The sequence below is a fragment of the Gorilla gorilla genome, chromosome 11 (assembly GCF_029281585.2).
Source record: "Gorilla gorilla gorilla isolate KB3781 chromosome 11, NHGRI_mGorGor1-v2.1_pri, whole genome shotgun sequence".
NCBI classification, from domain to species: domain Eukaryota; kingdom Metazoa; phylum Chordata; class Mammalia; order Primates; family Hominidae; genus Gorilla; species Gorilla gorilla.
This window is the reverse complement of record NC_073235.2, coordinates 137,505,945-137,643,832: the sequence shown is the minus strand read 5'-3', so window position 1 is coordinate 137,643,832 and position 137,888 is coordinate 137,505,945. Positions and strand designations below refer to the sequence as shown.

The following is a 137,888-nucleotide window of genomic DNA, read 5'->3' as shown; positions in this document are numbered from 1 at the left end:
AGTCCACATCCTAGAGAGGAATTAACAGAGGTCGGAATGTTTAAACAAAGTGGTTAAAAAAAAAAAGAAAAAAAAAAAAACAAGAACACATTACCTTATATTCTTACTACAGTAACTGGAATTCTTCTTCAGCTCCTATGAGCCAGGGAGACAACATTACTGGTTTAGATGTAAGTTGTTTATGAACTGTTTTCTTTTTGTGTCCTGGAAGGCAGAAAGGTCTCTAGATGTTGCTTCCTGTTGAATGTGTGCTTTTTTTCCACCAGTTTTTGTTACTTGCTCTTCTAAAGGCCTCTGGATCAAAAGAAAAAAAAATGAGCTATTCATTCATAACATTCAATTATTCAATAAGCCTTTCCAGTGGGAACACATACAGCAAAATCAATAACTTGGGTTTTTATTTTTTTTTAGTACAGAGATAACACATTTGTTTCAAAGGATTAAAATGATTAGAGAAATGTGTAGAGTAAAAAGTAAACATCGATCCTAAGTTCCTACCCTTTCCCAGATTCCATAGTTAACAGTGAATTACACTCTACCAGAGGTTTTCCTCAGGCGTTTGCACGCGTTGAGTGTGTGCATGTATAGATGATACATATGTGCGTGATGTGTGTGGGTATATATACATGGACATGCATCTATGTATAAAGACAGTGTGGTAGGTTCTAAAATCAGGCTGCCCAGCTTTGAATGCCAGACCCACCACTCACCTGCTGAGTGACATAAAGCAGGGCAACTCAGTACCAGTGTTCTCACCTTGAAGTGGGTACAGTGCTCCCCAGGATTAATGGAGGTGCTGCATGGAGACTGCTTAATGTAGTGCTGGGCGCACGGCACATTGTTTACAAATATAAACTGTTACTATTCATATTTACACACACATACACGTTATTCTTTGTTTCACATTAATAAGTTGAAGACAGTGAAATTTGGACGTCTCAAAAGGACTCCACTTGGCAAATCTCTCGGTGAGCGCGGGCTCCTCTGTGTTGGGGTGTACTCAGTGTCTCTGTTGTCTAGGAAAGTAAGATGCACACAGATGAGCAGGGAAAGATTGGGGTAGGTTTGACAGTCAATGTGCTGCGTCTGTTACTAACACCAGCAACAGTTCAGTCACACCAAGCACCACCAATTCATTCCAGGGACTTCTCAGAATAGATACAACACTCCCAGAAAAAGCAGCCCGGGCAAGAATAACTCCCAAGTAATATACACTATCCCGAACTCTACATAAGCTATCTAATATGTTATAACATTCTGACCACCTATAAAATACACTTCATATTAGGAAATAACTACTCAGAAATTGCATGTGGCCCATAATGAAAATATCTCTCTATGGACAAAAACATTCTCAGCAATGAAATAAAAAGAATAATGTTCTTCTGGTGAAGTGAAATCATTAATGACCAAAATGCTCATGTCACAGGGAAAATAGAATACAAATGTACAAAACACAGCTAAAGGGCAAAGAAGAACACAAGGCATAGGATATTTTTCAAATGGAATCTGTGAGAGTAGAAATTTAATCGTCAGTGTGGGTGAATGGATTTTTAAATTAGTTGCCTCTGACTCAGAATGCAGAGAGAGGACCTGTTATCAAAATGCAAGCCTAGATACATACCCTCTGTTGGTGATAAAATTTGGATATTTGTTCCTTCAAAATCTCATGTTGAAATATGACTCCCAATGTTGGAGGTGGGACCTGGTGGGAGGTGTTTGGGTCATGGTGACAGACCCCTCATGGCTTGGTGCTGTCCTCCCAATAGTGACTGAGTACTGGGGAGATCTGGCCTTTGAAAGTATGTGGCACCTCCCCCTCTCTCTCTTGCTCCCACTTCGCTTTCCACCATAAGTAAAAGCTCCCTGAGGCCTCATCAGAAACTGAGCAGATGCCAGAGCCATGCTTGTACAGCCCACAGAACTGCGAGCCAAATATATCTCTTTTCTGTATAAATTACCCAGTCTCAGGTATTCCTTTATAGCAACACAAGAACAGCCTAATACAGTGGATTTAAGTTGAGGGAGAAAATGCTGCTTACATGATTCACGAGCCTACAGAATGACATTCATTTGTTCAAGAAATACTTATTGGACATCTGCTGCATGCCAGCCCTAGAGCGTGGCCCCAGGGAGTGAGAGCCCTGGTGAGACAGAGGCAGCTGAGATTCCAGAGTGGAGCCAGGCAGAAGGGGAACCACAAAGCCTACAGGTGGTGATAAGCGTCCTAAAAGAAAGCACATTGGGCTGTGAACTAGGATGAGGTGAGACCTGCTTTATGTGGGAGGGCTGGGGAAGGCCCTAGGGGAGGTGACATTGGACCTGAAGGGAAAGGAGTGGAGAGGGGCATGCTGGGCAGAGGGAACAGCATGTGCAAAGACCCTGAGGCTTGAAAGCACTTCACACCCTCAGGGAACTGAAATGACACCAGTGAGGCTGGAGAGAAAAGAATGAAGTGAATGGAAAGAGGGAAAGAGAGAGATTCCAAGGGGACCGTGTTGGGAAATGGGGGCTCATGGGGCATCTAGATGCTGCCCATCCTCTGTAACTTCCCCAGCAGCTTGGAGAACGTTACTTTGCCAAGAATTCAGTGAGACACTAGCTATAAGAGAGAGCAAGACTTCGGTTTTGCCAGAAAATGTTGGGTGATCTGTTTGCCATTCTGAGAAGCCTCTATCCTTCCAGTTCTAAAAAGCTGTGACAGGGAGCCCCGCCACATAGCTGACTGTCCTTAATAAATTTATGTGCACTGGGCCTAGGCACTGCGGCTCACGCCTGTAATCCCAGCACTTTGGGAGGCCAATGTGGGTGGATCATCTGAGGTCAGGAGTTTGAGACCAGTCTGGCCAACATAGTGAAACCTCATCGCTACTAAAAAAAAAAAATTAGCAGGTGTGGTATCACATGCCTGTAGTTATAGCTACTCAGGAGGCTGAGGCAGGAGAATCGCTTGAACCTAGGAGGCGGAGGTTGCAGTGACCCGAGATCGAACCACTGCACTCCAGCCTGGGCGACAGAGCAAGAATCTGTCTCAAGAAAAAAAAAAAATTCATATGCACTGGGACATAACCCAGGCATCCCAGGAACATACAGAATCCAGAAGGGATGCAGAGACAAAATGATCTGCTGAAAAGAGTTCTGTGGCTTTAAGGAAACTTCCAGAAATACTTCTAAACAAATATTCATTACCTTGTTCGTTTACTCACTTATCCATTCAACAAATATGTGTGGAATGCTTACTGTGTGTCAGGCAGTGTGCTAGGAGCTGAGGATAGGAAGATAGGTATGTTCTAGATTCTTCTACTTAAGGAGTACACAGTTGCTATCATTCTATATAGTCTATAGAACGATAGTTGGAAAAGTGTCAGGGTACACAGAGGAAGGCCACCTGGACCCATCCTGGATGTAGGTGGGCATGGGTATCCTCAGGGATGGATGATGAAGGGTGAATATGATTTGTTAGTAGGCTTAGAAACAGAGCTGGGGGGCCGGGCGCCGTGGCTCATGCCTGTAATCCCAGCACTTTGGGAGGCCGAGCGGGCAGATCACTTGAGGTCAGGAGTTTGGGACCAGCCTGGCCAACATGGTGAAGCCCTGTCTCTACTAAAAATACAAAAATTAGCTGGCTGTGGTGGCGTGTGCCTGTAATCCCAGCTACTTGGGAGGCTGAGGCAGGAGAATTGCTTGAACTGGGGAGGCAGAGGTTGCAGTGAACCAAGATCGCACCACTGTACTCCAGCCTGGGCGACAGAGCGAGACTCCATCTCAAAAAAAAAAAGAGAAACAGAACTAGGGGACAGACATCCCAGGCAGAATCTGCAAGTGCAAAGTTTGGAGGTTTGAGGAAGTTCCAGGGAAGGAGCAAAGGGCTTTCTGTGTCTGGCAAGGAGAGTGGGATATTTCTGCGAGGCCAAGGAACACCAGGCCAGACATGCAGGCTACCTCAAATCCCAGAAAGTCCTGCAAAGCATAGAATCAAAACTGTACAAGGCCAGTTGTCTGCACAGTTAATATTTCAATGTCAAACTATGAAAATTTAACAAAGGCATTTTGGTGAGTTTGGGAATGTAAAAAAGAGGTGACGGGTTTGCAACCCACAGCCAGTCTTGTGATTAGGAAATAGCACGAACAGCAGAACATTCTGCCCAGAGGGCTGAGATTTACCCACACTTGTTCCTCTGGTTCACACATGGCTTTTCCACATGGCCTGGGAGAAGTTGCTTTATTTCTTAAAAAAAAAAAAAAAAAATCGGGGATGGCGGTGACTCACGCCTGTAATCCCAGCATTCTGGGAGGCCGAGGCGGGCGGATCACCTGAGGTCAGGAGCTTGAGACAGACCTAGCCAACATGGCGAAACCCTGTCTCTACTAAAAAATGCAAAAAGTAGATGGGTGTGGTGGCGAGCGCCTGTAATCCCAGCTACTCGGGAGACTGAGGCGGGAGAATTGCTTGAATCCTGGAGGCGGAAGTTGCAGTGAGCCGAGATGGCACCACTGCACTCCAGGCTGGGCAACAGAGCAAGACTCTGTCAAAAATAAATAAATAAATAAATAAAAAATCAGTAACTACTAGTCATGTCAACACGGATATCAATCGGATTTAAATAGGGATTTAAATTGGTGTTTTCCATTTACATCAAAAAAGGGGAAAGATCTCAAACAACTTAACATCATGCCTCAAGGAAATATAGAAAGAAGAATAAACTAAGCCCAATGTTAGTAGAAGGAAAAAAATAATAAAGATCAGAGGAGAAATAAATGAAAGAGACTAAAAAAAAAATACAAAAGATTAACAAAACCAAGAGTTGGTTTTTTGAAAAGATAAATGGCCAGGTACGGTGGCTTATGCCTATAATCTTAGCACTTAAGGAGGCCAAGGGGGGGTGAATCACTTGAGGCCAGGAGTTTGAGACCAGCCTGGCCAACATAGTAAAACCCTGTCTCTACTAAAAATACAAAAATTAGCCAGGTGTGGTGGCGTGTACCTGTAGTCCCAGATACTTGGGAGGCTGAGGCATGAGAATTGCTTGAACCTAGGAAGTGGAGGTTGCAGTGAGCCAAGATCTCATCACTGCTCTCCAGCTTGGGTGACAGAGCACGACTCTATCTCAAAAATAAAAAAAATAATAAAAGAAAGAAAGAAAAAGAAAAGATAAACAAAATTGACAAAACTTTAGCTAAGCTAAGAAAAAACGAGAGGACAAATAAATAAGGTCAGAAATAAAAGAGGAAATATTACAACTGATACTACAGAAATATAAAGGACCCTAAGAAACCTCATGGTTTCACTGCTGAATTTTACCAAACATTTAAAGAATAACTAATATCAATCTTTCACAAACTCTTCCAAAAAATTAAAGAGGAGGAAATACTTCAAACCCTTTCTATGAGGCCAGCATTACTCTGATACCAAAACCCGAAAAAGACACTACAAAAAATAAATAAATACATAAATAAGTAAGTAAAACTACAGGCCAGGATCCCTGTTGAACATAGATACAAAAATCCTCAACAAAATACTAGCAAGCTGAATTCAACAACTCATTAAAAGGATCATTCACCGTGATTAAGTGGGATTTATCATAGGATAGGAGGATGGTTCAACAAATGTAAATCTACAAATGCAATACACCACATTAACAGAATGAGGGACAAAAACCATGTGATCATCTCATCAGACACAGAAAAAGCATTTGCCAAACTTGACATCCTTTCATGATAAAAACTCTCAACAAATTAGGTATAGAAGGAATGTACCTCAACACAATAAAGAACATATGTATATGGTAAGCACACAGTTAATCTTATACTCAATGGTGGAAAATTGAAACCCTTTCCTCTAAAATTCAGAACAAGACAAGGAAACCTACTCTCACCACTTCTATTTAACATCATGTTGGAAGTCCTTGCAATTAGGCAAGAGAAAGAAATAAAAAGCATCCAAATGGGAAAGGAAGAAGTGAAATTGTTGCTGTCTGTTGTCCCATACAGAGGAAACCTTAAAGATTTCACCAAAAAACTGTTAGGACTTAGAAATTAATACAGTAAAGTTGAGGATTACAAGAGCAACACACAAAAATCAGTAGTTTCCATTGATTTGTTGACACTACAAACTTTCCAAAAAACAAATTAAAAGAGCAATCTCATTTACAATGGCTTCAAAAACAAAAACAACTTAAGAATAAATGTAGCCAAGTAGGTGAAAACCTGTATACTGAAAACCATAAAATGTTGATGAAGGAAATTGAAGAAAACACACATAAACAGAAAGATATCCTATGTTCACAGATTGGAAGAAGTAATATTGTTAAAGTATCTGTGCTACCCAAAACAATCTACAGAATTAATGAAATCTCTATAAAATCTCCAATGTAATTTTACATAAAATAGAAACAATGATCCTAAAATTCATACAAAACCACAAAAGAAATCCAAATAGCCAAGGCAATCACACACAAAAAGAGCAAAGCTAGAGGCATGACACTACTTGAATTCAAACTATACTACAAAGTGATAGTAATTAAAACAGCATGACACAGACATAAAAATAGACACATTAACCAATGGAACAGAATAGAAAGCCCAAAAATGAATGCGCATCTGTACAGTCAATAGGTTTTTGACAAAGGTGCTAAGAATACACAATGGGAAAAGGACAGTCTGTTCACTAAATGGTACTGGGAAAATTGGACATTCATATGCAGAAGAATAAAATTGGATCCTTATCTCACCCCATATACAAAAATCAACTCAAAATGGATTAAATATTTAAACATAAAATATTTAAAAAATAGCCATGTCTCAAGACTTGAGACTTGAGACTATAAAACTACTGAAGGAGAATATAGGGGAAAAATTACATTAGTTTACATAATGATGTTTTTAGATTTGATTCCAAAAGTACAGGTAAGAAAAGCACAAATAAACGAAGGGGATTACATCAAACTAAAAAAGCTTCTGTACGATAAAGGAAACAATTAACAATGAAAAGACATCCCACAGATTGGGAGGAAATATTTGCAAGCCATATATCTAATAAGGGGTTAATATCCAAAATATATAAGGAACTCAAACAACTCTATTAGGAGAAAAAAAAAATCTGATTTTAAAATAGCAAGAGACCTGAATAGATATTTCCCAAAAGAAGACATATAAATGGCCCACAGATATATGAAAAAATGTTCAACATCATTAATCATTAGGAAAGTGCAAATTAAAACCACAATGAGACATCAACTCACACCTGTCAGAATGGCTATTATCAAAATGACAAAATGTAGCAAGTGTTGGTGAGGGTGTGGAGAAAGGGGAACCCTTGTAGGCTGTTGGTGGGAATGTCAATTAGTCCAGCCATTATGGAAGAGAGTATGGAAGTTCCTCTAAAAACTAAAAGTAGAATTACCATATGATCCAGCAATCCCACTTCTGGGTATTTACCCAAAAGATTTGAAATAAGTATGTTGAAGAGAAATTTGCACTTCCATGTTCATTGCAGCACTATCCACAATAGCCAAAATATGAAATCAACCTAAGTGTCCATCAACAGATGAATGGAGAAAGAAAATGTTGTATATATACACGGTAGAATACTATTCAGCCTTTAAAAAGAAAGAAATTTTGTAATTTTCAGTAACGTAGATGGAAGAGAAAAACATTATGCCCAGGCACAGAAAGACAAATACCACATGTTGTTACTTATATGGGAAATCTAAAACAGTCAAACTCATTGAAACGAAGAGTAGAATGGCGGTAACAGAGGCTGGGGGTTGGGAGCATGAGGAGATGACAGTCAAAGGGTACAAAGCCTCAGTTAGACAGGAGGAGTAGTAGTTTTTTTCTTTGAAATCTGTTGCATAGCATGGTAAATATAGTAAATAATAGTGTATTCTATGTTTCAAAATTGCTAATACAGTAAATTTTAAGTGCTCTCACCCTAAAAACTGATGAATATTTGAGGTGATGGATGTATTTGTTGGCTTGATCTAATGACTTCACATTGTATTCATGAATCAAAGTATCACTTTGTATCCCATAAGTATATACAACTATAGCTTGTTAATTTCTAATAAAAATGATAATTTGATATAATCAGAAAAAAAAATTGCTGTTTTCAAGAAAGTGAGGGGGATGTGGACACAGATTCCATAGCAAAACCTGCAAATTTTTCTTCTCTTTTGCTGTTGTGTCTACTGGTGGGTGGACTTTTCTCTCTGTGTGTAAGATGTTAGAGAAGGCATTCTCTCTTCTTCCCTCCGTCTTCCTCCCTGTCTCCCACTCTCCCTATTCTTTTTTCTTTCTCTCCTCCACCCTCCTCTCCTCTCCCTCCCTCTCCTCTCCCTCCCTCTCTTCTTTCCTTCCCCTTTTTCTCCTGCATTATAAGGAGCTTTACCGCTTAGCTACCTTAGCCACATTTCTGTTCTTGTTGACCTTTTGAGGGCCAGAGAGAAGCACAGATTTGAGATTGCTGTTTAGATAGCACGTTTCTCACTGGGGAGAGGTAAAGGTCTGGTCAACATGTGATTCTTAACATCTGGAAAGTCAATAGCAAACCTTTGTATTCCTGGCCTCTGGTGCATTTTGGGTTGCCTGCCTGCCACTCTACCACCTCGTTCATGAACTGTACCCCCATCTTCCTTTAGGGAGTCACACTCAGATGTGTGCTTCTGGTGGCGCCCACAGCTCCTGACTCCAGGACCAGCCAATCGGAACCTCCAAACCTCAGGGGCAGACACCTGAGCCAGGTCAGGCCAAGGGGACAGAAACCCGGGGCTTTTGCTGGAAGCATGCGGGAGAGAAGCCGCAAAGAAGCCATGTCCATTTCTTATTTCCATTTTGTTTTGGTTATAAAGGGCAGAGGAGGGAAATGATTTGCTTCTTTATGCTTGCTTGTGCATCAGGTGCTTTTGAGAGATAGTTTGAAAAAGAAAAAAAGAAAACAGGAAGTGCCCTGGTGGGGTGCTTGTTTTGTGTGGGGCCCCATTTCTGCAGCCCAGTAGGTGATGAAGAGAGCTCACGCTTGCTGGGACTCTAAGACAGTCTGAGCCTGGACCTCACAGTTCATTCTTCCCCAGCTGCATGCTGGCCTGAAAGCAGGTACTGGCCCTGGAGAGGAATTTGGAGGCTGCCAGGTGCCCCGCGCCTCTGGGCAGTGCAGAGCAGGGCAGCACTTGGAGCTGTCACTGAAGAGAGGCTGTGTAGGGAGAGGGCCCGCTGCGGGCTCAGCTTTGGGGTGATCTCTCCCTAAGGACCTCCCCTTGAGCTGGTAGTTTTGTGTATCAGCCTCTCTCCCTAGGGGTTCTGGGAGGGCAGAGAGTGGAAGGCAGGTGGCCCTGCTCCCTCCCCAGGTAACGGGCATGGTCAGAGAGGGCCACTATGGGGGCAGTAATCTCACAGGCTCACTGTCTACACACACTTGGAAAGAACAGGGAGGGGGCTTCCTGATTTTCTCCTCTGAGCGTCCGAATCTAAATTATCATAGGTGAGGGCAGGAAGGAGGTCGTCTATTTCTGGAGTCTAATATGTGAGAAGTTCTTTTAGACAGCAACTAAAGGACTGGGTCTCAAAAACTGTCACATATTAAAAATGTATAATTATATGCTGCAGGCTAAAAGCACCACTGCCCTCCCACCAGCCCTCCTACCTCTGTTTCTGATGTCAATTTCTAGTTCCTTCTCCTCATAGAGGCAGGGTATGGAATCTAGGCAATGGGACACTGATTTCTGGGCTGCTTCTTAGTCCTGTATAAACCTGATCTATTTCATCTTCACAAGAACCGGCCACCCGTATCTCTCAGGGGAGGACTCCCAGGCCTGGCAATTGTCTCTGTTTATGCACTTGTTCCAAATGCCACCTCTGGATTCCGATTCTTTATCATTTGTTTACATGGGAAGTTCTTCCTGACATTTATTCTGCTCCGCACCTTGCAGGTGGACCACCCCGCCTGGGCTGGGGTACTCTCTGATGCCCTGGCCTTTGGGACTAGCGTCTCAGGCAGCTGTGGAAAGAGTCAGGCAAAGGCATAGATTGTCATCTTCAGATCTCTCTGCATACTTTCCAGGTTAGCAAGTTCCCCAATAAGCACCGAGTCTGTGGAAAGAGTCAGGCAAAGGCATAGATTGTCATCTTCAGATCTCTGCATACTTTCCAGGTTAGCAAATTCCCCAATAAGCACTGAGTCAAATTGAACTAATAGCTCTTGAGTGCTTCTTCTGAGCCAGATACTATGCTGCACACATTGCCTCCTATTATTTTCATTTTTACAAACTCATTCTCAGTGATTAAATACTTTGCCCAAGATCACAGATAGATAGCTGGGAAGTGGCACATGACAGGCTCGAACCCAGGTCTCCCTAACAGCATATGTTTTTCACCTGCAACTCTTGTGCCTACTGATGCTTCCCCACAGGTGAGGGCCGTACAGTCCTAGGTGTGCCCATTGCTGCCTGTGTGACCTTGAATAGGTCACTTTTCTTCTCTACAGTTGGATCAAATAAGCAGATGAACTAGATCATCTCTGAAGTCCCCTCAACCCTTGACAGGCCAGGTTCATGTGTTCATTTGATAAATGTGTAAGAGCCTCCTGTGGGCCAGGCATTGTTGGAGCCACAGGGAATATTGCAATGCACATGCTGTCACAGAATTAAAATCAGGTAGGGGTAACAGGCAATAAATGACAACATACAAAAGTCTAGGGGATGCGTTTTCCTTTCTCCTTTCCCTAGACTTGAGAATCACTGCCAAGGAAGATCATCAAGAACTCCAAGGGAAAAAAGGGCCGTTCAGAAAGAGAGGGGGCTATTCTCACACACAGAGGCTCCCAGGGTTGCAGTGTGCCCCGAGCACAGGCTAGAGTCTGACATCTCTGGGGTGGAATGGGATAAAGGCAGACTGTTTCTTCAGGCTTATTTTTCATGCTCCTGTGTGCTCCAAGGGGATTTAGACATTTCGTGATAAATAATACAAAGTCCATAAAGCCATTAAAAAGAAAGGAAATGTTTAGGAGCCTTGTAATATGGACTAAAGATGGAAGGAGTTGTGTTTTTTTTTTTTCATCCCAGCAAAACTTGGCTGAGGTGTATGCCTTCAACAGAGCATAAGATTTAACACCGAGCTCCCAGGTAACCAAAGAAAACAGAACACACAGGAAGTTATGAATACACTAATTATCCACTAACAATAATTTTATCACTTATTCAGAGAGACCAGAGTTTTTCACCTCTAATGTGCACAGCACACCTGATGGATATGTATTTCTTCCCTCGGTGTTCTTACAAATTTCTCTCTGTTCCCAGGGTTGTGAAATTTCTTGAGATGTCACTTTGTGTTCTATTTTCATCTATTGTGATTTGTGATGAACAATTTAACAGCCTTTCAATCTGGAAAGGCTTCTTGTGTTTAAATTGTGGGAGATTTTCCTGAATATTTTTTCTTTAATAATTTGAACCCGGCCTGGCATGGTGACTCATGCCTATAATCCCAGCACTTTGGGAGGCTGAGCCGGGATGGATCACTTGAGGTCAGGAGTTCGAGACCAGCTTGGCCAACATGGTGAAACCCTGTCCTACTAAAAATACAAAAATCAGCCAGGCGTGGTGGTGCATGCCTGTAATCTCAGCTACTTGGGAGGCTAAGGCTGAAGAATCGCTTGAACCCAGGAGGCAGAGGTTGCAGTGAGCCGAGATTGCACCACTGTACTCCAGCCTAGGTGACACAGTGAGAATCTGTCTCAAAAAAAAAAAAAAAAAAATGAGCCCCTCCATTTTCTGTCTCTGGAACTCTGATTTGTTTTCTCTCTCTGGGACTCTGATTTTTTTGGATGTTTGACCCTGTGTTCTTTATTTTTTTCCTCATGTAATCCCTATCTCTGTGTCCATTTGCTCAGCTCTTTTTAGATACTGCCTTCATTTTATTTTCCAAATTTTCTACTGAATTCTAAAATCTTTGCCATTATACTTCTAGTAGTCTATTTTTTTTAAACACAGATACTAGCCTCCCACCAACACTATTCTGCACCTTACCTTCTGCCCAAACAGAATATCCTGGAAATGGTGTCAAAGCAGAGGACAGAGTGTTGCCTCCTTCTCTTTAATGGACATAACAGCGTTTCATTGCATGGCTGTGCCAGACTTTATTCACCATGTTGGGGTGGTTCTGAAGGATGACAGGCATCCACTAACTGAGAGGGGGCTCTGGGCATCACAGGTAGAGGAGCAAGTTGGTGGGAAGATGTGGGATGTGAGACAGCCTGAGACATTGCAAGAGCTGGGCATGGGTGGCCAGGATGAGATTGTAGCACATGTGTCTGTGCGTGTGTGTTGGAGAGAATGTGACTTGAGAGTCAGATGAAGGACAGGTCGCTTTTCCAAGTGATGTTAACAGAATACTCTAGACCGAAAGCAGAGGAGGGCCATGAGGACATCTGTTCCTCAGAAGTTCCTCCTATCTGCAGTGTGGAAGGTGGACCAGAAGGGGATGAGACTTGGGTCATGAAGGACCCAAGTTGAGTACAGTTAAATGGTTGTTATAGAAACTGGGGCAAGAAGTGATGAGGGTTAGAACTGGGGCAGTGGCAGTGTGGTAAGCAGAGATGCTCGATGTGAGGACGGCAGGCACTGTCTGGTTTGTGGCTGTGTGGAGGGAACAAAGGAGAAGACTAGCACGATGCCTCCGTTCGGCCAGTTGACTTAGCAGACAATGTCTCCCTTCACAGGATGGGGAATCCCAGATAGGAAGCAGTTCTGAGGGGAATTAAGAACTTAGGTTTGGACATGTTGAGTCTGAGATATTTCTGGGACATCCAAATAGAGATGTCCTAACGATGGGGGTCTGATTCTTAACCAAGAGTTGTGGGCTGACGTTGTAGATTCATCGGGACAATGATGGAAACTGTCATTCACTCCTGGACACCTTGGCGCATGCTCTCCTTCCACTCCTTCCTCTCTCACCGTATCTCCCCTGATGCTCCTCGAGCACATGCAGCAGGGACCTGCCTGAGGGTCTCTGGACTTGCTGTTCTGTTTGCAAGTGCACGCTCCCCAGGACTTCACGTTGGCCACCTTCCTGTGTCATTCCATCTCTGATCAGCAGCCTCCCTCTCTGATCACCCTAATCCAGGTAGAGCCCTCTCCTAACTGTTACTCTCCATCAGCTTCGCCTCCTTTTCTTTCGCTGCCCAGTGTTTATCATCACCTGTCCTTGTGGTACATACTTAAGCATTCATTTATTTGTCACTCGTTCCTTGCTCTCCGCCCTCGCTCTGCATTGAAATGTAAGTTCTTCCAGAGGAGAGGTGATTGCCATATCCACTGGGCCTAAACACTCCCTGGGAACAAGTTGGTGCCCCAGAAATATTTGTGGAGGGAATGAGTGAGTGTCCAGAGGGAGTCAAGGGAAGACTCAGAAGGCACACTTGGGGAAACAGAAGGGAAGTCAAGGTAGCCCAGCCTCCAAAGGCCAGGAGAGAACAGATTTCAAGTAGGAGAGACGGGTCAGCCATGTCAGATGTGAGTGCGATGGCAAAAAAGAGAAAAGCAGAGGACCCCTGTTGGTTTGGCAACAGGAAGAGCATGGGCTGCTTTAGCCATGACAGAGGGGCAGAGGGCGGAGGGCAGACTGGGAGGTGAGAGTGGGTGACTAGGGGTCAGGATGTTTTTAAGAAATTTGTTATGCATAAAGACATACAGAGTGATTTAATGGACTTTATGGACTCCGGGGCAGGTGGGAGGCAGGTGAGGGATAAAAGAGTACACATCGGGTACAGTGTACACCGCTCAAGTGGTGGCTGTTCTCAATCCCAGACTTCACCACTACAGAATTCATCCATGTAACCAGAAACAACTCGTACTCTCAAAGCTATTAAGATTTTTAAAAAAGAGAAGAAACTGGCTATGAGTGGATCAAGATAAGGGAGGAGCTAGAAGGAGACCAAGATATTTTCCTTTTTTTCCCCTCCAAATCATTGTTTATTGGTTTTGGGGTGCAACAGCCAGATAAATGACAGGGAACAGTCTGAATGGGCACCTGGAGGTGCCTTTTCAGAGGCAGAAGCATCTGAGATGGTCACCAGAGTCTAGAGGTGGCAGTGGGGGCAGGTAGCAGGCAGGGCCTGTGCCCTCTCTGTGGAGGCAGCGGTGCACCACCGGGTCAGTCTCTCTCTGCCTCAGCCCCTCTACTGCTCCCCTCTCCCCATAAGTAGGCTCTGATAAAGCTGGCCTCCATAAGTATGGATTTTCACACATTGTATATTGCACTTGCTAGTGTGACTGAGGCTGGTGAGAGTGAGGGGTGCCTCTTATCACAATGTTGTGCTGTCTGAAGTCCCTGCCTTGGCCTGTGGACCTGGGCTTCCCCTTTCCCTCGGCTGCATCTGCTCTCCACTTGTCAGGCTGTCAGCACAGAGGCAGCCCTTCCTGTTCCCCACCAGGAAACATGCTCTCCAGGCAAACCCGGCCACTAGAGGTAAAGAGTCAGTTTGGGGCCAGGCACAGTGGCTCATGCCTGTAATCCCAGCACTCTGGGAGGCTGAGGTGGGTGGATCACAAGGTCAAGAGATTGAGGCCATCCTGGCCAACGTGGTGAAACCTCGTCTCTACTAAAAATACAAAAAAATTAGCCGGGCATGGTGGTGCACGCCTGTAGTCAGTCACAGCTCCTTGGGAGGCTGAGGCAGGAGAATCGCTTGAACTCAAGAGGCGGAGGTTGCAGTGAGCCGAGATCAGGCCACTGCACTCCAGCCTGGCAACAGAGTGAGATTCCGTGTCCAAAAAAAAAAGAATTAGTTTGGAAGGAAGAAGACCAGGATATCCAACCCCTTCCCATTTGTGAAGGAGACTTCCAGACAAGGCAGTGGTGGAGCCTTGGAGGAGGTTCCCATGCTCCCGAGTTTTCTCAGCATCTCTGCAGAACACAGAAATGGGAAGTTGATGTGTGCCCAGGAAGTGAAGTGGGAATGCAATCCTCAGGCTGGAAAACTGAGGTTTGGGAGCAGATGGAAGGGCCACAGATGGTTGTGTTATAAAGGGACAATAAGACGTAGATGGTCAGAGAGACAACACTATCGCCAGGACAGCTCTGAAAAATACGATGATAACATTTCAGAGAGTCCAGAATGGAGATGGGGCAAAACCAATAATCAAAAGATTTGTAGAATGAGCCGGGCACGGTGGCTCACGCCTGTAATCCCAGCACTTTGGGAGGCTGAGGCGGGCAGATCACTTCAGGTCAGGAGTTCGAGACCAGCCTGGCCAACATCACGAAACCCTAATTCTACTAAAAATACAAAAATTAGCCAGGCATGGTGGCGGGTGCCTGTAATCCCAGCTCCTTGGGAGGCTGAGGCAGGAGAACTGCTTGAACCTGGGAGGCAGAGGCTGCAGTGAACCCAGATCATGCCATTGCACTCCAGCCTGTGCGACACAGCAAGAGTCCATCTCAAAAAAAAAAAAAAAAAAAAAAAAAGATTTGTAGAATGAAATACAAATCAGCCCGAAAATAGAATTCCAACATGAGGAAATCATGGCTGGAGAGGGCAGGCAGTGACCCAAGTTAAACACATGGAGATAAAGCCATGCAACTTTTAAGACACAATTTTTAAAAGTACTTTGTTGTCGTTGTTGAAAGAAATGATTTGCAGAGAAATATGAAAATGATGATGTTTACAGATCCAGATTAATTTGGGTAGGGGTGGGGAGGTAAGGAAGAAAACTTCGAAATCTACTGTTTTCCTTATAAGGTTGTTACAAGGCTCCTTTCCTTATTGACTTTGACAGTTAGTTTCCATTAAGTTTAAGAATACATTTTTAGGCCGGGTGCGGTGGCTCACGCCTGTAATCTCAACACTTAGGGAGGCCGAGGCGGGCGGATCACGAGATCAGGAGATCGAGACCATCCTGGCTGACACGGTGAAACCCCGTCTCTACTAAAAATACAAAAAATTAGCCAGGCATGGTGGCACGTGCCTGTAGTCCCAGATACTCGGGAGGCTGAGGCAGGAGAATTGCTTGAATCTGGGAGGCAGAGGCTGCAGTGAGCCGAGATCACGCCACTGCACTCCAGCCTGGGTGACAGAGTGAGACTCTTCCTCAAAAAAAAAAAAAAAAAAAAAAAGTACGTCTTAAAATATTTTCATGTAGGCCAAGCACAGTGGCTCATGCCTGTAATCCCAGCACACTTTGGGTGGCCGTGGCAAGAGGATCACTCGAGCTCAGGAGTTTGAGACCAGTTTGAGCAACGTAGCAAAACCCTGTCTCTCTAAAAAATACAAAAATTAGGTGGGCATGGCGATGTGTGCCTGCAGTCCCAGCTACTCAGAAGGCTGAGGTGGGAGGATCGCCTGAGCCTGGGAGGCAAGTCTGCAGTGAGCTGAGATCATGCCACCGCACTCCAGCCCGGGCAATAGAATGAGACCCTGTTTCAAAACAATTTTTTTCGTGTAATAATTGTTAGATTAAAAGAATATTTACCTCACAAATCAGTACTAAAGTCTATACAGGAAAATAAAAGGGGGGAAAAAAAGACCTCACTCAAACAAAACCAAACACAGCAGAGAGGAAACAATTACAGAAGCAAAACTGAAGAGAAACAATGTTGATGGGTATAAATGGGTTAATTCAATAAGTAAAAGGAAGCAAATTGAATTTAAAAACAAAAATCCAATAATAGGCTGCTTACAAGTCAGACCCATGACATGATGACAGAGGGAAAGAATTAAAGGCAAACACATAGTACCAGGTACATGAGAACCAGAAAGGAAGTGAGGGGGGATATGTTAGCATCAGCCGGGGTTCAAAGCGAAAATCCTCCCTGGGAAAGGGGAGTTCTGCTTGCTCTGCATGATAAGGGAGGAAATCAACACTGTCTCCCTAGGGGACCTCATCCTCACGCCCACAGTTAATGATCATCTATGTGCTAATGATCCTTGATTCACATCTCAGGCCCAGATCCAATATGTCACCCACCTCCATACCCCACTTCCATTTGTCTGTTTACCAACCTTACCTGACTCAAGTTTCTGCAAGAGTGACCAAGGTTCCCATCTGCCCAGGCCTGCGGGGTTTTCATGGGCATGAGATTTTCAGTGCTGAGCTGGGACAGTCCCAGGGAAGCCAAGATGGTTGGTCAGCCCAAGTCCCTCTGTCACTGAGAAGGTCCTGTTTGCTCCATGCTGCTCAGCGCAGACTGTGATCCCGGGCTCATTTCTGCTTCCTTTGTCTCAAAGTACAAGGAGGGCAAAGCCTGTGTTTGGGATTGTTTGCCTTTGTGTCTGCGCCGTCTCCCACATGCCCGACACGGAATCAATGTTGGCAGAATGAAAGAGGAAATGAATGATGGCCTAATGTCAAGACTCTTAATGTGCTACAAAGCCACATCAGAATGCACAAGGCAACTTCCAAATAATTTGCTTATTTAAACATTTAAACACATTTTTTAAAAGTATAAAACGAAACATGGGCATCGGGCACGGTGGCTCATGCCTGTAATCCCAGCACTTTGGGAGGCCGAGGCAGGTGGATCACTTGAGGTCAGGAGCTCGAGACCAGCCTGGCCAACATGGCAAAAACCCTGTCTCTCCAAAACAAACAAACAAACAAAAAAGCAACGATTAGTAGCCAGTAGCCAGGTGTGATGGCGCATGCCTATAATCCCAGCTACTCGGGAGGCTGAGGCAGCAGAATCCCTTGAATCTGGGAGGCGGAGGTTGCGGTGAGCTGAGATTGAGCCACTGCACTCCAGCCTGGGTGACAGAGCGAGACCCCGTCTTAACAAACAAACAAACAAACATAACCACATTTGTATGTGTGTGTGTGTGCGCGTGTGTGATGTTTCCTTTGGCCACCTTCTCTACAGAGATCATTCAGAAATACCTCCATCTTCTTGAACTCTCCTCGGTCTTTCAGTTGTCCACATCCATTTGTTTTGCTTCACAAAAGTTCAACTTTTGCAAGATATTTTAGTTTCCTAAGATTTTGGAATTTCTTCAACTTTGCTGAGTAAGTTTGGATTTCAAAAAAAAAAAAGAAAACAAAGCAAAACAAAAAAAAAAAACAGAATTAAAATAGAGTGGCCATTTATTACTAACTAAAAATGTTTTTCCCCTTGATGTAGAAATTGCTCATCTTGGTATCATTTACAGAAACACTTTCTATTCCCCAAATATTTATTAATGAAATATTTTTATCTCCAAACATGCCTTCCAAATATTTACTTCTTAGCAATGCTTTTGCAAAGTTCTGTTTATAAATTGCTAGGAGAAAGTGGTGAGAGTCCCCCTTACTTCGCAGGACTAGGGTAACTTGGGTGAAAGGTTGTTTGGTTGTTGGCTTTGCTACAGAATAATAGGTTCGGTTCTATTGTGTTTCGTGTGGTTCCAATGTTTAAAACAAGTATCCAAGAATAGATGCGTATGAATTTTCTGCAAGAGAGGATCTAGCTATAATAGACCCAAATAGATGAGTGAAACCTGAGAATGAGGAGAGGGATGCCTGTTGTTAGTTCATAGCAAGTGAAGGCTGATGGATGCATCCAATGGCTGACTCACGAGGCACCAAGACGCATACGAACACACATATAGGACGACCCCTTGAGTTCCTCTTCCCCTTTCCAGAACTTTTCCCTTTCCTAATTGTCCACTTTGGCCCCGCCTTCAGCTGCGCAGCATGGCCTCTGTGCTACAGTACAGCCACAAAGCTCCTGAAATTTACAGAACCATCTTGAATTTAAATATTTAGTCAGTTTTTGACTGCATGTAGCAAATTAATCCCAGTTTTTGGCTAGGAAAACGTGATCCAACACAACTGAGTGCTTTTCAGCACTTTACTTGGTAAGAAATAATGAGTTTTCTCAACAAATCTCCTAGGAGAGGGGGACTTAAGTTTTGGGTATGTCGTCGGCGTGCAAAATAAATGCCAACATCTTTTTTGGGGGTGGGTGGAGTTGTGTTACTTAAAACGATGGGGTTATTTTATTGTACAGTTTGTGCCAGCTCTGCTCAGTTGAGTGTTGCTATGCATGGTGTTTTCTACATGGTTGGTGTAGTACTCCAAGTAATTTGTTATTGGCAAAACGTGAAGCACCAAAGTTGGTGAATAATTTACCTTAAAACGATTCGAGCTGCTATGTCCTCGATGGAATCCTTGCTCACTTGCATTCGTTTGACATTATTGGATGGGGGAGAAGGGTTAGAGCAACAGCCAGCAGCCAGGGGCTTTTTTCTCCTGTGCCCAGGCAACCCCCTTGGGTCTGTGTCACACCTGTGTGCATCATCTGGTCACGTGTGACTCAGGGGAGCTCCTGCATGATGTCACTTGTTTTCTAAAAACACTTCTAGCTCTTTCCTTTCTCTATAAAGTGAAAGAGGCAGTTCTGGGAAAGGCACTTGAGGTCTGATTGGAAATGGAAACCTTTAAGCAGAGATAAAGGAAGTAGCTTATGACAAGATTTATATTTGTATAATAGTTTCAATGTACTTTATAAAACTAAATTATTTAGTGCTGATAGAGAAAGTAATGAGAAGATAATGCGAAATGAGCTCACAACCTAATGGTCTTTATTTTTAGACTTGTGTCTCTGTGTGTTCCCAACAAATCGTGCTGCCCAGTTCTATTTTCTTAGGTCAATATTACCCTGTGCATGCATGCTCATCTGTGGTGAGTAGTACCAGCTAAGCACAGGAAATGTCTCCTAAGAAGCTAAAAAGAAAACCTAGAATTTAGTTTTTATTGTTGCAATACACAAATTGGATAATCTATATGCCCTTTGTGCAGTGTAGGTTAAAAATAAACAAAAAGGGCAGGTGCAGTGAATCACACCTGTAATCACAGCACTTTGGTAGGCCGAGGTGGACGGATCACGAGGTCAAGAGATCAAGACCATCCTGGCCAACATGGTGAAACCCCATCTCTACCAAAAATACAAAAAAATTAGCTGGGCATGGTGGTGCACACCTGTAGTCCTAGCTACTTGGGAGGCTGAGGCAGGAGAATCGCTTAAGCCCAGGAGGCAGAGGTTGCAGTGAACTGAGATGGTGCCACCGCACTCCAGCCTGGGGACAGAGCGAGCCTCTGTCTTAAAAAAAATAAATAAACAAACAAACCCAACACTGGGTCCAAGTAAACATAAATGTAATAATTTATTAAGGTATTAATAACAAGTGATGTCACCAAGATTTAGCAAAACTCACCACCTTACAAATTGGTCCTAATTACTCATATGCTGGAAAATATGTTTTCAAGATGTCTGTGGGAGTTTGTCTACAATTCAGTATCATTTAAATAGCAATTTTGTCTTTAAGACTTACCTAGCAACTATTCCTGAGCTGCTCTGTGGCAGGCACCCAGTTATTACCTGTAACTGTTCCTGAGAATTTTAATTATTCAACTTTTGGTATGTGTGTTTGTCATCTTTTCAATTATAGGGACTATGCCTTTTACTATCTGGAACCCTTTATTTTGCCCAAAACGGTGTCTACACAGAGTAGGGTTCCAGCACATTGTAATTCAGTTTCCTGCTCTTCTCTCAGAAAGAAAGGATAGCTTTTAAGATCACATGTTCGTAGAATTCTTGGAGGTCCCCTGTGGCCAACGCCATCTGATGTTGATTCCCTTTTCCCACCTTCCTGACCAGCCTCTGCGTTCAGCCCTGCAGAAGCAAGAGGTCTCGCGATCGCTTTCGGCCTGGGCACGTAAGAGGCAGCGGTCGCCATGTGTGACTGGAATCTGCCTTCCTGAGACTTCCGGCATCAGGGCTGTCTGGCTCCTGGGAATACACAACCATGACCTTCTTCTTCTGAGAGCCCATTTCAGGATGGAAGGGAGCCCTCATAGCCTCCCCATTTCCCTTCTGTCCTGGGCTCACCAAAGACTAAGTTTCCTTGCCCGTCCTGATTGAAATCGTTCCGAATCAGCTTGCTCTATGGCTGCAGCATGCAGAAGGTATCCAAGGCTGGTTTCCTTTGACTCTCCAGCATTGGAGTCTCCACCCTATATTTGCAGAATATCCCATCTTATGAGTATTTTTGGGAGAACAAACCCACCTCCCACTAGAGAAGCTGAACCCCCGCAAATGGGGTGGCTTTCAACCACCCGAACCCCTGCCTGCTTTCTCTTCCCCTTGGAGCCAGTACTTGGGGTTGTGATGAAGGCTCCTCCAACCAGAAGGACCAGGCTGGGCTTTGAGTTGAGATGCAGAAGGACCATCTGGATGCTCTTCCCAGGCAGTGAGGGTGGCGCTCTTGAGGATGTTCAGGGTCCTAGGCTCCGTGGCGGTGGCAGGCCCATCCTATCAGGAAGATTCTGGCTGTCGGTTGCAGGTCTGCCCACCAGCTGCTCCTCTCCAGCTCTCCCAGCACTTCCCAGTGCTCTTCTGTAAATGGCTTTTCTGCTTAAATCAGCCAGTGTCCATGTCTATTTCGGGCAGCCAAAAACCTTGTCTGATTGTACACGGTATGGCATGGTAGTTAAGAGTTCTGGTGTGGAGGCTGATTTTGGGGTTCCCCATCACCTGATTCCCCACCTCTGTGGCCACGGGTATTAACATCCTCTTTGGGAAAATGGGATAATAATAATAATCCTACCTTCATAGGATTTCCCATCCAATAATTAAATACATTCATTAAATAATTAAACATTGTATTAGTTTGTTAGGGCTGCCGTAACAAAGTACTACAGACTAGGTGGCCTAAACAACAGAAATTTATTTTATAACAAAATCTAGTTCATAACTAGGAGTCTGAGATCAAGGTGCTGGCAGGCTGCTTTCTTCTAAGGCTTCACTCCTTGGCTTATACTATAGATGGCCTTCATTTTTTTTAGCGGGGGACAGGATCTCACTCTGTCACCCCAGGCTGGAGTGCAGTAATGTGATCTCGGCTCATGACAGCCTCCACCTTGCGGGCTCAATTGATCCTCCTGCCTCAGCCTCCCAAGTAGCTGGAACTACAGAGGTGCCATCATGCCCAACTAATTTTTGTATTTTTTTATAGAGACAGCATTTTACTATGTTGCCCAGGCTGGTCTCGAGCTCCTGGGCGCAAGTGACCCACCTGCCTCAGCCTCCAAAAGTGCTGGAATTACAGGAATGAGCCACTGCCCCCTACCTAGATAGCCATCTTGTTCCAATGTCTTCACACAACCCCCACTGTGTCTTCATCCTAAGCTTCTCTTTTTATAAGTACGCCAGTCATATTGGACTAGGGCCCACCCCTATGACCTCATTTTAACTTAGTTACCTCTTTAAAGGACCTGTCTCCAAATACAGCTGCATTCTGAGGTCCTGGGGATTAGGAATTTTGAGGGGACACCATTCTGCCCATGGCAAAGGTCATAATACATGTGAGGAGCATGGCATGGAGCCTGACATGCCAGAAGCAGCATTGCCCTTTATATAGGCAGGACTCACCCCTCAGAACTAGGTTTTTGAAAGCTGCCTCTCACCTGCGGGATGGGACAGTCATGGAGGACTGTGCCTGGTTGAAGGAAGTATGTTGCTGCTGCTGTTATTATTATTGTTTTTAGCTTTGGCCACGTTGAGGGTATTGCAAAAGAACCAGGTGCATTGATGGTTCGAGTCTCACAAACAAATGGGAGATTGAACACCATCACGATGCCCTCCTTGACATGGTTCTAGAGCTTGGTTCCTTGTCGGCTCCATCCTTAAGGATGAGACAGAGCAGCTCCGTTCGTTCTCTTTGTTGGTGTCTCTGAACAACGGGAAGCCCCAGAGGTCCATTGTAAAATGCATTGTTGAAACGACGGGCATTCACTCTGCTGTGTATCCAGCTGGGTTCCCACGTGGACAGGACAAACCACTGCAACAGCTTTCAGCCGTGTGTGCTGATGGCAAAACTGATTTCTCCTGAATTGGTCCTTATGGGGCTTCACCCTTCCCTGAGCTTTAGAGAAAGGTCTGTAGGGAATGGCAGATTAACACCAGGAAGGTCTTTTGTGCCAGAATGACTCCTGAAATCGGGCATGGAGCTCCTGAGCACATTCCTCAACAGGTCCAGCACAGCCTTGGGAGGCCTTGCAGATGCCTACTGCAGATGCCTCAGACCTGAGCTGTGTGCTTTCTCTTATCTTTGTTTTAATCCCCCAATGACAAAGTCATACAGATGAACACATTTTCTACAGAAATGGAAGGCACATCAGTAGACCCGGTGCTCATGATTCCTCATACTTTGCTTCCTAAAATAGGCTAAATATAAAACTAAGTATATTGGAGTCTCGCTGTTTCAGTAACAGGCTTTATGATGTGGAATTATGTTCAGAAGCAAGTTTTAAACCTGGACCCTTCTGGGATTTCCAGGCATCTGCCCTCTAAATGGACTCAGATGAATGCTGCTGATGCCGGCACCCACCCTGAGTGAGCTCTGAAGCAGGCTAAGTTGCACTCCCATTTTCTAAATATTTAACATCCCTTGAATGTGTTTGATATGCAATCCGAATGCATAGCCCTTTGAGTTTCCTCATAAAATGCATTGTCAAAATGATGGGCTATTCACTTGGCTGTGTATGGGGGATTTGAAATCAAATGTCGTAGTCCAATTATAAGGGATCTCAGAACAAGTCAGGTATGGCTGAAGGTTGTACATCCCCATAGAAACTGGAAGCTTCTGGCTCACAGAAAGTAAAATGATTAGGATCCTATTATTTTGAAATCCTGAACATGCAATGTGCTTAAGGAATGTATCTCTCTATCATCTATCTATCTATCTATCTATCTATCTATCTATCTATCTATCTATCTATCTATTGTCCTCTGTGTATGTAAGGAGGTGTAAATTTTATTAGCTTATGACTAGTACCAAAATTATTCTTAGGAAGGGATCTGTCTTTGTTTAAGAAAATACTGTGGCTGGGCACAGTGGCTCACGCCTGTAATCTCAGCACTTTGGGAGGCAGAGGCGGGCAGATCACCTGAGGTCAGGAGTTCAAGACCAGCCTGACCGACATGGAGAAACCCTGTCTCTACCAAAAAATACAAAATTAGCCAGGCATGTTGCCACTACATGCCTGTAGTCCCAGTTACTCGGGAGCCTGAGGCAGGAGAATCACTTGAACCCTGGAGGTAGAGGTTGCGGTGAGCTGAGATCATGCCATTGCACTCCAGCCTGGGCAACAAGAGCGAAACTCCGTCCTGGAAAAAATAAAAGAAAAAGAAAAAGAAAAAATACTGTGATAAACTCTTTGATGAAAATCTAAAACCCTAAGGGTGTTGGATAGTAAGACACAAAAAGAGCTAATCCGCCATATTGTAAAGAAATCTACAGGATGGGCCCAAAAGCTCCTTCAGCTGTTAAACAACTTCAGCACAGTTTGAGGATACAAATCAATGTACAAAAGTCACTAGCATTTCTATACATCAACAACAGCCAAGCTGAGACCCAAATCAGGAAGGCAGTCCCATTCACAATTGCCACAAAAAGAAGAAAATACCTAGGAATACAGTTAACCAGGGAGGAGAAGGATCTCTACAATGAAAATTACAAAACACTGCTCAAAGAAATCAGAGAAGACACAAATGGAAAAGCATCCCATGCTCATGGATAGAAAGAATCAATATCATTAAAATGGCCATATTGCCCCAAACAATTTACAGATTCAATGCTATTCCTATCAAACTATAATTCTTCACAGAACTAGAAAAAACTATTTTAAAATTCATATGAAACCAAAATAAAGAGCCTGAATAGCCAAGGCAATCCTAAGGAGAAACAACAAAGCTAGAGGCATCACATTACCTGACTTCAAAGTATACTACAAGGCTACAGTAACCAAAGCAGCATGGTATTGGTACAAAAACAAACACATAGACCAATACAGCAGAATAGAGAGCCCAGAAATAAGGCTGCACACCTATGACCATCTGATTTTTGGCAAAGCTGACAAAAACAAGCAATGGGGAAAGACTCCCTATTCACTAAATAGTGCTGGGATAACCGGCTAGCAATGTGCAGAAGATTGAAGCTGGACCTTTGTCTTACATTATATACAACAATTAACTCGAGATAGATTAAAGACTTAAATGTAAAACCTAAAACTATAAAAACCCTGGAAGACAACCTAGGCAATACCATCCTAGACATAGAAATGGGCAAAGGTCCCATGATGAAGACAGCAAAAGCAATCATGACAAACGCAAAAACGGACAAATAGGATCTAATTAAGAGCTTCTAGACAGCAAAAGACACCATCAATAGAGTAAACAGACAAGCTATATAACAGGAGAAAATATTTGCAAACTGCATCTGACACAAAGGTCTAATATCCAGCATCTATAAAGGAACTTAAATTTACAAGAGAAAAACAAACAACCCCATTAAAAAGTGGGCAAAGGACATGAACAAACACTTTTCCTAAGAAGACATACATGCGGCCAACAAGCATATGAAAAAAAGCTCAATAGCACTGATCTTTGGAGAAATGCAAATCAAAACCACAATGAGATATCATCTCACACCAGTCAGAATGGCTAGTACTAAAAAGTCAAATACCAGGTGCTGGTGAGGTTGCAGAGAAAAGGAAACACTTATACACTGTTGGTGGGAGTGTAAATTAATTCAACCATTGTGGAAAGCAGTATGGTGATTCCTCAAAGAGCTAAAACTACTATTCAACCCAGTGATCTCATTACTGGGTATACACCCAGAGGAATATAAACATTCTGCCATTACGACACATGCACACGAATGTTCGTTGCAGCAGTATTCACAATAGCAAAGACATAGAATCAACCTAAATGCGCATCAATAACAGATTGGATAAAGAAAATGTAGTACATATACACCATGGAATACTATGCAACCATAAAAAACGAATGAGGTTATGCTTTTTGTGGGAACAAGGATGGAGCTTGGAGGCCATTATCTTTAGCAAACTAATGCAGGAACAGAAAACCAAATACTGCATGTTCTCACTTATAAGTGAGAACTAAATGATGAAAACTAATGAACACAAAGAAGGGAACAACAGACACCAAGTTCTACTTGAGGGTAGAGGGTGGGAGGAGGGTGAGGAGCAAAAAAGGTAACTATTGGGTATTGGAGTTAATACCTGGGTGATGAAACAATCTGTACAAAAAACCCCAGTGACATTTATTTGCCTATGTAACAAACCTTCATGTGTACACCTGAACCTAAAGTAAAAGTTAAAAATAAAAAAAGGGAAATGTATAGGAGGATGGATGAAAGGAATAAGGAAAGATGAAGGATGTAGAGCAATCTAGCTACAGTCTGAGTTGTTGGGATAGAAAGAAAACTTCTAAGAACCAGAATCTTGCTGTTATATTTTTAAAATTATTTTAAAATTGTGAAATATAACACACATACAGAAAACAGCATAAAGCATGAATACATGTTTTAACTAATAATTATGAAACCAACAATCCTGTCCAAGATTGAGAATGAGAATGGTCTGGGACTCCAGCTGTGTCCTTTCTGGATCACAGCTCCAACCACCTTTCCAGCACACCCACTGCCCTCATTTTGTGATGAATTCTTTTCCTCATTTTGACTTTTACATCCTCCAAAATATAGCTTAGTATCTTCTGGAAAAATTTACATGTAACTTAATGCTCAGATCCTATGTGTTCGGTTTGATGAGTTTGGACAAATGTAAAACCAATACCCAAATCAAGATGTAAAATATTTTAGTCACCCCAGAAGTTCTCCTGTTCCCTCCTGGTCAATCCTCCACCAGTTTGAGGTCACTACGGCTCCGATTTCTGTAACTGGATTCGATGTCCGTTCTCCAACTGCATGTAAATGAATCATACCATATGTACCTTTTGTGTCTGGGTTCTACACGTTTCTCAGATTTATTCATGTTGTTGTATGAATCGGTAGTTTGTCTTTCTTTATTGCTATGTAGCGTTCATCATATGAATGCATTACAGCTCTTTTTTTCCCCCAGTTCTCTTGGTAATGGATATTTGGATTGTTTTCTGTTTTTCTGTTTTGGCTATTATGAATAAAAGTACTATAAACAGGCCAAGTTTGGGTGCCTCATGCCTCTAATCCTAGCACTTTGGGAAGCCAAGGAGGGCAGATTGCCTGAGCTTAGGAGTTCAAGACCAGCCTGGGCAACATGGTGAAACCCCATCTCTATTAAAATTACAAAAAATTAGCCAGGCATGGTGGTGTGTGCCTGTAATCCCAGCTACTCAAGAGGCTGAGGCACGAGAATAGCTTGAACTTGGGAGGCGGAGGTTTCAGTGAGCTGAGATTGCACCACTGCACTCCAGCCTGGGCAACAGAACTAGACTCTGTCTCAAAACAAACAAACAAACAAACAAACAAACAAACAAACAAACAAACAAAAAGTACTCTAAACAGTCTTGTATATGTCTTTTTGGGAATATATGCTTTCATTTATCTTGGTTAAATATCTAGGAGTATAATTGTGGGGGCATAAGGTAGATATATGTTTGACTTCGTAAGAAATTGCTGAACAGTTTTCCAAAGAGATTAGTCATTTTACAACCCTACCCGCGCTCTACTTCCTCTCCAAGATTTCGTATTACCAGTCTTTTGAATTTTTAGGTATTTCAGCGGATGTGGAGTGGTATTTTATGGTGGTTTTAATTCACATTTTCCTGGTGAATAATGATAATAAGCAACTTCATAAATTTTGAATCCATTCATATATTTTCTTTCTGAGGTCCCAGTCTATTCAGATATTTTTCCCATTAAAAATAGGTGTCTTATTTTATTACTGATTTGTAAGACTTTATCTTTCAATACAAATCTCTAGTCAGAAATGTTTAGTAATTATTTTCTTTTACTCTGCAGTTTCCCTTTCAATTTTCTTAAAAGCATCTTTTTCTCAGAGCGGAAAATTTTAATGTTGATGGAGGCTAGTTTATTAACATTTTCTTTTATGGTTTGTATGTTTTGTGGTCCAGTGTTCGTGTGGCCTGAGTTGAGGTCCACTTTCCTCCCCCCAAATCAATACACAGTTGTTCAAGTACCATATGTTGAAAAGACTATCTTTCCCCCCATTGGGTTATCCCAGCACCTTTGTTGAAAACCAATTCACCACATATGTATTGGTCTATATCTGGGCGCTCTATTCCATTCTGTTTATCCATATGTCTAACCTTATGCCAATGCCACACCGTTGATGAGTACACCTGTTGAAATCAGTCAGTGTTTTCCTGCACCGTGTTCCTCTCTTTCAGTATCATTCTACGCCCTTTGCACTTTCAAATACATTGTAGAATCAGCTTGTACATTTCTATAAAAATGGCGGTTAGAATTTTGACTGGAATTGCACTGAGTCTATAGATTAATTTGGGAAAAATTGACATTTTACCCATATCAAATTACCTAACACATTAACTTTACATATCTATTTATATGTCTTCTTTAATTACTCCCATTTTGTCATTTTACAAATTTTAAATTTTGTAATTTTCAACAAAGAACATTAGAAAAATCTTACAGTTTGTTAAATTTATCTCACATATTTCGTGTTTTTTTTTTTTTTTGGTGCTGTAATGGTGTTGTTTTTGTTTAAAACCTTATTTTTCATAGCTAGGCGTGGTGATGCGTGCCTGTAGTCCCAGCTACTCAGAAGCCTGAGGTAGGAGAGTAGCTTGAGCCTGGAAGGTGGAGGTTGCAGTGAGCCAAGATCAAGCCACCACGCTCTAGGCTGGGTGACACAGTGAGACCCTGTCTTTAAAAAAAAGAGAAAAAAATTTTTTTAAATTTATTTTCCAGTTATTTACTGGCATATAGAAATATAATTTATTTTCATATAGCGGTCTTTTATCCAATGATCTTCCTAAATTCACTTAGTCATTCTAGTACCTTTGTTATTTGATTCTTTGGAATTTCTCCATGCATGATCTGCAAACAAAAGTTTAACTTCTTCCTTTCCAAGCCATATACTTTTATTTCCGTTTTTAAATTATTGCATTGGTTAGAAATTCTAGTACCATGTTCAACAGAAGTGACAGAAGGGAAAGTTCTTGCCTCAATCCCACTGTGTAAGGGGAAAAGATCCAGTCTTTCACAGGAATTATAACACTAGCTGTATTTTTTTCATAGATGCCCTTTTTCAGCTTGGAGAGGGACTCTTCCATTCCTAATTTGTAAAGAGGGTTTTAACAAATTATGAATTTTATTAAGTGCTTTTTGCATCTATTCAAATTGTCATATGGTTGTGCTCCTTTATTTTGTTAATGGTACATTATATTGATTGATTGTAAAATGTTAACCCAACTTTGCATTTTTGGGATAAGCCCAATCATTGGGTTTTCTTATGTAGTTTTCTGGTTATTTATCCCTTGATATGATTTGCTTAAAAAAATTATGCCTATGTTCATGAAGGATATATGTCTATAGTTTCCATTTCTCATAATATATTTGTCTGGTTTTGGTAATACAGGCCTCATAAAATGAGTTGGAGAATGTTTCCTTTTTTTCTATTTTCCAAAAGAGTGTGTAGAATTGATATTATTTCTTAAAGCTGCGCTAGCAGTCACCAGTTAATATGATTTGTCTGTGTCCCCACCCAAATCTCATCTTGAATTGTAGCTCTCATAATTCCCACATGTTGTGGGAGGGACTCAGTGGGAGATAACGGAATCACGGGGTCAGTTTCCTCCATACTGTTCTTGAGGTAGTGAATAAGTCTCACGAGATCTGATTGTTTTATGAGGGGAAACCCCTTTCACTTGATTCTCATTCTTTCTTGTCTGCTCCCATGTAAGACATGTCTTTTGCCTTCCGCCATAATTGTGAGGCCTTCCCAGCCACGTGGAACTGTGAGTTCATTAAACCTCTTTTAATGTATAAATCACCCAGTCTTGGGTATGTCTTTATCAACAGCATGAAAATGAACTAATACTCCAATGAAGCCATCTATATCTGAGTTGGTCACTCCAGGTGCAGACAAAGGCTGGGGGCTGAACCTCCTGGTTCTCCCAAGACTCAGTCCTCTCCCAGGGAGCCTCAGACCTGTTGACCACAACAGTGTGACTCAGGCCACTCCAAGCATGAGTCCCTTTCCAATAGGGTGGAGCTGAGCTCTGTGACAAGGAGCCTACCTTCTGTTTGGACTGTGGCCTATGCAAGGGGACTCCCCAGCTGCTGGGATGTCTCAAAGGAATCACAACCCACCCAGACCTTGGTCAAGAGTCAGCAAGCCTAGCAGCCAATGCCGGGAGAGCCGCTGAGAATCCATTGTAAAGATGTCCATTTCCCACCCCTTCATGCAAAAAAGGATCTTAGGGCAAGGAAAGAAAAATGTGCAAAGACTGTAGTTTTACTTGGGGATGGAAACATGGAGCTTCAGCTTGAATCTAGGCATCATTTGCCCAATGCACACTTAGTTGCAAATCACCATGGGAAACTAGAATCTGAGCATGGTCTCCAGGAGGCTTCCCTGGGGAACCCCAGCAATGACTGGGAATGAAGTGTGTGGGAGGAAGCCTTGGCAGCTGATGTAGTGAATGGTGGTCAAAACAAAATGAAAAATTCTGTAAAAGATCATTACTGTGCTCATAATTTTGCTTCCAGGGTGGTGTTACCTTAGACCATTTACCTTGTATAGCTCTTTAATAGTTCAAGATCAACCTGGGCAACATAGCAAGACCACATCTCTGCAAAAAAAAAAACACTAGTCGGGCATTGTGGCATGTGCTGGTAGTCCTAGCTACTCAGGAGGCTGAGGTGGGAGGATCACGTGAGCTTAGGAGTTTGAGGCTGCAGTGAGCTATGATGGTGCCACTGCACTCCAGCCTGGGTGACAGAGAGAGACGCTGTCTGAAAAAAAATGAACAAAGTACTTTAAAAATGTTCATTTTTGTTGTGTGTGTGTATATATATATGTGTGTGTGTGTTGGAGGGGAGAGTGTACAACAAGATTTTTGATATACATAGTGAAATAATTACTGTAGTCAAGAAAATTAACGTATCTATCATCCCTCCTAGTTACCCATTTTTTTGTATGTGTGGGTGATAAGAGCACCTCAAGTAAACATCCAGTATACAATACAATATTGTAACTATAGTGTTTATGTTATACCTTAGCTTTCTCGACTAATTGATTCTACCTATCTGTACCTTCAAAATCTTTGACCTGCATCTCCTCATTTCCTTTTCTCTTCCTCCTACCTGATTTATTCTCTATGTATTCTACTTTTAAAAAGTTTACGTATAAGTGAGATCGTGTAGTATTTTTCTTTCTCTGATTTATTCCACTTAGCATAATGTCTGCCAGGTTCATCCATATTGCCAAAAATAGAAGGATCTTCTTTTTAAGGGCTGAGTAATACTCTATTGCACACTCATCCATCACTTAACAAATGGGATATGTTCTAAGAAATGCATCCTTAGGCAATTTTGTTGTGGGAGCATCATAGGGTGCCCTTACGCAAACCTAGATGGCATACCCTGGTATACACCTGTGCAGTGTGTGACTGTACTCAATACTGTAGGCAATTGTGACACAATCGTATGTATTTATGCAACTAAACATAGAAAAGGTACAATAAAAATACCGTATTATAATCTTAAGGGACCTCCATTGGATATGTAGTTTGTTGTTGACCCAAACACCGTTATGCAGTGCAACACTGGATAACAATTTCATGGCCGGGCATGGTGGCTCATGCCTGTAATCCCAGCACTTTAGGAGACTGAGGCAGACTGATCACGAGTTCAGGAGTTCAAGACCAGCAAAACCCCGACTCTATTAAAAAAACAAAAAAATTAGCCAGGTGTGGTGGCGTATGCCTGTAATCCCAGCTACTTGGGAGGCTGAGGCAGAAGAATCAGTTGAATCTGGGAAGCAGAGGTTGCAGTGAGCAGAGATAGTGCCACTGCACTCCAGCCTGGGCGACAGAGCGAGACTCCATCTCAAAAAAAAAAAAAAAAACCCACAACAAAAAAACAATTTCTTTATTCTTTATCCGTTTGTCTGTTGATGACACTTACATGGTTTCCATGTCTTGGCTATTGTGAATAATGCTGCAATGCACATGGGGGTGCAGACATCTTTACACATACTGATTTCATTTCCTTTGGGTAATTATCAAACAGAGCACTGCTGGGTACAAAGCACTTTTTGTTTGTCATGGGAATAATAATGAACATGTGCCAGAAACCTAACGTTTGCCCTTCAACATATTTTGGAGTCAACGAAGAGAATTTTAAGTATGACGCCTGCCATAAAGGACCAAAACAGCATCAAAAGAAGTGGGAAAATGTTGCTAAAGGGGACTGTCTTCAAAGTCAAGGCCAGGCTTCCCCTGGCTACAGCTGTAGATTCATGTCAAAAATAACTTGGAAAGAGAACTCCGGATCTTACAGCCATTGAAATGGAAATATGCGCTCCCCCAGACACTAAAATGAGCCTTATCTGCTGGTTAGCATTCCTTTAGTTACAGACTTCTTCTTTATGGAAGCCTTAGCACCCATTAACAGGAAGCAGGCCATAAAATACACAGGTTCTAGGACCAGGATTTTAATGGCCTTAGGGGCAATTGAAACTTATGACAGTGAACTTTCCAAGATAAAGTGATTTTTCCTAACTTAGTTAATCTCCTGCAAGTGTGACTTTCCTTAAAGAGCTGTTTCAAAATGTATTTCATGTTGATTCATGAAGCCAAGTGAGAGGAATAAAAAAATCTAATCATCTTATTTGAACCATAAATATGCAAATGATTGGACATTTTTCTCTTGGAGAAAAAAGGAAGCTAGCAAATGATGACGCCAAGATAGAATTATATGTAAAGGTTACAGGCACTTTACTGTGTGTTTGGGACTGGTTTATGCACCTCCCACAGCTGAGCGCTTGCCTGGCTTTCTGAGCACTGTGGCCCTGGCAATGAGGAGACCAAGTGGCTGCTGTGCCCCTTGCTATCAGGGACCCACTGTGGTGACTGCTTAGTCCTTCGTGTGGCTCCAGGACAGGACCTGGCAGTGTCCTGCCTCACATGCCCTCCCCATCTCACACTCATGCCTCATATTTCTTATCTCTTGCCTCTGGGCCTCCCTGTTGTCACCTAGTGGTGACACCCCACCGGTGCCGTGCATCCCCAGTCCCAAAATTCTGGGGCATCAAGGCTCTGGTGAGTGAGTTTTGACCAACAGAGGAGGGAAGCTGGAACATCCGTTCTTCTCCATTCCACTCTCGGGGAGGGTGGTTGGACTTGCAGATACTTCTTTAAGTCTCTCTAAACCTGTCTGAGAGACAGCAGTCAACTTGTTCTGAAGCTGTGGGCCGCCGATGATGGCTCTTTCACCCACTCTCCTCCTTGCCCAGTTAAATCTAGGCCTATAAATACTCAATAAAGATTTGCACATGAATAACTTTTTTTTAAAGGATATTTATTTATTTATTTTTTTCTTCAATTTTTATTTTAAGTTCAGGGTACATGTACAGGATGTGAATGTTTCTTACATAGGAAAACGTGTGCCATGGTGGTTTGCTGCACAGGTCAACCCAACACCCAGGTATTAAGCCAGCATCCATTGGCTATTCTTCCTGATGCTCTCTCTTCCCTGAAACTGCTCCACCTCTGACAGGCCCCAGAGTGTGTTGTTCCCCACATGTGTCCATGTTCTCGTCGTTCAGCACCCACTTATAAGTAAGAACATGTGGTGTTTGGTTTTCTGTCCCTGTGTTAGTTTGCTGAGGATAACAGCTTCTAGCTCCATTCATGTTCCTGCAAAGGACACGATCTCGTTCTTTTTTATGGCTGCATAGTATTCCATGGTGCATATGTACCACATTTTCTTTATGCAGTCTATCACTGATGGGCATTTAGGTTGATTCCATGTCTTTGGTATTGTGAATAGTGCTGCAACGAATATATGTGTGCATATATCTTTATAATAGAATGATTTATATTCCTTTGAGTATGTACCTGGTAATGGGATTGCTGGGTCAAATTATATTTCTGATTCCTTGAGGAATCACCACACTGTCTTCCACGATGGTTGAACTAATTTACTCTCCCACCAACAGTGTAAAAGCGTTCATTTTTTCCCCATTATATAACCTCACCGGCATCTGTTGTTTTTTGACTTTTTAGTAACAGTCATTCTGACTGGTGTGAGGTGGTATCTCACTGTGGTTTTGTTTGCATTTCTCTAAAGATCAGTGATGTTGAGCTTTTCTTCATATGTTTGTTGGCCACATGGTATGTCTTCTTTTGAGAAGTGTCTGTTCATGTCCTTTGCTTTTTCACCCACTCCCCTCCTTGCTCAGTTAAATCTAGGCCTATAAATACTCAACAAAGATTTGCAAATGAATAACTTTTTAAAATTTCATAGACATTTAGAACATCTCACTGCAGTACAGAAATATATATATATCTGAATATATGTTTATATACTCATATATACATATGCATAAATTCAAAACTGATGGACTTTAGCTTGTCAATTTAGTGATCTCTCCTTTTTTTTTCAAATTAAAATTTGCAAGAACTGCCACATTTGTTGATTGTTTGATTGACTAATGATAATTCTGGGGTAGGGATGGTTGTTCTTTCTACTGTAGGATAATTTCATTAAAATCTCCTTGGGTTTGGGAGGCTGAGATGGGCAGATCACGAGGTCAGGAGATCAAGACCATCCTGGCCAACATGGTGAAATCCCACCTCTACTAAAAATACAAATTAGCTGGGCATGGAGCCGCATGCCAGTAATCCCAGCTACTTGGGAGGCTGAGGCAGGAGAATCGCTTAAACCTGGGAGGCGGAGGTTGCAGTGAGCCAAGATCGCACTCCAGCCTGGCGACAGAGCTAGACTCCGTCTCAAAAATAAAAAATAAAAATAAAAAAATAAAAATAAAAGTAAAAATCTCTCTGGGGTACATTGTACCTGACTTCAGTTGCAGCCAGGCTCTGCCTGTGCAGTCCTGCAGCCATGCCTCTCCTCCTTACATTCCCTTCATAAGTGATCAAAGTCCCACTAAAGTTCCTGGCAGTCCTCAGCTGCTGGAGTAGCTGTCCCTCAAAGAGGGACAAGACCGGAATCTGGCTGTTGGGGAGTGCCCTGCACTCATGTTTAGTCATGGGTAAACAGACATTTTTGCTCTTTATTTAGGAAACTGTATTTTAACTCAATTTTGATGTTTTGGATTCATCCTTTAGGATAAGACAGGATGTTACATTTGTATTAGATTGTAAGCCACACATTCAAAGATAAATATAGTTGGATTTGATAGTGTGGAACCACAGGAGTCAGGGCTATGATAATTCACCTTCATTCCCCCAGAGGGGTAACAGAGTCAGAGAGGGGCGCAGACTTGCCCACGGCTGCCTGCACGGCCACTGCCAGCCCCGGGACGGGAGCCCAGTCTTCAATCAACAGTTCAGTTCTTCTGTCACAAAGGCTGCCTCTTTTGACTTTGTTTATGTTCTAGGACACATACACAGTGCCTTGCATCTTTTCAATGGATTGAATGCTCTGTTGTGCTAAAAGAGAATATTTAAAAGAGAGTTTAATCATAATTCTCACGCTAATATAAAATAAACACATGTCAAGGATTTTCTTTAACCCATTAACGAATAAGAGAACCAGTAAGATGTCACAACTTGCTCCAAGGAGAATTCAAAGTACCACAGGCATAAAGGCAGAAAAGAGATGCAGAAATGATTCTCCAGCTGGGTGCCGTGGCTCACGCCTGTAATCTCAGCACTTTGGGAGGCTGAGGTGGGAGGATCACTTGAGGCCAGGAGTTTGAGACCAGCCTGGCCAATACGGTGAAACCCCGTCTCTTCTAAAAATACAAAAATTAGCCAAGCCTGGTAGCACACGCCTGGAGTCCCAGCTACTTGAAAGGCTAAGGCAGGAGAATCGCTTGATTAGAGAGTCAAAGGTTGCAGTGAGCCAAGATCATGCCACTGCACTCCAGCCTGGGTGACAGAGCGAGACTTTGTCTCAAAAAAAGAAAAAAAAAAAAGCGATGATTCTCCAGATACAGTTGACCCTTGAACAACATGCGTTTAAACTGCACAGGTCCACTTACACATAATTTTTTTCCGGTAAACATGTTGGAAACATTTTTTGGAGATTTTTGATAATTTGAAAAACTTGCAGATGAATGGCATAGCCTACAAATATAGAAAAAATTAAGAAAAAGTTAGGTATGTCATGAATACATAAAGCATATGTAGATACTAGTCTATTATACCATTTACTACCATAAAGTATACACAAATCCTTTACAGAAAGTTAAAATTTATCAAAACATACACACACAAGCACAGATTGTATATGGCACCATTCACAGTTGAGAAAAAGGTGAACAAATGTAATGATGCAGCATGAAGTCATAACTGCATGAAATTAACTGCAACCCTTGCTGTAGCACCGTGATAGGCTTGTAGCCACCTCCTGTTGCTATTGAGGTGAGCTCAAGTGTTGCCAGTATCTGCTTAAAATGCCATATGACACTTATCTCCCTGTGAGCAGTTCGTCTCCGCAGTAAATTGCACATCACAGTAAAAAGCGATCTCTTGTGGTGCTCGTGGAGTTTACACTGTGGTTAGTGCAATACCATAAACCTTGAATAACACCATGGGACCCATATGAAGGGCCACTAGGAATGCTGGAAGTGCTCCCAAGAAGCAGAGATCAGTCATGACTTTACAAGAAGAAGTTGAATTGCTCGGTATGTACCATAGACTGAGGTCTGCAGCTGCAGCTGCCTGCTGTTTCAGACAGCTGATTTACCTTGTAAACAGACAAAGTAAGCTTATGGTATCAATATACACAGTACGGCACTGTAAATGTATTTTCTCTTCCATACAATTTTCTTAATAATGACTTTTCTTTTCTCCAGCTTACCTTATTGGAAGAATCCAGTACATAATACATGTAAAATACAAAATATGTGTTAATCAACTGTTCATGCTCTTGGTAAGGCTTCCAGTCAACAGTAGACTATTAGTAGTTAAGCTTTGTGGGAGTCAAAAGTTATACGTGGATTTTTCAACTGGGGAGAGGGTCAGTGTCCCTAACCCCAGGTTGTTCAGTAGTGAACTGTAGATGCAAAATGGGTCGCTAATAATTGCATTCCACCAGATACAACAAATTTGCATCTATCTGGGCAAAACTAATTTGTATCCGTTTTCTAATTAAAGAGTTGTAAAATAGCTCAGAGATTGTTAATGAACATCCCCAGAAAGAACACACAGTAATCCTTTGTTTTCTATTTTGACGAATTTCAAAGGCTTACAGCTTTTTCTAACAGTAGTAGGAACTGTTAGCCATGATTTAAGAAGTGAGAATCTGAAGTAAGAGTTTTTTAAACAAAAGTCTCCTTGTGGTTATATTCTCTTGCTGTATGTACTTATTCACATGTCTACTAGAAATCTGATTTCAAAAGCCATCCAGTTTGGAGAGAAATCCAGTGTTTAATGTTACATCTTTACCCCAGTTTTTACAATAGTGGTTTTTACAATCGCGTTGGTTCAAATTAAATGATTTTATAGCCTGGGTGGAATGCCTTTATATTAATTGTAATTTTCTTTTTCTTTTTCTTTTTTTTTTGAGGTGGAGTATCTCTCTGTCACCCAGCCTGGAGTGCAGTGGTGTGATCTCGGCTCACTGCAACCTCTGCCTCTTTGGTTCATGCAATTCTCCTGCCTTAGCCTCCTGAGTAGCTGGGATTACAGGCGTGCACCACCATGTCTGGCTAATTTTTGTATTTTTAGTAGAGACAGTGTTTCACCATGTTAGTCAGGCTGGTCTCGAACTCCTGACCTCGTGATCTGCCCACCTCGGCCTCCCAGAGTGCTAGGATTACAGGGGTAAGTCACTGCACCTGGTCTTAATCGTAATTCTCTATGTCAGTTCTCACCTCAAATGTAGCCCAGCCTTAAAGGCCCTCTTCTTCATTTAGGTGGGGCCACAAGGACATTTATTTCTCCCTTTCTTTCTTGGACGAATGCTTAAACCAGCCCAACCCCGAGAGGCTTGGCAAGGTTTCCCCTCTGCAACCAGCCCAACTCTGACTAGGTGGTTCATTAGAAATAAATCTCCTCTTGTTTCTGAGCCTTTGAGCAGGTACAGGTAATTCTGCCTAGACCTTGGCCTTTGTCCTTGTTTCCATCCCTGCAATGGGTCCAGTGGCCCTGTCTCACTGGGGCTTGGTGTCTCCATCCCAGGGACCCAAGTCTAACAAATCTCTGTGCTGTCCTCCCTCCACCCAGACCAGTGTTAACTTCCTGCCTGATGTCTGACCATTTCCGTCCCACATCCGTGCCCCCTGCCCCATCTGGCCTTGGAATTCCTGAGCCGTGTCTGGGTGTTTTTGTGCATCCCTTGAACATGGTGGCTCCCACTGGACTCAGCATCTCTGTAAGTTCCCCCAGCATCTGCCTTGCCCCACTGCAGAGTCTAGTGCCAAAGCCAAGTCCTCTCTCCAGCCAAACCGGCCCTTCCTGCCAGAAGCCTGAGGCTGGGAGTGAGTCATGGGATAATGTGGAAGATCAGTTAGCATTTTAAGAGCTCACAAATGTATTCTGCTTCAGACAGCGTCATAAAAACCAAGTGGTTGGCTAGGCACAGTGGCTCACGCCTGTAATCCCAGCACTTAGGGAGGCCGAGGCAGGTGGATCACTTGTCAGGAGTTCAAGACCAGCCTGGCCAATATGATGAAACCCCATCTCTACTAAAAATACACAAATTAGCTGGGGGGTGGTGGCATGTACCTGTAATCCCAGCTACTAGGGAGGCCGACATCGTGCCACTGCACTCCAGCCTGGGCGACAGAGCGAGACTTGGTAAAAACAAACAAACAAACAAACGAAAACCCCCAAATAGTCTAGGTGAACACAATAATTAACACTAAACAGACACTTGGCAAGCACCGACTATGTCCCAGCACGCTTAGGCTTATTATCTTTAACCCTTAGAACATGGAAGTGTTAGGTGTGGTGTGAATTCAGACTAACTGTTCAAGTACAGCCACGCATGAGCACCAGCAGGGTGACCCAAGGTGAAGCAGCATCTCCTGGTTGTTTTCAAATAAAATTTTAATAAAATTTATAAATTTAAAGTTATTGATTTATCCAGGTGTATTAGTGGTCTGGCTATGTATACTGTGTCAACTTTTTCATGAAAATGCTTTGTTCATTCTAGTTCAGTGGCAGAAAGCACAATGCAAAATGGCAACAATGATATTAGCGACAAAACCTTGGGATGGGTCGTTAGAGAAGATCAAGAAAGAGATGAAAGTTGGCTTTCCTAAGGCCTTGGTGTCTGCATGTCTTAGAACGGCCAAAGGACCCTGACACTCTTATCTGTGAAGCTCACAGGAGGCAGAGGACAATGACCTTGGCAGGAGTTAGGTGTCCCCTGAGGCATTTTAGAATCAAGTCTCTCCAGGGGCTGCTATTCCAGACTCAAGAAGGGTACAAATTTGCACTCTTCCTGGTGCTTTTAGATAGTGCTCATTTTGCAAAATCAGATACATTTTCAGATGCAGAAATTATGCTGTGGAGAAACTCTTCAAGGCAGCTGGTGGTTAACACCTTGGGTGAGCTCATCCAGGAAGTAGATGGTTATTCATGGGTGGGAGACCCAGGAGAGTAGCAGAGTGCAAGAATCCACTGGATTGATGGAGAATAGTCTCTTTATTGAAAAAAAAAAATGGAGCATTGCAATTATTTCAGATTAGTTAAATCTGGAATAAAATTAGTGCCACTTACTTTAGCATAGTATTCTAATGAGAATGTGGCTATGGAAAGGATGGATTAGAGAAGTGTTATAACTTGTATCTGGGCTTCTATCATTTAATACATAAACCTACAATATGGTGGCAAGCCTACCGCAGCCTTGGTTGGCTTCCAAGGCTTGGCTCTTGTCATATTTACTCCCAATAATGACTTATGAAGTCTATTGTTAAATAGAAAGATGTTTCGCACAGTTAATGGCAAATAAAAACAAGTTAATTTTAGCCTCACTGGCCATTGGTCCTGAACTTCTAGTTAAATGCTTACTGCTAGTTTGTTAATCATGGTAACAGAAAATTTTTAGCTGTGTATTTTATGAAAGAAGAAATGATGTTTTAGACATCCAGTTTAATAACCTAAGCAAAAGCTGGTGATTTTAATTTTTGTGCTAGTAGAAGAAATGGTTACTTAAAACAGCTTCAAATCCCTGATTATTGAATGATCATGGAATCTGCATTTGGCAAAGCCATCATTTTACAGAGTCAGCTCTTTCAGAGGTCACTGGCAAATGAGAAAAAAGACTGTCGGGTTTCAGACAGGTGCCCCTGAAGGTGCCCTGCACAGAGGTTGGCACAAAATGGGCCCACAGAGCAACAGGGGTAATAGTTATCCTCTGTCCTCCTCTCACATAACAAAATGCCCTCGTCCAAAGCAAAGCACAGCCTCTCTTTTCCTGCATCTCCTGACTCCCAAGGTGAATCTGCAGGTCCATCACCTCCTGGATCTCTCTGTGACAGCGATGGTGATGACCCCACATGGCTTCCTGAAAGTGGATCTTCGGGGCCTTGGCTCTCCTCCCAATCCCCCTCCCTCATGGACTCCCATTCCTGTTTCTCCTAAACTTGCAAACACTAGGCCTGCCACCTGCCAGGAAATCCATCCAGGCCCTTTCCCTGGAAGCCAAGTGCTACTAATAAGTTTGAATGACTTTTTTGGGGCCATCTATAGTTTTTCTTTTGTCAGTTGCTTGGTGTAATTATCTTTCAATTTTCCTTTAGGGATAATTCTGAAAACCTTGTGTTTTTTTTTTTTTTTTCCACACACTAGTGGCACTATGATTTGAATCTTTGGTTTGTCGTGTCTGTTGCAGATGTATTTTTGCTTTTAAATTTTATTCATGGAATTTTTGTTTTGTTTTGTTTGCTTTATAAATAAGTGATTTTTGAATGTTGTCAAAGCCGATGCTCACTTGGGGATTGGGTGTGCCTGGCCCTGGTACAGTGGGATCTGTATCCTAAACAACAACTGTTGTGACTGAAACTATTTGGCTTCCTGGAAAAAAAATCCTCACCTCTTACTCGACATCCTCAAAACAAAAGGTGATCATGTCCCAACACTAGGGCAGTGTGTATGCTGTGCTGTGGCCGAGGCTAAAGGGGTATGTGGCTCTGGGGTGGAGAACCGGGAGACAGAGGTGCTTCGATGAGAAGAAAGACATTGATTACCTGGTCAAACCCTGTCTCATGGCGGGTATGCGTTCAATCAGTTCTTGCACGCTCAAGCACAATCTCTTGGTTGGGTTGCATGTCTGTTTTCTTGCTTCTTTGCCTGGATTCAAATTCTTGAATCTGGAGATCTTTTTAGATAGGAATATTTATAAGGATTAAAATAATTTCTGTACAAACAATATTTTATATATACACACATACATTATTCTCTCTATAAGATTTATACCATGGCCAGGTGCGGTGTCAAGCCTGTAATCCCAGAACTTTGGGAGGCCAAGGCTGGTGGATCACCTGAGGTCAGGAGTTTGAGACCAGCCTGGCAAACATGGCGAAACCCCTTCTCCACTAAAAATACAAAAATTAGCCGGGCATGGTGGCACACGCTTGTAATCCCAGCTACTGGGCAGGCCAAGGTGGAAGAACTGCTTGAACCTGGTAGGTGGAGGTTGCAGTGAGCCAAGGTCACACAACTGCACTGCAGCCTGGGTGACAAGAGCTAAATTACATCTAAAAAAAAAAAAAAGGATTAATACCATTTCTATATATATAGTATTTTGTACACATATATATCTAAACACAACAGGTGTGAAGCATGAGATTCCCTTTCTTCATATTGGCAACAAGGACTGTGATTGCTAGGATTGCAAATAGTATCATTTTTATTATTTAGTAAGATTTAATTAACAAAAACAAATTTAAAATTTTATCTTTGCACAAATAATTTTCATTGAAAATTCTGATAGCCACTAATTAAAACTTTGCCTTTTAATTGTAATAAGTTATCACAGATATTTTAGAAGAAAAATATTTTTCAAAAACTAATTAAAATAATTTTAGATTTTTTTTTTTTTTTGATGGAGTCTTGCTCTGTTGCCCAGGCTGGAGTGCAGTGCCATGATCTTGGCTCACTGCAAGCTCTGCCTCCCGGGTTCACGCCATTCTCCTACAATAATTTTAGATTTTAATCTTCATTCAATGTATATTTTTGAAGAAGAAAATTCAAATTTTGTACACTTAAAATGCCATTAAGTTTTGCTTTATAATCCTTTGGATTGTTAGAGTCAATGGAATATATAAATTATGTAAAAAATTTTAAAATAATGTAGTGATTTTTACTGAAGTGAAGGCAAGAAAATAATTTTTTTTTTTTTTTTTTGAAACAGAGTCTTGCTCTGTCATCCAGGCTGGAGTGCAATGTCGCCATCTCAGCTCACTGCAACCTCCACCTCCCAGGTTCAAACGATTCTCCTGCCTCAGCCTCCCGAGTAGCAGGGACTACAGGTGAGCGCCACCACACCCAGCTAATTTTTTGTATTTTTAGTAGAGGCGGGATTTCACCATGTTAGCCAGGATGGTCTCCATCTCCTGACCTCGTGATCCATCCACCTCAGCCTCCCAAAGTGCTGGGATTACAGGCATGAGCCACCGCACCCAGCCAGAAAGTAATTTTTATGAATGAAATAAAACATTTTATTCGTTATTTATACTTGTTTTACGACTTGCCCACATATTGATGGCTCAGCAACAGAATACCCAAACACAACACAATCATTATGACATGCAGTCTTTGATATTTTGCTAACTTCCAATCTTAAAAAGCATAGCTTTCTATGAATTTCATGTTTTTGTTTTATGACAGTATAGAGAAGGATAAAACGTCTTTAATTTAACAATCTGTTAGCTTGATTTATAATTTCAGATCCTTACACAAGTGTTATATGAGCTACCATTTCCACCCTACGTTGCTGGCCTTGTCCATGTCTGGCTGCCCTGGTCGAAACCATCTTGTTGACACGCGTGTCTTTTGTGTTGTACTTAGAAGTCCCTATTTGGCCTTGATTTAATACAAATCTTTCCATTGTTTTTTTTTCCTATTATTTTTATAACTTTGTTTTATATATTAAAATCATTAATCCATCTGGAACCCATTTTCATTCAAGATTAAAAAAAAAACTCTGTGTCTGAAACTCAGCCAATTATGCAAACATGATTTGCTGGAAAATCTCTCATTTTCTAACTAGTTTGTAATTTTGCCTTTATAACATGTTACATTTATTTATCACATTGTGTGTGTCTGTGTGGTTTTAATTTTGTTTGTTTCAGGGCCAATTGTACTGTTTTTATTGCTGTTGTTTTTTCAGTCGTTGTTTTGTTTTGCTTTATAATAACCCTTAGGGTATGTCTCACCTCATTATCTTTATTTTTAAAAAACTGATTAGCTATTCTTGAGAATATACTGCCCAGATATACTTTAGAATGTTTGGCAAGGTAAATAAAATTTTCTTCCTTGTTAAACGAGCAGAAAATGTTTACGAAACTTCGGAGAAAAAAGAGAATGCCATGCAACAACTCACCTGCCTAGTGTACCATCATTTTCAAAAAATATCTTCTTTTGGGCTTTGGAGATTATGAAAATACTTTTTTTGCATATTCATGAGTTCTGTTCGGCTTTGCTTTCTAAGGAGAACCTGCTCAGGCATGCTGGGAATCTATGTCCAGGATCTGGCCCTGCCCACGAGGCTGAGGGACTCTAATCAGGCAGTGAGGCTGGCCTTAGCAATGCGGCTGGGCTTCGAAGGCCCGAGGTTCAGTGGGGAGAAATCCAGGCAAGAAGGGTGCTGGGAAGTGTGCCAGGCCCAGCTGAGCAAGGAGAGATTCTTTGAGGAAACCACTAATGGGAATGCGATGATGCCGTGTTTCCGAGGATGGCTGCTGCTAGGGAGGGAAGCAGGCTTGTATCTGGAGGGTCAAGGTGGGCCTCAGTCCTGGGAGGGAGATCGGGTGGGAAGGAAGCCAGAGTGAACTGTAGACTGGTGATTGAGGCCAAGATGGGGTCTATGGATGGAGCTGGGGGGAAAACACTGCAGAAGTGGGGTACACAGGGAGCTCGGGGCTGCTGCAGGTGCTGGGATCCCAAGTTTGGGGCTTACCAAGGCCTGTAGACCTTTCTTTCTTCTTCCTTTCCCTTCCTTCCTTTGTTTATTTTTCTTTCTTTCTCTCTCGCTCCCTCCCTCCATTCCTCCCTTCTTCCTTTCTCTTTTCCCTTTCCCTCCCTCCCTCCCTTCCTTCCTTGCCTTTCCCTTTTCCTTCCTTCCTTCCTCCTCCCTCCTTCTCTCCCTTCTTTCTCTTCTTTTCTGTCTCTCCCTCCCTCCCTCCCTTCCTTCCTTCCCTCCCTCCCTCCCTTCCTTCCTTCCCCCCTTCCTTTCTCTCTCTCTTCCTCTTCCTTCCTTTCTTCCTTTCTTTTTTCTTTTGAGAGGGTCTCACTCTGTCACCCAGGCTGGAGTGCAATGGTGTAATCATAGCCCACTGTAGCCTCAACCTCCTGGTCTCAGGTGATCCTCCCACTTCAGCCTCCCTGGTAGCTAGTACAACAGGCATGCTCTGCCATACCTGGCTAATTTTTGATTTTTTGTAGAGATGGGGTCTCACTATGTCGCCCAGCTGGCCTTGAACTCCTGACCTCAAGTGATTCTCCTGCCTCAGCCTCCCAAAGTGCTGAGATTACAGGTGGGAGCCACTATGTCCAGCCCCTATTGGATCTCTCTGAGTCCCCAGTGAGAGCTGAAATGTCATCCAACAACCATCAACCTATCACAGAATTATTTTCTTTTTCCAACCTTCTCTTTTAGGTATTGGAGATTATAAAAGTACATTTTTGCAAATTGATGCATTCCAGCCCTACTGGAAACATACTACTTTTGAGGTAGGCTGGCTAGAAAGGCTTTCAAGAGCCTGGCTGCAGAGCCTCTCCTCAGCTTCTGTCCATGGAGACCGGCGGGAGTTCAGGAACATCCTGCCTGAGCCTTGCACAATGGTCCTTTCTTGGTGGACCTGCTCATGTACAGCGCAAAGTTTGTGCAACTTCTCAGCGTCTGGTGGTTAAAGACATGAGAGGAGGGATTTTTCAAAATGCTGAACAGAAGCAGTTACCTAATTTGCAGGGCCTAGTGCAGAAGCTGTTAAGGAGTTTGAGACGGTGAGAGCAGAACATTAAACCTGACCCAAGCTGTCTGAGCCCATGCTCATGGGGTAGCTCAGTGACCCAATGGTGTATGATGTACAAAATAGATGTTCCAATAGTCAAACGTTTAACCCATACCTGAGGAATCATAATGGTCTTCGGAGAAACTGTTTGGATTGGGAGTCTCAAGATAAACACGTGGAGAATTTTTAGAGATCAGCATTGAGGGAGACACGAGATTCACTGCAGGAAATTGGAGGTGGAGAGAAAGGAAAAAGAGACCGAATACTCTGGGTGCTTGTGGGGTGCACACTGCGAGGGCCTCATTTATTTTTATTTTTATTTTTTGAGACAGAGTCTTGCTTTGTCGCCCACGCTGGAGTGCAGTGGCACGATCTCGGCTCACTGCAACCTTTGCCTCCCGGGTTCAAGCAATTCTCCTGCCTCCGCCTCCTGAGTAGCTGGGATTACAGACATGCACCACCACGCCCAGCTAATTTTTGTATTTTTAGTAGAGACGGGGTTTCACCATGTTGGCCAGGCTGGTCTTGAACTCCTGACCTCATGATCCGCCCGCCTCAGCTTCCCAAAGTGCTGGGATTACAGGGATGAGCCACGGTGCCCGGCCCACTTCTTCCCTGTAACCCAAGCCCCAGCAAGAGGAGAGGCGATGATATTGACAAACACTAGTAGCACCAACCTGGTAAACTATTGAGAGGACCAGAGGCAAAATATGCTACATGGTACAAAGAATAAAATAAAATCAAGGGAGCAAGAGAAATAAAGTTTGAAAATAATGAAAGAAAAGATTCAAATATTCACAGAGATAAAAGCAGACTTTAAAAAACAGAAATGAAGTAGGAATGACAAGACTGAAATATAAGGAGAAAAAGAAAGTAAAAAGTGAAAGAACAACATAAATGATTTTTAAATGATTGTGTCAGTTTTCCAGGGCACCCTTGATAAAGTACCACAAGCTGGGGGCTTCAACACAGAAACTTATTCTCTAACAGTTCTGGAAGCTGGAAGTCCGAGATCAATGTGTCAGGGGGCTCGTTTGTTCCCAGGGTTCTGAGGGCTCCCTCCCAGCTTCTGGTGGATTGCCTGCAATGTTCAGGGTTCTCTGACTTGTAGAAGCATCACCCCAACCTCAGCCTTCATGTTCACATGGCATTCTACCTGTGTGTCTCTGCGTCAGAATGTTCCCTTTTACAAGGACACCAGTCATATTGAATCAGGTGCCCACCCTACTCCAGGAGGACTTCATGTTAACGAATTGTGTTGGCAACGACCCTGTTTTCAAACCAGGCCACATTCTGAGATATTGAGGGTAAGGACTTTAATAGATAAATTTGGCTGGGAGGGCACAATTCAATCTATAGCAATGATAAACAAGAGAAAGGTGAAACCAGGACAGTAAAGAGATAATTTAAAAGAAAACATTGAGAGCTGTATTCCATAAATATCACTACGCCATAACAGGCAATTATGAAATTTTAAAAATTAGGTACTCGGGAGGCTGAGGCAGGAAAATGGCGTGAGCCTGGGAGGCGGAGCTTGCAGTGAGCCGAGATTGCGCCACTGCACTCCTGCCTGGGCGACAGAGTGAGACTCCCTTTCAAAAAAAAAAAAAAATTAGGATATTAAACAGAAATCTTTTACGTGAACAAAATAACAAGAACAAAAACCTTATGGAAAATATAACCAGAGCAATACAAACAAATGATTAAGACAGTGAGTGTCTTTGACACGGTGTGGCAGCTTCTTTGGGCTGAGACCCCAGGGAGTTTCATCCTCAGGGCAGAAAATCAAGAGGGGGTGGGTCAACCTAGACACCTGGGGCCTCCTCCCTCCTCCCTCTCCAGGTCAGAGGCTGACTTCTCAAGACTGACTGGCACACACCTGACAGTCCACCATCACCTGCCAGGCATGGGGCCCTCTCCTTGTTTCTTTTTAGATTGTGTGCCAGGGACAAAATAATATAATCAAGCCCCGTGATGGCATACCGTCCACAATCTGTCCTCCATCATTCTGCCTGGGAAATTCTTGCCAACTCTGCTGGTTCTCTCCTTCCAACTTGGCTAGTGTGTGTGTGTGTGTGTGTGTGTGTGTGTATGTGTGTGTGTGTGTGTGTGTTCCTGTGTGCATGCGTGCCTGGTGCATATGTGTGTTTTCACAAACTGGCACATATACAAAGTAGTCAAGATGTACCCTGAAAGAGAATGCCTGCTTGGCTCTGCAGGAGAGGATTTACGAGTTCTGCTAGACTTGCAGGAAGGAGAAGAGAAGGCCAGGAGTTCTTCTGGGGAATTTCTTTCCTTCCTTCTTTCCTTCCTTCCTTCCTTCCTTCCTTCCTTCCTTCCTTCCTTCCTTCCTTCCTTCCTTCCTTCCTTCTTTCTTTCTTTCTCTCTCTCTCTCTTTCTTTCTTTTGCTTTCCTTATTTCTTTCTTTTTTTTTTGGAGATGTAGTCTTCCTCTGTCACCCAGGCTAGAGTGCAATGGCGCCATCTTGGCTCACTGCAACCTCTGCCTCCCGGGTTCAAGTGATTCTCCTGCCTCAGCCTCCCGAGTAGCTGGGACTACAGGCGCCCACCACCATGCCTGGTTAATTTTTGTAGTTTTAGTTGAGACAGGGTTTCACCATGTTGGCCAGGCTGGTCTCAAACTCCTGAGCTCAGGTGATCCGCCCAGCTCAGCCTCCCTAAAAGCTGGGATTACAGGTGTGAGTCACTGCCCCTGGCCTGATGAGGTTTCTTTTTAAGGGGCTTATATGGTGGGGGGAGAATGGTGTTGTGAGAAGCAGTGGTTGGTTTTAGGGAGATACTAAGAAAGAGAAGGGGAAAAAGGTTATTAAAGCTTGCTTCTCTGTGCTTGTCTATTTTCTCTGTGGCATTTTTTGAGACACTGAAGAAAAGATCTGAATTCCTTTCACCTTTTAGTTTCCTCGGGAGTGACTCAAGCACTTGGACCAAGTGAGGTGCTTAAAAAAAAATACCGATTGCAATTTTCTCAGTATTATTGATTAATGTAAGTAGTGAACACCCACCAGCCGCAGGGGCTGGGTGAGGCAGTGAATGTGCGGGGAGAGGCTGAGTCCACATTCCAGCTGCTGCTCTTCCGGCCTCTGAACCATTTCCTACAACACTTTTGACACCAAATGTTGAGGGGCGTTTTCCCACACCAACCACTTCTCCAACACCGGCCGGTGCCCTTCAATTCAGTTCAATTCGCTTCAATTCTAACATGCTGCTTGCACAAGCTAACAGACCGTCTTCACCTCAGACGCCAATCAGTCGCAAATCTCAGCCTCTTGCACTTCTGACCCGTCAGCTCTAAATCAGGGATTCCCAAGACCCCCTCCTTAGTTTGATAATTTGTTAGAAGGGCTTATAGAACTCTGGAAAGTGCTTTCCTTACCATTACTGGTTCATTATAAAGGATACAGCTCATAAATGGTCAATGGAAGAGCTGCCCAGGGCGAGGATGGGGAGGGGCGTGGAGCTTCTTTGTCCCAGCCCTGAAGCAATTCGACAACCCAGAAGCTCTCAGAACCCCAGGGTGTAGGGTTTCTATGGAGGTTCCATGATTTAATCATGACTGATTAAATCATTGGCCACTGGCGATTAGCTCAATCCCCAGCCTCTCTTCCCTCCCTGGAGGGTGGGGAGTGGGACCCCAGGTTCCTACCTTCTCATTGCATGGGTGGTTCCTCCGGTCTTGAAGCTATCTAGGGGGCATCAGTGTCATTTCATTAGCATAAACCCAGGTAAGGTTGAAAGAGCTGATTTTTTTTTTTTTCCTTTGAGATGGGGTCTTGCTCTGTCACCCAGGCTGAAGTGCAATGGCGCGATCCCGGCTCACTGAAACCTCTGCGTCCTGGGTTCAAGCGATCTTCTTGTCTCAGCCTCCTTAGTAGCTGGGATTACAGGCTGGCTCCCACCACAATGCCTGGCTAATTTTTGTATTTTTAGTAGAGATGGAATTTCGCCATGCTGGCCAGGCTGGTCTCGAATTCCTGACCTCAAGTGATCCGCCTGCCTTGGCCTCCCAAAGTGCTGGGATTACAGGCATGAGCCACCGCACCCGGCGGGAAGGGCTGATTCTGATAGCAAAAGATACTCCTCTAACCCCCATCACTTAGGAAATTCCCGACGGTTTTAGGAGCTCCATACCAGAAACTGGGGACAAAGACCAAATATATGTTTCTTAGTATATCACAATATCACATACCTAAGTGACTTCTTTCCAGAAAGTTCCAAACCTTCTCACTTCTTTTTCTCATTTGTGCTATGGGGACAATTAATAATAATATAATGTTATTAATATAATATTATTATAATTATATTATTATTTTAATAATATTCCTTATTAAAAATCATCTCTTTTTTTTTTGAGACAGAGTCTTGCTCTGTCACCAGTCTGGAGTGCAGTGGTGAGATCTCGGCTGACTGCAACTTCCACCTCCTAGGTTCAAGCAGTTCTCCTGCCTCAGCCTCCCGAGTAGCTGAGACTACAGGTGCCCGCCACCACACCCAGCTCATTTTTGTATTTTTAGTAGACAGTGGGTTTCACCATGTTGGCCAGGATGGTCTCCATCTCTTGACCTTGTGATCCACCCGCCCCGGCCTCCAAAGTGTTGGGATTACAGGTGTAAGCCACTGCGCCTGGCCAATAATTACTTTCTAATGGACTTCTCACCAACACATCACAGGTTCTCAACTGAAACATCGGTCGTTCCTACCTGGAGCAGTTAAAATGATGTCAAACACACCGATTATTTATAGCAGCCCCAGTCTATTCCTGACCTCACCTGGTGTGAATGACAGCTCTTCCCTGCACAGTGGGGACCGTCTCCTTGTGACCACTGTGATACGTTCCACCTGAGTGGCTTCAACTAGCGAAACTCTAAACATTTAGTCTTGGTTAATTATTCTTCATCTCACCATCTCAAACTTTCAAATATTAGAGATGCTGTACCAAAGGTGGCTCAAGGACAAGTGTGGTGCAGGACAGAGGGTGGGACCTCATGTTACAAAGGCCCTGTGGGTGGCTGGAGACCCATTGTACTGGTGCAACAGTGCTTGCAGAGAAGTACATTGGCTTGTGGTTGAGACTGAAGGAACTCTTGTTAATGGCAGAGAAGACATTGGCTTGTGGTTGAGACTGAAGGAACTCTTGTTAATGGCAGACATGGGAAGGCAATTAGAGGGAGCTGTGGTTTTGAGAGAAGGGAGAGGGAGGACAGAGTGGGAACAGGGTGAGAAATGATGAATTTCTGACATTTCTGGGCCGTGGAACCTGGTGAATCCATAGCCCTTCTAGACCTCTTTGATCTCTCTGGTCCCTTCTCCTCCACACCGTCTCCAATTTCAGGCTCTCACTGGGTCCTTTCAGAAGGAGAAGTAAGGAACACTCCAGGAGCAGAGGGAGCCAGCACAGAAGGAGTAAGAAATTCATTATCAAACAAAAGGACTAGAATACATTTGAATGAATAAAGAGGAAAGCTATCCCTTTTTGTCCTGCTAGAATATTTGAAATGCAAAATAACTGGTGTTTATACAAATTTACAGCATCTATTGTACGTCTTAGTCACCTATACCATTTGGAAAGCTGTGTGTTCTCTAACTAGAGGCAGGTCCAGAAGTAATTTATGATGAATCTGGTGTGCACTTCTCCCTCCATTCCCACACCCCCTGCTCAAATTAGGGAGAGAGTGACTACACCTGCTTTTGAATCCTTCTCTCACCCGGCCCATCTGCCCACTGGAAACCGCTCTTGGGCTTGATCACACTTTTACAGGGTGGCCAGGGAAAGTCCTCGGGGATAACAGGCCACAAAGACCCCTAGATGATCTCAGTTGGGGGTGGGCTGGGTGTGGATCTGTGAAAGTTGTCAGAATCAATATAGAGTCACTTATGGCAAATCCTAATAAAATGAAGTCAGGAGGCCGTGAAGGGAAAGCCCTCATGTATATTTGCCTTATAAGAAGAACTACCACAAGAGACTCTCCCAAGCCACAACCCTGAAGTTAACCCCACTTCTATGAGGACAGCTTTCCAATAACAGCCAGTCCTAACTGCAACCTTGCAAGTAGCCTTACGAAACCGCAAGCTTGCAGTCAGTGCCGCTCCTGTGAAGACCCTCTCCTAGTACTGGCCAGTGCACACTTTGCCACCTGTGATAAGCCCTGTAACCAATACACTTTTGTTTCAAAACCTGCACATACTTCTCCTTTTTGCCTTTAAAGGTTTCCCTTTGCCTCAGCCTCCCCAGATATGCCTATGAGTAGTCATAGCATGCACATCTGGATTATAACCCTTCTGTCTGATCCTGAACAAACTCATTTCTTTGGAGGGCCACTCTGTGTTATTTTAGATTGACATATCTGTTAAGCAATCAGGATTTTCCTTCTAACTCATATTTTTTATCCTTAAAAGTAAATTTATTTCTGTTATGATGGTGCCAACATTTTTTATGGCTTCTTGTGGCAGCCACTGAAAGAAAATTTATTTTGAGTGTACTCGTCCTCATTGGGAAATATATAAAAGTAAGATAATATTCCCCCCGGTGAATTTATCTAATTTTCTCCAATACCGAAATGTTTCCAACTCATAGATGATTTCCAAAGATACCTGGTGATGTCCATCTTATTGCACACTGGAGACAGGAAGAAGATATTCAGAAAATAATTATATTTGAAATAACGTTTCCTCAGTCAATAACTGTCTAGTCATTGTCATCTCTTTTCCATATCACCTCTGGCCCCTTCGGCTCCCCTCTCCTTCTCTATCTCATTGCTGGGGCTGGCTGCAGAGCCTGTCAATGCCCATGCTGTGTGGATGCCCAAAGAATGCCCACATGGGGCTGCCCCCAAGAGTCAAGTCCACAAATGGCGTTTGGAGTCACAGGGATAAGAAATGGTTTGAAAACTTTGGCCTAAGAATGGTAAAGTGATATGGCATTTCCCTAAGAACGCTTTTAGTTATAAAAGAATTAGAAATGTTTCTAGGTAAACGATTAGTTGAAATCACCTTGAAAAGAAGCAATCAGGTGTGAAAGTCAAAGTCACGGGCTCTGGAGATAGACAGGACTTGGTCAAAGCCTGGCATTCCCATTGCTCAGCTGAGTGACCCTTAGCAGGTCACACTCCTGCACCAAACCTGTTTTTCATCTTCAGAAACAAAGGTAACGACTATCAACCTATTGCATATTGGCTGATGTGAGGATGAAATGAGAATACATCGGGCTTCTGTGCCTGATACACAGGAAGCACTCCACAGAAGTGAGGTGCAATTGCTGTTTCTTGGCTTTAAGGAAATACAAGCATGTTCTTTATTCCCCTGGTGAGACACGTGTCACTGAGATTCTCCTCCCATCCATTCGTGGTCTGGTGGAGGTGGACAACAGAAAGGCCAATATCATACACACACCCTGCAAGAGCCTCCCCAGCCACCACCTCCTGATCAGATGGAACCTGTGGGCAATTGATTCCTCAGCCCCTCATAGGCCAGGCCTGGATGTCCAAGGCTGAGCAAGCAAAGCTGTCTTCAGGCTAATGTGTCTACCACCATAAAGATGCTCTCACGGGTTAAAGTGTTGTGAACCCCCCATCCAGGTGATCTTGGCCTGGACAGGGGATAGGCAATTCCTGGCTCTCTTCAGGTTGCCGTTATGCATACAAATATATGCATATTTAGTTCAAAATTAAATGCATTCTTAGCTAATATACATATGTTATCTTAGTTCAGGCTATTACAACAATTAGGCTGGGCAATTTATAAATAATAGAAATTAATTTCTCACAGTTCTGGAGGCTGGGAAGTCCAAAGATCAAGGCACTGGCAGATTCCACCCTTCCAGGTGGCAGGCTGGGCATCTCACCTGGACTTTCAGGCCCACTCCTTTGGCTTCCAGATGCATCTTCTTGTCTCTGGTGACCATGTCTCCAAGAGGTCCCATGGAGAGGTCCTTCTAGCACCCACCTAGTCATGTCCCCCAGCCATCCCACTTTCTACAACCTTGCTGGCTCCCCATTAAGCTTAGGGTGAGACATACCTGACATTCATGACTCAACTCTGCCATTTCTTTCCACCTTCACTGCTGGCCTTTCCCACCATGGGCCACCTTGTGCTGCCACAGAATGCCGTGACCACATGTTAACCCTGGGGAGCCTCAGGCCTCTCTGCCTCTCTCCCAGGGCTGCTCTGCCTGGGTTGTACTGTCCTTCCCTTGCTGAGGCAGCTGGAGTCAGATGTCTTTCTCTGTGAAACCTTCCTCGGCCTGCCTCACTCACCTTCTTGTATCTATACGACTCTGTTCAAGTTGCCATTATGCATACAAATACATGCATATTTAGTTCAAAACTAAATGCCTTCCTCGCTAAAATACCCATGTTGACTCAGGTCAGGCTGTTACAACAATTAGGTTGGGCAACTTATAAGTAATAGAAATTTATTTCTCACAGTTCTGGAATCTGGGAAATCCAAGATCAGGGCACTGGCAGGTTCCATGTGTGGTGAGGGCTGCTCTCTACTTCAAAGATGGCGCCTCATTGCTGCATCCTCACATGGTGGAAAGTGGAAAGGCAAAAAGGATGAAGAGATGAACTCACTCCTTGAGCCCTTTTAGAAGGCCCTAATCTCATCCATGAAGGCAGTGCCTAATTGGTATGGTTTGGCTGTGTCCCCACCCAAATCTCATCTTGAATTGTAGCTCCCATAATCCTCATGTGTTGTGGGAGAAACCCAGTATGAGGTCATTGAATCATGGGGACAGGTGTTTCCAGTGCTGTTCTCGTGATAGTGAATAAGTCTCGTGAGATTTGATGGTTTTATAAAGGGCAGTTCCCTGCACCAGCTCTCTTGCCTGCTGCCACATAAGATGTGCCTTTGCTCCTCCTTCACCTTCTGCCATGATTGCAAGGCCTCCCCAGCCATGTGGAACTGTGAGTCCATTAAATCTCTTTCCTTTATAAATTACCTAGTCTCAGGTATGTCTTTATAGCAGCATGAGAATGGACTAATATGCTAATCATCTTCCAATGGTCCCACTTCTTAATACCATCATCCTGGGCTTTAAGATCCAACATACGAATTTTGGAGGGACACATACATCTGAATCATGGCACACATCCATACAAAATGTGTATTTACGTACATATGTAAGCAAATATATACACATATGCATGCATGTATATATGTCTACATTTATATATATGTACTGTGAGCTCCAGGCAGGTGAAAATGTTGTTTTGTTCACCTTATTTAGTCTGGTAGGATTTCTCTATATGGAATATATAAACAAATATTAATTACATATTTTTCAAATAAAAATGTATGAAAATATAAGCATATTAAGATAAACATATAATTTTGCCTAATGATATAAACATGGAAGTAGGATTTACAAACATAGATATATTGCTAAATAAGTGTATTGACACAAAAATACATATATGTAAGTATATTTTTTCCACATAGAAAACTGAACTTGTCCCAAATCAGAAAGGGAAAGGTTTGAAATGCTAGCTCTCTCTATATAGTATATATAATCCAGATTTTCATATATACATCTATCTACCTCTGAAATCTCTATTTAGTTCTATTAATACATGTCCTTTCTTGTTCCAATTTTACAGTATTTTAATTATTACTTTATACTGTGTTTTGATACTTGATAAGGTAATTTCCTTCTCATTATTTTTGTTTTTAAAATTTTATTGCTATTTTTGCATATTTTCTTTTCTGTATGAACTTGAGAATCAACTAATCAGTTACAATAAATTATTTTTCACTTATTTTTATTATTTTAAATTATTTTTATAAATAAATAAAATTTAAAAATAATTAAATTTTTATTTATGTATTTATTTACTTTTTCATAGAAACACCAAGTCCAATACAATACATTTTGGCAGGAGTTTTCACTGAGATTACATTGAATTTATAGATTAAGGTAAAATCAATATTTTTCTGGTTAAAAAAACTCCTATCCCGAAATCCCCTGTTTTTCTCTTTAGGTTTTTAGCTTTTGGTTAGGCGTTACAGAAGATTTCTTTATATATGCATAGCGTATTACTTGGTAGATATAATTTAGTGTGTTTTACAATTCTTGTTATTGTGAATGGGATAGTTTTTTGAAAATAAAACTTCTTATAGTGGAAAGTTTCAAAAGCAAAGGCAACTTGTGGGAGGGGAATGAGGAATCCTTGTGTTCCCCAAACCAAGCTGAGTCATGCCCACTCTTCCTTTCTCCCTATGCCACATACTCCTTTCTACCTCCCCAGTTATTTTGAAGCAAATCCTGGATTTAACATTATTTCCACCATTGGCTCTTTCATGTTAATTTTGGGCCTGAAAAGTTACTTAGCTTTCTTATTCGTTTTAATAACATATTGTTAATTTACTTTGCTTTTTCAGGTAGAGACACTTTTGACTTGATCTCTGCAGTCCTCAGCATGGTATGTAACACAAGATAGGTCCTTAATACTTGCATTTGGTTGGTTCGAAACTAAATGCGTGACCGTCACGATGACATCTCTCAGCTTGCTGTCATGTGGCACCACTGGGTCATCCTTCCCATCCCATGACAGTTCTTAGACTCAAGTTCAGGTTTAGTTAGTCTATCCTAGCCCCCTGTGTTGTTTACCATTCCACAGACAATGCATTTCTTGGCTACTGGGAAAAAACATCCTGCAGTGTGAACCAATCTCCCCCTCTCCCTGCCTAGCCCTGGGTCTCAGTTTGCAGAGGCTCTGCCTTGGGTTCATTCTCACAGAGCAGCAGCAGCCGCAGATAAAAGTGGGGCAAGGTTCACCTGAGCACAAAGCAGAGCCCGGACTGGCTAATAAATTATGTAGAGATTCTATTGCTCAGAACCTGAATCCATTATTCAGCTTTAAAACAGGAATAAAATATGCAAATGCAGCAGGCAGAAGTGCACACACAGCACACACCATGCTTCAGCCTTGGCAATGGCTGGGCCCACTGGAGTTTCAGAGACAGACACTTCATTTCCTCTGCCTACGAGTGTGTAGAAAGAGACAGAAATCTCAGCCATGGCAAAAAAGCACCGGGCCACTGTTTATCTTCAGATCTGGCCTTGGGAGACATCTTTAGTGGCCCCCAGCAGCAGAGAAGTCAAGACCAGCCTCTGGGGAGAGGCTTGGGTCAACCTGTCCTTGTCTTTCCCCTGAAAGAGGGAAACTCTTTGATGGCAGTTTCAATGCAAAGTTGTGCCCTTCCCGATCCCATTCTCCTATAAAATAACCTATTATTGGTGGCATCCATATATGAACATAAATCCCCTTTGACAATTTTTGTTTGATATTTTGGGTTAGCACATTCTGCTACTTATTGGGTAAGGTAGTCATGTTTTCTTTACTCTGATGTTGACCTCTTTCTATCGAGTAAGTTGCTGAGACGAGGCTGGGCGCGGTGGGTCACACCTGTAATCCCAGCACTTTTGGAGGCCAAAGTGGGCCGATCACTTGAGGTCAGGAGTTCGAGACCAGCCTGGCCAACATGGTGAAACTCCGTCTCTACTAAAAATACAAAAATTAGCCAGGTGTGGTGGCGGGTGCCTACACTTCCAACTACTCGGGAGGCTGAGGCAGGAGAATCGCTTGAATCTGGTAGGCAGAGGTTGCAATGAGCCAAGATCTCACCACTGCACTCCAGCCTGGGCAAACGAGTGAGACACCATCTAAAAAAAAAAAAACAAAAAGAGGTCTACATTCAGCTTGTCTACTCCTCAGTCACGATTTTAAGGTTCTCATCCATAAGAGAGGCTTGAGGCTTCTCAGTTTTAAAAACATGTCCTCATGGCAACTCCCACACCATCCTTGACTCTGATCCCCCCTGCTTCTTCTCTGGCTTTGGTATGGCTTTCTTTGGTTCTGCCACCCCAAGTGAAACTGGCTTGGTTGTATGCCTAGGCTGGGAAGATTTAATCTCATTTAAAAAGTAGCTGCTATTTAATGAAAAGAGGGCTGGATTTGAAATCTGAAAATATGGGCTCAAGGCCTGCAAGTACAACTCACTGCTGGGGCCACCCTGGTGGAGTAGTTTCGCATCCTGGAGCCGTCAGTGTCATGGATAACACTGAACTCAGTGAACTCAGACCTTTGGTACAAGAGTCAGACAGGATGATGGGTGTAAAAGTATTGGGTAGGATGTGTTGTTTATCCTCATATCACTAGAACTGTATCCGGCTGACATGCACCAGAACACATTACTGGTTGTTAAAATGCTGAAGTATTTCTGTGCCAGGTCAGAAATAGCTGTCTTTCCAAGAAGCCCCACACCCCCAATGTCCCAGGGTTCCTCAGTGCTCTTACCACCTCGACCTCTCGTTTACTGCCCCTGTATTCCCACTGTCCTGCAACGAAAGAGTTAATGGCTGGTACGATTCCCGAGACTCACAATTTTCTGCCTTTGGCTCCAGGCAACACACATTTATTTTCAGCATTAACTGGAGCTTAACCCCAATGTTAAAAATTAGAATCTGCAGAAGTTAAAATTGGCCACTTAAGGCAAATTCTCTCTCCCTCTCTCTGAAAGTATGAATTACTGCTTCTACTGTCTGGGTAAGATGAACTTGATATAATAGCCCCAATCTTGTTTGTTCCAATAGAATATTTCATACGGTCGAAGAAGGCTAAATTATGTGTTTTGAAATTCCCTGAAGCTGCAATTCAAGAAGTGTATAATTAAGCCCTGGCATTATTAAGGAGTAGAAAATATTTTTCTTCCAACTTTCCTATGGTTTAAAAACTATTCAGGCTTTGGATTTTTGTGATAGCAGACTAGGTGACACATTCTAAGAACTACTGTTAAATGGTGAACGAAAGTCAATGAATGTGGCCCTCCTGCTGGGAGTAAAAAGACTTTCTCACAGCTTCGCATTGGCAGCAGGCGTAGGTATTCCCTTCTTGGAGGCGGCCCTGAGAATCTGTGACAGGTGCGACACTTTTCAGCTACAGTGTCTGGAAAAGATATGGTTCAGCCTTCAGATCCCTTCCTGGCAGGGGTGACGAGAGCGGGCCGTGGCAGTCATTAAGTTCATTGTTTCAGTGAGATCCATACCTCCTTGAGAACTGCCTATGTTTCTCTAAAGAGATAACTTCACTAAAAGGTGAAGGCTTTTAAGGATAAAATCACATAAAAAAGAATATATTCTTGCATTGCTTAGATGTTGTTTTCCGTCCCTGGGGCTGTTATAACAAATTGCCAAAAACATGATGGCTTAAAGACAACAGAGTTTTATTCTTTCACAATTCTGTAGGTCGAAGTCTGAAATCAAGTGTGAGCAGGGCCACATGGGCCCAGTCTGAAGACCCGAAGGAGAGTCCCCCTTTCCCTATTCCAGCGTCTGGCAGTCCTAGGCCTTCTTTGGTTGACGGCAGCCTCACTTCCATCTGTGCCTGTGACTCACATAGCCCTCTTCTCTGTGTCTCTGACTTTCTCTTCTCTTAAAAGAACACCTCGGCTGGGTGTGGTGGCACATGCCTGTAATCCCAGCACTTTGGGAGCCCCAGGCAGGTGGATCACCTGAGGTCAGGAGTTCGAGACCAGCCTGACTAACATGGTGAAACCTCATTTCTACTAAATACAAAAAAATTAGCTGGGCATGGTGGCACATGCCTGTAATCCAAGCTACCTGGGAGGCTAAGACCGGAGAATTGCTTGTGCCTGGGAAGGCAGAGCAAGCTACCTGGGAGGCTAAGACCGGAGAATTGCTTGTGCCTGGGAAGGCAGAGGTTGCAGTGAGCCAAGACTGTGCCATTGCACTCCAGCCTGGGCAACAAGAGTGAAACTCCATCTCGAAAAAAAAAAAAAAAAGAATCCCCCAAAAAACCCCACACCTGCTGTTGGGTTTAGGGCCTCTCCTCAGTGCAGAGTGCTCTCATCTTGAGATAACTTAATGATATCTGCTGATAAAGATCCTTTTTCCCATAAGGTCACATTCACCCATACTGAAGATTAGGACACGAATGTATATTTTGGAGTCACAATTTAACAGACTTTAGATGTATATTTAAAAAATTCGGAAGATAACTAAGGGATTGATTACAATAGTTATCTATCTGGGGGGAGGGCGGAAAGAGAGGATAAGGCAGCAGAGGAGGAAGGGAGAATTTTGCTTCTATTTCATTCTTAAACAATTTAAAGTTTTGAGTCTGGTAAATCTGTCACTTAGTAAATAATTAAACAAGTAAGTCTAATTTAAAATGATACATTTTTGTTTTTATACATTTTTGTTTTTTTTTTTTTTGGGACAGAGTCTTGCTCTGTTGCCCAGGCTGGGGTGCAGTGGTGCAATCTCGGTTCACTGCAAACTCAGCCTTCCCAGTTCAAGCGATTCTCCTGCCTCAGCCTCCCAAGTAGCTGGGATTACAGGCGTGCACCACCACGCCCGGCTAATTTCTGTATTTTTAGTAGAGATGGGGTTTCACTATGTTAGCCAGGCTGGTCTCGAACTCCTGACCTCAGGTGATCCACCTGCCTTGGTCTCCCAAAGTGCTGGGATTACAGGGGTGAGCCACCATGCCTGGCAGTCAGTTTCAATCTTTTTCAATCTTTTTTTTTTTTTTTTTTGAGATGAAATTTTGCTCTCATTGTCCAGGCTGGAATGCAATGGGGTGATATCGGCTCACTGCAACCTCTACCTCCTGGGTTCAAGCAATTCTTCTGCCTCAGCCTCCTGAGTAGCTGGGATTACAGGCGCCCACCACCAGGCCCGGCTAATTTTTTTGGATTTTTAGTAGAGACGGGGTTTCACCATGTTGGCCAGGCTGGTCTTGAACTCCTGACCTCAGGTGATCTGCCTGCCTCGGCCTCCCAAAGTGCTAGGATTATAGGCATGAGCCACAGCATGGGGCCCAGTTTCAATCTTTAACCAATGAAAACCTGAACACAAAACAATAATTCTTAACCAATCATGATGAAACGCAGTAACTTTTTTTTTTAATAAAAGGAAGGAGAAAGTGTTGAAAATTGACATCTATGTTTACATATCACAGCAACACAAAGTGCCAGCAAAAAAAAAAAAAAAAAAAAGTGGAAAAATGAAAGTATCTTGGCCCCATGAGTTTTGCTCTGCTTCCCACTGTCATTTATTCAGTACATGTGTCACTAGATCCAGGACTTGCTCTAGAAGTTGGAGGAAGTCAATGGCACTGTGAGAAACGTGAATTACCAAGGGACTCTGTCATGTCCTTTGTTACTCATGTGACTTCCTTACATGAAAGGAAAATAAATCCTGGGGCCTCCAAATCACTCAGCTAAAGGGAAAAGTCAAGCTGGATCTGCTTAGGGCAAACCTGCCTCCCATTGTATTCAAAGTCATCCCACTCTTCACTGAGATAAATGCATATCTGATGGCCTCCTTTGGAAAGGCTCATCAGAAACTCAAAAGAATGCAACCATTTGTCTCTTATCTACCTATGACCTGGAATTTCAGTATCAAACCAATGTTTATCTTGCATATATTGATTGATGTCTCATGTCTCTGTAGAGACTACATGAAAATTTTGTTGTTGAAATAATTCGTTGTACTGAGCTTCACTTGAAATGTTTAAATACCTTGAAAACATTTCCATTTTTGCCTTTACTCAAATCAGGTGGTGGTTACTTTCTAATGAATGCAAATCCCAGTATGTGAAAAGTGTGGGTTAGGACAATAAAAGGGGAGGTGACACCATTTTAATGGTTTCTCAGAAGCTGTGCTCCGATGACCTTGGGCACATGTCATCAGTACCTCCTGAGGTTATGTCACAGGTGCATGTCCTTAACTTTGGCAAAATAAACTTCCCAAATTAACTGAGATCTGTCTCAGATATTCAGGCTCCACAGCTATGCCAGCTAACCCCTTATGCTGAAAATGAGGACTTAAAAGGAAAGGGCAAGAGAGCCAGACTTGCTTTTTTCCTTTTTTTTTTTTTTTAAAAGTCTTTCCTTATTCATCAATAAGCCAAAAGTAGAGGTTGTTAGTAGAAAATGTGTGCACCAAGAAGCGAAATAAAAACAGTTGAGTTCATGTGTTGTAGTGTTTCCAATGTTCTGCTAAGAATGAAATATATATGCATGTACAAGCCACAAAATACAAATTGTGTAATTTTGGTGATGCTGCATATGAGTTAAATGTACTTATGTTTGTATTTAAACGTGAAATTGCACAATATGAAGAGTAATGGTAAAATTCATGCTAATGATTTAAAATTGTATTCTTTCTTTACTCAAAACGACCTCAAGTAGCAAAGTAAAAACACCATAACAAATTGAGATACTGTAGAAAAAGGGAAAAGCCTTATCTTTTACTACATTCCATGGCACGTTTCTCCTGCTTTTTGAATGAGAGCACTTACAGTTTCATTTTGCATTTGGCTGCAAAAACAGCGCAGCGCCCCCTGCAGGGAGCTGTATCACGGTGTTCTGATCAGCCTCTGGGGAAGTGGCCTCCTCTGGTCCAATCAGCTTGTGGGCTGAGGATCACGTGATACAAAATATGGCCACCCCTGCATGAACCTGGGGCAACTGCCCTGGGTAGGTACCCGTACAAGGAAAGGCAATCCTTCAAGCAATAATCTTTTGGCAGTCTCCCTCACCTCTGTTCACCCCTGGGTATTTTTGGCATTGCTGAGTTTTAAATGATGGGGTGTGATGTTTCCTTAGCCTATTAAACTTCATTGTGTCATTTTTTAACTGCTTCTGAGAAACTACTAAAATGCTGTTACCTCCCTTTTTATTGGCCTAAGCCACACTTTTCACATACTGGGCTTTTCATTCATTAGAAAGTAACCACTTATTTTGAGTAAAGGCAAAAATGGAAATGGTTTCAAGGTATTTAAGCATTTCAAGTGAAGCTCAGCACAGTGAATTATTTCAACAACAAAATTTCCATGCAGTCTCTTAGAAGAAAAATATATCTTAACTAAATTTTAGGACTTCACATTTTGTTTTGTTTTGTCTTGGCTTATTTGTTATTTAAATGTGCGGATCTGTGAAATAACATCATTTCTTTTTAAAAGACAGCAGGTTCTAACTTTAGTACTTCCTGAGCAAAAAGAACTAAGGTTGCAGAAAGCTTCTCTTTCTGGCTGTCTTTCTGGCATTGCTGCAGGCAGTGCTGCCCTTGCTGGGAGGTCTCCACCATCCACATTAGCCTGCATGTCTCTGTCCCTTTGCTTCGTTTCCCACCTCTACCCACCTGCCCACCACACTCTCACACTTCCCCTGCCCAACCAGAATTGCCATCAGGGGCTATTGGTCCAATCCCAAATGCTAGTAACAGAACTGAAAAGCCCAAGTTTGAAGGGAATTTCTCCTTCCGTGAAGCCCCCTGGGAGAAAATTTTCTGGAAGACTCACCGTCCCAGAGGCTACACAGCTCAGGACAACCCCTGTTCTTTTAAGGGAAAAATGAAAGCCTGGACTTGTAGGTTTTCCCCACCAGTTTTCACATGGAGCTGATATCGGCATCTCTGCAAGGCCAGGAGGAGATTGAGTGACCTCTCTGGAACTCCGAAGTTTACTTTCCCCGCGTTTTCATAACTTGTTCTCAGCTCTTTGAACTGCATCCAAGTGCCTAGTTCATGATGCCATAATTGCTCACCGGGGTCAAGGGCAGAGCTCTGGTTTCATATTGTAAAATTCAGTGCACCTGGGTACCACATAATAGCTCTACTAAGACATGTGTGCATTACATCAGCTATGATTCATTCCTGTGATCTAGTTTAGACCACAATCTGATAACACAAAGCAATTACTTCAACTGTTAGAAGATGCTTAACTGGAAAAAACATATCTTTAGTTTTCCTTCCAACTTTAGTCTAAACCATATATATATGTGTATATATATATATGTTTATATATATATGGTCTATATATATATGTTTTTATATATATGGTTTATATATATATGTATATACATATATGTTCATATTCCATATATATGTATTCCAAATACTCTACATGACTTTTAAACAACAACAAAACTCGGGGGAATAGGATCTAAAATGTATTTCCCAGGTCTAGCTTGGATGGACTTCAGGGTCATTAACAAGCTGTGCCAAGCAGCATATGAAATCGGTGAGATAAGCTTTGATGCACATTAGCTGTGGGACCTTAAGCAAATGACTCATGCTCTCTGAGCTGCAGTTTTCTTATCTGTGAAATAAGGATAGCAAGCCCTCCCCCTAAGGACTGTTGGGGTTAAATTAAATGGTAAAAGCTCCTTAGTCAGTACTCAATATAGGTTCAGTACATATTGGTCTTTTTTCCTTTCCAATCATGGATACGTACCTGTTGGGCAAAGTAGGTTTCTCCTGGCCATGCCAGGGGGCTTCTCACTGTGCTGCAGCCAAGGCTTGATTGAGATTGGCTCCTCTGGGTCTTTAGGGACATATCTTGATTGATATCAACCAATCACAGTTATCCTGTGTTAGGGCAACAAACTGCTACCCAAATCTGCAGCCTGGTGGCAGGGATTGAGTGAGGGGTGACCCAGGCAGTGCAAAGCTCAGCCATTTTTTTTTCTCCATTTGGACGTGAGCAAAGAAGCTGTGGCTCTGGTTACTGCGGAGGCCTGCTGGAGGACAGAGCCAGGGACAGAAAAGGGTGAAACAAAGAATCTCCGACAGGCGGGGGCTCTGTTTGAGCAAAGTCTCAACGGGACTCTTCTTTCATAGCACTATCTGCCATCCTCAAATACACCAGCTACCACTCTGGGCACCCATAAGAACAGAATGTCACTCATCTCTGGGTTTTTGATCCAGAGCTGCAAGCGGACAAGAATGGAGCTGAATCACATAGGACCCATTCGAGCACTTCTACCAGTTGAGCCTCTTCGAATGGATTTTAAGATCACCTCCTTCACACTAGCTGCATAAGTGGAGCTTCCACTGTTAGACACAACACAATGGAATATGGCTGATATGGTTTAGCTCCGTGTCCCCACTGAAATCTCACCTCGAATTGTAACCCTCGAGTACTGAGGGAGGGACCTGTAATCCCCACGAGTGGAGAGAGGGAAGTGATTGGATTATAGGGATGGTTCCCCCATGCTGTTCTCCTGATAGTGAGTGAATTCTCATGAGATCTGATGTTTTTATAAATGACAGTTTTTCCTGCTCTCTTTCCCTGTCTCTCTCTCTCCACCCTTCTCCTGTCTCCTCTCTCCTCTGCCCTCCTCTCGCTCTCTCTCTCACCTCCTGCCGTGTAAGATGTGCCTGCTTCCCCTTCTGCCACGATTGTAAGTTTCCTGAGGCCTCTTCAGTGGAACTGGCTGAAGAGGCTGAGGCAATTAAACCTCTTTTCTTTATAAGTTACCCAGTCTTTGCAGTTTGTTTTGTTTTGTTTTGTTTTGTTTTTTGAGACAGAGTCTCGCCTTGTCGCCCAGGCTGGAGTGCAATGCCGCAATCTCGGCTCACCGCAACCTCCGCCTCCTGGGTTCAAACGATTCTCCTGCCTCAGCTTCCTGAGTAGCTGAGATTACAGGTGCCCGCCACCATGCCCAGCTAATTTTTGTATTTTTAGTAAAGGCGGGGTTTCACCATGTTGGCCAGGCTGGTCTCTAACTCCTGATCTCATGATCCGCCCTGGCAGTTCTTTATAGCAGTGTGATAACAGACTAATGCAATGGCTATCTCTATTTTTACCTGCTGGTAGGAACCACAGGCAGAATGTTAAACCTCTGAGATCTCTCCAGACCATAAGAGTGGGTATAACACTTTCAGGATTGTGCCGTTTAACCCAGTAATCTAACTTTTAGACACATCTCCTGAGATACAGGCCTGAGAAAGAAAAAGGCCGTCTTTGTGAAAATGTTATTATAGCATTACCTATGTATATATTTTGATTAAAATTAGAAAAGCATTACACTTCGTTGTAAAAACTGACAGTAGCAAAGGATTGAAAGTGAAATATATTAGCTCATTCCTTCCACATGACCCCTCCATGGCCTCACATCCCAGAGGTAGTATTATTCTAAAAAAATTTATTTACATAAATGAATATATTGGAGACATTTGTGTAAAAGCCTTAATTTGTGTTTAAAAACATTTAAGGGAGGCCGGGTACAATGGCTCATGCCTGTAATCACAGCACTTTGGGAGGCCAAGGTGGGCAAATTGTTTGAGGTCAGGAGTTTGAGACAGCCTTGCCAACATGGTGAAATCCCGTCTCTACTAAAAATATGAAAATTAGTTAGGTGTGGTGGCAAGTGCCTGTAATCTCAGCTACTTGGGAGGCTGAGGCACGAGAATCACTTGAACCCAAGAGACGGAGGTTGCAGTGAGCCGAGATTGCGCCACTGCCCTCAAAACTGGGCGGCAGAGTGAGGCTCCACCTCAGAAAAAAAAAAAATTATAAGGGAATATCGAAATAATGAGGGATCCACTAAATTATACTGCAAGCAAAACAAAATAAAACCAACAAACCAACTAGCCCTAAAGCAACCTAAGTGCCATCAGTCTGGAACCGGTTGATGAATTTGGTATCATCTAATGGAATGCTATACATCCATGACAAAGAATGAAGAAGACCTACATGTATTTTAACAGAAATGTGTCTAAGATACACCCTATATGCCAGTAAGTGAAAAAGACAAGTTACAAAATAATATGTACAGTACCATTCCTTTGCAGTATAATGGTATGGTTTGTACTATTCTATAGTTATCATAAATCAAGACATTTTTTGATAAATGGAGATATCTTGGATATTATATACTAGTATTAATTGCTGATGTCAGAAGAAGCATGGAAAAAGGTTCTCTGGACTAAGCAATGTTCTGTGTTGCCACAGCTGCTGGCTCAGTGATATGGCTGGGCTCTGTGTCCCCACCCAAATCTCCTCTTGAATTGTAATCCCCATGTGTTGGAGGAGGGGCTTGGTGGGAGGTAACTGAATTATGGAAGTGGATCTCCCCCTTGCTGTTCTTGTGATAGTGAGTGAGTTCTCACGAGATCTGATGGTTTAAAACTGTTTGGCACTTCCCCTGCATGTTGTCTCTCTCCTGCCACCATGTAAGACAGCGCTTGCTTCGTCTTTGCCTTCTGCCATGATCGTAAGTTTCCTCCCTCGCAGCCATATGGAACTGTGAGTCAACTAATCCTCTTTTCTTTATAAATTATCCAGTCTCAGGTAGTTCTTTATAGCAGTGTGAGAATGAACTCATACAATCAGTTTCCCTCCTTAGTCTCAGCAGCATGCTGCATACCTGATCTGGCTATCGAAATCTCTATAAATGTCTTTAAATTTTATTGAGTCTAAAAGATGCTGGAAGGGATCCAGATAATATGTGTCAGAATCCATCTTGATTCCTGATAATAAACAATCAGTGACTACTGTTTACAAGAAGTAATAAAGAGAGAGCTAATTAATAGCTTGGCAAAGCAATATTATAGAGAAAATCACTAGTCAATTTTATTAGTCCGTTTTCGTGCTGCTGATAAAGACATACCTGAGACTGGGTAATTTATAAAGAAAAAGAAGTTTAGTGGACTCGCTGTTCCACATGGCTGGGAGGCCTCACAATCATGGCGGAAGGTGAAGGAGGAGCAAAGACATGTCTTACGTGGCAGCAGGCAAGAGAGAGAATGAGAACCAAGTGAAAGGGGAAACCCTTTAAAAAACCATCACATCTTGTGGAACTTATTCACTAACATGAGAACAGTATGGGGGAAACCGCCCCCATGATTCAAGTATCTCCCACCAGGTCCCTTCCACAACATGTGGGAATTATGAGAGCTACAATTCAAGATGAGATTTGGGTGGGGACACAGACAAACCATGTCATTAATGAAATAAGGGACTTCAAAAGAAACCAGAGCAAATGTCTTCCGATGTAGTACAGTTATGTAAGAAAAAGGAGATGTTACAAATTTTCTATCATGCGTTCCTTAAAACATGCAGAAAGATATTGCACCTGTGAAAGGCAGATGGGCAGAGAAAGAACAGCGAGATCAGGCAATAATGTGAGAAGATGAAAAAAACACAATAGTGGAATTTAAAATCCCAGATGGAAGCAGCAACAACAGATTTGAGGCTGCAGAAAACCTGATCAGTGAAGTAGATGACACATGTGACAAATTCTTGTGCCTAAAAATAAAAGTCAAGGGTATGAAAAAGATGAGGAAGTGAAAATGATGGGAGGAGAAAAGACCCATAGTTTAAGGACGTGGCATGTACATGCAAGAAAGTACAGAACACATGGAAAAGAAACACTGAACAAATAGAAATGCTCTTGAGCTAAAGAAAGAGTTGGCCTTCAGGTTGAAAAGGTTCATTAAAACAAAGTCCAATTACTTAGAAGAGCGGGACACCAAGACTTAGCTTTGTGACACTTGGATGTTTCAGGCACAAAGAAGGGACCCAGAGTAAATAGGAGCAGTAAGTAAATAAGAGCAACAACCGCAATAAAAACAAAAAGTCAGGTAACCCCAAACAACCAGTCAGGCCTGGCTTCAGACTTCCACAGAATAAAAATCCAGCAGGCAGTAGAGTCGTGTCCTCAGAATTCCGAGAGGAGAGATTTTTTGAAAATGCTGAACAGAACTGACTACATAATTCGCAGAGCCTAGGCAGGCAGAGGCTTGGTGGACAAATCACCTGAGGTCAGGAGTTAAAGACCAGCCTGGCCAACATGGTGAAACCCCGTCTCTACTAAAAATACAAAAATTAGGCAAGGCGCATGGCTCACGCCTATAATCCCAGCACTTTGGGAGGCCTAGGCAGGTGGATCACGAGGTCAGGAGATCGAGACCATCCTGGCTAACGTGGTGAAACCCTGCTTCAACTAAAAATACAAAAAAATTAGCCAGGCGCGGTGGCAGGCACCTGTAGTCCCAGCTACTCGGGAGGCTGAGGCAGGAGAATGGGCGTGAACCCAGGAGGCAGAGCTTGCAGTGAGCCGAGATTGTACCACTGCACTCCAGCCTGGGCGACAGAGCGAGACTCCATCTCAAAAAAAAAAAAACAAAAACAAAAAAAAATACAAAAATTAGCCAGGTGGTGTGGTGGCACACTCCTGTAGTCCCAGCTACTCGAGAGGCTGAGGCAGGAGAATCACTTGAACCCAGGAGATGGAGGTTGCAGTGAGCTGAGATCACACTACTGCACTTCAGCCTGGGCAAAAGAGTGAGACTTGGTCAAGAAAGAAAGAAAGAGAGAAGGAAGGAAAGAAAGAAAGAAAGAGAGAGAGGGAAAGAAAGGAAAGAAAGAAAAGAAAGAAGAAAGAAAGAGTAAGAAAGAAAGAAAAGAAAGAAAGGAAGAAAGAAAGAAAGAGAAAGAGAAAGAGAAAGAGAAAGAGAAACCATCTAGAGAATTTAAAAGTCAAAATACCTGGACAAGAAAGGTAAGAGAGCAGCTGAATATTAGAAATGTAGAGGAAAAAAGCTCTTTATTTCTTCATGTGTGCAAATTCCAAAGCACCTCTTACCAATACAAATATTAGTCAAAAAAAAAGATAAACATCAGAAGAGAGGACTATGTAGCAAAGTGGAGAAAACAGTGTTTCAGTGCCAGACAGCAGAGAAAGGGAGGGCAATAATTTTCCTTTAAAGCAATTCAGAGAAGTTCTCTTATTTTCTCAACATCCCGGAAGCATGCTTGTCTGTATGTTGTAAGCAATGACAGATATTGACGAGCCGAATTTTCTCATCCTGTCCAGAAATTGTCTGAGGAAGCGCTCCAAGGCATCTCCCCCGTCAAACGTTCTGGGACACACAGGTATTGCAGGGGTAGCATCTGCACTTTTGCTTGGAGGGACGCTCAGACCTCATGATTCAGCAGATGCAGTGCTTAATTGGGAAGCCACCGTCTTCTTGTCGGAGAGCAGTGAAAGAAGCCCATTTGCCCCACCTAGCTAGCAACTTTGTTCCATCATGGGGCAAGCTCAACAGTCATGCCCAGCCTGCAGCGAGTATGTGATGGCTGAGAAGGGTGTTTTCAGAACCCACCCCAGCACTGCTCACAAGCCCTCTTTGTGCATCTCCTTCCCCAATTCCAGAGGTGCAGCCTGCACCCGAAAAGCTGTTTTGCTCAATGTTATCTGTGCATTCATTGTGTTTTCCAACCTCTCACCTCCGTACTTTTATTTCCACATCTGTAATCCACTTCATCCTCTCAATTTAATGCACCAATTTTTTTTCATTTTTTTTGTTAATTTTTAGGGATGGGGTCTCACTCTGTCACCCAGGCTGGAGTGCAGTGGTGTGATCATAGCTTGCTGCAGCCTCAAACTTTTGGGCTCAAGTGATCTTTCTACCTTGTAGCTGGAACAAGAGGTGCACATCAATACATCCAGCTAATTTTTAAATTTTATGTAGAGACGAGATCTGGCTATGTTGCTCTGGCTGGTCTTGAATTCCTGACTTGAAGCTGTCCTCCCACTTTGGCCTCCCAAAGTGCTGGGATTACAGGCATGAGTCACTGCATTAGGCCGGATGCACCAAAATTCTCCCCAAGCTTGAAACGGCGGCTGTGCTTTGTCACTACGCTGGGTGGGGCCAGCCCTGGAAACATCCCCTTCCCCGCCAGCCTGCCTCTTTAATGGCCAGTCATGGAAAAAAGTCAGTGCTGGGACATCTTTTCCAAAGGAAAAAGCCTCAACTTTCAGTTTCAGGCTCTTATTTGTTTTTGGTTACAGGAAATTTCTACTTCTTTTCTAATTTCCCATCTGTTTGTCAACTGGTGCATTTTTTTCTAGCTCAGTGCCTTCCCACACGGGTCCTGAGGACTCTGGTCAGGCCCTACCTTCTTAGAGCCACACAGCACAGCAGGCCAGGCACAGCACTGGAGGGCTTGGTCCTGCTCAGGTTCCGAGATAATACTGACCATGCTGGGGGACAGGGCTGGGAAAAGAAAATCCCAGCCCTGACCCCTCGCCCACCCTTCCTTCTTAGCCCAGCAGCTGGGTACCTGCTTGATATGGTTTAGCTGTGTCCCCACCCAAACGTCATCTTGAATTCCTGCATGTTATGGGAGGGACCCAGTGGGAGGTAATTGAATCATGGGGGCGGGTCTTTCCCATGCTGTTCTTGTGATAGTGAATAAGTCTCATGAGATCTCACAGTTTTAAAAATGGGAGTTTCCCTGCACGAGTTCTCTCTTCGCCTGCTGCCATCCATGTAAGATGTGACCGACTCCTCCTTGCCTTCCAACATGATTGTGAGGCCTCCTCAGCAATGTGGAACTGTAAGTCCATTAAACATCATTGTTTTGTAAACTGCCCGGTCTCAGGTATGTCTTTATCAGCAGCCTGAAAACAGACTAATACACTGCTATTACCACAGGGCTCGTCCAGGCCACCTCTCCCCTGAGCTTGTACTCTGACTTTCTGAACACCATTGTTTTGCCCCTGAATCTTGACCTCTGCTCTGACCCCAAACCCTCTTCTTTGGACTCCCCCAGAAAGACCTTCCACTATCTTCTGTCCATGGATCCACTGTGACCTTAACACACCCTAGGACACCACTCAAGCCAGCTTCCGAGGGTTCAAGTCCCTTACTCCAGTTTGGACTGGACATGGCTCTGTTTATTTTCCTGCCTTGCTGTATTCTGAAGTCCCAGTGCCTTCTGGCCACACCTCCTCAGGTGTTCGCTGTGTCCTACCAGTGACACTGAGGCACAACCAGATGCCCTTTGAGAACCAAGGTTGGGTCATTCTGAAGACAGTCCATTGCCAGTTCTTTCATGGATGTTTCTCTTTCTCTCTGACTTGCTTAGTTCTCCAATTTCTAGGCCACCTGCTAGAATTTTCAGCAGGAAGTTAGGCTACTGCTCAAGGTGACAGGTCCTGAGGGACTTTTCTTTATCTCTCACATGGGACACCCCTTGCAGGGAGCCAAAAGTGGGTTCAAACCTTGCCTCTGCTAGCAGGAATGACCTTGGGCAAGGTACAGAACCTCTTTGAGCCTCAGTTACCTCCTCTGTAATAGGAAAATTATAACTTCCGGGTTATTGTGAGAATTAAATGGGGTTAAACATGTAAGAACACATGAGAGACTCAGTAAATGTTGCTTCTCTTTCCTTCCCTGCCGTGCCCCAGGAGACTGCATCTGGCTATTCAGATAGGGACCCAGAGATATCAGCCTCAATTTTTTAAACACAGTGTGAGTGACTTTGATGTGAAGGTGTTTTATATTTGTCAAGTATTGTTATTTATAAGGCAGGAATAATTACCTTAGTGAGTTTGGGAAATATTATTATTTTTGCCTTTTCTGAGACATACCATTCATGCTGCTCTGGGTAGTTTAAAGCAAAAAGTTACACAGTTGATAATTTTTTGTAATCAGATTCAAGAAGCAAGCAAGCTTCTCTCTCGCCTTTTATGCCATTTTAAATGAGATGTAAGTTTAGACAATTGATTGTGAAATATTTTGAAGTTCAAAAAGATACAGAAATTGGTTACATTTAATGGAGGACACATGGATGGTCATGACGGGGTAGGGACCACAGGGAAAACAGTGTTTTTAAAATATCTTGGAGATGAAATCTGTGGCCATCTAAACGCGAAACAAGGAGGGCAAGTGAAGATGAATTTGTGTCTCTGGGCTCTCATCAGAATCAATCTAGACTCTAGCCGACAGTTCTTCACATCCTACAATTAGAAAACAACTTGCAAACTGCACAAATCATATTCTTGGAGTGAAATCAGGCCCTTGGATACTGACAACATTTATGGAGGTGCTACTGCCCTTGGACTAAAAGCTTCAAAGTGGTTTAAACACCAATTAGTCTTCGCTGCCCCACAGCTCTGAAGCTTTGCTCTGATTATATTCTATAAGTTAAAAAAATAATTTTTTTAAAGAAGCCTAGGTAAAGCTTGCAAAGGCAAAGTTACTAACATAAAATGGGGCAAATAAATCCCTGCAGATTTGAAACAGCCTGAAAAAGGCAGCAGCGTTCACTGAGGCTCTAATCCCTAATTCATGCAATTCAAAGATAGAGGTGAATGTCACAGGGCATTATGCACAGACACATTTTGGGATAGAGAAAACCGAGTGTTGTCTGCATGGTCAAAGGTCAGCAAGAAAATCATTAGAACTGCAAACAGTCTTTTGTTGTTCTGGGCGCATTCTCTAAAAGGTGATGAAATGTAGAGCGGGAGTCAATATGAAAGGACTGTGCCTGAGTCTGCTCTTGAGATGATAGTCCTGAGAAGGTGGAAACGCCATCTTTGTACATGAAAACTGGAGGACACTGAGACCTTCAGGCGAACGATTTAGCCTAAGCTTTTTGTTGTTGTTGTTGTTTTTTGAGACAGAGTCTCGCTCTGTCGCCCAGTCTGGACAGCTCGCTGCAACCTCCACCTCCCGGGTTCAAGTGATTCTCCTGCCTCAGCCTCCCAAATAGCTGGGATTACAGGTGCACGCCAACACGCCTGGCTAATTTTTGTATTTTTAGTAGAGATGGGGTTTCACCATGTTGGTCAGGCTGGTCTTGAACTCCTGACCTCAGGTGATCCACCCGCCTCAGCCTCCCAAAGTGCTGGGATTATAGATGTGAGCCACCATGCCTGGCCCTAGCCTAAGCTTTTTAGTGAACCATAAGAGGAATTGCATGAAGGCTTGGGATTGTTAAGGTTTAGAATCTCTGAATGGGGTTCATTAAGCTGTGGGAAGTGCTAGTCAGGATCTGTGGGGTATTCAAACCCAGAGCAGCAAAGTCCCTAAACCAGCCTCCTCACATAAAGATTTATTCATCAGAGATCATGAAAAGTGTAAAGTGAGATCAGAATTTCATAGAATCCTGAATGATTTCTTGAAATTGTTGTTTTGACTTCACTTCTGTAAAATGTCCAGTTTTTCTCCTCTCTACCAAATCTTCTCCACCCAAGTGGATGTTAGAAGGACAAGTCCTATGTTTACTAGGATACAGAATAGATAAAGTTGGTTTGAACTGATCAGCAATACATCAGTAGGATGTGGACAGGGAGACCTTTCTTTTCTGGTACCTGAGAAATAGTAAAATAGTAAGAGGTCACCAAAAAGAAGTTTCAACGCTTCTAATTTCACCAGTTAGGCCAGGAGCGCAAGCAGATATTGAGCAGCTATGCAAAGGCTTAAATTAAGAGAACATGAGTGCTGTATATCTGGCATATCTAAATAGCCCAAGGATGGAGGCAAGCCACAGGGACCAACTGCAATGTGATCTGGGGTCTGGGCTACATGGAAGGTGTATGACCACAGGCTTCTGTTTACAGAGTGTGGTGAGAAAGTTTCCATTAGGTGGACATGTCTCTCCGTGGAATAAAGCCCAAGGCACAGCTGGCCTCTCAACTCAGGTGTGTGTTTTAACCTTTCCCAATAGCTCAGGTGATCCCCTGAGACACACAAACACACGATGTGCTGCAGGTGATTTTAAGGGACTAATAATAGTAGTGGTAGTATCATTTCCACTTTACAAATGGTACAAAAGGATTTTGGCTATGTCTGCATGCAAAGAATGAACGACAAAACCTGTGAAATAAATGAAGACCATTACTCTAGTATATATAATGCAAGATGGACTGACTTTTTCTTGGCATTTGATTGACTTGGCTTTGGAGGTGAAAGTCTGAGAATGAAGGGAGGAGTAACTGCTGCTACTGCTTTAATACCTTTGAGAAGAGCTGTTATGTCTTGAATGGGGAGATACTAAAACTTAGTCTATTCTCCTAAAAATCCTCTAACACAAAAACAAATTTTTTTAAAAAAAGAGAAAGTGAATTCCAGATTAAGAAAAGAATCAAGTGCAATACACTTAAAGAAACTACAGTGAGAGTGACTTTTGAAATGCTTCATCACATTTCTCAAGGCAATTGTTAATCATTAGTTTTTATAAAAGGGAGATGTTTTGATGGATAGATGGCTTAAATAGTTTGCAGGGCTTGTGGACCAATTAAGGTCTGTTGAATATGGCTTTAGAAAAGAGAGTTCAACCTGTGTCCCCTGAAAGTAATTTGTGTCACAGTTGGAAAGATACAATGCATTACAACCAAGCAAGTCTTATAAACGTCCTGAGGTTTATATTGATTACGAATATTGCCACAGGTGGGACAGGTGCAGTGCCCAGTTGGTCTTGGCAGACTTGGCTTATGCCTGTTATCCTAGCATGATTAAGAGTGTCCCGTTTCACTCTAAAAGGTGTCCTAAGTGGATGATGAATGATTTGGTCTTTTTATTAATGAAGTAAGAGGGAAGGATTATTCCTAACTGGGTAGACTGTAGATTTGTGTAACTAAAAGGGAATGAGTTGGTGATGGACTTATTTTCTAAATATATTCTTCCTGATAATTTCTTAAGGGACCAATACAGAATAGTAAATTTCAAGGACTGTCACCTTTACTGAATTTTTGACCCAATTATGATGCAATTATATTTTTTGTGTCATGTTCTTCATGCTCTAAACATAGCACAATTAGAAAGGATTTGAGAAAAGGCATATTTTAGATAGCATCAAGGTCTTTTTTTGGTAACCTTTTTCTTTCTTCCTTTCTTTTTTCTTTCTTTTTTTTTTTTTTTTTTTGTGGAGTCTCGCTCTATCACCAGGCTGGAGTGCAGTGGCATGATCTTGGCTCACTGCAACCTCAGCCTCCCAGGTTCAAGCAATTCTCCTGCCTCAGCCTCCTGAGTAGCTGGGACTACAGGCACACACCACCACACCCAGCTAATTTTTGTATTTTTAGTAGAGACGAGGTTTCACCATGTTGGCCAGGATGGTCTCGATCTCTCGACCTCATGATCTGCCCGCCTTGGCCTCCCAAAGTGCTGGGATTACAGGGGTGAGCCACTGCGCCCATCCTGGTAAGCTTTTTCTACTAAACAAACCATAGAATTCTCCTGGTCCCTAAAATGTTTGAATAATGAACACAAAGTAACATAGTTTATTTAGTTACAGACTTTGCTTCAAGAAAGACAGACAGACAGACAGACACACACACACACACACACACACACACACACACACACACACACGGAGTTTTGTATGAGGAAAATCAAGAAAAACAATAAGAAGTCCAAGTGCCCTGTGACATGTTGGAGGGCCACACATGGACCTCTCCCCATTGGACAGTCCCAGCTGAGTGCAGTCTTCCACCCATTCTCGAAAAAGCACCAAATACCAGTGACCCTCATTATTTGCAGATTCTGTATTTGCAAATTTATCTGCTCATTAAAATTTATTCAAAACCCCCAAATCAATACTTGCAGCACTGTTGTAGTTATTCATGGATGTGTGTGGGGCAGCAAAAGGTTTGAGTCTCTCAATGTGCATGTTCCCAGCTGAGGTCACACAAGAAGATGCTTTGCCTTCTTGTTATAGCTCTCAATACTGCAATCAACGGTCCTTTTCACCATCTACCTAGCGCCATGTGTTTTGTGCTTTTTGCTGTTGATTTCACTGTTTAAAGTGACCCCCAAACATAGGGGTCAAGTGCAGACCAGTGTTCCTAAGTGCAAAAAGGCTTTGATGTGCCTTGCAGAGGAAATACATGTGTCCAGTATGCTTTGTTCAGGCAGGCGTTTTAATGCTGTTGGCCCTGAGTTCAAGGTTATGAATCAACAACATGGTACATTGGGAAAAGAGAAGAGGAAATTTGCCAATCTGTAAGCGAGGCCATCCTGGAAAGTGCTTAAACTAAATCTTTGGTGTATGATGGAGCTATGAAAAAGATGGGTAAATGGCTAAATCTGTAGATTTTTGAGATTATGACATATAGAAAAAAGAGTAGTGACAGCATTTTTTTGTGAGGCTGAGAGCCAAAGAAATTCATGAACACATTACCCAGGTTCAGGAAAATGATAAGCTCTTCCATGCTAGTGTTTTCTTATAAAGAAAATACTTCATGTAACTAATTATTTTTTAAGAAATAGATATTCAATAAGGTATCTTTAAACAAAAACACACAAAAACCAAAGTTGCATATTGATTAGTCAACAGAAATGTCATGAGCTGAAGCTCACGGGAATCAAATCTTGAATTTCCTTAGAAGCAGTGGCTCCATTTGAGTTAATTCAGTGCTTGTGGCAGCCACTGCAAACAAGAACTGCCTGGACAACACATGAGTGATGCCGCCTTGCACCCTCCAGGCCAGTCCACCTCCAGCTGAGTTCCACTGAGCAATATCCATGGGCACATGAGGCACAGAAGAGTCCCCTGACCGAGCCCTGCCTAAATTCCTGACTTGCAGAATCTGTGAGATATGATAAAATGGTTGCTGTTGAATCCATTAAGCTTTGGATCACCTGAGATGGAGCCATAGGTAATCAGAAGGTGGTACCAGAAGTGGTAGCTTTGAACAGATATTCTCTCTTTTGTTTTGAGGCATAATACTGCAAAGTATTGAACTGCAAAGCCATAGATATTCTCTTTTGTTTTGAGCCGATAATACTGCAAAGTTACTTTGAACACTTTAAGAAGGAGGAAACAGATTCAGAGAGTTCAGAAGTGGTGGGGTATCAATTCAAACCCCAGCACTGAGGAATTGACAAACTCAGCCAGGCTTCAGTCTTCCTCACTGTACCACAGTTCCCACTGGCGTCATTAAAGACAACTGTTTCATGGGATAATGAATAGGCCTCTTTTGACCTTCAGTGTCAGTCAAGCTGTGTGGCTGTGATTGTGAAGAATACAACAGAGTTTATCCATTTCCAGAGATCCTTTAATGGAGATTTCCAGCAGCACCTGTAGTCACATGGTGATATGGGATGGTTGTGTCCTCACCCAAATCTCATCTTGAATTCTAGTTCCAGTAATCCCCACATGTTGTGGGAGGGACCTGGTGCAAGGTAATTGAATCATGGGGGCAGTTACCCCCATGCTGCTGTTCTCATGACAGTGAGTGGGTTCTCACAAGATCTGATGGTTTTGTAAGGGGCCTTTTTCCCCCTTTTGCTTGGCACTTCTCCTTGCTGCTGCCATGTGAAGAAGGACATGTTTGCTTCCTCTTCTGTCATGATTGTAAATTTCCTGCGGCCTCTCCAGCCATGCTGAACTGTGAGTCAGTTAAACCTCTTTCCTTTATAAAGTACCCAGTCTTGGGTATGTCTTTATTAGCAGCTTAAGAATAGACAAATACACATGGGGACTACACAGATGGCCGAGCATGGTATTTGGTGCATAGATTAAGCAGAAAAGATTTGGAAGTTAGGGTCAGGAATTGTTTAAGCTTTGAAGGGCAAAGATGGCTTGAGGAATAGCTCCTGAGGCCTGTGGGAACAACTATCATGAGGAAAGACTCAGAAAATGAGAACTGGGCATTGTCATACAACCTGGCCAGCTCTTGTCCACGGAGGGGATTCCTGTGTAACCGCTGTGTCAGGGAAGAGACTGGCCACTCAGTTGTCTCCTGAGAGCAAGGCTGAGTTGCCCCAAGTTGCATAGAAGGGTGTCTGCTCCTGGAGGGGCCTTGGGACTGGGCTCCCAGATGTCCGTAGGGGACATTCCTGGGTGTGTGGTCCAATGCGTCCTGGAGTTGCAGTGGAGATGCTGCCGAGTGCCTGTGGTTCAAGAGGAAAGTGGCAGGGTGGGTTTGGGCATATAGTCTGTTATTTAGATTCTGTGCAAACAAAGGCAAAAGAAGGTTGGCCTAAGATGACAGATGATTGCTTTCTCCCAAGGTTAGCAGGCTAGGTGGGCAAAGTTGGATAGTAGTCTTTACTGGCACTTGCAGGTCCTATGGGACAATGCAAGACAGGACGTGTCTTCCAACTTCCTGGTGTCAGCGTGGCTCAGTGTGTCCGGCTTCTGAAGACAGCCACTCAGTTACATGCAGGCCATGGGCCTGCTTGCTCTCACATTACCCCTTCCCCCTCACAGTAGGAGAAGAGTACTGTGGTTGGCAGAATAATAACCCACCAAAGATGTCTGTGTCCTAATTCCTGGAACTTGTGAATATGTTACCATACATGGCAAAGGGGAATTAAGTTTGCAGATTGAATTAAGGTTGCTAATCAATGACCTTAAAACAGCAAGATCATCCTAGATTCCCTGCATGGGCCCAATATGATCACAAGATTCCTTATAAATGGAAGCAGCAGGAAGAAGTCAGAGGGATGCAGCGTGGGAGGACACAGCTGGCCAGTGCTGGCTCTGACGATGGAGGAAGGGGCCATAAGCCAAGGAAAGTGGTGGCCTCTGGAGGGAACGCAGCCCTCCTGAAACCTTAATCGAGCCTAGTAAGATCCATATCAGATCTCTGACCTCCAGAACAATGAGATAATGAGTTTGGGTTGTTTTAAGTTCATATGTTTGTGGTCTTTTGTTACAGCAGCAATAGGAAACTGATACAGGGATGATTACCCACACTTTAGAGATGCTCAACAAAGACTTACAGAAACCAAATAAGTTGCCCAAATCAGCAACATTCACAAGCAAAAATGACAGAGCTGCCATTTGGTCCCAGGCCCTGCAACTCTAGAATCTATGCAGTTCGACCCCTTGGTGCTGGCTGTTTGTCAGGCACTAGTGTTATTTTCTTACTCTGGAATTAGATTCGGCAAAAGTTAGAAACACCCATATGAATGGGAGCTAGAGAATGACCCCAGTGGCTTGGGATGTGTCCTGACAGGGACATTGTGTCATTGTCGCTAGACATAGCCAGGAGTAACTCAATATAAATGCAAAACTGGAGTTTTCTGGGGAAGGATAAAATAATAATAGAATTAAACTCACCATTTGATAAAACTGCAAGGGCTGTGTCTCAATTCCATCTGGCTTCCTGTCCCGGGCAGTGTGGAGGCAGAGTTCAAACTTAGGAATATTCAGAAACTGCTGAGCCAACGGCCATGAATATTTATGAGGTGTCAGAGCTCGCCGGGTGCTGTCATGTTGGCTGGAGGAGCATGATGTGCCAGGTTTGGGTTGCTCTGCCCTCCGTCCCTGCATAATGAACTGAAGGGTGCCCTGACTTTAGCTTCTCCATCCGTCCATATGCTAAGCTGGCATTAATCCTTTCCCTGGGGCTTCATCTCATATCACTGAGTTTTTTTCCAAATGCCACCAGGGGGAAAGGTTGCATGGGCATCTCTGTCAGCTTCAGGGGAAAGGTTGCATGGGCATCTCTGTCAGCTTCGTTTTTAACAAAATGACCATATTTGTGTTTTTAGCTGTCTTCTTTGTGGCCTAAGGAATTGCCTGAAGCATTCTCAGGGCCAGCCATAAGGCATGGGGCTGGGCTGGGCTGCGTTGGACAGAGATCCCTCATTCCATCTCCTCTTCTATCAGAGGAACTCCACATTTATCTGTTTTGCTTTTTGAGCTTCCCCACGAGGTTTTATTTCAAGAAGACCATCTGCTGCTACAAAAAGCTTGAGAACAATTGATTAAAAAAAAAAACCCTATGATGGTGAAACTCTATGGGAAATTTATCAGACAATAAGTATTGACTTTACTATACACCAGGCACTTTTCTGTCACCGGAGTGGAGCATTGAATAAAAGAGACAAAGATTCCTGCTTTCAAGGAGCTTACAATTTTAGTAAAGTAAAACATGATACCCTAAAAAATAATAACGGGGGGACATGTGGATGCACCTGTCTTCTGGGCTTACTTGGGCCTCCTAGATTGGATGTTAGCTTGGTGTCACTTTCACTCTTGGAGCATGTGTTTTCTTGCCGCTTCCTGTTATTTGATGACCTTAGGCTGCCCCACCCCCAGAAGTCCTGGAAGTCTTGGGACCTGTCCCTTGTGGACTCTGGCCCTCCTTACCCAGGCACCCAGCTGCTTCTCTGACCCCTGTGGGCCCTTCCTGGGCTGAGGTGGTGGGGGCGGGTCACATATGGGAGCACAGCTGAGGGCTGCTTTGGGAAGAAGCAGGGATGAAGCCCCTCTCCCCGTCTGGCACCCCCAGGGTCTGACTGACTTGTGATGAGCAGACCTCTTTTCATCTTGGCTCCAAGTCCTTTCTCCCAGGATTTCAGCCAGATTCCATGGGCTGGATCAGGGTCACGTGGGCTGGACTCGGAGTGTGTCGTCCTCGGATGACTAAGGCTTTGTTCCGGCCTGACCTTGCCTGCCTGGCTCTCTTCCCTTGGGAAAATTCTCTTCCAAGAGGCTCGTCTGTCAATCCCCCCTCAGAATGGGCTTCAGCCGGGCAGTCTCACCAGTTTATCAGACAAGCCCTGTCTTGCCCCCATGTCACGGGTGCAGCTTTTCCTCATGATATGACTCCTCCCTACACAAGTCTTCTGCCCTTAACCTGAGGGGGAGTTTCTCTCCTCCCCACATAGGCCACGAAGTGGAGCAGCTGCCCTCTCTTCACTTCACCTCCATGCTCCCAAACGACATTGTCGCTTTTAAGACAGTCACCACTGAGAACGCTGGGCAAGTCCCAGAGGCTTACGAAATTTTACAGAGCGCATCCTTAGACCTGCAGACTATGGGGGGAATAAAGCCTCTCCTTCGGTTTGCAGATGGAACTGAAAGAATTTCTACACAGTAAACAGATTCACCTGAACTGGCCGAGTCTCAGCAAGGTCTTATTGAATTCTAACGCACAGTGTAACAGTCAAAAGTAATTCCACTTTTACCTGGGCCTCTTGAAGGACAGTAAAGATGATCTAATCTTAGTCCCTGGCAGCTTTCCTTAAACTCACTGCACTCACCCTCCAGTGTTCTCAGACCGCACCCTCCCCTTCCCTGGTCCCCCAGCCTCAGCCCCGGTCTGCACATAGTGTTCCTCAAGCTTTCCTCCCCTCTTGGATTGGAGGATGGAAGGTCGGAAATGCTCACATTAATACATTATGTTCCCGCTCATTCCTTTTTTAGTTTTATTTATTTTTATTTTTTGAGAGTCTGGCTCTGTTGCCCAGGCTGGAGTGCAGTGGCATGATCTGGGCTCATTGCAACTCTGGCTCGAGTGATCCTCCCACCTCAGCCTCCTAAGTAGCTGGGACCACAGACATGTGCTAGCATGCTCAGCTAATTTTTGTATTTTTTTAGAGATGGGGTTTCCCCATGTTGCCCAGGCTGGTCTCGAACTCCTGGACTCCAGTGATCCACCTGCCTCGGCCTCCCAAAGTGCTGGGATTATAGGTGTGAGCCACTGTGCCCTGGTCCCTTTTAACAATTCTTGGTGGAGCCAATTCAAACTCCCAATGTCCCTCAATCTGGTTTCTCTCTCCTGGGAAGTCGCTTTCCTCTGCCACTGCAGCTCCAGAGGCCTGAGGACAAATGTCAAGGTCAAGGGTAGCAGAGCTGCTGTCTCGTGGCCCAGACTGACCTGCTGGCTTTCCCGTGGTCCTTGCCTTTCTTTCTTAAGGACAGTGGCTTGCGGGGGAGGTGGACTGGTAGGAACAAGTCAGATGTTGTTGGCACTTGTGTCTTGTTTCTTGCATGTGATGTCTTAAACAATTTTATTACATTCAAAGCAGTACATTTTACATGAAAACCCAGGTTTCTGGCATGTCTTGAGAAGCTGGGACATTTGGTGACTCCATGTCCCCAGGGAGCAGTCAGCTGAGAAGGTTCCCTTAGACCCAGTTTGTTTCCTCAGTTCACACAGTCCTGCTTGGCCCATGCGCTCCTTTTCCTGTCCAGCCCCTGCAGGCATTTGAGTTTTCAAGCTTGCCTTTGTTGTAATGGCTTTGGAATAGCTTGCATTATTTATAGCGCTCCCATTTAGTTTCTGTAGGCCACACACATTTTGACCCAAGTAAGAACTGTATACCCAGATATTAAGAGGGGCAGGGAGGGGGATGAAGGTCTCCAATTGCCTACCCTCACCTTGTAATTCCTTACTGCTGGTTCAAGTCAGGGAGATTCTTCCAACAGTGCCCCTTCCTCAAAATGCAGGTGGCTGCGGAAGATGATGGCATGGCTTCTCTTGGACCAGGTCCTGGCTGCCCTGGACATAATTTCTGTTGCTTGGGTTGAGTCGAGGGTTCATGTGGGGTCTCGAACACCATCAGGCAATGGTGGTGAACCCCACCGCCCCCAAACGCGATGCAGCCTTCTTGGGGTGCTTTGCTCAGTCTCCTTCCACCTGAGCAAGGCAGCTCTCCACAGGCCCCTGCCCCGGCACTGGCATGCAAGAAGCAAAAAGAAAGCCTTCACAGCATTATTTCTTTCTAAGATTCAAGTGAAAGTGGGCACCTAATGGCTTTTGGCACAGTTGTTTCTTCTTTAGGGACACACATATTGTACAGTGGAATTCAAAACATTTCTATGGTTAGGTTGTGCTAAACAGTATAAAATTCTTCCACATTTTAAAAGAAGGCATAGTCCTTAGCTAAACCATGAATACTTCAATAGAATGTTTTAAAACTTTTTGTTTTTAAAAAAACCATAGATTCATAGGAATTGCAAGAACAGTGTAGAGCAGATTTGTGTGTGCTTTACCCAGTCTCCCCCAATACTAATATCTTATAGATTTGTAATATGCGATGGAAACTCATGTTAAAACCTAATCCCCCTTGTGAAAGTATTAAGGGGTGGGAAATCTGACTATGGTATTGGAGAGGTGGGACCTTTGGGAAGTGAGGATGGAGCATTAGTGACTCTTTTATAAGAGGAGAAAGAGATACTTAAGCCAGCATGCTCAGTCCCCTCACCATGTGATGCCCTGCACCACCTCGGGACTCTGCGGAGAGTCCCCACCAGCAAGAAGGCCCTCACCAGATGCAGCCCCTAGACTTTGGAGTTCACAGCCTCTAGAACTCTAAGGAATAAATTTCTTTTCTTTATTAATTACTCAGTCTTAGGTATTCCAGTTATAGCAACAGAAAATGCACTAAGACAGTACAATATCAAAACCAGGAAATTGACCTAGGTACAATCCACAGATCTTATTCAGATTTCATGCGCTCGTGTGTGTGTATTTCTAAGCAATTTTGTCACATGTGTAGATTTCTATAACCACCACCTCAATCAAAATACAGAACTGCTCCATCCCTCCCAATATCTCTCATGCTGCCCTCTTATTGTCACATTCGTTCTCCTCTACCAACCCTATGCAACCACTAGTCTGTAAATAAAATGATATCATATTCACCCTTTTAGAGATTGGCTCTTTTAGGCTGGGCGCGGTGGCTCATGCCTATAATCCCAGCACTTTGGGAGGCCGAGGCGGGTGGATAACCTGAGGTCAGGAGTTCGAGACCAGCCTGGCCAACATGGTAAAACCCCCATCTCTAGTAAAAATACAGAAATTAGCAGAGCAATTTTTTTTAACCGCTGATTAGTATTCCTTCGTGTGGACATACCACTGTGTGTTTAACTCTTCTTCCATTGATGGACATCTGGGCTGTTTCTGTTTTTGGCCATTATGAATATATCTGATATGAACATTTAAGTACGGATTATGGTGTGGACATTCCAATATGACATTTTGTTTATCATTTTGAAGAGAAAAAATACATTGTTCTTTGTAGAGAAATTCTCATAAAAAGACTGACCCCTGACTTACCTTTTGCAACCCACCCCACATCTCCTCCTTCTCCCCTCCCTGTTAGAGTCATTCACTTAAAACACTTTTATTGAGCATCTGTTGCAAGTGAGGTTGTTTCACAAGCTGTAACAAATCCTGCTTCTTGAAGCTGTATTCCAAACACAAACAAGATCATATCAGGTAAGTGCTCTGGAGAAGATAAAACCAAGCAACGAAGTGGAGAGTAGGGTTAACGAGCGGTACGTTGGAGAAGAATCACTGGCAGAACTTCCAAAAAAGTCTGTGCAGCTATGTTTCCTAGGCAGGGATGTTCACACCCTCAACAACACATGGCAGAGCAACACCTCTCAGATTTTGATGTACAAATGAGTCACACCAGGATCTGGTTAAAATATAGATTCTGGCCAGGCGCGGTGGCTCACGCCTGTAATCCCAGCAATTTGGGAAGCTGAGGTGGGCGGATCACAAGGTCAGGAGTTCGAGACCAGCCTGGCCAATATGGTGAAACCCAGTCTCTACTAAAAATACAAAAATAACCCAGGCATGGTGGCGGGTGCCTGTAGTCCCAGCTACTCGGAAGGCTGAGACAGAAGAACCGCTTGAACCTTTGAGGCGGAGGTTGCAGTGAGCCAAGATCACACCACTACATTCCAGCCTGGGTGACAGAGTGAGAGTTCATCTCAAAAAAAAAAAAAAAAAAAAAGTGCAGATTCTGGTTCTCTGGGTTGGGATGGGGCCCAGATCCTGCATTTCTTAGAGATCCTGGGGCATGCTGAGGCTGCAGGTCAGGGATCAACACCTGAGAGTAGCAGGTGCTAAATTAAGTTATGAGATGAAGCCCCAAGGAGCACACAGCACCTTAATGGTACTTGATGGTAATTTCTTGGATGTTGTTAAACAAGCATCTGTGTGTGTGTGTGTTTATGGAATTGGATTCAGGGTTCCTGTGAATTTTAAATATAAATAAAGAGACCTACTTTGTGCCAACTCTTTAGGACTATGACTCCACCCCTGAAATATGTGTTCACCTTTCTGTCTGGAAAGCTTTGGTGGAAGTTTTTGAGAGGCATTTCCTGTGGGCCTTTGCTAGCCCACTTACTTGGGAAGAAAGCCCAGCCCTGGTTGCTGGACCCATGGCTTCTCAGGACCCCATCTCCTCCTCTGAGCCTGGCCCCCTCAAAAAAGCCCTCTGCCATTCCAATGGGCATGGAGCTCAGTGCACCTCTGGAGGCCACTTGCTTTGGGATTTGCCTTTGGAGCCTGAGGCACGTTTACTGAATCTCCTCTGTAGGGCAAACTCATGTCCTCTGAGGACCCAATTAAACTTTAAAGAGAGACTCGACTTCAAAACTCTTTCTTCTCAGTAGCAAACTCCCCAACCTCCCCCGAGTCAGATTTAAACAATGCCTGCATTTTAGTTTGATATGCAGTTCTTGCCTAGGAGCTCATCATAGGCTCAGAATTAATTTGCCCCATTAATTTACCCCAGAATTAATTCTTGCACCTTCTCTTCCAACTTTTTCCTCCGGGATCTCGCTTGGGTGAGGCCGTGTTTGGGAAGGCTCTGTACATTTCATTCTATAACCAGACGACATGGCCTGAAATGGTTGAGCTTAACAGGGGTGGAGGTGGGGTGGGGTGGGAGTGGTGGGGGGGAGGGCAGGACAAGGGCTTCGGGAGTGGGAGAGGCTTATCACTTCCCCAAAGGCCTGCAGCTCCGGCAATGATAAAAGCTAACTCTCAGTCATCAGCTTCCTTGCTATTCATAGGCGAGTCCAAATCCTCCTTTGCCTTCCAGCAAAGAGAAGCTTGGAAATTCCTTCAGAGGAGAGACCCTGTTTGCTGCAGAAGAGCCCTGGCAGCCGGAAGCCTGATGAGGATTTGGGTCCACACTGCTGGGGCTCACAGACCTGAAGCAGACAAGGCCTGGCCTGTGGATGGCGGATTCTGTGCAGCCTCCAGCAGGGACGGGGTGGGAGGTGGTGGTGGCCCCCTTGTTCCCTTTCCCAACCATAGGACTCCGCAGGCCCCACATAAGCTTGGAGGAGGTGCCTTTTTTTTTTTTTTTTTTTTTTTTGAGACGGAGTCTCACTCTGTCACCCAGGCTGGAGTGCAATGGTGCGATCTAGGCTCACTGCAACCTCCATCTCCCTGGTTCAAGCGATTCTCCTGCCTCAGCCTCCTGAGTAGCTGAGATTACAGACGTGCACCACCACACCCAGCTAATTTTTGTATTTTTAGTAGAGACGAGGGTTTCATGATGTTGGTCAGGCTGGTCTCGAACTCCTGACCTCGTGATCTGCCCGCCTCGTGCAGCTGTGTTTCTTAGGCAGCTGGGATTACAGGCATGAGCCACGGCACCCGGCCTTGAGGAGGTGCCATTTTTGAGGGTTGTTAGGCCCCGCATGCTGGCACTCAGGAAAAGCCGTGCCTCTCTTCTTCTGGGCATCTGGCTGGACTACACTTCCCAGGCCCTCGCAGGCAGTGGGAACCGAGTAACTGAGATGGGCGGAGGAATGAAGGCAGAAGCGTGGAACCCCACGGCCAGGCAGGATTCATCCTCTTTCTTTCTCTCTGTCTCTCTCTCGGTCTCTTTCTCCCTGTCTCTCTCTTGGTCTCTTTCTCCCTCCCCTTGCTCCCTGAGAACCCTGTAAGCCACGTGTTGAGGATGGCAGCACCCCCAAAGAGCAGCAAGCTGGGTCCCTGAAGGAAGGCGTGGAGTAGAGTCCCCCCAACCTCTCCTCCCCTCTCCCCTACAGACTGAGCTGGAAACAGAAACTTCTGCAGTGTTAGACCAGCGAGGTTCCAGTGCTGCTCCTCCCACCAGCCAGCCTTCCCTGACAGGTACAGCCGCTGAAGTCACAGGACAGGAAAGGCAGACAGACCCTTTGTGGGGAGTCCATCGACACCTGGGGTTCATGCTCCCCTGGGTCCTGACTGCCTGTCATGGCGGCATAACTGGGCTCAGGGCGGGGAGAGTCTAAAGTCTAATAAGGGTCTTAGCTGCTATTTTCAGATTATTTTCTGTATAGGCCTTCCTGTTCTTCATTTACGAACATGATAATTCTTAGCTGGATATAAAAGTCTCCATATTCAGTGTAGAAAATGGGGGCCATATGTAAAATTAGATAGAAAAAAATAAAAAATCATCCATTATTTCCTTATTCAGAGATCATTGCTGGCAACTTTTTGCTGTTCCTTTTCCAGTCTTTGCAGGCATGTACATGCAGGTATATTTGTGCACATATGTGTGTGTGTTAGAGAACAAATACATTTATATATAGTATCTCGCTCTCGCTATATTATATTGTATTTTCTTTCTTTTTTCTTTTCTTTTTTTTTTTTTTTGAGACAGACTCTCACTCTGTTGCCCAGGCCGGAGTGCAGTGGCACAATCTCGGCTTGCTGCAACCTCTGCCCCACTCCCGGTTCAAGCCATTCTCCTGCCTCAACCTCCTGAGTAGCTGGGAGTATAGGTGCATGCCACCATGCCCAGCTAATTTTTGTGTTTTTAGTAGAGACAGGGTTTTGCCATGTTGGCTAGACTGTTCTCATACTCCTGACCTCAGGCCATCCGCTAGCCCTGGCCTTTCAAAGTGCTGGGATTACAGGTGTGAGCCAGTGTGCCAGGCTGAGCATTTTCTTATGTCATTAAAATCTTGAAAGATAGTTTTACTGGATGAATAACATTCACTTAATGGCTATATTCTGATTTGTTTAAACCTTTTTGCATCGTGGGCCTCTAGAGTTGCTTATAATCCACTATATGCAAACTGCTGAGCATCTTTGTACGTGGATCTTTATTCAAATCTTTGTTGGAGCCCCAAGATACACCTTCAGGCTAGGTTCTTAGGAGTGAAATTAGTAGATAACAGACTATGATAGTTCTTTTTGAACCTCAGGCTAAACTACTTTCTGGAAAGAATATATGATTTATACTCTCACCACCTGGGCATGAGGGGAACGATCTTCACTCTCTTTAGAACTGAGAATACTTTTGCATAATTTTTTTGTGTATTACCTTATTGAAAGAGTTAATAGAAGTAGAAATCTCATTTGAACCACTGGTTCTTAATTTATTTGAGGGAAGGGGGTTTAGATTCATTTAAAGTCCTGGAAAAATAAATGGATCCCCAGTTTTCCTTTATTCCCCCCGACCCCATGCACACATTCAGCGTTTAGAATGGATTAATGGGGGAAGAGGAGAAAACAGTGAGACCAATGAGGACACTGGTGAGGGAGAATGGAGGCTGGGAGGGAGTGGGGGCAGTGAGGATGGAGGGGAGAAGACGCGTCTGTGTGAGAGCAAGGGGTCCTGCTGACCACTTGGACCAAATGATGGGAGAAGGGGAGAGAGGAGTTGACATTTGGGCTTTGGACTTTTCAAATTATTATGTTATTTGTTCACACTGCACCAAAACCCTCACTGCTCCTTCCTCCCACCCCCTCTGTTCATTGTCCTTGAGCCAGGCCTTGTGTTAAGTGGTGTGAATACAACACTGAGTTCACCAACTCCCCCTTCCCACATAGGAGGAGGAGAAGATAAACAACAAATAAAAAATGAAAAACTCAGTAAAGTGTTCAGCTTGTGATAAAGTGGAAAAAGAACAGAGAATGGGCACTATGCTAGAGAATGCTGAGGGGCGTGTCAGTTATCTATTGCAGTGTAACAAATAATCCCAAACTTAGTAACTTTAAACAACAAACATCTATTATCTCAGTTTCTGTGACCCAGAATCTGGGACAGGCTTAACTGGGTGGTTCTGACTCAAGGGCTTTTATGAAGCTTCAGTCCAGCTGTTGCCCCTGGCTGAGATCTCATCTAAGGCTCAACCGGGGCTGAAGGATCTGCTTGTAAACTCACCCATGTGGTTGTTGACAAGCCTGAGATTCTCATGGGTTATTGGATTAAGGGGCTCAGCTCTTTGCTAGGTGTTGGGGAAGGTCTCCTTCAGTTCCTCAACATTGGAGCCTCTTCATTGAGTAGCTCATAACATAGCAGCTGCCTTATCCTAGAGCAGGTGATCCAAGGGAAAGAGCAAGAGGGCAAGAGAGAGTGTGCGTCCAAGAAGGAAGCTGCAGTCTTTTTATAACCTAATCTTGAAAATGGCATACTGTCACTTTTGCTGTCTTCTGTTCATTAGAAGTGAGTCTCCAAGTTCAGTTCATATACAAAGGGAAGGGAACTAATCTCCACCTTTTGCAGGAAGAAATAGCAAAGAACTTGTGGACATATTTTTTAAACCAATATAAGGGGAGAGTGGGGATTGGCCTTACTTTACATAGTGTGTTCCTATAGATTTTAAAAGATATATTTAAAATACTATTGAAAGTTTATTGCAATAAACTTGTACCAGTCCATTAGCCCTTAGTTAAAAATCTTAAGGCAGATATTTCAGATTTCAGAATTTTTGAGATTTTAAAAAAGCAATACACTGCACACAACATATGTTATATAAAACTCCCTAGTGAGGTCTGAGGCCACAGCCTGTAATTAAATACATTAATATCTCTACGGTGAAACCTACGAATATTCACACCATGCAGGATAAATATAGACTTTGAATAACCTCATGTCAGTTAAGGTCAGATTTGCATACAAACAAATTTATGTCAAATGTAGAAAAGAACACTTTTTTTTTCCAGAGCATTTGGATTTTGCCATTGCAGATAAGGAGCTGTGGACCCATAATAAATCTTTAATAATATACTCATCTAAAGTAAGGAATACTTTGTTGGAAAGTAAGGAATATTACTTGTTATGGTCTGAATATTTGTATTCCTCGAGAATTCATATGTTGGAACCAAATCCCCAATATGATGATATTAGGAAGTGAGGCCTTTGGGAGGTGATTAGGTCATGAGAAAGAAGCCCTCATGAATGTCATTCCTACTCTTATTAAAGAGGCCCCAGAGAGCTGCTGTGCTCCCTCTACCACGTGAGCACACAGTATGAAGTCACCATCTGTCAACCCAGGAGTGCATTCTCATCAGACACTGAATCTGCTAGGAACTTAATCTTGGACTTCCCACCCTCCAGAACTGTGATAAATAAACTGTTATGGATAAGCCACTCAGTCTATGGCATTTACTATGGCATACAACAAGATATTGCCTAAATTATTTCTTTATCAAATATCATAAAAAATTAATTAAAATCATTTAAAAAAATCCTAAAACCCCTCAGAGGATTGTGAAAGGAGTTTTTAATTACAAAGATTGGAATCTCCAGAGGCAGGAATAGAGAGCGATAACCTAAGAGAGGGAGATTGCAGCCATACCTTGAAGGTCTTTGAATGGGGGCCTGAGATCTCTAGCCTTGATCTTGGAAGTTATGGGGAGCCCCTGAAGTATATCAGCCAGAGTGCAGAATTGTGCCTTCTGAGCCAGCCTGGGATGTGCAGGGGAATGGGAGTCAATAAGTCATCTTACATCTGGACTCAGCAAATGCTCTTTCCACGCGTTCCTTGCACTCTGTGGGACCAGCACTACAGACCTGCAGCAGGGCGACCTGGTACTCCTCCTCTCCCGGCTCTCTCCGTAGTGAACGAATTGTTGAAATGGAGGCTTCCTCACACAAGTTCCTCATCTTAGATCCTTTAAATCTCAAAAGTCTCCCCAGAGCAGACACTTCCCCATAGGCACTGGAGCAGAGAGGGATGGAAGCTGAGACCAGGCAGACCCGTGAGGAATCAGGGTGCGAGGAGAGGCATGTGGTTGTGGTGGTGGGCATGGGAAAGAAGGGTGAGCCAAGGCAGTGAGGCGTCACAGGGACTCTGGGCTTGGTGAGAGAGGGAGGAAGGGCAGATGGGCCCTGAGGTCTCATGCCAGTGAGAAGGAAGGTCCTGTTGTCAGACCCCTAAGGGGAGCTGGTTTCAGGGTAAAAGACTCTTGGATTAGATGCATTGAGTTTGAGGAGCTGAAGGGGCCTTCAGGGTAGAGAAATGGTCCCAGTCACTCAGAAGTTATCATGAAGACAGCCCTGATCGGGGTGATGGTGGCTTCACCATGGGATATCCCTTAAAAGGCTCACCCACAGGACTTCGGTGAGGCTCAAGAAAGAACCTGCTTTATAAAAAGAAGCACAAGCTAAATAAAAGCTAGTTTTGCTGTGAGCTAAGCTGATTTTAATTCTTTCTTTATATTGGAAAAGAAAGAAAGAAAGTGTGTGCTGGGTCGTGCCTTGGTGAAGCTGGGAAGGGGACACCAGTGTTCCCATTAGAGACTCTTCCAAAGTCTTTCAATGAGGAAAGGGCAGGGCAGATGGTGAGGAAACAGACCAGCTTGCCTCTTGCTAGCTACCCTGATGACAGGTTGAGAGAGAAGCTGAAAAGGGACAGAATCATATACTGAAATATTAATTTATGTTTTATTTTGCCTCTGTGAAAGGTTCAGGAAAAAAGAGAAACACTTTTCTTCTCCCTCTTTAACTCCATCACCATTTTCTTCTTTAAGTTCCAGAAAATCTGGACTCCGTTGGCACCCAGGTTGGAGTTCAGAAGTTTCAGAAAAGAGCTGAGCTGCATGGCCCAAAGGTCATGTGGGGCTTTGGGAGCCATGGGACATGGGTGGAATGTGGCCAAGAGCTTTGCCCAAGTTGGGAAAGGGGGCAGAGGCTTTTGTGTCTCAGGACTTGTGGGCACCTTGCCTTGCTCTTCCCAGCATGAGGGAGCTGGCAGGTGCAGGGTGGGGTGATGCTTCCAGGGATGGCTGGACCCTAAGCTCAGAATACTCCAGCCTGCATGGATATCCCCATGTCCGTGCTTGCACATGGAGCCTGTCAGAGGTGACTGGTGGTCATGGACACGAGAAGAAACAGATATCAGCTTCCGGACAATGGCAGCTCCATGGGTAGAGGAAGGAGACTCAGAAAAGGCTGCCACTGGATTTACCATCAGTTCAGTGCTGGTGGCATACAGAGAGCATGTGACACTTGTTTTATTGAAATATCAAAAAAAGGCATTTCTCACATCTTGTGTGTTGGAAAAAGCCACGCTGTGTACCAAACCCTACTATAGTAGTCTGTCTTAGTCTATTTGTGTTGCTATAAAGAAATACCTGAGGCTGGGTGATTTATAAAGAAAAGAGGTTTCATTGGCTCGTGGGTTCTGCAGGCTGTACACAAAGCATGCTGCCAGAATCTGCTTCTGCATGAGGGCTTCAGGAAGCTTCCAATTATGGCAGAAGGCAAAGGGGGCGTCAGTGTCACATGATGAGAGAAGAATGAAGTGAGAGAGAGGGGAGGAGGTGCCAGGCTCTTTTCAAAAACCAGCTCTTGGGAACTCATAGAGCAAGAATTCATGACAGCAAGGATGGCACTAAGCCGTTCCTGAGGGATCTGTCCCTGTGACCCAAACACACCTCCTATTAAGCCCCACCTTCAACATTGGGGATCACATTTCAACGTGAGATTTGAAAGGGACAAATATCCAAACCATATTACACTCCTTTCAAGTTACCTTTTCTATCCCAGTGCTCTGAGAGTGGTCGAACTGTGGTTGCCTTTGTCCGTTATTCTGTTTGCATTCTCCTTATCAACCTTGAAGGATATGATTGCTCTTCTCCAGGTAGCTGAGCCCTGTAAGTAGTTTGCACAGTGTCTATATGCTTCCTTCTCCTTCTTCAAGCTCTCAGGTGTCGCATTTGCCTCCTAGTTACCATGTTTCAGCAGAAAGTTTAATAGTTGTTGAAGTGACAATATTCAGCCACCAGATGTGGAAGTCCTGTGACGTTGGTTGCAAAAATGACTGCAGCTCTCCGCTGCTTCCTGTATGCACGCCCTTTCCAATGTGACCTTGGAGACTGTCCTGTCAGGGGGTGTGTAGGGGGATGGAGTCTGTTTCTCATTCCTGGCACCTGGACTATCTTTGTCCCTTGCTCTAGGCAGTAGAGTGTGGCAGAAATGAAGGCAAGCTAGCTCTGAGTTAGGCCTTAGGAGGCAGTGGGCACTTCTAATTATCTTTGAAATCTCCCACTGCCACAAGCTCAAGAATAATTCATTCTAGCTTGCTGGAGGTCGAGATACCACATGGAGGAGAGCTGTGGGGTTCCAGCCACAGCTGTCAGAGACCAATCAGCCTGTAGCTGACCCATCAGTGGAGCAAGCCTAGCTGAGATCAGCCTGGCTGGGCCCAAGCACCTTATAGACCCATGAAAAACAATAAACAGTTGTTGTTGAACATCAATAAATCTTGGGGTGGCTTGCTTTGTAGCAACAGTTGACTGCTAAAGCTTGCATACCTGGTGACAGAGTTTGGATGTTTGTCCCTCTAAATCTCATGTTGAAATGTAATCCTGAGTGTTGGAGATGGGGCCTGGTGGAAGGAGTCGAGGTCATGGGGGTGGGTCCTTCTTGAATGTCTGGGTTCTGTCCTTGCAATAGTGAGTTGCCTTGAGATCTGGCTGTTTAAAGGTGTATGGCACCTTCCTCCTCTGTCTTGCTCCTGCTCTCACCGTGTGACATGCCTGCTTCTGCTTCGCCTTCTGTCATGAGTAAAAGCTCCCTGAGGCCTCACCTGAAGCCGAGCAGATGCAGGTACCATGCTTGTTCAGCCTGCAGAACTGTGAGCCAATTAAATCTCTTTTCTTTGTCAATTGCCTGGCCTCAGATATTTCTTTATGGCAGCACGAGAACAGACCAACACACCCGGGCAGTCCTGGATTCTCCAGGCGCATCACAAGCAAAACCAGTTAGACATTCATTCAATCCCAAAGCGACTTCCTTTCTCATTACTTTTTTAAAAAATAAATTTTTAATAATCTCAAGCCTTCCTGGCTCTCCATAGAATTCTTCCTAGCACAACATTTCTATTTTAATCATATAACCTCCAGGATTCAGATGCACCAAATGCAACAATTGATGAACGTTTGAATCTCCACTGGTTTCACTTTCCAGATCCAGGTTGATCTATGATTCTTCTACAGAATTGTAATCTCCGTATATTTATCCCCAAGAGAGCTTAAATCAGGTGCTTCATTATCTGGAGTTCTCAGGGAAGTAAACCGTCAGCCAGATGCTGCTTAGATTTATGCTTCTCTGGCATCTGGTGCAACCGGCAGAATTTCTAAATTAACATCTAAGATGTGTTCCAAGTAGTCTTAATTTGCTTTCTTTTCTTCTTCTATTTTTTTTTTTTTCACAAAAATAGTGCTGAGATGCAGGCCTCCGTGCCTGGTTCCTGCCTCTGTGAGGCTCAGGACCAGGCTCTCTTGCTGGCGTTTGATTTCTCACACATTGGAAGTTCTTCAGTTACCAGCAGAGGCAAGAGGCATATTTTTATGCTGGGGTATTTGAGTGTCACAGCAAATTAAATGGTGGTCCTTCTGGTAAAGGAAGAGGCTAAGTGGGAAAATATATGAAAATTAAAGCAATCCACTAGATTTTTTTTTTTTTTGCTGTAGGAACAGCATGCCGAAGTGAACACTACTGACTTCCTTTAAAATTTTTCACAATGCCTTCTATTTTATCTAGAAATTGAGCTTTAAGGGAAAACAGAGTGACAGAGACAAAAGGAAAAGTGTAATCCCTTTGGCTTCTTCCAGTAAGCTTTAAAACTCAGCACCCAACCCTTCTGTAAGACATCAGGTAGGAAAAGATGCCATGGTCTGAAAGGAGAAGAGAGGAAACGAGAAACTAATATTCATTGAGTTTCACTATGCAGTGATACTCAATGATCAGATGCTAGGTTACAGATATTCTTCCATCAGGGCGTCACTGAGTCCAAACCTGATGACTCTATGGATTTTAAAATGAGGGCACAGTTGAGATGCCAGCAGTTATGGTTTTGATATCTGGGTCTCTATGGAAAAGGGAAGCACTGGGTCATGTCTAAAAGCCAGAGGCCTCCCACTAGGATGAAGAGCAATATTTGATTAAAAAAGTAAAGTGAAATTGAGAAATTTAGATAGTGAGTAGTAGTTCTGAGGTCTCCAAAGAATGCAAATTAAAATTTCTGATGCTTGTGAAAATATCTGCCCTTGAGATTTGTTCTATATTTATACCCCCAAGCCTGACCTGGGAGAGTGGGTCAGATTGTATTTCAAAGTACTTCCTTTCCAAAACATTCCTAGCAAAGGATGAAAGAAACGGGGCAGCCCATTGTGTAGAAGTTGAGTGCGGCAAGGAGAATGAATTAGGACTCCAAGATTTTGGGTGCACTGAGAGAGGCCACCATGATCTGAGTGGGCAGAAGGAATCTTTCAGGGCTACAACAGAGTTCATTTTCAACTGCCGTCTGGAACTGGGGCCTCCTGGGGTGACAACGGCAGGCAGCCCTCCCCTGCTGCAGCTGCTGAGAAGGGAAGAGAAATGACTGATTGAAGACGGGCTTCGGGCTAGAAACCCTGCTAAGCACCTTCATATTTACAATCCTGTTTAACCCTAAAAAGAAACCCTATCACACAAGACTAGTTACCCCAAATTTGCAGATGAGATGAAGTAACTGAGCATCAAAAACATTTGGTAATATGCCTACCTGAGTGAAGAAGCAGCATTAGGATTTGAACTTGGATTTCTGTTGCTACAAAGCCTGTGGCCGTATCATAAGACAGGGACAAGAGGTATTAGAAAACCCAGAGTCCACAGGCCCAGGAGGAATAAAGCCCCTCCTCCTTTTCCCCAACCTGAGAACCTGTGTGTGTGTGTCTGTTTGTGCGTGTGTGTGTGTGTGTGTGTGTGTGTATTTTGAGAGGGGAAGGAAGAGCTCCCAGGCACGAGAAATGTGAGCGTCTCTGGAGCCTGGTTGATGTTTGGCATCATCAGCTTTGGAAGGTGTAGATAAGGCCAGCTGGGGGTGAGGACCTGGGGAGAAGTCTGTGGACAGAGCCTGGGGCACACCCACACCTACGGCTGGAGAGGGCTGACACTGGACTGCACATCAGGGGCCCCAGAGTAAGTCAGCTTGACAGTCCTTGGGTGAGTTTTGCCTCAGTTTTCCCAGCTGTACAATGGGAAGGTGGCCGAGGAGGTGAACGCAAGTAGGGCTTATGGGATGGGACTGAGAGCATGTGGGGGAGATATGGATGCTGTGAGGTTAGTGGGGGCTGAGAAGCAGAAAAGCGAGAGGGGGAGTCGGGGTCCTGTAGCAGATGCTGGTGGTGGCAGGGGCCACACATGCATCCTCACCACAGCCAGCGGCAGGGCCATGCTTAGAGTTCAGTCAGTGAGCATTTCTTCAAACTCAGTAATTATCTGGTTTTCGTCGGCTGGCAAATGCCTATTGGGCATCTGCTCTGGCCCCGGCATTCCACGAGCAGTTGGGCTGCACAATGACAAGATTGGGCCCTGTCAAAAAGGACAGGCATTTCAGTGGGGCGACAGGAACGCAGACCAGTCCTGCAAGAGGAGGCCCTCTCCTCATTGCCTGATGTCCTTTGCTTTCTTTTCTCTTGTCTGAGCAGGAAGTTGCTTAATTGCTTGGCCACCTGTCCCCCACCCCCTGCCCCAAGGTGGTCATGAGACGAAGCACAGGGCTGCGTTTTGGGTGCCTCTCTCTTCACTCTTCTGCCAAACAGGCCTGAACTCATGATGCGATCGGCCGCCCGGGGCAGGACTAGTCAGGTGTCTCTTTTTCCACATCTTCTGGAACACACCTAGGAGGAGTTTCAGAAGGACCCAGACCTTCTGTGCTGACCCAGGGCCCTTCCTTCTCCTCTCTCCATCCCCTGTGGGATTTGACTATGCTGGTCCAAGGATTTTGTTTTAAGCCTAACCCAGGGGTTTTATTTCAACTCTTACCTGAGAGCCCTGCAGTAGGGGTGTCTGGTGCTTCCTCATGAATACGATGGGGTCATATCTGTGTCCACCTCACAGGACAGCTACAAGGTCCCAGGAGAAGGTCGCATAAAGCCCTTAGAACAGGCTCTGCACAGAGGAAGTGCTGGTGACTGTAATCAGGCCGTAATTACGCAGACTGGCTGTGAGTAAAGAGACTCTGTTGCCTCTTTGGCCATTGCTTGTGAGTTTAGCCTTATTAGGAGGGAATCCCATGGTGCGGAGATGAATAGCAGCCCGGATGCTGGCTTTCCTCTGGGCCCCTGACCACAGCAACAGACCCAAGAAACCTCCTGAGCAAGGAAAAGCCAGTGCTGAAAACAGAGATTATGTGCAGGGAGGGAGGAATGGAGTCTACATTGAGAGCACCCTGGCCTTGGGACTCCCATCAACAAAAGGAGGTTTAATTTCAGAAGGAAGGTGATCCTGGGGGCCTGCATTTATAGCGCTCCCAACTCATGTAATTCTCAAAGTAAGCTCAGGAGTTCACAGTTACGAATGCAGGGGCTCAGACAGGTCCCTCCACCTCATTCATTGTCACCTGCCATTGTCTCTCCTCTACTCCAGGCTCCTGCCCAGGGTGTGGGGGTGACCAACTCTTCTGTCTCCAAAATGCTATTCTATTCTCTTTCTGCCTCAACAGATAATACATTTTTCTTTGGGGATGGAATGAAATGAAAACTTTCTGAATTTTGGCACTGTGTCTCTTTATCCTTTTGAAATGCCAGGCTCTTTGCTATTTTTGCTTTTAGCTGAGATATTGTATAAAGGTCCCCAAATGTGACAGGGCTCTGGTTGTCCGAGAAGGTTTGTGGGTTGATAATATAAATAGAAGCTGGTCCTTTCATCCAGCCCAATCTTTAGAGCTTTTTGCCAGGGCTCCTGGTTGGCTCATGTTCATGTTTGCTGAACTCCTCATTTATTTTGGACTTTGGTTTTTAGACCGGGTGACTCTGAATATCAATGGCTTAGCAACATCTTATTTTTCATGAACACACCCCCAAAGTTTACTCTTTTGACTGATATTTGTGTTCTTAAAACAAAGACATTTAAAAAATAACACTATGTGCAAAAAGATGCTTATCTGTATTTATGTACAGACAGTTCTCAACTATCTTGTTTCAACTGAACAATTTTTTGACTTTACCATGGTGTGAAAGCAATACAGTGGAAACTGTACTTTGGGTACCTGTACAACTACTCTGTTTTTCACTTTTGGTACAATATTTGATAAATTACATGAGCAATTCAGCACTTTATTATAAAATGGCTTTGCATTAGAGGATTTTGCCCAATTGTAGGCTAATGTAAGTGTTCTGTGCACATTTAAGGTAGGCTGTGCTAAGCTATGATGTTTGCTAGATGAGATATAAAATGCATTTTTGACTTACGATATTGTCAACTTACGATGGGTTTATTGGGATGGAATCCCATTGTGAGTTGAGGAGCAACTGTATATATCTCTCTCTGAAAATTTCAAAGCAGACTAAATGTGCAGATAAGTCAATGACAGTTCCCCATGAGTGGAATATTATAAAGCCACTGCAAAACAACAAAGCACTACAGGGAATGCTTGTGACAGGCGAAATGGGCAGAATACCAAAAGAGTGTGAAGTCTTTACCTCCAAGTAGCTAATGTTTTGCCTTACTCACATTCAACAGAGCCACCATTTATTGAACATCTATTGTGTGCCAGGCACAGAGCAAGGTGTTTTCATGTGCCTTTCTCATGAATGCTCGTGGAAAACATGAAACGGGCATCATGACTTCTGTAGACGGAAGTGTTCAGGCCAATGGTCAGGGTCAGGGTATATGGAAGGAATTCATGTGTCTGGCAGGGATTGGTTAACAGGACATGAGGGTCTGTTCCAAGCTGAGATTCCATGATCTAGCCATAACTCATACATAAATTCCACTCATCCCTCTCTGGAAGTAGGATTCCAGTCACGTCTCTCTGGACCCCTCTTTGCTTTCATCATAGTCCTGGTAGCAAAGCAACTCCAAGTACACTGAAACTAAAGGTGTCTCTGGGAAAGTTGGCCAAAGTGGACTGGCCAAAACTTTATTTATATATATATATATATATATTTATTTATTTAGAGACAGAGTCTCACTCTGTCACCAGGCTGGAGTGCACTAGCGTGATCCTGGCTCACTGCAACCTCCACCGCCTGGTACAAGCAATTCTCCTGTCTCAGCCTCCCAGGTAGCTGGGATTACAGGCATACACCACCACGCCTGGCTAGTTTTTGTGTTTCAGTACAGATGGGGTTTCACCATGTTGGTCAAGCTGGTCCTGAACTCCTGACCTCAGATGATTCCACCCGCCTCGGCCTCCCAAAATGCTGGGATTACAGGCATGAGCCACCATGCTCCACGTATTGTTAAAATGTAAACAGACCATAAACAATGTACAAATCTCAGAAGAGATGAAGGGGTAGAAAGTAAATGCTTGTTCCTTTTCTGTTGGCCCCAGACCCCCATGTCCCTGGCTCCCTTTTTTAGTAGCAGTCACTGCTGCCACTTCTTGCCTCACCTTCTAGAGAGTCCAAGCATATAAAATATTCTAAATATGACTGTCTTTATCCCTTGCTTTTTACACCCAAAAGCAACACGTTTCTTTTTCAAACGGTTTTCTCCCTTCTCCAACGCAACATCTAGGAGCTCATTCCACCTGGGGGCATATCAATCTGCTTCGTTCTTTTTAAAAGGCTGCATAGATTCAATTTATTAATTTACTTAAATATTCCTTAGCAAAGGGTCTTTAGATTGTTTCCAATTTTTCCTAATGCAAACAATAGTAGAATGAATAGCACAGACACGTATCATTTCGATACGTGGGGATGTTTGTACGATAAATTCCTGGAAGAGACATGCTTTGTCAAAGGACATGAGAATTTTTAATTTTCCAAATTACTTCCATAAACATTGGGATAGTTTAATCCACCTCAGTGGTATTTGAATCAGTCTCCAGACTGTTCACTTTCTGGTTCAATATATGCTAGTGGGCTGGGAAGAACACAGGTTAGTGCCAGTGGAATGGACCTGGCCAATTCACTTCTCCTCCATGAATCTCAACTTCCATCGCTGCAAAAATGAAATGCCACCTGTCCAAGCAACATCACAACTTCTATAAAGACTAAGTCAGAAAGCGTTCAGTGCCATAACTTGTCAACTCCGGGAGTGTTTGGGAGTGCATTTTGTCAACTGCAAAGCTTAATGTGTGTGCTTCTCCGGGCCAGCGTGGAGGCTTTGTGCTCTCCTCTCATGCTAGGTTCTGTTCAGTGGGAGCCACAACACCCTTGAGCATCCTCAGAACCAGATAAGGAGGCCAAGTGAGTGCCGGTGCCACTGTGGAAGGGGTTTGTAGAAGTCATAGGTTGGTCTGATTTCCCTCTTAAGGCTGCAGGCTGGGAGAAGGTCAAACAAAGCTCAGAGTGGCTGGATGTGTCATCCCAGCAACCTGGCCATGCCTGGTGAAATATGACAATGCCACCCTCACTAAGTAAAGAGTACAGTGACCATTGAACCCTACCCATGGCATCTGTGAAAAACTGCTTGGCTGCCGAACACCACTGTAGGAGCTGGGAAGCATAAATTTCAAATGTTCATGTCCTTTTGGGGAGAAAATGTGAGTTGAATTCTAACTTGAACATTACATTCAGAATAAAGTTATTAGCTGAGTGCTTGTTTTCTTGCAGATTCTACTGTAATGTTACAAAATAGAGCACCTAAATAGCTATTTTTTTTGGAAAAAAATCATTATTTTTTCTGGGGGGAGGGGGTGGGGGCGAGAATGGAGTTTCACTCTGTTGCCAAGGCTGGAGTGCAATGGCGCCATCTCGGCTCATTGCAACCTCTGCCTCCCAGGTTCAAGCGATTCTCCCACCTCAGCATCCTGAGTAGCTGGGATTACAGGCTTTCACCACCACTAATTTTTGCATTTTTAGTAGAGAAGGGGTTTCGCCATGTTGGCCAGGCTGGTCTTGAACTCCTGACCTCAAGTGATCTGCCCGCTTGGCCTGCTAAAGTGCTGGGGTTGCAAGCATGAGCCACTGCGCCCAGCCCATTGCATGCCTTTTAAAAGTTAATATTTCATATCTTAATCTTAAAATAGTAAAGTAACTATATATTATACAAACTTCAGTCAATATAGAAGTGTGTGAAGTGTGAGACTCCTCAATTCCTTGTCCCCACCCGCAGCCTCAACACCTATATGCACTAGCAGGGGAAAGTTAGATCTTTACCTTTTTGAAAGCTTTTTTGGGGTGCATATTAAAAACTATGAATATGCACATGTATAAGACTATATAACCCTTTTACAAAAATGGAACCCTAGCAACACAGCGATGTGTAGGTTGGTGTTTTATCTAGATGATATTTTGATAGAGGGTGGCGATCTTAGCTCCTAGAACCAAGGATGCATCATTTGCATTTTCCTTTGTGTTAATCCTGCACATACACAGTGTGATGTTGAATTTTTCAGGCACACTCGCCATGGTGGGGGGAGGGGTCAGAGAGTCCAGGCAATACCCTAAGAGAAGCGAGTGACCAATGCTGTGTATCCTAGAGAACATAACAGAATTCAAGAGGCATAATAGTCATCTTCAAATACCTGAGAGATTGTTAGAGGGAAGAACCGTTGCTCCATTCTGGTGGCTCCTGGAGGGGTGTCTGTGACCAGCTGATGGAAGCTTCAGGGTAGCAGAGATCAGTAGACCCGAAGTGACATCCTAAGAATGTTGGTTTTGAGTCCTCCTGGCTGAGTTCCAATCTTAGCTCTTCTACCTAGTAGCTGAATAAAGTCCCTGTGCCTCAGTTTCCTCATCTATAAAATGGGGTAAGCAAATACTTCTTCTGTGCTGCTTCTATGAAAAATAAAAGATATTCCATGTAAATCTCTCAGACTAGTACCTGGTGCAGAGTGAGCTCCCCGATAACCATAATGGTCCTCCCAATGCTTTTGGTTGGTCAGTGGGCTATCTATGAGCTCTCTGGTCATTGATGGCCATATTACCTTTCAGTGCTCAAAAGACTGACAGTCTATATCCCTATGCAGCACGACTTCAGAAAATCCCATCTTTTACCAGGTTTCTGTCATTGTGAAACTCCCCAATTCCTCCCCATTTCTGAGAATACCCTGACTCCAGATGTGCCTGATCCTCAAATCTGTCCTTGTTCTTTCCCTGTTGCTCAGCTGGCGGCTGACTCCTCCCCTGCTCTCTCAGATGAATGCCATTTACTGAACCAAAGTTGGCTTCCTCCAGGCTGGGTGGATCTTCCCTGCCCTGCTTCACCCAAGCATGATCCCAGGCTTCTCTTAATTCCCCACAGCACAGCAAAAAAACATACTGGATTGTTTAACAAAACGTACTCCATGTAGGGAATGCCTTGGTTCCTGTACTCAGCCCTGACGTTACCTGTACTATGGTCATAGTTGCTGTCTACCCAAGGGGACACATCTGCAGGTGTGGCGACGCCATGGAATCAAGGCTGGGTTGCTTATGTCCTTTAAACTGTCGTCACTTGGCTCAAAGTCCAGCCCCTTGGGGCCCTTGGCCAGATCCATTTCCTTATTCTTCATTCTACTCCAGCCTGGGCAACGGTAGGCTGGTAAATTCTGTCTCAATAAACAAAACAAAAAGTCAGAAAGCCATGATTGTAGCGTTTGCCATTTTTTTTTTTTTTTTGGCATGTAAATACTCTCACCATGGTCTATTTCAAGCTACCAACAGTTTAACAGCTTGTTTGGAAAATTTGTGCCTGTTTGGTTATTGGCCTTCCAGGATGCATTGCTAGGCAGAGGCATGTGTGGTGTTCCTCGTGGCTACGTTGGTTCTGGGTATGATATGGGTACTGACAAGCAAGAAAATTGGAAGCAAGGAGCTCATTTCACCCTGCACAGAGTTTCTGTGGCAATTTCTCTTGTCTTGAGTTTCCAAACTAGAGGTCTGGGATTGAATGAAGTGAATGGGCTAAACTATCTTTTTTTTTTTTTTTAACTTTAATATCCTGTATCATTGTCACAATGTAGCCTTCTTTTCGTGTATCTGTGAGACTCCTCCCTTGAATGAACCTCAAAGCTCTAGCTTGGGGATGGCAGATAGGGCACCAGGGCCAGTTTTCTGGAACCATCTATGCTATTTTTATGTGCTGGATATAAAAGAGAGACTCATGCTTTTTGACCTTTGCAGGTACTTGTGACCATCACAAATGCTTCTTCCATAAAGTCTTGTCCATAAGCTATTATCCACCAATTGAAATTTTGTTTAAGAAATAAAAAAGGAGTAAAAGTCCTTGGGACTCAATACTGAGGACTATTTTCGCTTCACATGCCTTTCCCTCCAAGAATCCTATCAGCCAGATTTCTGGGTTAAACTTTATTTTCACCCAGTATTTTCAATCTCTAACAGAATAAACAGCAACCCCAGGAAATAGATACATCTGCAGCTCTGCAAAGAATAACATTCCCTCCCCTCCCAGGCGGGGAGAGAGCACCGCAGTCCCCACTCCCCCAAGAAGGAGGCCAGATGCAAGGGAGTTTCCTTTCTTTGGCTGGCCTTCTAAGCAAAGTGAAGAATTCTTGGAGCATGAGTCATCTGTCCTGATTCCACGCAGCACTGCATGGCCAGGACCTCCTGGGGAAGAGGAAAAGTGAGAAAGAGGCTGTATTAGTCAGGGTTCTCTAGAGGGATGGAACTGATAGGATAGATGTATATATGAAGGGGAGTTTATTAAGGAGTAGTGACTTACACGATCACAAGGTGAGGCCCCACAATAGGCCGTCTGCAAGCTGAGGAGCAAGGAAGCCAGTCTGAATCCCAAAGCTGAAGAACTTGGAGTCTGACATCCTTCAGTCCAATCAAGTTGACACTCAATATTAACCTACAGAGGCAACCCACGGTTCTGTGTCCCTGAGTAGGGTTCCCAGTCACTGCCCATCTTCTCCAGAGCTCTACCCAGTTGTCACTTGGGGGTTGTAGTTTTCAAAGTGAGACTTAAGAACATGGGACTATATATATATATGTATATATCCAGCAGTGTAGAGCTCAGGGTTGTCAAGAGGCCCAGAGAAGAGGGGAGCAATCTGTGCCTCTTTCTGCCTTGGTCCTGGGCCAAGGGCCATGTGTGATAATGAACGGGTCATGGCCCTGATGGGTGCATCTTAAACTGCAGTGAAGAACTCACCCTCCTCTTCTGCAGAGAGTCACCAGGGCCAACCCAGAGGCTTCGGGAAGCATACCTTTCAAAAGAGATGAGGAAGTTTTGGCCCAGATTCTCTGAATGCAAATATTCTCCATTCGTAAAAAGAACTCATTCTGGGACAAATCTTCATTCTGAGTTGTAGGCAAATTACCTTTGTGGTCACCAGACAGTAGCTCTGCCAGTTTGTTTTACAGCAAGTATGTAATTTAAGAGGTGGACATGCCCGTTCCCAAAGGATTCTTTACTTTGTCACGAGATTCTTGACACAGGATTGCATAAGGTTTTCCAAGGTTTGCTGCAAGTTCATTCACTACTTGGATGGCCAGAAAAGCCTGCGATGTCAACGTCACTGTCAATTAAGGTCAGTCAGGAATGCGGGAAAAGGCCCTTTGGAATTGCCACCCCAGTCTTCCATCTGGGGTGGTTTTGCTAACAAACAAGTTCTGCAGGACCCGATGCCTTAGGACATTAGTGGAGTCTTCCTTGTCATTTAACTTTGGAATTGCTTAAGTGGGTTTCTTCACCATGACTCTTCTCAGGACTCTGCATATGAAAATTTGTGCGTGTCCTAGAGCCAGTCATGTTACAATTTCCACAATCTTATGTGACTATGTCACCCTATGGATTTGCGTCTATTTTTACTGACCCGGTTCTGAGGAATCCAATTAAGTAGCTCAACTACCAATCATGTTCCACAAATCAGCTGGTGTTTAGTGCAGGAAAAGCTCTTCTGAAAAGTGTGCTTGTTTGTTTTTATGCAGATTGTTGATAGGGTAAATAACTCTTACATATATGCTAGAGACTTCCTGAGACCCCACCTGGCGGAGCCCGATAACCCCAGAGAAGGATTTGCTTACCCTGCTGGTCTCATTTCTCTCTTGGAATCCTGCCCCATCTGAGGAGCTGGTCAGGATGCAGCGGGGACCTGGCATCTGTTTAAATGTCACACTCACCATCATGTCATCCACCCCACGACCCCTTCCTGAAGAAGACACAACCTCAGTTTCTTCAAATGCCTGATGTGTTAGCTTGGATTCTATCAAACAAGGACAGTGGCAGAGTTTTGGTTTTGTTATAAGAAGAAACGCTGCATTGTGCGAGTGGTCCCAGTGTGCACGTCTGGGGTGTACTTCAGGAAAACGTTAGGCCAATGATCAATTCCCAGGTGTCTTGACCCAATCAGTTTATTAGAAACAAGCTTTGCTGCCCTTTCTTACAAATATCTTCTCCACCACTCGAAGTCCTGGACCTGCCTGGTTTCAGTATTGTAGTGGGGTTCTCTTCCTGTAGGTGCTAAGTGGGAAAGGGAATTTGACAGCCAACCAGGCTGTTTGTTTTAAAACAGTCATCCAGGTTAGGGGTGGTGAACATAAAATATGTTCCAGAAAGGTTGTAAAATGATCCTTCCCTTGGTCATCTCCGGGAAACCGTCTTCTGAAGGTCATTTTTAGAAACAGGATTCTAAAATGAATTAAAGCAGCTCACCAAATGGCCCCTAGAGTCAGAATCCACTTGCACTTGTAATCGTAATGAATTCTCAGACACAAGAGTAAAGTCAAATACTAGAAAACGGTTTTAAGGTGCTTTATTTAGCTCTTTCTGTGTGTGCATTGTTTATTGGCAGAATTCTCAATTCTTCTCTTCTGCCATTAATATTGAGTGAGCATGTGTGTGTTAATCAAAGAATAGCACTTTTGGGGGATACATTTTAAGGGTTTAAGTGTAATTATTTAGTTTAGAATTGGCTGGAATATAAGCTCCTCAGTGGAATATGTGGGAAATTATACAATGTGTATTATTGATTCACCACTGCAATACAAAGATAAACCCCTTTTCTGTGTAAAAATCAGTATAACTGCTACAATATGAGATATGCAGTAGTCCCTCTGCTGATGCTGGGGAGACAGTCAGCTCTGTGTATCCGAGGAGGCATTGGTTCCAGAATCCCTATGGATACCAACATTCATCGATGCTCAAGTCCCTTCTATAAAATGGCACAGTGTTTGCGTATAATCTATCCTCATCCTCCCATGAACCTTCAATCATCTCTAGATTACTTACTATACCTAATACATGTAAATGGTTGTTGTATTGTTTTTAGAATTCATATTATTATTATTATTTTTCCCCTGACTATTTTTGGACCACAATGGGTTGAATCCTTGGATTCGGGTCCTGTGTTTACTGTACTGAAAATGTCAATAGCAAGGATCATGGTTGGATGGAGGGGTGTTAGGGGTTGGGCCCTGGAGTCATAAAAATTGCACTGTGTCCTGGCCTCTCTGTTTACCAGCTGTTGGATCTTGTGCCTGTTACTTAATTTCTGTGAGTCCCACTTCCCTCATCTGTAAAATGCAGAAGGCACTAGTAACTTACCTCATGGTCTGAGAATTCTTTCACTCGCTCGTTCAATAATTGATTATGCACCAACCAGGCACTGTCACCAGCTCGGGGAAATAGGACAGAGGCAGCATCTTGTGAATATTCAATACATATTGACTCTTTTTTTTTTTTTTTTTGAGACGGAGTCCTGCTCTGTCGCCCAGGCTGGAGTGCAGTGACGCGATCTTGGCTCACTGCAAGCTCCGCCTCCCGGGTTCACGCCATTCTCCTGCCTCAGCCTCCCGAGTAGCTGGGACTACAGGCGCCCGCCACCGTGCCTGGCTAAATTTTGTATTTTTAGTAGAGATGGGGTTTCACCTGCATATTGACTCTTACTTCCCAAATTAGTAGGAAGAAGAGGAGAGGTGCTCTTGCCTTATAAATATCCCTTCCCAGGTGGGCGTGGTGGCTCACACCTGTAATCCCAGCACTTTGGGAAGCTGAGGTAGGCGGATCACCTGAGGTCGGAAGTTTGAGACCAGCCTGGCCAACATGCAGAAACCCCGTCTCTACTAAAAATACAAAATTAGCCAGGTGTGGCGGCGCATGCCTGTAATCCCAGCTATTTGGAAGGCTGAGGCAGGAGAATCACTTGAACCCAGGAGGCAGAGGTTGCCGTGAGCCGAGATTGCACCATTGCACTCCAGCCTGGGCAACAACAGTGAAACTCCATTTCAAAAATAAATAAATAAATACCCCTTCCCTCTCCCTCTGGGGTTTTCTTGTGTATATATTCACTATAACTTCTGTAATAAAAAATTTCCATTGTGAGGAGGAGAAAGGTTGCAAGATGCTCTCCAGTGAGTTATAGCCTGATGAAGTGCTTGCAAATGACATCCTGTAAAAGCAGTGTGCGAGGAGCAGTTACGGAGATGTTTCTCTGAGGATTTATGTGTCTCATGGCCCTCTGAGCACACACTTGCTGGTGACCCTCTCCAAGGTCCCTCTCTGAGGCCACACCAGTTTGCAGCACTTACTGCCAGTCCTGTGGCTCCAGGGCTCACTACATACACTGCAACTGCCCTTCCTTCCCAGGACTCACTCTGTGGCTCGTGACCTCAGATAACCTTGGATGCCAAATAGATAGGGAAGCCCTGGGATTTGTGCCTGTCAGGGAAAGAGAGAACATACCCTCTACTTTGCTCATAGTCAAGAAATCTGATTTCACAATTGGCTACAGCTAAAGCCCTTTGATGAAATGTTTCCAAAACACTCATTAAGCTGTTTTGGAAAATGCAAAGATGGGCCTGTAACGCAGATTGAGGTGTGTGCATATGTGTGTGGAGTTGAGACTCAACTGTGCTACTGGGAATTTAAGATGTTAGAGGCTGGCTGGGGGTGGAAGCAAAGGGAGAACAAGAGGAAAGAGGGTGGTGTATGGAGGTACCTGGCAGAGGCCAGGATCTAACAGGAAACAGTAGCCATAAACAACGCCCTGTGTAAAACCGGGCACCACATGTTTGGGTCAAAGAGGCCTGGCATTGAGTATGAAGTTGGCTGCCTCATGATGGGCCACTAATAGCCTTGCATCCAGGAAATTTGAGGGACAATGGGGAGGAGTGTGTACAGCAGGGCAAGCTGATTGCAGAGGGAGGCTGACAGGGGCTGCAGCTGAGCGCCACGCTGGGCTGCTATCTTTATCTCTATGCTCACAGGTAATTTTAAATTTGATTGTCAGGGGTAAAGCTATATACATGGAAATGCTCCTCATGTCACTTACAATGACAAAAACTTAGAAGCTCTGGATTTCTATCCATATTGGAATGGTTAATTAAATGTCAGTATTTAATAGTCATGGACTGTTGTGCAGTCATTAAAGCAGATCATTATGAAGACTGGGGAGCAACATGGGAGACAATTATGGTACATGAATGAAAGGAGGATATAGCATCTTACACCCAGTACGATGGCAACTAATAACACTCAGAACCATGTCATCGAGCACCTACCTACCATGTGCCAGGGAGGAATGGACTCTGGACCATCAGAGAAGGTCTTTGAGAATAGGGCATGCTAGGGAGTAACAGAGCAAATGAATATGCAATGAGAAATCATGAAAAATTCTAAATAAATGGCCAAAAAGGTAATATGTAACGAAAACATATGAAAGTTCTATGGATATAAATAGGGCACAGTGGATTCAGAATAAGAGAGAATAGCCTACTTGAGAATAGCTGGCTGGGAACCAACCCTGCAAATCAACAAAAGGCTGGAAGGAACACATGCAAGTCAGAGCAAGGAAACAGAGGTTCTGTATGGAGGTCATGTGGGTGCCTCCTTGGGTTCAAGTCCTGGCTTCTCTACTTACCTGTGTGGGACCCTGGGCACATTCATTAACTTCTCTCTCAGTTTTCTCATTTGTAAAGTGGGGTTAATAGTATCATCTACCCCTTAGGGAGGAAGGGATTAATGCAGGAAATCACCAACAGCTAGTATATAGGATACATGTTCAATAATTGTTAGCTATTATCATTGTTGTATTATTTTTTTCAGTCTTGACTTTCAAAAACAATGTATTAATATTGCACAGATAATTATAATGTCTAAATATAAAGAAAATAATTTTTAATGTGTTAGTCTGGATCTTCCAATTCCTGGACAGTTGTGAGTGTGTGTGTTTGTGTTGGGGGAGCATATCCTTTGGATATGAACGGAGAAGTTGGGGCCTTGGTTGTCGCTGGCAGCTGATTCATGAGGGTAACCATTTTATCTTGTGAGGGCAGCCATCTTCTATCCCAAGGGCAGCCATCTTCTATCCTGAGGGAAGCTGGCCTGAGGATGAAGCCAGAATATGGAGAAGAGGAGAAGGAGATGGCTGAGAAGCAGAATGGAAACCTGAACTGCATTTTTCTTAGAGCAAGAATTACATCAATTCTTCTAGCCAAGTTGAGTACTGTTGGTTTCTGTTACTTGGAACTTAATAAAACCTGACAGATACTGTACAGGGAACAGTACTTGGGGAGCTCCACTTTATCTGAGGTCTTCGTGAGTGGCTTGTGTCACATTCCTGGCTGTTCAGGCATCAGTCCTGGTTTCCTGGTGAGCTCTCTGCTGACTCCACCCGGAGCTCTCTTGCTTCCGTCTCTGCAGCAGCTACCTCCGTTCTCACACATGGCTTCTTCTGAGTTTTCTTATTTCAGCCAGTACCATGGAACTCTCCTGACCTTGTGGGCTTTGGGCAGAAATAACTCCACTCCCCACTTCTCTCCTAAATTACTGGCAATGGTGATACTGAGCATGCAGGGAGAAACCTGAGCTGTTAATGCTAGGAGCGTCAAGCTGTTGGTAGTGAAGCCATCATCCTCTCCAAGTTCCCAGGTAGGAAACACTCCTCTCTTCTTGCTCTCCACCCAGGCATAAGGTCTTTTCAATATTTTTCTTTGCACTGTGTTTTTGCACTATGTCTTTCAGATACTTCTTTGTGAAAATGATGCACCAGACTCTCATTTGTCATCACTGGGATTACTGTGATCTTGTCTTGAATTTCTACGAGTTTCACATCCATGGTGGTAACTTAACCTGTCACTGTCTTGTTGCCTACACCTGCATTACCCAGAACTACAGCCCAGGCACAGGCCCCTTCCAGGATTCAGGTGGTTTCCAGTGAGTGAATCAAATATTTTTTGTGTGAATCTGTTCCCCCTACCTCATGGCTCTCAGCTGTAGACTTCTTTCATGTTTGGCAGGTAAAGCTGTGGGACCAGAGGTGGCTTCATAGTGATGCTGTTGAAACTGAGCTTTGCTTGCCTGGATCCCCTCCTAAGATCCCGGAGGGGCCCTAGCTTTGCGTTCACGTGGTCATACAAATTTGAAAATTTGCTAAACTAGACCAGGTGTGGTGGCTTATGCTTGTAATCCTAATGTTTTGGGAGGCTGAGATGGGAGGATCATTTGAGGCCAGGAATTCAAGGCCAGCCTGAGAAACATATTGAAACCTTGGCTCTACAAAATATTAAACAAACAAACAAAAAAATTGGCTAGACACGGTGGCACATACCTGTAGTCCCAGCTACTTGGGAGTATAAGGTGGGAAGATGGCTTGAGGCCAGGATTTCGTGGCTGCAGGGATCCAGGATCATGCCACTGCACTCCAGCCTGGGTGACAGAGTGAGACTCTATCTCTAAAAAATAAAATAAAACGAATTTCTTTTTTTTTGAAACAGAGTCTCACTCTGTCACCCAGGCTGGAGTGCAGTTGCGTGGTCTTGGCTCATGGTAACCTCTGCCATGCAGGTTCAAGCGATTCTCTTTCCTAAGCCTCCCTAATAACTGGGATTACAGGCACCTGCCACCGTGCCCGGCTAATTTTTGTATTTTTAGTGGAGACAGGGTTTCACCATAATGGTCAGGCTGGTCTTGAACTCCTGAACTCGTGATCCACCCGCCTCGGCCTTCCAAAGTGCTGAGATTACAGGCGTGAGCCACCACGCCCGGCAATAAAGGGAAAATTTTTTAAAAAAGAAAGTTTGCTAAACTAAGATGTGGCAATGGGAACAGTTAATACCATTGACTCTTTCCATGTAGATGCCTCCTATGTCCACACTCACCTCACATCAGGCGGGTGTTGGAGAGTGTGGGAATGTTAGGGATCCTCTAAAGAGAAAAAAAGAGAAGTTGGGTTGTGGATTCGTTTAGTTTGTGTTTAGTGATATGTATATATATGCAGTGTGCAGTCACTTTCATGTAGAGCCAAATTATTCTTAGCAAGGTTCACAAGCTCATTAGTGGCAGTTAGGGCTGGAAATCTGGTCAGTCTGATTTCAGCGATAATGACCTTAGCAGTGGCTTTCATGTGTTTAGGTCTAGAAATAGGCCTTTGATTTCTTAACTAAAAGGATAATGGTCTTTGTTAGCCATGTGCCAGTATTTAGCACAGCTTCCTACCTCCTTACTTGATCCCAGCAGTTTCTTGTTCGCTCATCCACTGTTACTTTACTTAAACTGTATTCTGTCAAACTGAATGCCTTGCTTTTGCCAAACTCTGTCTCAGCAAAGAGCATGTTCCTTATGCTCTTCCCTTGGCTTGAAATGGCCTTGCCCAGACATATCTGTATGGGAACTTATTTCTTTCTGATTTGATACAAAATACCAACACCGATGAAGATAACATGAACTCACAGTGTATTATTATAATGAAGACATTGGTGAGAAGCTGGTTAACAAGTGTCATCAATTCAAAAGGTATTTAACATAAGTTAATAGACTAGAAACACTGAAATGCCCCCAATTCTTTCTTACAACTCATGTATGAAATACATTTTATAGAGATTCCCCCAAACCTAATAACACTTAAAAAATTTACATGATATTACCAATAAAGCTTTGTGAAGTAGAAAGAAACTTTCTTAAACGATCAATATTAAAAACTAATTTCCTTCAACCATGCTAGAACTAAGGCTAAAAATATCTTTCTTGCTTTTTATAGAAAATAATATTATAAAGTTGTTGACATTAAAAGGCAGTGAGAGTATACAGCTAAAAATACGTGGAAAAAAGAAGATCATTATACAAGTGTGTCAGCTTGTTAATTAAAATATTGTTATTCTCAGTTATGTGATGTTTGTGTTATTTCTTGGTTATTTATTTAACAATTATAATTTATTGTAATTTCTCTTATTCAAAACAAGAATTTATTTTTATATCTAAAATATTAAATTTTGTGTTCTTTTTCTGAAAGCCTATCCCCATTGTACAAATGTCAGCCTGCATGTGACCTAGTATTTCTTCTGGTGCAGTGCAGCGGGAGGAGGACACTCTTCCCTAAGCATGTTTCACTGCTTTTCCGGCAATGTAGCTGACAGCTGGAGCCAGCCCGGATCCTCACAAAGGCCCCCACAGCCCTTCTGGGTTGTCTGCGGCTCCAGATCCTTGATTCTTGGGGTTGGCCTGGGGAAGTCAGACCTTGTCCCCTCTTGGGTTCCCTTTTCCATCTCCAGGGGCATGAACACAAAGTCTTCCCCGGAAGGATTCCTGTCTCTTTCACAAACCAAGTCATGTCCACAGAGCCCGAGGGTTCCTGCCTCAAGAGGCCTTGCCACAGCTGCTCCTGGTGACTCCGTTGTGCCATTCTGATGAGTTCTGATGGGTCCCCCGTGATTTCTTGTCCACCTGTCATCTAGTGCACACTGCAGCCAGGTTTATCTCCCTGAAACATCATTTTTCATGCATCAGACCAGGACCCAAAATCTCCAGTGACACCTGCCACCCACTTCTCCAAAAGGAATAAAGTCCATACTTCTTTGCTTGGTGTTCCAGGTCATTCACAAACTTTCCTTGTCCTGGCTTTGATGCAGAATCACAAATCCCTCTGCTGGCTCCTCCTCTCACATTTCCTTCAGCTGCACAGTCTTAGTCATTGTCCCCTAATTGGTGACATGAAAAGTTGTTTGTCCAAGTCTTGCCTCCCAGCTGACCTTGTGCTCACTGTCCTCTCCAGACATCCACCGTGGTGAGTTCCCATGGAATGGTGTGTCCACTCCCTTCTCTCAGATGTTTACCATCTTTCATTATCTCCATGACTACTTTGATGATGAATGTTTATTATTTTTATTTTTGATTAAAAAAATTTTTGGAGACAGAGTCTCTAGCCCGTTGCCCAGGCTGGAGTGCGGTGGCATGATCAGGGCTCACTGCAGCCTCTATTTCCCAGGCTCAGGTGATCTCCCACCTCAGCCTCCCGAGTAGCTGGGATTACAGGCATGTGCTACCATGCCCAACTAATTTTTGTATTTTTTGTAGAGATGAGATTTCACCACAGTGCCCAGGTGTCTCAATCCCCTGGCCTCAAGCGATCCTCCCACCTTGGCATCCCAAAGTACTGGGATTACAGGTGTAAACCACTGCACCCAGCCTGAGGATGAATATTTAAATTCCAAGACTGTGTGGTCTGAAATGTTGTGCTTAAACAACTTTGCTATTTCTTTAGAAAGTCTATTACATATCTAAAGAGGAAAGAATTTTCACAGATCTCTAAGCATGTCCACTTTTGCTAGATATCATTAAATAAGAAGACTTGCTAATCTGGCTCTTCAAACTTTCATTGTAAGCATTTAGTATTTATTTCTACTTCCCCAATAATCTATGTATCTGTGTATCTTTACACTGCATCTAGTGAAGCAAGCAACTGTATATTTAATCTACTGAAAAATCTTGAAGATACAAAAAACTATAAGAGGCCGGCCGCAGTGGCTCATGCCTGTAATCCCAGCACCTTGGGAGGCAGAGGAGGGTGGATCACTTAAGGCCAAGAGTTCGAGACCAGCCTGGCCAACATGGCGAAATCCCGTCTTTACCAAAAACACAAAAAAAAATGTTAGCCAGGCGCGGTAGTGCACACCTGTAGCTCCAGCTACTTAGGAGGCTGAGAATTGCTTGAGCCTGGGAGGCAGAGGTTGCAGTGAGCCTAGATCACTCCACTGCACTCCAGCCTGGGTGGAAGGCACGAGACTCTGTGGAAAGAAAGAAAGGAGAGAGAGAGAGAGAGAGAGACAGAAAGAGAGAGAGAGAGACAGAAATGAAGGAAGGAAGGAGGAAAGAGAGGAAAGAAAGAAACAAAATTACAGAAGAAGCTTGGGATATATACATTGTTTCTATTTACACTCATACTGAATCAGATACCTCTGCCCAGCATGTTTTCAGCAAATAAGCAAGTCCTTACCATTAGCCTAGGTGTATACTGGTTGAGGAAAACCTACATCCTTACAGTCATTGTGCCGCTACAACCTTAAGACCCTTGAGCATGTACTGTCAGTGGCTGATGTTGTCTCTGATAAAGTGAGGCAGTAGAGATTTTATTCACCCAGAGGAAATAAACAGGCTAGTTTCCACATTGTAATAAGGTGAATTCAGAATCCCAGGTCTGAAGCCAGATGTTCTAAATGATCCCTTTGGGAAAAAATTAGGTAATCGTAGGCATAGTCTGCAGTGGCAGGCCTGGCCTGGGGACTTTTGGGAAGGAAAGAGAATGTTGATGAAGGTGAGAATGCAGGAGGCAGGAAGAAAAGAAAATGAAGAAGGCAAGAAAGACAAAAGAGAATACTGAATGAATGAGTGGATCTTGGCTTTATTAGTCTAGACTCTCTTAATTACAACTGACCGAAATACATTCAGACTACCTCAAGCAAAACAAAACAAACAAATGTTCCTCCCCTGAAGCATAATTGACTCATTATGGAAAAGTCTAGGTTGCCAGATTTCAGACATAGCCGAATCCAGGCACTGAAGTACCATCCTCAGGGCTCTGTGTCTACCCCTGTCCTTTGGCTCTGTTCTCAGTAGTGATTTGATTCTCCAGCCATGGCAGCAAGAATGGCCGTTGGCAGCTGCCGGTTTATGAGGTCTTTCTAGCTTGAGAACCCTGCAGGGTGGGACGCTACCCATTCCCAGTCGTGTGCATATGTCAGTTTTCATGCAGGATACTTGTTGGTTCTGCTGACGCCTGTGCCTACTCACTGGAGAGGGTTTAAGGAGTCACGACCGGCCAGACCTGGCCACATGACATCCTGGAAGCCAGGGGTGGATGAGACTGAAGCTGGCTTTGCAAAAATTATGACTGAGAGAAATCTGACCTAACCGACTCCATCTTGCTTCTAACCTCCAAGCTGCCCTTGTTCATTCCTCGGCATAGGCCAAAGTAACTTTGGGAGGAATTTAGTTTATAGTTCAACTTTGAAACAAAGATGATAACAGCCCCTCCCCAAAACAAGGTCTGGTGACCAGGCAAGGTCACCAGATTGCCTTTGTAAAACTAACAAATTAGCCACAAGATTAGAAATTATGGCTCAGGAATTACACAGCCACAACCCACAAGATTCCTAACCTCCCTAGTTGCTCCCGTAGATAATGTTACTATCGTGAAAGCTGAGATTGGTGTTGAAGGTATTTTTCAGATCCTGCATTCCAGTGGACCAGCTGGCAGCACCCAGACCAGTAAACTCACCTGGCCTTGTGGACCCCACCCAGGAGTGGACTCAGTGCAGGAGGACAGCTTTAACCCCTGTGATTCCATCTCTGACCCAACAATCAGTCTTCCCCTTTCCCTAGGCCTTGCCTGCCAAACGATCTTTAAAAAATTCAGCCTCCAGATTTTCGGGGAGGCTGATTTGGGTAATAATACAACTCTGTGGTCTCCCATTTAGCTGGCTCTGTGTGTATTAAACTCTTTCTCTATTGCAATTCCCCTGTCTTGATAAATCAGCTCTATCTGTGCAGTGGGCAAGAACTTGTGGGGTGGTTACCACATAGCAAATGACACCAGAACCGTGCAGAATGGAAGAGAGACTGTTCCCCCAAAGGAAGTGAGTTCATTTCCTGGTATAAAGTATAGGTGAATTCAGTTTTTTGTGATTATGGCGGGGGTGCAGGAAGGCATTTCAATATTTCTCCAACGGCCCCAGCAGGAGAGGCACACTCTTAAGGAATGCCCTGAGGATCCTACCTACTTCTTGAATGTTGATTACAGGGAAAACGGAATGTGTGTGTTGCTGAGCATACTCTGTTCCTATGGCCTCCAGGTGAATTTTGCTCAATGGACTAGAATTAAATTTGGAGTCTTGAAAAGAAAAGTGAAACTTTATCGGGCATAATTGTTGCTTGTTAAATGTTAGCTGGAAAAACTATTATGACAAAGTTAATGAAGAAATAAAAAATCATTAATTGAGCACAAACACACACCCTGCTGGTCTAGTGTCTGATTTTACCACCTCTGGGTTACCTGGTGTCAGCAGGGCAGGGACCAGGTGAGTCAAGGGAGGCACTCGGGGCACAACATTTAAGGAGGCACTCACTCTTAGGCTCTCACAAATGCAAGATCTGCTCCTGAGAGTGAGTGTCTCTTTAAATTTTTCCAACCTGAAAGCGTCTCTTAAGGAAGCATTCACTCTCAGAGCTGAGCCTACATTTGTAAGGGCCTGGGAGTGAGCACCTCCTTAAATGCTGTGCCCTGAGCACCTGTCTGGGCTTGCCCTAACCTGGTTGTGGGTGGGACAGGGATGCTTCCTAGAGATGATGGTGGGATGCAGCGTGGCTCTTATGGAAAGCTGATGTTTAAGATGGTTGCACAAGTCAAAAAAATGGTCCAGAACAGAAACCAAATCCAAATATTCATAGATTTCAAGACCAAGTATTTCAGTGCAGAAGTCATTGCCAAAGCCAAGAGTGGGATCCAATGACAGAAGAAGTGGTAATAGAAGCTGAGTCCAAAAGATGAATGGGTAAGTGTAGAAGCCAGGTGTTAAATAGGAAAGGCAAGACCCAAACATGCAGATCAAAGCACAGACCGCCATGAGGGGGGAGATAGACAGGATCGTCACAATTCCACACTTTATTTTTTGTGTAGTATTTCCTCATGAGAATATAGCATAAGTATTTTTGGTAACAGCCTTATTGAGGTATAATGTTATTTTGAGACAAGGCCTGCCTCTGTGTGACCCGGGCTGGAGCGCAGTGGCGTGATCCCGGCTCACTGCAACTGTTGGGGTATAATTGACATGCCATATAATTCACGCATTTAAAGTATGCACTTCAGTGGTTTTTAGGATAATCACAGAGTTGTGCAACTATCACCACAATATCAGAACATTTTCATCATTCCAAGAGAAGCCATACTCCTTAGTTATCACCTCCAGCTGTCCTACTCCCCTCAGCCCTAGGCATCCACTAGCATAATTCCTTTTTAAATATTTGCATTGTTGATTATTTGGCTTGTTTGCAATATTTCACAATTACAAGCAGTGGTCCATAGGATAGTCGTAGAGGAAGCATATATTTCCCCTATGACCACTGCTGCTTTCAGGTGGGTCCCATCAATGGAAGTGCCTTGCGCCTCGATGAGCCCCATGCCGGGATGGAGGTGGAGAGGAGGACCAGGGGCAGAATGTGGCTGCCAGGGTAGTGAGTCCTGGAGTAATGTGAGAAGTGTTTCCAGAGTGGGAGGAGGTGGAAAGGGTTGAGGGAGCAAGATAGGAAAGGACAAAAAAAAAAAAAAAGAAGAAAAAGGAAATCCACAACGAAAGGATTGAGTGGAAATTCTTCAGTGTTCTGGTGAGTGGTCAAAGGATATTTTAAAAAGGAAAGATGCCCAATGACCAGTGCAGAGTTGGTCATGTTGCTGTGTTGCGGATCCCTCTTCACGTTGCCTCCTTTCACCCATGCCAGTCTTCTGTGGTGGCTGCGGCACTCATGAATGCTTGGAAAAGTGTGTGTGTGTGTGTGTGTGTGTGAGAGCACAGGCGTGTGTGTGTGAGCACAGGTGTGTGTGTGTGAGCTTGGAAAGGTGTGTGTGAGCATAGGTGCGTGTGCACAGGTGCGTAGGTGTATGTGTCAATGAAGACACTGAGTTTCCTTTCATAGTGGACATGATGGCAGTGAAGTCAATGTGTGCAGAAGCAAGAGCCTGAGGACTGAGGTGACCAGGAGAAGCTGAGTCTCCTTAAAATGCACAAAGTCCTGGCAAGGCTGTGGTGGAACTGAAGAGCTCAATGAATGCTAATCAGATCTCCTCAGGCAGCAGCAATGCCTTGGCTGCTGTCTGGATTACATATCTTTGTGACAATATTGCTTCCAACACTAAAGATGCTGTTTCCAAAGGCATTTTCCCAGGACTGAGATTACTGATCCAACATGAAGTAAGACTTCTGTGACTTGTGAAATGTGAATGGTGTTCCCAAAGGATCGCATCAGTGTTCAGGACCACCAGCAATGTACGTGTGCACCAGTTCTGGCACATCTGCTCCAGACACGTGACAATTCAGGAGTTAAAAATCTCTTTGCGTTGCTGTTTTCAGTCATGTTTCAGTGATTGACACCCCGATAGCCTTCATTTCTAAGGTAGGGGATATTTTCTCTGAGAAATTGTCACCTTCATACAAAGTCTCAAGAGAGTAAGTTACCAGAATTAAGACGACATATTTGGATCTTAGATTCACAGTGATTTGTGAGTTTTTCACTTATACTTCTCAGACACAATTCAGCCCAGATCATGTGGAAAGACATGTTTGGAAAGAGGAAAACAGCTGGGATAAAATCTTTATTTGGACAAGCAAAATAAAATGGTGCTAATGTCCAAACACGTCTGGACCGTTAATGCTTCTAAAAATGGTCTCCACTTTAGGAAATGATATACATTTTTACACTAAAGGAAATAAATATTTTCTCATAGTCAAACTTAATGTCATTAACTAGACAAGTGAAGAAGGTCATAGATCTTTCTGTAGTTTATACTATAGCTTTGCTTAATAAGACTTAGAGATAGCAACTTGAACTTAATCACATATTATAGTTTTTTTTTTTTTTGCAGGAAGTTTCTTTTAGAATGTAATAAATGCTTAAAGAAGAATTATACTGTGAGTAGAACAGCATGCAGCCTGGCACTTAGCAAGTGATCGAGAAATAATTCATGAGTGAATGAATGAACAGATCACAGATGTAACCAAAAATCAAAACTAAAATCACTTCTGAAGTCGAGGATGCACTTCTCAGTAAGTAACTTTGGTTATGGTATCTCTGGTCCTTAAGGAAGAATTCTGGCTGGGCACAGTGGCTCATGCCTGTAATCCCAGCACTTTGGGAGGCCAAGGAGAGTGGACCACTTGAGACCAGGTGTTTGAGACCAGCCTGGCCAAAATGGTGAAACCCCATCTCTACTAAAAATATAAAAATTAGCCAGATGTGGTGGTGGGTGCCTCTAATCCCAGTTGCGTGGGAGGCTGAGGCAGGAGAATCGCTTGAATCCAGGTGGTAGAGGTTGCAGTGAGCCGAGATCATGGGCATTCCAGCCCAGGTGACAGAGTGAGACCTGTTTCAAAATAATAATAATAATAATAATAATAATAATAATAATTTCTGAGTGTATATTGTCTCTTCTCCTTAGTTACAACACTGTGCTCTTTCTGGAGCTTAGTTTGATGGTCTTAATTTAAATGATGCCAATAACAAGCATTTTTGAGGAAGTCAGTTGATAACACAAATGCTTCTATGTGTGCAACGAGATCGCATTCTTAAAAAAACATATAACTTATTCTGTATCTGGGAGCAGATTCCATGTTATGAGGTTGTTTTTCAGGCCAGTGCTCCTGCTGTGTGGGCCCATTTAGCACAATTCCTCTGTGGGTCAATCTGCTTGCACTTAAGTCCTCTGTTGTTAAACTAAATCATTTCCTCCTTTTCAGGCATTTTTCTCATCTGGATTTAACATAGATCTGTTCTCACACAAGCATCTGTGGAATGAGCCTGGACATTGCTACGGAGGGCTGGTTAGAGGAGGAGGAAAGAAAGAATAATGGCTAATCATTAAGTTGCAGTGTGGGTGTTTGGTTGGGAAGAACCAGCTGGCGGAGGATTGGATACTACCTCTGACTCAGAGACATGGGCAGTGACCCCTATGGTCTGGCCAAGAAGGAGTCACATGTCTTTGGTGACTTCTTTGTTTACACTCAGAGTTTAACTATGAGGCAGAAATGGTTTCTTTGCCAAAGTCTAGATTTGATGAAACATGGCTAATTCTAATTTTAGAGCTGAGCTTGGACCTTTCTTCTAGTCATTGCTCCAAAGTGGTGCTTACAGGAAAGGAGAGTATTCTTCATGATCAGCTCTGTCTTACATTCAAGTGCAGTCAGGCACGGAGGGACTGGAGCATCGGCCCTAGGCCACAGCTGGAAAGTCCTCTGCATTGCTCAACAGGGGTCACAAAGCAAAGTGAGATCATACGTGGGCAAAGGAAAAAAGAGAAGGCAAAACATTCAAAATCTCAAACATTTGAAACCAGATTTCAGTTGAAATATATAAGTTAATCAGTATCAAGCAAAAATGTCAGTCCCCAGAAAGCCAGTCTCTCCCTCACATTTACGTAAATACAGTTTGGGTTCTGATACCATTGGCTGCTGAATTTAATATTGAGACAAAGTGTAGTACAGTAAAAGGCCTCCCAAAGCCACTTATTCCACTCATTCAGTCAAAAGAAATTTACTAAATGCTTTCCTTGTGAGCAACGCACTAAGCCAAGTTATGGCACTTCACTCTGTCAGCTTTCAAACGCACCATCCTAACACCATCAGCATAAACAACATCATCACCAGAACCATCACCATCACCATCATTATCACCACTGTCATAATAACCAATACCATTCCCATTACCCAACACCCCCATCACCATCACCATTCCCATGCCAGCACCTTCATTATCACCATCCCCATCCCCATCTTATCACCATCATCGTCACCATCATCATCTCCAACACCACTCCCATCACTGACACTATCATAATCACCATAATCATCCCCATTCCAACACTATCATCACCATCATCACTACCATCACCAACACTGCCCTCATCTCAACACTATCACTATCCTAACCCACCACTATTCCAACTCGATCACTATCACCACCACCAACACCATCCCCATTCCGACACCATCATCACCATCATCACTACCATCACCAACACTGCCCTCATCTCAACACTATCACTATCCTAACCCCACCACTATTCCAACTCGATCACTATCACCACCACCAACACCATCCCCATTCCGACACTATCATCACCATCATCACTACCATCACCAACACCGTCCTCATCTCAACACTATCACTATCCTAACCCCACCACTATTCCAACTCGATCACTATCACCACCACCAACACCATCCCCATCACTGACACTATCATAATCACCATAATCATCCCCATTCCAACACTATCATCACCATCATCACTACCATCACCAACACTGTCCTCATCTCAACACTATCACTATCCTAACCCCACCACTATTCCAACTCGATCACTATCACCACCACCAACGCCATCCCCATTCCAACACTATCATCACCATCACTACCATCACCAACACTGCCCTCATCTCAACACTATCACTATCCTAACCCCACCACTATTCCAACTCGATCACTATCACCACCACCAACGCCATCTCCATTCCGACACCATCATCACCATCATCACTACCATCACCAACACTGCCCTCATCTCAACACTATCACTATCCTAACCCCACCACTATTCCAACTCGATCACTATCACCACCACCAACACCATCCCCATTCCAACACTATCCTCATCACCAACACTATCATCACCATCACTATCATCAACACCATCGTCATTACCGTCACCATCACCATCACAATCACAATCATCAACACCATCTCTGTCCCAACACTATCATCATCACCAACACCATTCTCCTTTGGAACTCTAGGCTTTCTTCATACATTAGCTCATTGATTTTGGCCCTACGTGGTAGATATTATGGTCCTCATTTGTTTTTGATAGAAATGGAGGCTCAGAACAGTGACATTACTTGCCTGAGCCACATGCTAATAAATGGCAAAACTATATCCGTTTTCTACTTCCTCAGATTCTCAGTTTTCTGTGGGATGTATCAGGAGACCACACCACATTAATCATGAAGATAAAAATGACCTTCATAGTAATGTATTATGTTCATATCAGTGCTTAAATGTTTTGAAGCACCTTTAAATTTATTACATCATTTAAGCTTATAGTAATCCCTGTAGAATGACAAGAATGTGTTATTATGGTCAAATTTAAAGCATATTTTGTTAAATATCTCATTTCCAAAATGAACTTGCAGTAAATTAAGTATCTGGTAACACATTTCCAAAATTAATCATTGAAGTGTGATGACACAGAAGTTATTCCAGGGCTATTGGTCAATTCTGGGTCAGTTTCCTCATGGGAACTGCATCTGAAAAGCTAAACTGGAAGGTACCTGTATTCAAAATGGCTAAAGGACTGATTAGGATTAGGATTGATTCCTAAATTAGCAATGACATTTTTTCCCACAAAGGATTATGCTTGGGGTCCCTGAATAACTGATTCCATCAATCATTGATTAACCTCCTCCTATGTGCCTGGTGTTGGGCTGAACTCTGTGGACACAAGAGGAGTAAGACACAGGTCCCGGCCTTGAGAGCTTACCATCCTGTGTGAGAGGCAGACACACAAGGAGAAATGTTCAATGCAGTGACCTGGCTGTGATAGTCGCATCCCAAGTGCTCTACGGGGACAGAGGAGAGGCCCTGAGCTCGCCCATGGGTCTGCCAGCATAAAGGCAAGAGAGGTGTCCAGCCTCAGGCACCTCCTCAGCCCAGTCTAGGAGCATAAATGAGAATTAGCCCAGTAAAAGGCTGGATGACAGAAAGGATCTGGGCAGAATGGACAGCACAAAACAACACTGTGGGTGGGGAAATAGCTGAGGGTGTGTAGGGAGCTGCGCTGGAGTCAAAAGCAACTTGTGTCAGTTTGCCTCAGACTTTCTTAGTTTTAGCACTGAAAGTCTCACATCCTGGCCATCTCCTTAGTCCCAGGCCAACTGGGATGGATGGTTAACCAAGGTAGCAAGCAATAAAGTTAAAAAGATAGCCAGTGGCTGCATTATGGAGGGTTCTGTGTGTCAAGTGAAAGTTGTTTGGTTTTGTGTTATGGGTGATGGGGATCCACCGAAGGGTTTCAGAGACACTGCATGGTCAGGGAGGGACAGGAGAGATGTGACTTCCTGGAGGCGACAGGCAGCCTCATAATAAGTATGGAGGAGAGGGAGCAAGTGAGAGCATTGGAAGGGTTAAATCAATGGCTACTGTATGAAGGAAGCCTGACTTGGGGAAGTGAATTGGGTTGGAAAGGACAGGTGTGCAGAGAGTTGATTAAACTATGATAGTTTGGTTTGGAATATACTGTGTTGAAGGCATCTGCGTGTCCTTCGTGTGCATAAGAGCACACAGATGAGCATCAACAACCTTCCCAGGGTGCCGCTTTCCATTGCTCTTTTAGGTCTCATTTGCCAGGAACTGAAAAGATGTGGAATTCCAGCTGAACTGCATTTCTGGAGAACTCGCAGTGAGCCAGGCATGAGGTTTAGATGCAGAGGATACAATGCTGAAAAGACCAAGTTTTAAATAGGGTAGAAAACTTCCCAGATTGGAAAAAATAATTACTAGCATTGAAATCTAATCTTTAAAGCAATGTTTTCTCCAGCTCACAGCTCGTGGAATCCATTTCCTTTTGTGAAGCTCAGATGCGTAGCATGGGCAGGAATTGTACCATTGGGCATAGAGTTGAGCTCTGGGAGGCGTGTGGAGGGATGTGCTTTGGCATGGCTGGAGAAGGCTTGTGGCTGGTTCTTGAGAGAACTCAGCTTGTTCTCTCTAGCTCCTTCCTGCTCATGTGGGTGTCCCCAACCCACATCAGTCCTAGTACCTCGTTCTTTCCACCACAGCATCCTTCACACTTTCAAAATGTCTATTTATTTGTATATTTAAATAATTAAATTATCTGGCTGCCCTACCAGACTATATACTCAAGAAGGGCACGAAGCATCTATTTTACTCACCATTGTAGCTGGCATACAGTAAGCATTGCTTGAAACAACGGATCTCAAGCTTGGTTGCACATTGGAATCAGCTTGAACATTTAAAAAATTCTGATGCCTGAGTGCTTGCCCTGAAAGTTTTTGATTCAGTTGATCTGGGGTGTGGTTCGGACATTGTTTTGTTGTTGTTGTTGTTGTTGTTGTTTTGTTTTTGTTTTTTGAGACGGAGTCTCACTCTGTCGTCCAGGCTGGAATGCAATGGTGCGATCACGGCTCACTGCACCTTCCACCTCCTGGGTTCAAGTGATTCTCTTGCCTCGGCCTCCTGAGTAGCTTGGATTATAGGCATGCACCACCACACCCAGCTAATTTTTGTATTCTTAGTAGAGACTGGGTTTCACCATATTGGCCAGGCTGGTCTTGAACTCCTGACCTCAGGTGATCCACCCGCCTCGGCCTTACAAAGTGCTGGGATTACAGGTGTGAGCCACCACGCCCAGCCCAGACGCTGGTTTTCTGTGTTTGTCTTTCTTTAAGTTCCCCAGGTAATGCCACTGTGCAACACATTTTAAGATTGTTCAAACTCATATTCTGGCCTACCAGATTTATAGAATCAGGGTCTTTGTAGGTAGGGCCTAGGGAATTTGCACTTTTACAAATTTCCCAGGAAATTGTTATGCAACCTTGAATTTGAAGCCCATGGGTGCAGAGAGCTGTCATCAGTGTGGCCGTGGAAGAGACCTCTGTAGGCAGCATGTGGGAAGGGAGAAGGGTGAACGTCAGGGAGGCTCTGGGGTTGGTGCAGGTTCTTTTACTCCCGCTGTACGATTACCATCATGCTCACGACTCAGCCGCTGCCCCCGGATGGTCTTTTTAAGTTGGTCTTTGGTGAAATCCTGGCCTCAGTATTGTTTTAAAACTTTCTGTAATTCTGATGTGCAGCCAGGGTCAAGAATTGCTGGTAGAAGGAGCCAATCAGAAGAGGTGTAGACAGTTGGGGGCCAGGGTGAGGAGGTGGGTTGTAGGTGGAGTTGGCAGCTAAAAGAAAGTGGAATAACTCAGAGTTTGGGGATTTGGGCTGAACCACTAGGTCCTAGATCAGGATCCTGTTAATTTCCTAGAGCTGCCATAACAAGTTACAGCCCTGCATTGCTTAACAACAGGGGAATGGTTTGAGAAATGTGATGAATGTTAAATGATTTCATTGTTGTGTGAACATCATAGAATATCTAGATGGCATAGCCTTCTATACACCTGGGCTATGTGGCATAGCCTGTTGCTCCTAGACTACAAACCCGTACAGCATGTGGCTCTACTGGGTACTGCAGGCAACTGTAACATGATGGGAAGTGTCTGTGTATCTAAACATATCTAAGCATGGAAAAGGTACAGTAAGAACCTGCTATTATAATCTTATATGACCACTATCATATATGTGATCTGTCATTGATGGTATCACAAACATGATGGCTTAAAACAACAGAAATTTATTATCTCACAGTTCTGGACGTCATGAATCCCAAATCAAGGCTCATGCAGGGCTGGTTCCTTCTGAAGGACCTGAGGGAGAGTCTGTTCCAGGCCTCTCCTGGCTTCTGGTGGCTGCAGCCAGTGCTCGGCTTGCAGACATGTCGCTCCAGTCCCTGCCTTTGTCTTCACATTCCCTTCTCCCTCATGTTTCTCCTCTGTCTCTGTGTCTCAAATCTCCCTGTCCTTTTTCGGATAAGGACACCAGTCACTGGATTTAGGACCCACCCTAAATTCAGGTTGAGCTCATCTTGGGATCCTTCATGACAGCTGCAGGCACTTTTTCCAGATAAGGTCACGTTCACAGATTCTGGGAACTAGGACCTGGACGGATCTTATTGGGGCACAAAATTCAACCCACTACCAAGGGTAACAGACTTCACAGTTCCCACCCAACAGTATGGCTCAGACAGGTGACAAAGCTCATGACAGAAACAGCCCACTTGGCTGTACCTGGGGTGGGAACAGCATCTCCTCCTTCAGAAACAGAGTCCATGAAGACACAGCACGTGGGGAGAGTTAATGGTGGAAGGTGGGGCAGCAAGACTTTTAGGTTTGAAACCAACAACTGTTGAAATCAACAACTAAAAAAGGTTTTACATACACACACACACAGACACACATACACAGAGTTAGTTAAAGTTATTCTAGGTGGATAGCTGGGATTGCATGGTTCCCTGCTGCCACTATCCTGGGAGGAGATGACAGAGGAAGTCCACTCTTGCTGCCCATCTTAGATTTAACCTTTGTCATCACCCTTATCCTTTGGTTAGTTTTTTTCTATATGAAAAGTGCTTTCTTCACATGGAATAAAGTCTTTGGACATCAATGAACATGCACACATTTTAAAGTTTTAAAGGAAACTTAAAATACTTGGCAGACATAAAGGGACTTTTTCTTTCCTAAAGCGAAGAGCGGAGGCAAAGTTGGGGGGAGTTTTTACTGCAAGGTGTGGCTGACATTTTTATTTACAGTAAATTTTAGAAGGGATTCTCTGGCAAAGCAAATGCTAAACACACTTCTCCAGGTATGAAATCATCCTGTGGCTCTGCTCTTCTACTTTTTGGCTGAAAAGGGTCCTTTTCAAACCCAGAATTGCTGTGATGTTATTTATCAAAGGAAATACCTTGAATTTCAGGTACTTGGATCCAAATTAAAGGGCATATTCCCCCTTCTCCACCCAATAGATTTATGGTTTTATTTCAACATCAAAATCCAAATCATGAGTTTCTTTGGATTACATTCAATGGGCTGAAAACTGTCAGTTTAGAGAAAGCGAATGTTTACAACCGTTTCAATAGACGCTTTAGGCAGTGAGCTACTGTCGGAGCTTCTAAGATGAACCAATTCCTATCTTGAGACTAACATCACTACTATGAATGCACCCCAGAGAAACACACCCACAGTATAGACTGGACGTTTTTAAACCTGCTAAAAAAAGGTAAAAATACATGAGAAGATGTAAAAGAACTTGCCCTTGTTACCCAAATACGCTTAGAAACTTATTTTCACATTGCCTTGTAGATGGTGTGAACTTTAAAAGGTCAAAAAGTAAATATGTCCTTATTTGGAAAATAAGACATGTTTCTTGTGAGGAATATTGGCCGATCCAGAAAAAAATATAAAGAAGAAAAGCAAACAGCCAGAAATCTCAGCACCTGGTAAAAATGTGTGTTTCGTGGGGCATCTGGTCTCTCGTGGTTGTCTGGGTGAAGGAGTCTGTCCCCAACCTGTCGTGGGTAGACTCGTGGGCTGGGGTGGGACCCCTTTTTGCTCTCAGCGTTTCCTCCCAGCCGGGCATCACTTTTCTTTTCCCGCTCACTGGGATTAAGCACTCACCCAGAGCCATTTCCTGTGAATTCTTGTGGGACCAGATCTTTTTCCTTCCTCTTGTAAAAAAATTCTGACCCTACGCCATGGCTTAACTTTGATTTCCAAATTTAAATGTATAAAACTAATGTTATTTGGGATGAGTGAATACCAGGATGGTTGAAGAGGTGGAAACAAGATGCAGGCAGCCGAGCAGCAACCCCTGGAAGCTGAGAAATCCTGGAGTGAATCCTCCTCGGGTCTGTGCCCCACCTTGGGAACAGATCAACCGCACTGAACTCTTTCGGGCCATAAGGGGGCCATTCACTCCATGATTTCTGCAGGATGTATTTATACCCTTGAAGAAGCTAAAAAAAGAAAAAAGAAAAAAAAAGAACAGTCCAGAGACTGCAGGGAAAAAGAAACCAACCCCAAACCAAATACACCAGGGTCTTTGTGCTCCTACATCCTGTGCTCCCGCCATTCATCCGTAACAAAATTAGTGTAATCATATCTGCAACGGAGGAGGAATCAAATTTGCTCTTCGGTTCTGCTGTTTGGGTAGAGGTTTCCTCAAGGGGACAGGAAAGATGGATCTTGCCCTTTGGGAATTCAATGGAATTTTTTCTTGGCAAACTGTATTTTCTAAGATCAGCAGTTAGTTGAAAAGGAAATCGTATAGTGGTCTGAAAGGAGGTAATCATTACTCCAAGGAGTTCTGCCTCTACATGGCACATTTCAAATCTTCCATAACAAAAAACCCAGAGGTCAGATGTTCCAGAATTGAGTGGTTGCAGGCTCAGGACAGACATCAAGTTCTTGCCTCTCCCTGCCTCGGGGCTGTGCCTCCCTCGGCTGCTGTCTTGGAGCTCAGGCCTGTCCCCTAGGGTCATAGAACAGCCGTAATGGCTGCCCTGGCATGACCTTCTCCTACCGTCCTGCAGAGCAGCAGAAAAGCTACTGCTCCTTCCTGGTCCTCTCTCTCTCACTCACCATTGTGATATAATACACATGATACAAAATCCCCGATTTTAACCATTTTAAAGATACTATTCAGTAGCATGTAACACATTTACAACATTGTGCAACCATCACTACTCTCTAGTTCCAGGAAATTTTCATGACCCCAAGAGGACATCTTTACTCATTAAGCAGTCTTTCCCATTCTCCCAGCTCCAAGCCCCCAGAAACCACGAGTTTGCATTCTGTCTCTCTAGAGTTGCCATTTCTGGACATTGCATAGAAATGGAATCATACAGCACGTGGCTTTCATGTCTGCCTTCTTTCACTCAGCATCGTGTCTCCGAGTTCACCCATGTATAGCATGTGCCATTCCATTTTATGGAAGACGATATTTCCTTGCATCGATGTACCACATTTTGTTTATCCTGGTTGTCTCTTTTTTAAGAGCAAGAAAGATCTTTCCCAGAGCCCGTGGCAGACATCTCTCCCTGTCTCACCAGCCAGACCTGAATCTGGAGGTGATGCCTAATCCAAAAACCGGTGGGAGGACGGGATGATTAGGGGTGCTCTCTGACTCTCCTGTGCGGGAAAATGTCTCTTCCCTGGGCTCACGGTAGTCTGGAGGAAGCTCCCTGAATGACATGGGACTCCATCATCAAGCGTGGCGTGGGGAGTGGATTTGGGGCGGCCATCCACAGTGCTGCTGCAGCACCTGGCTCCTAAGTTCATGACCCTCTAGATCTACAGTAACTACAATGAAACGGGTTGTTAAAATGGAAATTTCACCAGGGTTCCAATATGACAGATGTCATTTACTAAACAACCTATGGATTAGGCCGTTCTTACTTTTGCTATAAAGAAATACCTGAGACAAAGTAATTTATAAAGAAAAGAGGTTTAATTGGCTCATGGTTCTGCAGGCTGTACAAGGATGGTGCTGACATAGCTTAGCTTTTTGGGAGGCATCGGGGGCTTTTACTCACAGCAGAAGGCAAAATGGGAGCTTGGTATCACCTGGCAAAAGCAGGAGCAAGAGAGAGTGCGGTGGAGGGCGAATGTGTGTGTGTTGGGGGATATACCCTTTTACGCAGATCTCATGTGAACTCAGAGCAAGAGCTCACTCATCACCAAGGAGATGGCTAAACCCATTTATAAGGGGTCCGCTGATGATCCAAACACCTTCCACCAGGCCCCACCTCCAACCCCAGGGATCATGTCTCAACATGAGATTTGGAGGAGACAAACATCCAGACCACATCAACCTATGGGGCCAACTCTTCATAGGTGGAATTTACAAAAGGAAGCCTTCTAAAAGAAGTTTCACCACTCCTAAGCACTCAAACAGAAAATGGAAAAAAAAAGATGTGAAGAGATTTCTTTGAAGATAAAGACTGATTGTCCCCCACCCCTGTCCCACCCCACTGTTCTCCTCCCTTAAGCTGGGAAGGGACCACTCAAGCACGGTGACAGGACGTGCTCACAAGACTGCCCTGCAAGGTGAAATGTGTCTCTGCAGCTGGAGAGGCTGACGCCTGCACCTGTGGGTGTGAGAGACCCCCTGGAGCCTGTGGCTGCCAGAGAGCAGCGGGCTGGGACTGACTGGCATTCCCAAGTGTGGTCAGGATGAGGAGCCCCGTATTAATCATGTTTTTTAGCTTCTGTATTTTAAGATGCTTTGACATGTTGTGGACTTGCTGATCTGGGAGAGGCCACCCCATTCAAGCTAGCTGATTCCTAGAGAGAGTAACTCCTCCTGCCTCCTGCAAGCCTGCCTGCCATATGCAAACCAGTCCATCCAAAGCCTATATCCCCCAGTTGCCTTCTTTGTCAATCTCTCCCACTCCAGGCCGGCATTCCCCAGTCCTAATCACTCCAAGGCCGGGTACCAGACAACAAGGGACAGGTCCTATACCCCAGAGCCTGCTGACCTTATTCAAACTCGCTGCCCTAGCCCTGCCCACCCTGTTTTACCCATTTCTCTCCACAAAAACCACAATAAAGACTCTTGCTACACTCTCCCTCACTCCTGCCTCCTGGCCACCCCAGTGCTTCCTCGTGTGACCCTGCATGGGATGGTGGCCTCCTCTTCTTGGCAACTGTAACAAACTTTTCAACAGTGGCTGTCTTCTGGTCTGTTTGCCTCACCATACCCGAATAATAATAAAGCCTACATTTTAAAAATAAGCATGTAAATGCTTCCTGGGGACCTGATGCAGCCCACACAGAAGAGACAACTGGTGTCGGTCATCTTGGATCCTGTCCATAAGGCCCCTGAGAGGTTCAAGGGGCCCCACCCCAGCAGTATTGTGCATGCCACAGATCTGGGGCTAGGAGGAAGGAACATGTCAGCCTGCGTGCATCAGCCTGGGTCACGGGGGCCACAAAAGGGAGACGCCCAGGACAGAATCAGCCCAACAATCGGTGGCCCCAGCAAAGGCAGCATCGTCCTTACTTCTCCGATGAATCCTTTTTTTTTCTAAGATGGAGTCTCACTCTGTGGTATAGGCTGGAGTGCAGTGGTGCAATCTCGGCTCACTGCAGCCTCTGCCTCCTGGATTCAAGTGATTCTCCTGCCTCAGCCTCCTGAGTAGCTGGGATTACAGACACCCACCACCACGCCTGGCTAATTTTTGTATTTTTAGTAGAGACGGGGTTTCACCATGTTGGCCAGGCTGGTCTCGAACTCCTGACCTCAAGTGATCCGCCTATCTCAGCCTCCCAAAGTGCTGGGATTACAGGTGTAAGCCACCAGCCCTGCTCCAAAGAATTCTGCACAGGCTGGTCTTTTCCTGGCATTCTTTCTCTTTGAAACATTCTGACCAGCCGAAGATACTGTGTCCTGTAAGTGGCCCTGGCTGGGAACTACTGGTCAACCCTCCCTGCAATAGTAATATTTCACTAATATGTCTGGATATTGAGCATCTAATAGAATTTTGGTATTTTTCCCCACCAAATGTCTCTTTTTGCTGTTGTAACTTAGGTTGGAGCATGAATGAACAAGTTGAGCAAGATCTTGGAAGTCACTTCTGTAATTCTTTCTTGTTTCCAATGAGAGGTGAGGCTGAGACAGGCTTCGTGGTTTTTCCTTGCTCAGCAGGTAGCTAATCGGTGGCTGAGCTCAAGCCAGATCCCAGCCCTGAACATAATCGTGTAAGGGAAGAAAATATAATTAGGTGGTCAAATAAAAATGATGCCAATATGCAAAACTGAGCTTCATTGCCTGGTGCCTCTAAAACATTAGATGGATTTTGTTACAGGGATGGAAAAAGAATGATCAGCTGATCCTTTCCTCTCTAATGTAAACTCCAAACTGGCAGTCACCTTCTCTCTCCTGGGTATTGTTACGTCCCTAGCAATGTGCCTGGCATATTGAAGGTGCTACAGGAAATGCCTGTTCAGAGATTAAATGAAGAGTAACAGGTTTAAAGCCTTTTTATCTTACCTATAAAGTTATTGGGTGTCTGCAAAGAAATTTCATCATTGGAAATTTTGTTTTACAGTTAATTAGAATTTCATAACGTCATTCGTGTTATCCCTTCAAGAATGTACTAAGCATATTCTTGAGCATTTTTATCTCTCTTTCTTGACATTTTAAAGGTTCAGATACCAAAAAGGGCATTTGCTGTGATTAAATGTTGCTTTAGGTACAAGAAGAAGGGGACGCAGGCTGAGGCATGGTGGTCAGTGAGCTTGTGCTCACCATATCTGGCTGCCCAATTTGTCCTGGAGCTTGGAGCTTGGGTGTGATGTGTGTGTGTGTGTATCTGCTGGGAACAGGGTGCCCTTGCAGTTAATTTGATTAATGTAGTAAGCAGAATAAAGGCCCCCCAAAAGATGACTTAAGCCCTGACCTGTTACCTTACATGGCAAAATAGAAGTAAGGTTGCAGATGGAACTAAGATTGCTAATCGTCTGACCTTAAAATTGGAAGATTATTCTACATTACCTGGGCAGTCCCAATGTAATTACAATGACCCCTAAAAGTGGAAGAGAGGGCAGGAGAGGAGTCAGAGTTGGAGAAGGAGAGGTGACAGTGGAAGCAGCTCAGGGTGATGTGCTGTGAGAAGGACTCAGCCCAACCTCGCCAGCTTTGAAGATCCAAGAGGGCCATGTGCCAAGGAGTGCAGGGGTCCCCAGAAGCTGAAAACAAGAAGAAAGCATGTTCTCCTCTAGAGGTTCCAGAAAGGAACCTGGCACTGCTGACACCTTGGTTTCAGCCCAGCGAGACTCAAGACCCATGCGGGCCATCAGCCTCCAGAATTCTAACACGATAGACACATTTGTATTGTTTTAAGCCCCTGACTTTGTGCTAATTTGTTACAGCAGCCATGGGAAATTAATAAAGTCAACTTAGATGGACAGTGAGACATGCATGTCAAGCCTACAAACATGAATGATGATTGATTTGTCAAAGCCAAAGCGTTGAAGCTTACTCTGTACCACTGAAGGTAATTGTGCTCATCCAGGCACTGGAACTATCTGGAGGGGACTCTGTATTATGGAGAGTCATTACCTGTCATCCCTCTGTAGGCTGTAGGGAAGGTAAACCAGCCAGCATGTTTTTATTAGGTTAATCAGATCTTTACCATCGAATAAGAAAAACCAGAAGAAGAGTGGGTTAGAAATCTGAGGCACACATCAATCACAACTTTTGTGTAAGCGGCATATTTTATTGCCTTTTATCATTTGTAAAAGACGGAACTGCCAGCGTCTGATGACTGTCAGATGTACAAATTATATTCTACCTGCTTTAAGAAGACTGCGGTTGCAAGTCCTTAACGGTGTGGAGGCACACAGCAGCTCTGATGGGGTTTCCCAATTTTATTCTCCATCACCTGCAATGACTGTGAAATGAGATGAGAAGTTCAACCCAAGTTACATGAGGATGTTCCCAGGCTAATGCAGGGAATCTTTGGTGAGAATGAAACTCTGGTTTTTTTCCTGAATCTGATATACCTTGGGTCTTTGAAGTTTGTAAGATTAGAATCGTATGTGCAAAATCATGTATTATCAATTCAAGTTTCAGAAACTTTCATACTTTTGCCTTTTAGCTAAAGTTTTAAAAACATCATGTTTTTGATTTCCATTTTTAATTCAATACCATGTTTTAAAGAAGCTTTGTTGGCTCTAAAGCTTTGAGTCGAGCTTTTCCTGCAAATACTCTGTGATGCCAGTTTCTGAACCTGAGCTTTATTAATATGGACAGCGAGGCCGCTTTTCAGCTAAAGGTTTTGCCCTGGGCAGTAGGGGAGCACTTTATCAGCCTGCTCTCCTCTTGCTTAGGCGCTTGGAGTATTTAGTCAAATCAACACTGGCTTCTCTCCTGACCTTCCATTCATTATTCCTAAAACCAGAACCTGGCTGGAGAAGGGCACATCGAGGCTGCCTCCAAGTCATGAAATTGTCCAAACAGGATTACTCAGAAGTCATGAGAGCTGGAGAGAAAAATCAAATTGTGTGATGTAATAAATACTTTTTTCCTTCTCACAAATTGCAGATGACGAAATGTGACTCTCTCCCAGGCTGTAGTAGTTTGTTGAGGTCTCACCTGATGTGTTGGCAAATGGTACTCATTTCCTTAGACACACCACATGTCACAAAAACCCGATGACTTCTTCAAACTCAAGAGAGGCTGAGCAGTGCCACTGTTAGCATGGCCTGCTGAGTCACTTCTGTTGGGGACTTCTGAGAGGAAGGAGAAAGCTCGAACCCATGAGTGGGGTTTCATCCATTTGCCATATTGGTTCATGTGCACAGTCTTTTGGGGACACATTTAATGATGATGGCCGCTGATGGAAGGCATTGTTCAGTAGCTGAGGGTAAGATCTGAATAGAGCAAGCCCAAGCTCTGAGCTCATGGAGTTTCATGCAAGCCAGGAAACAGATTGGAAGCAAGTCAACAAGGTGCTGTGTTAGATAAGGTGTTCAGGAAAGGTTTCGGTGGAGGGGGCAGACATCTGAAGAGAAGGGTAAGAGAAGGTTTGAGTGACACATACACCTGCGGGCAGAGGACAGCTTATGCAGAGACTCTGAGGTGTGTGCATAGGGCTGGAGGCAAAACCAGGAGCAAGGCTAGGGCGCAGCAGAGCAAGTGGGAGGGGTGTGAAACTTCACTGGAGGGGGTTTGGGAGGCTGTGATGAGGACTTCAGACTGTGATGGAGACTTGTTGGAACCTCTGAGCAGGGTGATGTCTGGACTGGATTGCTGTTTTAAAGGAATCACTGTGGTTGCCATTTGGAGAAAATATCAGAGGATCAAAAGTAGAAATAGAGACTGCAGTAAGGAGGAAACTACAGTGATTTGGGCAAAAGGTGATGGGAACTTGACTTAAGGGGAGAGCAGAGGAGGTGGTCAGACACAGATGAGTTCTGGTTCTGTTGCATAGGTTGAACCTGTAGGATTTGCTGAAGGATTGGATAGGAGACACAGAGAGAGAATGTGAAAAAGAGAAAGGTGGGGGCAGAAAGAAACAAGAAGAAGGAGGAGAGGAAAGGAAGGAGGGAGGGAGGGAAATCTCCAAGGTTTTTGGCCTAGAACCTTGGAAATCTTGATGTTTATTTTCTGAAATGGACAGACTGACAGTGGGGAGGACAGTCATGTGGAGGGAGGGAGGGACTGGGAGCCTGCTTTGGCCATGTTAAATGTGACTGCCCGTTCAATGTCCAAGCAGCATCAACAATGCCCGGTGTGGAAGGACGTTTTCTAGCCCTGGCTGAAATGCGTGCAAGTCTTTGGTTGGTTAAAGGAGGGGCTGGTATCCTCATTTGCATCTGCCCTTCTTTGCTCCTGCCACCCATTATGGGTGAGCCAGGGGCCATTGGCTGCCTTTCTAATGGCTTTTGCTGCTGCCTGGCTCACCTCTCTCCACCAGTTCATCCTTCACTCCACTGCCCAAATGATCTCTCTGCAACATGAATCTAATTGTGTTACTGCCACTGCATGCTTTTCTAAGGCTCAGTATAACCTTTGGAATACAATTCAAATCCCGGGCCTCTCCTGGCCTGGCTTATCCACTCACTCTACTCTGCAAGTCATGCTCCAGCAACACTCAGGAATTATGATCATAACAATGAAAATAACACACTTTCTTGAATGTCCCTGTGTGCTCAGCTCCATGCTGAGTGCTTTTCATGAATTATCTCACTTAATGCTCACATAAACTATACAAGGTAGTTAGCATCATTACCTGTACTTTACAGATGAGAAAATTGACATTTAGAGAATTAAGAATTACATTAAATAACTTTCTCAAGCTCTCATGGCTTGTAAAAGACTATTAGAACTTGATCCCAGGTTCTTTTTGTAAAGTCCAGACCCCATGCTCTTGACCACTGTACCTGTGATTCCCAGATCAGCAGCAGCAGCACCATGCAGCCACTTGTTAGAAATGTAGCTTCTTGGCCTGGCATAGTGGCTCACACCTGTAATCTTACCACTTTGGGAGGCTGAGATGAGAGGATCACTTGAGCCCAAGAAATCAAAACCAGCCTGGGGAACATGGTGAGATTCCCTCTCTACAAAAATTAAAAGACTAGCTGGATGTGGTGGCACATGCCTGTCATCCCAGTTATTCAGGAGGCTGAGGGAGGAGGATCACCTGAGCCCAGGAGGTAGAGGCTGCAATGAGCTGCATTTGTGCCACTGCATTCTAGCTTGAGACAGAGAGAGACCCTGTCTCAAAAAAAAGGAAATGAACAAAACAACAACAAAACAAAAAGAAATGCAACTTCGTGAGGCCCCACCCCAGATCTCTTTAATGAGAACCTGTTGGGTGGAGCCCAGCAACTTGAGTGTTCTCAGGCCCACAGGTGACTCCATGAGACCACTGTGTTGCACTATATTGCAGTTACACTGGCATGCTGTGCTGTGTATGCTGTATTAAGCCTTAGGTCTTTGCAGATGCTGCTCATCTGACAGCAAATCCTCTTCCCTATGTCAGCCTGGTGGACTCTGAATCTTCCTTCAAGACTCATTTCCCAGGCCCTGAGAAGTCTCCTTTGGTCTCCTGACCCATGAAGACATCTCCTTTCCATGCTGCCAGAGGATGCTGCATCCTAAGGGTTTCTTGCTGTCATTAGATACAGAGTTTGTTCTGGTGACTTAATTTCTCTGAGCCTTCTCTGCTAAGGGGCAACAGTGATATTTACCTGCAGGGAGTTTGGCCCAGGTGATCTTCTGAATTTCTTTCTTGTTTTAAGAGCAATAATTAATGTTTGAATTTAAAGGCTAAATTAGCAACAAATAGCCTCCTCATTCCCGACCAATCTCTTAACACACCTGTAATCCCAGGACTTTGGGAGGCCAAGGCAGGCAGATCACTTAAGGTCAGGAGTTTGAGACCAGCCTGGCCAACATGGTGAAACCCCATCTCTACTAAAAATATCAAAAATTAGACTTTTCTGACTAGGCTTAACTGAGTTAGGGACACCATTTGCAGGAACATAAACAATGTAGGGTGTCCCATAGAGTAGAGGGGAACCTCTGAGCAGGGTGGTATCTGGACTAGATTCCTGTTTTAAAGGAATTATTGTGGTTGGGTGGGTAGAGGGCTGCTTGGAGGACTCAGATGTTCAGGTGAAGATCTGAGGTACTCCCAAAAGTGTTTGGGAGATGATACTTACAACACTGATTGCCATTTACAGCACTGTGCACCTATAATCCCAGCAACTCTGGAGGCTGGGACAGAACAATCATTTGAAGCCAGGAGGCAGAGGTTACAGTGAGCCAAGATTGCATCAGTGCACTCCAGCCTGGGTGTCAGAGTGAGACTCTGTCTCAAAAAAAAACAAAAAACAAAAGACAGAAAACAAATTGGAAGCAAGCAAAACAAAACAAAACAAAAAACCATTGAGAAGAACCATTTCTAGCATAACATCAAGGCTAAAATTATTCATATATAACTGCACACAACTTAAAAAAACTTGTTTTAGTTCATTTTCTGCCGCTATAACAAAATATCACGGACTAGATAATTTATAAAGAAAAGTAATTTATTTATCTTATGGTTCTGGAGGCTGGGAAGTCCAAGACCTTGGTGCTGGCTTTTGCTTTGCTTCTGGTGAGGGCCTTCTTAATCTGTCATCCCATGGCAGAATGTGGAAGGGCAAGGAAGCATGAGGGACAGAGAGAACATGGGAGCTGAACTTCAACCTTTTTATCAGAAGGCAACTTCCACAATAACTAACCCACTTCTACAATAAATTAAGTGAACCTCTGGCAGTGGCCAGATTACTGGATTCTGCAGGTGACATGCTCCAAAGCACAGTGTCTCTGCTCAAAGCTCACGAGAGTGAGCCGACATTGCTCAGGTGCCCAGGCTTGAAGAGTGTCCACCAACACACAGCCAACGCTCTGTGTTCTCCAGAGTGCAGGGCACTGATGGTGATCTCAGGAGTCCTGGGAAAGTCCTTGTCCTCCCTCTCATCTTCCCCCAGCACAGAACACCACAGCCAGTCAAGAAAAAGTGTGGCAGGCTGTGGGTGACTGGGTGTGTAGACTTATAATCTAATTACCTCTTAAAGGTCCCACCTCTTCATATTGTTATTAAAAAAAAGGCAATTAAATTTCCATATGAGTTTTGGAGAGACATTTAAATTATAGCAAAACAAAACTAAAATAATACAATAACAACACAAAACTTAGGAATGGTAAAAGATGCTAAAAATACATAAGATGCATAAAAACTGGAGAAAATATTTGAAACATGTCTGACCAGAAAATCCATAAAAAAAAAGAGGCTAACTAAAAACTGGTAAGAAAAAATTCACAAAATAAATCCAAATGGACAATAAACTTATGAAAAAAATGTCCAGGGTTACTGTTAATCATATAAATAAAACACTTGAGAAATGAGGCCCTTTTCACTTATATTGGCAGAGAGAAAACAAGTGAGAACTAATCGTTGGTGTAGATGGGGGATGGGGACTCTCCTGTATGGCCCACAGTGGGCTGCCTGGGCTCTTGGCTCAACCTTCTTGGAAAGTGATTGCGCATATTCAGTGGTGTGGTCAGGAAGAAGAATGTTTCTGCCTCCATCCATCAGATGCCATAATCAGAAACACTGATGGCCCATGGGCAGACAGCTTCTGTGGTCATTAGTGTGGCTTTCTCCTCTAGCTGGCCCTTTGCTTCCCACACCCCTCACTGTGTTGACAGCCCTCTTCAATATGCTTTGTCATTCTCATTCTTGGCAACAAAATCTATTTCATGTCAATTCCACTGTTCTCTTAATTCCTGGATGTGCCTGTTTATTCTTCTACCTTTACTTTTCTGACTAGGCTTAACTAAATTAGGGACACCATTTGCAGGAACACGAGCAATGTAGGGTGTCCCACAGAGTAGAGGGGAACCTCTGAGCAGGGTGGTGTCTGGACTAGATGCCTGTTTTAAAGGAATTATTGTGGTTGGG

The 137,888-nt window shown here is 43.9% G+C and overlaps 1 long non-coding RNA gene across 4 annotated transcripts; it reads right to left on the bottom strand.

Moving 5' to 3' along the window:
• Positions 1 to 33,362: 33,362 nt before the first annotated feature.
• On the bottom strand, positions 33,363 to 61,533 carry LOC129532045 (uncharacterized). 4 transcript variants are annotated; one of them, XR_008677638.1, is made up of 5 exons: positions 61,465 to 61,533; positions 49,329 to 49,385; positions 41,136 to 41,266; positions 35,979 to 36,063; positions 33,363 to 35,424 (listed from the first exon to the last, which is right to left on the bottom strand). It is a non-coding gene; the product is annotated as an uncharacterized lncRNA (long non-coding RNA). The 4 variants fall into 4 exon arrangements; XR_008677635.2 differs by lacking the exon at positions 61,465 to 61,533 and adding an exon at positions 52,980 to 53,058; XR_008677637.1 differs by lacking the exons at positions 49,329 to 49,385; positions 61,465 to 61,533 and adding an exon at positions 48,542 to 48,643 and having other exon boundaries at positions 35,076 to 35,424.
• Positions 61,534 to 137,888: the final 76,355 nt, after the last annotated feature.